Source organism: Bubalus kerabau, chromosome 12 (assembly GCF_029407905.1).
Source record: "Bubalus kerabau isolate K-KA32 ecotype Philippines breed swamp buffalo chromosome 12, PCC_UOA_SB_1v2, whole genome shotgun sequence".
Taxonomy (NCBI): domain Eukaryota; kingdom Metazoa; phylum Chordata; class Mammalia; order Artiodactyla; family Bovidae; genus Bubalus; species Bubalus kerabau.
The window spans coordinates 23,289,183-23,433,361 of NC_073635.1; the positions used below are offsets into that span (position 1 = coordinate 23,289,183).

Consider the following 144,179-nt stretch of genomic DNA (forward strand, 5'->3'; position numbering starts at 1 on the left):
AGATATATTACTTTAAATGAAGTAGATATCATGAGGGCTTCCCTGGTGGCTCAGACAGTAAAGAATCCGCCTGCAGTGCAGGAGACCCAGGTTTAATCCCTGGGTTGGGAAGACCCCATGGAGAAGGGAATGGCAATCCAATTCAGTATTCTTGCCTGGAAAATCTCATAGACAGAGAAGCCTGGCGGGCTACAGTCCATGGGGTCCCAAAGAGTCGGACATGACTGAGTGACTAGGACTTTCACTTTCACAGGTATAATGAAAATCTTATTTTTTTTTTAAGGTACCCCTGGGACTTATCTGCAAAGGTAAGAAGGGCATACAAAAGACTCTACCTTCTACACCCTCCCCTAGGTACCTGAAGCCTAGACGACTCCAGGAAAAGACACCAGACCGAGGGGACATGGCTCTGATTATCCAAGTCTGTTTTCTGGGTCCTCCAAACTTGATGTCTACCTGGGGCTCCGGAGCCTGGGTAAACAACCCTGTTAGCCCAGCAGAGCAGATGAGAAAGTGCTGGGCCACCCAGGTGGCAATCAAGAGCTTTGCTGGGTGGGCCAGAAACTGCAGTTGTCCCTGACCTGTGGCCACAGGAACCACCTGCAGAGAGCACGGGGAGGGGCGGGGGGCAGGGGCAGTGTCCATGCTCCAGCGCTCAGGGGCCTGGCCACCCTGCCGCGCCCAGGGGCCAGCAAGCCAGCGCCAGTGGAACCTCAGCACGGGGCTCTCCAGCTGAAGCAATTGAAGTGAGTGGATAATTGCACATAATAGAGTTGAAATATAATTGCCTCATTAAAATGGGTTACTAAATCTCATTGTGCCTGGGTGTGAAAGAGAGAGACAGAGATGCGTGTGTTAAACTGCAGTTAGAACAAAACAGCATAAATGAATGTGAGCGGAAGCGATCTGAGCATGCCTGACTGTACCACCAGGTTCCGCAGGAGACCCCGGTGTCCGCGGGGTCGTCCGAAGGACTGGTGAAGCCCGTCGTTAGTGGCTGCTTCAGGCAGAGATGGCTCAGAGTGGGGCTGACTCAGAGCAGGTCTCATCTCCTGCTGACGCGTCTCCATCTTGGAAGATGAAGCTCTGGTCTTGTAGCAAGGCATCTTTGTCCTTCCACTATATCTTCAGAGCTCATCCCTGCATGGCTACCCAAGCAAGCTGGACAATGGGCACTTCTCATGCCTTCCTGGCAGAATTCTGAGCAGGCCTGGGAGCTGTCTGTGGCAAGGATGCCGAAGAATCAGAGAATGACACTCCCAGCACAGTCCTTGCCAACCTGTAAGGAAGCCCTTACGAGTGCCATCTTCCCCTCCTGCCCCAGAAGTGTGGACACAACTCTGATGAGATCATCAAACGCTCCCGCCATCAACACACAGAGAAATAACACTCTTCTTCCCTCACAGGGGGGCCACCAACTGCAACGCTTCCTGCCGCTGCCCCCTCCAAAGCCACCCCTCCAAATCGCCAAAGCCCCATTTGAGAGCTCCCCAAGGGATTCTTGTCTGGTCAATCCCATGGACATAGGAGCCTGGCAGGGTACTGTCCATAGGGTCGCAAAGAGTCAAGCACAACTGAAGCGACTTAGCATGCACACAATGGAGCACAAGGGAGAAGACCCCAGCTCCTCACCTGCTTTGGAACATTTGAAAGAAAAAAACAGGTATTTCTGAAAACAACTCTGAGTTCTTATTGCCTCAACAGCTGCAAAAGGTCATACCTCACTTTGTTCTTAAGTTTCTAACACGCATTCAAACTGACAATGAGCACACCTTAGTCCAAAAGAGCAAGTTTTTTTTTTTTCTCAGAATGCTCACACATTAAGATGTCGAGACTAATGAGTTATTTTCTTTTCAGTATTAGAAAGCAGATAAACACGGACAATCTGGTGTTCGTTAAGTTCACTAACAAGACCCAAAACCTTCTTTAGAATCCCAAAGTCCACGAATGTCTGGTGTAGGCACAGCCTAGGTGAGGACTTTCCAGGGGACTTTCCAATGGTAAAGAATCCACCTGCCAATGCAGGAGACACAGGTTTGATCCCTGGGTTGGGAAGACCCCCTGGAGAAGAGAATGGCAACCCACTCCAGTGTTCTTGCTGGGAAATCCCATGAACAGAGGAACCTGGTGGGCTACAGTCCATGGGGTTGGAAATAAGCGACGTGACTTAGCAACTGAGCTCACATGCATAGCTTTAGTTGAGGGACTGGAGATGCAAAAAGACAGGAAGGGAAAGGGGCTGCAGGCCCCAGCCCTGACTGCAGAGAACACTGAAGGCGCCCCTTCGCTCTTACCAGCCTGCATGACTCACCGCTGCTGGTAAGCCCTTGACTTCAAATGCAGATTTTCACTTCGACGGACAGATTTGTCTCTACGCATGATTAAATACTCTCTTGATGCCTCAGATAAGTTCAGAAGTGCAAAAAAGGAGGAGGATAAGCTTTTTAATTACAAGCAAGTCAGCCTGGCAAACAGAACTCTCAACCTGTCCAAGTTGAGACGGACTTCCGGACCTCGCCAAGATCCCCATCTGCTTCTTCTGTGGGGGCTTGGGGAAGGGGGTGCTAATTCAAGTTCCCACAGAAAGAATTAGAGAATCTTGGACCAAATGCTTAGCTCAAACAAATAAAGAGCCTCAGTTCTGGATAAAAGTCAAATTGTTAAGAAATTGCACTACTCTGTTTTGGGGTTTTTGTGTGTGTGTGTGGAGGGGGTAGCTGGATAGGGGGCTGTGGGACACAGGAGAATGAGAAAGTGACAGAACCAGATTTCGGCTCATCTTGATAAAATGTTGGAGTTACAAAAGCAACTCTTGTTCACGGTTTCCCCAGGCTTTGCTGGGTGCAGGCAGGGGTGCCTGGATGCCATAATCCCCCATGTGGCTCTCTCTCTCCCACCCCCGCGCTCAGCTTCCTTGAGTGCCAGGATACTCCAGAGCCTCAGAATGGAGCCCTTGAAATGTTATGAAACAGGAATTGGCAATCCTTTCCTTTCAAGCTGCCAAGCTGGAGAAGGGGCTTGAGCAGGGGGGAGGGAGGAGACGGGAGAAGGCACAGGAAAGGTGAATGCAATGTGTCAGCTGGTGTTAGGACTCAACTACTAAGGTGCCCCCAACTGTGCGCCCACCACTCGAGTGGCAGCCAGATGGAGGGCCGATGGGCAAGAAGACGGGGACAGAGGCAGCACTGGGGAGAGCGCGGAGATGCCAGCAGTGGCCGGGCTGGCAGCTGATGTGGCTCTGCCTGGCTGGCACGGTGATCAGGGAACCTGGAGCGCCCCCTGCTGGTAGGTGAGCCAGGGCTTGGTTGCTAAATCTCCCTACAGGCAACTTGGCATTTGAGCCTTCATGGTTTTGGCCCGTGGCCTAATTGCTCAGAGTACGGGCTCAGTTAGAGAGTGGCTCCTTCATCACACTCAGTAACTATCTGCACACAGCACAGAAGCTGTGATATTTCTATTCCAGCAAGTCCTCTTTGCCGATCACCAAAATTCCATGGAAAATTTTCAGAAGCTGCTGGATATAAACCAAACTGAATTTTACATTAAATTTATGCTTCAGATTACGGATGATTCTATAGCTGGCAGATTGGCCGCCAAGCAAGAAAACTGCCTCCTTATTTTGTTCAAGAAACCATCTACAATGAATATTGCAAAGTTCAGTGATATAAAGGATTCATGTTTTTATTCTCAAACAATCTGGGAGCTGGAAAACAATGTGGCATGCTAGCTTATGCTTGTGACTGTGATTATGTGCCCTAAATCACTTTGGGACGAGGTCACTGAGGTTAGATCAGATTCTCTCTAGTATATATCAGGATCGCAGAGATTACAGTCATACGATAGTATTTGAAAACCAGTAAGAGCCAACAGAATCCAAGTCATCCAACCCAGGGTTTGAGAGAGAAGGAAAGAACTGGGCAATACGAAGGTGAAGATTTAGCTTAATTTATCATGGGATCAAAGTGACTGGTGCCGCCAATAGCTTATTATCAGCTTAACTGGTGAGTCCACAGTTAATAACTTTGAAGTGGGACACAGCCAACAGGATTTTAAAGCACGGGATGGCAGAAAAAGATCGACTTCTTTATCAATTATTCTTTTTAAACATAGATTTTTTTGATGTGGACCATTTTTAAAGTCTTTATTGGACTTGGTACATTATTGCTTCTGTTTTGTGTCTTGGTTCTCTAGCCGTGAGCTATGTGAGATCTTAGCCCCGCAACCAGGGATCAACCTACACCCCCTGCACCGGAAGGCGAAGTTTGAACCACTGAACTACCAGGGAAGTCCCTCAATTGTTCTTTTTAAGAAATAAATTTTACTGCTTTTGCTAAAAATTTTAACAGCAAAAAATCCAAATAACGTACTTCTAAGTAACTAATGGTTCAAAAAATATAATGAATAAAACTTAAATATCGAGAAATAACTTCAAAGCATATAAGGCATAAACCGACAAAACTAAAAAGAAACAGAAGCCGATCCACAATCACAGTTAACATTTTTTAAAAAGTGCCTCTCAGTAGCCGGTACAACATGCAGATCAAAAATCAGGACTACAGATAATCTCAACAAGATTAACAATATTTATCCTCGTAATGTGTGGAACATTGTACCCAATAACTACAGAACACATCATTTTCCAGTATAAGGAGGATATCATTCACTGACATAGCTCATACGCTGGACCCTAAAGCAAGTATGAACAAATATGAAAGGACTGATACACAACACATATTTTATGGCTCCAGCAGAATTAAGCTCTAAATCAGTAATAAAAGATAACTAGGAAATCTTCATATATTTGGAAATACATTTCTAATTAATCCATGAGTCAAAGAAAAAAAAAATCACACTGGAAATGAGAGAATACTTTACGTGAAAGATTATAAAAATATGACATAAAAGTTATGGATACAGCTAAGTCTGTGTTAGAAGGAAATATAGGTGGACATATTTATTAATAAATATATTACAAAATAAAGTTTGAAATTTGATGATATAAATTTCCACTGCAAGAAGGCAGGAAAAGAAGAGCAAATAAAATGCCAAGAAAGCAGGAAGAAGGAAATGATACAGATAGAGAAAAAAATCAACAAAATAGAAAATAATCAACCATATCAAAAACAGATTTCTTTGACAAGACCAGCAAGACCATAACTCTTAACAAGACAAAAAAAAAAAAAAAAAAAAAGGAAAGAAAGCACAAATTACTAATACCAGGTTCACAGACATTAAAAAATATCAAGGGATAACCTAACAACAAATTAGATGAAATGGACATAAACCTTGAAAAAAAGAACTCATCAAAACTAATACAAGAATGAATGGACCATACAAATAGCCCTATATTTATTTTTAAACTGATTCTGTCATTTAAAACCTTCCCACAAAGACATCACCAGATAAGTTGGCTTCACATGGAATTCTAAACATTTAAGGAAGAAGTAATAACAATCTTACACAAACTATTCCAGATTAGAGAAAAAAAGAGAATATGTCCCACTTAGTTTTATGAGGTCAGTATAACTTTGTGACAAAAACCCAACAAGGACACAGAAAAACAAAGGAAAATAACAGAGCGATCTCTCCCATGAGCATAAATGCAAAAATTCTAAATAGAATATGAATAAATCAAGTCAAGAAATACAGAAAAAGAGATTGTACATTATGATCACTGCAGTTTATTCCAGGAAGGCAACATTTGATGTTTGAAATTCGCCACACTGAGCAAATAATCACATGGTTATCTAAATAAATAGAGAAAAAAAGTTGTATAATATTCAGTACTCATGCATTACTTAAAGTAATTAGAACAGAAGGGAACTTCAGTCAGTTCAGTTCAGTTCAGTCGCTCAGTCATGTCTGACTGTCTGCGACCCCATGAATCTCAGTACGCCAGGCCTCCCTGTCCATCACCAACTCCCGGAGTTCACCCAAACTCATGTGCATCAAGTTGGTGATGCCATCCAGCCATCTCATCCTCTGTCATCCCCTTCTCCTCCTGCCCCCAATCTCTCCCAGCATCAGGGTCTTTTTCAATGAGTCAACTCTTTGCATGAGGTGGCCAAAGTACTGGAGTTTCAGCCTCAGCATCACTCTTTCCAATGAACACCCAGGACTGGTCTCCTTTAGGATGGACTGTTGGATCTCCTTGCAGTCCAAGGGACTCTCAAGAGTCTTCTCCAACACCACACTTCAAAAGCATCAATTCTTTGGTGCTCAGCTTTCTTTATAGTTCAACTCTCACATCCATACATGACCACTGGAAAAACCATAGCCTTGACTAGACGGATCTTTGTTGACAATGTCTCTGCTTTTGAATATGCTCTCTAGGTTGGTCATAACTTTCCTTCCAAGGAGGAAGTGTCTTTTAATTTCATGGCTGCAGTCACCATCCGCAGTGATTTTGGAGCCCAGAAAAATAAAGTTTGACACTGTTTCCACTGTTTCCCCATCTATTTCCCATGAAATGATGGGACCAGATGCCATGATCTTAGTTTTCTGAATGTAGAACTTTAAGCCAACTTTTTCACTCTCCTCTTTCACTTTCATCAAGAGGCTTTTTAGTTCCTCTTCACTTTCTGCCATAAGGGTGGTGTCATCTGCATATCTGAGGTTATTGATATTTCTCCTGGCCATCTTGATTCCAGCTTGTGCTTCTTCCAGCCCAGCGTTTCTCATGATGTACTCTGCATAGAAGTTAAATAAACAGGGTGACAATATACAGCCTTGATGTACTCCTTTTCCTATTTAGAACCAGTCTGTTGTTCCATGTCCAGTTCTAACTGTTGCTTCCTGACCTGCATATAGGTTTCTCAAGAGGCAGGTCAGGTGGTCTGGTATTCCTATCTCTTTCAGAATTTTCCACAGTTTATTGTGGTCCACACAGTCAAAGGCTTTGGCATAGTCAATAAAGCAGAAATAGATATTTTTCTGGAACTCTCTTGCTTTTTCCATGATCCAGTGGATGTTGGCAATTTGATCTCTGGTTCCTCTGCCTTTTCTAAAACCAGCTTGAACATCAGGAAGTTCATGGTTCACATATTGCTGAAGCCTGGCTTGGAGAATTTTGAGCATTACTTTACTAGCATGTGAGATGAGTGCAATTGTGCGGTAGTTTGAGCATTCTTTGGCATTGCCTTTCTTTGGGATTGAAATGAAAACTGACCTTTTCCAGTCCTGTGGCCACTGCTGAGTTTTCCAAATTTGCTGGCATATTGAGTGCAGCACTTTCACAGCATCATCTTTCAGGACTTTAAATAGCTCAACCGGAATTCTATCACCTCCACTAGCTTTGTTCGTAGTGATGCTTTCTAAGGCCCACTTGACTTCACATTCCAGGATGTCTGGCTCTAGGTCAGTGATCACACCATCATGATTATCTGGGACATGAAGATCTTTTTTGTACAGTTCTTCTGTGTATTCTTGCCACCTCTTCTTAATATCTTCTGCTTCTGTTAGGTCCATATCATTTCTGTCCTTTATCGAGCCCATCTTTGTATGAAATGTTCCCTTGGTATCTCTAATTTTCTTGAAGAGATCTCTAGTCTTTCCCATTCTGTTGTTTTCCTCTATTTCTTTGCATTGATCACTGAGGAAGGCTTTCTTATCTCTTCTTGCTAGTCTTTGGAACTCTGCATTCAGATGCTTATATCTTTCCTTTTCTCCTTTGCTTTTTGCTTCTCTTCTTTTCACATCTATTTGTAAGGCCTCCCCAGACAGCCATTTTGCTTTTTTGCATTTCTTTTCTATGGGAATGGTCTTGATCCCTGTCTCCTGTACAATGTCATGAACCTCCATCCATAGTTCATCAGGCATTCTGTCTATCAGATCTAGTCCCTTAAATCTATTTCTCACTTCTACTGTATAATCATAAGGGATTTGATTTAGGTCATCCCTGAATGGTCTAGTGGTTTTCCCCACTTTCTTCAATTTAAGTCTGAATTTGGCAATAAGGAGTTCATGATCTGAGCCACAGTCAGCTCCCAGTCTTGTTTTTGTTGACTGTATAGAGCTTCTCCATCTTTGGCTGCAAAGAATATAATCAATTTGATTTTGGTGTTGACCATCTGGTGATGCCCATGTGTAGAGTCTTCTCTTGTGTTGTTGGAAGAGGGTGTTTGCTATGACCAGTGCGTTCTCCTGGCAAAACTCTATTGGCCTTTGCCCTGCTTCGTTCTGTATTCCAAGGCCAAATTTTCCTGTTACTGCAGGTGTTTTTTGACTTCCTACTTTTGCATTCCAGTCCCCTATAATGAAAAGGACATCTTCTTTGGGTGTTAGCTCTAAAAGGTCTTGTAGGTCTTCATAGAACCGTTCAACTTCAGCTTCTTCAGCATTACTGGTTGGGGCATAGGCTTGGATCACTGTGATATTGAATGGTTTGTCTTGGAAATGAACAGAGATCATTCTGTCGTTTTTGAGATTGCATCCAAGTACTGCATTTCAGACTCTTTTGTTGATCATGATGGCTACTCCATTTCTTCTAAGGGATTCCTCCCCACAGTAGTAGATATAATGGTCATCTGAGTTAAATTTACCTATTCCAGTCCATTTTAGTTTGCTGATTCCTAGAATGTTGACGTTCACTCTTGCCATCTCCTGTTTGACCACTTCCAATTTGCCTTGATTCATGGACCTATAACATTCCAGGTTCCTATGCAATATTGCTCTTTACAGCATCGGACCTTGCTTCTATCACCAGTCACATCCACAACTGGGTGTTGTTTTTGCTTTGGCTCCATCCCTTCATTCTTTCTGGAGTTATTTCTCCACTGATCTCCAGTAGCATATTGGGCACCTACTGACCTGGAGAGTTCCTCTTTCAGTATCCTATCATTTTGCCTTTTCATACTGTTCATGGGGTTCTCAAGGCAAGAATACTGAAGTGGTTTGCCATTCCCTTCTCCAGTGGACCACATTCTGTCAGACCTCTCCACCATGACCTGTCAGTCTTGGGTGGCCCCACATGGCATGACTTAATTTCATTGAGTTAGACAACACTGTGGTCCGTCCGTGTGATCAGATTGACTAGTTTTCTGTGATTATGGTTTCAGTGTGTCTGCCCTCTGATGCCTTCTCGCAACACCTACCATCTTACTTGGGTTTCTTTTACCTTAGACGTGTGGTATCTCTTCACGGCTGCTCCAGCAAAGCACAGCCGCTGCTCCTTACTTTGCACAAGGTTGCCCCTCCTGACCTTGAACGTGGAGTAGCTCCTCTCGGCCCTCCTGCACCCGTGCAGCCACCGCTCCTTGGATGTGGGGCTGCTCCCCTCGGGCGCCGCCCCTGACCTCGGACATGGGGTAGCTCCAGGTTCATCTACAAAATATCTACCTAGTGAAAGCTTTCCCTCCTTCCCCACATTTTAGAAAAAGAGAAGAGTGACCACTCTCACCACTTCTATTCAACACTATAATACTGTATTGGTTAAACATTATACAGAACCAGAGAGCAAGAAAAAATAAGAAGAATCAAAACTCCCATTAATTACAGACTATGTGATAGAGTATATACATAAAAGTTTACAAAAGAATCTACAGATAAAATTTGGAATTGGTAAATTTAGTAAGGTCAGTAGTCAACATACAAAAATATATAAAAACCCAGTGTTTTATACAAAAAAGAGAAAATAAAATGATCCATTTAGGATTATCCCAGGAATGCAAGAATAGTTTATCATCAGAAAAAAATGTAAATGTCATTTACCACAAGTAAAAGAAAAAAGCCACATGCTCAGCTCATCTCAATGGATTGTGAAAGTCATTTAATAAAATTCAACACATTCATAATTAATAACTAAGAGTATGGAAGATAAAAAGAACTTTCTCTCTTGTCAGTGGTGATATACTGTGAGCATTACCTTTAAAATCAGTTGGAGGTCCAAGTCAGCATATTAAGATGAGAAAGAGATAAAGGGCACATAGACTGCAAAGATACAAACAAAACTGTTATCTAGTCTCAAATAATACAAATGTTTATACAGAAAATCCAAAGCAAAATCATCATAAATGAGCTAATGCTTGGATCTAATATAAACAACAGACAAAAACCAATTCCATTTCTATATACAGCAACCAATGATTTAAAAATGCACCTTAAGAATAGCATTTACACCATAAATAAGAATTTTAAGTGTCGTCAGAAAAAAGCGCAACAAAATTTTCTTAGATTTATATGGAGAAAATGATAAAATTTTTCTAAGGGACACTAAAACTACCCTAACTAGATAAGGAAAATTCAACATGTTAATAACTTGGATTATTTAATATCATAAAAATATTAATTCTATCCAAATTGATACATAGATTCAAAGTAATCACAACCATATTCCCAACTGTTGTTTGAAAAATATAAAGTTGATTCTAAAACCTAAGTGAAATAGCAAAAAGCCAAGAATGTCCAAAGCACTCTAGGTGAAGAAAATAAAATAAACACCCTACCAGATACCAAGATTTTTCCGTGGTGGCTCAGATGGTAAAGAATCTGCCTGCAACACAGGAGGCCTGGGTTTGATCCCTGGCTTGGAAGACCCCCAGAAGGGAATGGCAACCCACTCCAGTATTCTTGCCTGGAGAATCCCATGGACAGAGGAGCCTGGTGGGCTGCAGTCCATGGAGTCGCAGAGTTGGACATGACTCAACGACTTACACACATTATAAAACTTAAACAATTAAAAAATCAGTTATAGGTGTAAGAAATAAATGAACCCATGAAAAGAATGCAAAGAAAGAGCCAGAAATGTGTCCACATATAAGGAAATTTGAGATATTTGACAGAATGGCACAGCCTCACCCCACCATGATGACATACAGAAAGTAGGAAGCAATACTAATTCTGAACCACCCCCTAAGATTTGCGGTTACCAACAGCAACACCACAGTTAACGATTTACCACTTGCAAAGAGTCTTTTGATAAATCATAAGAGTGAATTTGCACATTTTTGGTTTCTGCAAATGCCATTATGGTTTATTATTGCATGATTCACTTTTAACCTGTTAATACTCAGTGGATAAGTGGTTTTCTTCTATGTAAGATTCAGAATAAGGCAGGGTACTTTGATGTTTTTCTTTTTGTTGTTTACCTTTTTTAAAATTTTTAAGTGGAGGATAATTGCTTTACAATATTGTTGGTCTCTGCCATACATCAACATGAATGCCATAGTTATACATGTGTCCCTTCCCTCTTGAACCCCCTCCCACCTCCCACCCCATCCCACCCCTCTAAGGCTGGGATGAATTGTGAGAGGAGCATTGAAACACATAAATTACCATATGTAAAACAGCCAGCCAGTAGGACTATGCTGTATGATGCAGGGACCTCAAACTTGGTGTTCTGTTGTTTACCTTTGTTTTTAATGATGGCCTTTTGGCCTTTGAATGCTTGCTTTACTTACATCTTTGTTTATGAAAAGGAACTAACATAGGTTTTAAGCAAGGAAGATTCCTGATTTCCCCTTAAATACATACTGCAAGTCTGTGAAATATGAATCAAATCTTTGGTCTCCTTTTTAAGACTTGGCTTCTACGGCAAATGCGCTTTTCTACCTCAGTTTCATCTCCATTACCATTTTATATTGCATCTGAGGCCTGGCTAGCAACAGTGGCCAGCTCTTGTCTGAATCCTGCAAACTAGGCTCATAACAGACGACACCCCTAGAAAGGCTGGGCTCAACACAGGAGACCCAACTTCTGATGATGGTTTTGCATGAGAAAAATCACTCTTGTCTCTTGTCATTTTGTGGTTAGTGGGCAAAAAATTAATGCTTCCTCCAAGGGAAATTCAGATCTTGACATTAGTGGAAATGAAGAGCATACTCAAGTAAATTAATTTCATGGTGGCAAAGTAATAAACCTCGAAAACCCCAGATTGGCTTGGACCTTCCCTGTTTAAAATACACAGTGACAGAATACTTTGTCAAAAAATGATATATCCCCTCAGAGCAAGCAAATATTTCATATGGATATTTCTGGCTCCATCAAAAATTTTCCCCAATTCAACTCATTTTCATAAACTTAGACCATTCATTTTTACTTATTAAATTATCAGTGCTAGGAAAGTTTTTAACATTCACTGGCATTAATGTGAGTTGAATTTGATAGACTAGCATGCTATTATTAGTATGATTACTATATTCATTTCATAGCCAACTTATGATTGTTTTACGTCATCTGTCTCCAAAAGCATATTCTGAGGAGGAATAAATATGTATTTTCAAGACAGTTGTGCTTAAATACAACTATAGTCCAAAAGTAATCATATGTAAGGCCTATCTATTTACAATTGTTAACAGCATATTATTAACTATTAATAATTAGGAAAAACAAATTGACCTCCTGCAAGTATTCAACAGTATTATGTGACTGCACTTTTACTTATACTGAAAAATCCATTATATTGCATGGAAGATGAAAACTGGTTGCTTAATACAAGGCCACCAAGATTTATACCTACAAATGGCTCAGACGGTAAAAAATCTGACTGCAATGCAGGAGACCTGGTTCAAACCCTGGGTTAGGAAGATTCTCTGAAGACGAGAATAGCAACTCACTCCAGTATTCTTGCCTGGAGAATTCCATGGACAGAGGAGCCTGGCGGGCTACAGCCCATGAGGTCGCAGAGAGTCAGACATGACTAAGTGACTAACACTTTCACTTTTTTCTCCTCAGAGTTTGTTTTTAGCTTTTACATTTAAATCTTTGAGTTGATTTTCAGATATGAGATATAGTCCAGTTTCAATCTTTTATGTGTGGTTTTCCAGTGGTTCCAATGCCATTTATTAAAAAGACTATTTTTTCATCATTGAACAGTCTTGGCAGCCTTGTTAAAAAAAATCAACTGATGATGTATGTATGGGTCTATTTCTGAACTCTAAATTCTGTTCCATTGAACTATATGTCTATCCTTATGCCAATCAATATCACACTGTTTTGCTTACTGTGGCATTGTAATAAAATTTGAAATTGGGAAGATTCAAGATAGCTCAGTTGGTAAAGAATCCGCCTGCAGTGCAGGAGATCCTGGTTCAATTCCTTGGTTGGGAAGATCCCCTGGAGAAGGCAAAGGCTACCCACTCCAGTATTCTGGCCTGGAGAATTCCATGGACTGTATAGTCCCTGAGGTCGCAAAGAATCAGACACGACTGAGTGACTTTCACTTCACTTTGATTGTTTTGGCTATTCATAAAGTCTGCTGTATGCCCATATGAATTTTAGGTTTGCTTGTCTATTTCTGGGACACAAAAAGGTAGGTGGAATTTGATAGAGGTTGCACTGAATCTATAGATCAATTTGGGGACTATTGCCATCTTGACAATATTGTCTTCCAATCCATGAATATGAAATGTCTTTCCATTTATTTAGGCATCTTTAACATCTTTCAACAGGGTTTTGTGGTTTTCCATGGAGAATCATTCCCTTGGTTAAATCTACTTCTAAGAATTTTATTATTTGCAGTGTTACTATAAATGGAATTATTTTAATTTTCAGATTGCTCATTGCTAATGTTTAGAAACACAACAGACTTTTGCATACTGATCTTGTATACTGCAACATTGCTACACTATTGATTCTAATATTTTTATTCTTCAGTATTTTTATATATATATATATATATACACGTTACATATATATATATAACCATGTGCTGTGCTAAGTCACTTCAGTCGTGTCTCTTTGCAACCCTATGGAACATAGCCTGCCAAGCTTCTCTGTCCATGGGATTCTCCAGGCAAGAATACTGGAGTGGGTTACCATGCCCTCCTCCAGGGAAATCTTCCCGACCCAGGGATTGAACCCATGTCTCTTTTGTCTCCTACACTGTCAGGTGAGTTCTTTATCACTAGCGCCATCTGAGAAACTCATATATAACTGTGCCGTGCAGTACTTAGTCACTCAGTCCTGTCCAACTCTTTGCAACCCCATGGACTGTAGCCCATCAGGGACCTCTGTCCATGGGAATTCTCCAGGCAAGAATACTGGAGTGGGTTGCCATGCTCTCTTCTAGGGGATCTTCCCAACCCAAGGATCGAACCCAGGTTTCCTGCATTGCAGGCAGATTTTTTTACCATCTGAGCCACCAGGGAAGCCCAAGAATACTGGAGTGGGTAGACCATCCCTTCTCCAGGGGATCTTCCTGAATCAGGAATCAAACCGGAGTCTCCTGCACTGCAGACAGATTCTTCACCAGCTGAACTACCAGGGAAGCCCTATATATGGCCATAATCAATCTGCAAATAGACAGTGTTGCTTCTTCCTTTCTAGTTGGTGTGCCTTTTAATTTTTTCTTGCCTAATTGCTCTGCTAGAATTTCTGGTATGCTGTGGAAAAGAAGTGGCAAGAGTCCATCCTTAACCTTGTTCATAATTTTAATGATGGTAGCCTTCAATTTTTCAGCATTAAGTAATGCTAGCTTGTTTTCATGTTTGTTCAGTTGAAGAAATTCTCTTCTATTCCCATTTTGTTTTTTTAGCATGAAAGGATGTTTGTTGGACTCTCCTACATCTATTGAAGTGATCATGCATTTTTCTTCCTTTACTTATACTGATAATACTGCATAGTGCATTGACTTCCATGTCTCACTGACCTTGCACCCGGAACTAATCCCCTTAATCGTAGTACATAATTGTTTAATGTGTTGCTAGATCCCGTTTGCTAGTATTTTGTTAAGGATTTGTGTCAGTATTCACAAAGGATATTGGTCTGTAGTTTTCTTGTGGTGTCTTTTCTGGCTTTGCTTATACTAAAAACAAATGCTGGCCTCACAGAATATGTTAGGGTGTGCTCCCTCCTCTTCTATTTTTTGGGAAGAATTTGATTAACAATTACTGTTACTCCTTCAAACACTTGATACAATTCATCAGTGAAGATATCTGGCCCTAGACTTTTTTAAAACTAGAAGTGTTGTACTGCTAAGTCTCTTTGCTAAAGGTCTATTCGGATTTTCTTTTTCCCCTTGAATCAGTTTTTCTAGATATTTTTCCACTTCATCTATATTATCTATTGACATATTTATTTGTAGTTTATCATTTTTATTTCTGTAAAGCAGTAATGTCCTTTTTGGTACCTGGTTTTAGTAACCTGTACCTTTTTTTTTCTCCTTGATCCAGCTAAAGGGTAGTCAATTTTTTTGTCTTTTCAAAGAACCAACTTTTCACACTTGCATTTTGTATTTTTACATATATAAACACCTCTCTACACATGATGCTGAATGGTCAGCACACCCAATAACTGAAATAACTTTATTCTTCTTAACATAATGAGCAGGGAGCACTCTTGGAAACTTCTTCTTACATGTCTTTAAACACCTGTCTGCATGCATTACACAAGTCAGCCAGTCTCAGATATAGTTTCAACACACCGTGTTAAGAAGTAACTTTGAAACGTCCCTTTTACATATGTGCTCAAACACATCTATACACGTATTCATGCATTAGATTCCCTCTTGGTCCTAGGCTTTTTTTTTTTTTTTTGATAATTTGATTGCATGATGTACTTTTGTGTGTATTTCTTTGAATTTATCCTACATAGAATCTGGTGAATTTCTTGAGTGTGTATATTAAAGTTTTCATCAAATGTGTGAAGTTTCCTGCCAATATTTATTCAAATATTCTTTCGGCCTCTCCCCTTTTTTTTTCTGAGATTCCCATTGTCTGAATATTGTTGACAATATTCAAAATCTCTGAGTTTCTTTCATTGCATTCTTTTCTGTCTGTTCCTCAGACTAAATAATTTCAGTTGACCTATCTTCTATCTGGTCAAATTTGATGAACCCTTATAGTGAAATTTTAATTTCAGTTATTATACTTTTCAACTCCAGAATTTTTAAATAATTTTTATCAAATTATAACTTTTATCATTTTTATAATTATAAACATAACCATAAAAACCTCCTTTTGGAAATTTCTTCCTCTTTCTGGATATTCTCTATTTGGTAAGATATAAATTCTACTGAATTCAAACTTTACCCTGTGCTAAACAATTTCTTTTAATCTTTTTTTAAAAAATTGTGAAATATATAAAGAGTTCATATTTTAGAAAATAAAAAAATGAACACACATATACTAACAATCAAGCATAAGAACAGAACATTAGTAACTTCTAAGGATCCTGTGAGGTAATCTTGAAGTCTGCATTAATCCTTTCCCATATTTCCTTACAGCTTTACCAAATACATATCCATGAATAATGTGCAAATTTACCTTATCTTTTATTTAAAAATTCTATAAATGGACTCATACTATTCTGTGATTGTTCTGTTCAACATTATGTATTTGGAAATTGTTTCATTTTTCACTACTGTAGAGTATTCCACTGAATGGATGGATCTAAGGATGTGAGCTAATAGTAGTCAGAGAAAGTTGAGCTATGCTGAGATAATAAAAAATACTCCTGAGGGGGTAAAAAATACTCCTGAGGGGGGAAAAAACTGAGGATCAAGCCCTAGAGTATGCCAACTCTTAAAGGTCACAAAGACACAAGAGAATCAGGGAAGGTTTGGTGAGTGAAGTGAATGGAAAACTAGCAGAAAGTTGTGCTGTGAAAGCCTGGAAAGTACAGTATTTCAGACAGAAATGTGTGGAATGCTATTGAAAGTTTAATAAAGGAAGGAATGAGAAGAATCCACTGGATCTGACAACACACAATGCTATGGGGATCTCCTCACGACTGGCTGTGTTGCAGTGGTGTGGGGATGCTGAAGCCAGCCATTCAGGGGTAATTTAGGACACAATGGCAGCAGAAATGTTAAGACTAGGTGCATAAATGACCATAAAACGCAGCAGAGAAATGGAGGTATTAGGATCCGGGAGGTGGCAAGTTTTTAAAAATGTTATCAACATTAGAGCACTGTGTATGCTGTCAAGAATAATCCTACAGGGAAGTCACAAGTTGCTGAAGCAAAATAAAGGGTCAACTCGAGACAGAAAAGTCTCTGAGAAGGGGAGAGAATAGAACCCGGAGTCCAGAGGAAGGGAACTGCCTGTCACAGGAGGAGGACGCTGTCTCCAACACAAAAGGAGGAAAGACGAAGATGATGAATAAACTAGGAGGGTAGAAGAAAAACGAGGGAGATAAATCTGACAGCTTCCATCTCGATGAATCATGAAGGTCATTAACCAAGTGGGGGTGAAGGTCATCCTGAAAAGTAGGGAGCTGAGTTCACCTGAGACAGAAAAGCAACACAAAGCAACACCAAGTATCATTTGAAACTGTGCTTGTGAATTTAAAGTCAGTCAGTCTACTGGGTGTGGTTTTTCTCAGGTTAACATTCACTGGTCTGAGTACAAGCACAGAAAAAGAATTGGAAACATTTCACCAGAGAAGGCTTTGGTCAGGCAAATAACTTCTCTCTAAAGGGAAGGCTTACCTGCATCACCTAAGGTTATACTTAACAGCTCAAGATGTAAACTATGAAGTAAACAGCAAATACAGTGTTAAGCTACTCAACTAACGCTTGCAGTCTTTTATTTTAACTAAGTTCTCAAGGTCACACTGACACCACATCGTGCTCGCCCATCTTCCATTGGTTTTATCAATTTGGCCCTGTATTGTACTTTCCTTCCCAAAACACACTGATAAGATGTACAAAAATACTGCAATGATCGCTGTTCTAAAAACACTTTAGTATTTTATTTGAAAAACTTAGGTAAAAAGATAAATATATTTTTATTTCCCCTAGAAAACAAAGGAATTCACTAATGATAAGCAAGCAATCTTTTCTCACAATAGATATAAATTATATAAAATTTAAGCTCTTGCCTTACATCATACTTTAATTTCTTTAATATATCACATTTATTGAAGGCAAAAGATTAAAATACATATCAAACACCAAAAGAGATATGTAACCAATTATTCTTGATCCAAAAAAATCATATTAATACAACTGTAAATTTCAGATAGAACAGCCCCATTCTGACAATACTAATTTGTTATACATTCTGTATTTGCCAAATAAATATTATCTCACTACTTTTCAAAATATTTTAACCTAACCAAAGTTTTCCTTATATCTCATTTTCTCATTTGTAATTTGGGGACATACCTCTTTTTATAGATCTACCAGAAATTAAGATTTTGCTAATAAGAACTGTCCTCAACATCTTACCAACAAAGTCACATCAAATACATTTAGATTTGTTAAAAAAAAACAAAAAACAAAAAACTGATTTTGAATCTCATTTTTGGTCAAGTTTCAAAGTCACAGCCCAAAGAATTCTTTGCAAGGGGCATCATATGAATAGATATGTCATCAATTAGAAGTTTGTTACTTTGGCATTTTCCCTCCAGTGATAGAATACATCAGTTTTTCGTTGGTTTAAACACCAGACAAAATGAACAGACAGTTGAATTTAGAGTCCACATGGTACAACAAACACATTCCTTTAAACACCAGACTGACATGCAGCACAGGATGTCTACACACCTCACACCTACATCCTAGCTGACACTGAATTTCACCTTGAATTCAGTCCAGGGCAGCCACAGAGTGGAAGCCACCTTTAAATGACTGCTCTCTGTTTTTGCTGAATGTATATTTCTGCTCCTCCGTTTAAGCATACCTACTCACAGTATCTAATAAGGAAGCAAATGAATCTTTAAGTAAAGAGATGTTTATTAATATTAGGTCATATCTTCAAACTAACTCTTAAGTTTAGATAATTTTTAATGTACAGTTAAATTTAGAACTAATCTTGTTTAAAAACAAAAATCCCTGAAACCTCTCATTCTACTCTTTTTCCACATATGTGTATTCCAGAATTGAGGAAAAATGGCAGAGCTAGAGACAGGATTAGCAAAGAACAGAGTCCTTCTGTGTGGAGAGCAGATACAGAGCAACTGCTAATAACCCAGGTCCACATGCTACTTACACATTACTGTGACCAGAGCAATTACTGGGATTCATATTCTTATGATACAAAGAAAACTGCAACCATCAGATTTCAAAGTAAAGATGAACAGACTAAAAACCGAGAAAACCTTCAGGGTTTTAGGAATGCAGTATTTTGCTACCACACTCAAAGACGATGATCAGGAGAGAAGTGTCTGCACTTGCTGTGGCGATCGGTGTAGAATGCTCCCAGGATCTTTGTACTCATTGACCGGATTCATCACAGCTGCATACACTTCCCCATAGGCTCTGCAGACTAATTCTGTAGACTGTTTTATGATCTGCTCTCTATTGACAAACAAACAGATTTGTGTTAACACAAAATCTGAAAACGAAAAACTAAGCATTCCAAGAAAGCTCCATACTTGAACCAAAGTATTTCATAATCATCACATCTTATTAAAAATCATGGTACAACTACACAAGTTATCTTGGTTTGGGGATAAAAAGTTTTTTTATATTTATTATTTCTTTATGAAATCTTCTCCATTAGTATGTAGGTTGCAGAAGTGCAGGGGCAGTGTTTTGCTCACTCTGTAGAACCGTGATGTTTAGGATGGAACATTGCCTAATACATTGTGAATTACTAAACAAGAAATAGAAACTGCAACCCACTATCAATGCACTGATTTTGCAAACGCAACTGACAACACATTAACTGTAAAGAGGCTTATAATCATTCAAATGTATCAATCCTTCAAATCTCAGAATAACTTACAATATACATTCCTTTCACCTACAGCTCCTATACTAATAATCACATCTCCTCAGTTTTTCATCTCTCCCACAAAGGTGACACTTGTCTGCAACAAATCACAGCATTTTTACAAATACACATTCCTATATAAGCACATAAAAGAAGATAAATAATTTTAAATAAACTGAAGTAAATGTCTCTAGAAAAAAATAATATTGGGTTCTTCAAATCTGCATTAATTGTTGAATAGTTTTCATGACATTTAGTTCATCAACTGCAACTATTTCTACTCCTATATCACTATACCTACTGATGAAAACAGGCTTCCCAGGGGGCTCAGTGGTAAATAAACCACCAGCCAATGCCAGAGATGTGGGAGACACAGGACATCCCAGATCCCTGGGATGGGCAGGTTCCCTGGAGGAGGAAATGGCAACCCACTCCAGTATTCTTGCCTGGAGAATTCCATGGACAGAGGAGCCTGGCGGGCTACAGTCCATGAGGCAAAAAAAGAGTCAGACACAACTGAGCACACAAGCACACTTTTCTGATGTTCACAGTAACTAAATTAAAAACGTGTCTTTAAAGCTTTACTCCAAAATCTACTTCTGTTTCCTGTCTCTGTCCGTGTCATATTTATGTGCCATCACTTCAGTTCAGACCGTAACTAACTCCTGCCGGGAGGAGAAAGTGAAATCCCATTGGTCTTTCTCCAGCCAGTCTCCTCCACATTTAGTGTAGCTTAAGCAGATGACACCACCCTTATGGCAGAAAGTGAAGAGGAACTAAAAAGTCTCTTGATGAAAGTGAAAGAGGAGAGTGAAAAAGTTGGCTTAAAGCTCAACATTCAGAAAACGAAGATCATGGCATCTGGTCCCATCACTTCATGGGAAATAGATGGGGAAACAGTGTCAGACTTTATTTTTTGGGCTCCAAAATCACTGCACATGGTGACTGCATTAAAAGACGCTTACTCCTTGGAAGGAAAGTTATGAACAACCTAGATAGCATATTAAAAAGCAGAGATATTACTTTGCCAACAAAGGTCTGTCTAGTCAAGGCTATGGTTTTTCCTGTGGTCATGTATGGATGTGAGAGTTGGACTGTGAAGAAAGCTGAGTGCCGAAGAATTGATGCTTTTGAACTGTGGTGCTGGAGAAGACTCTTTCGAGTCCCTTGGACTGCAAGGAGATCCAACCAGTCCATCCTAAAGGAGACCAGTTCTGGGTGTTCATTGGAAGGACTGATGCTGAGGCTGAAACTCCAGTACTTTGGCCACCTCATGCAAAGAATTGACTTATTGGAAAAGACCCTGATGCTGGGAGGGACTGGGGGCAGGAGAAGGGGATGAGAAGCTGGATGGCAGCACCAACTCGATGGACATGAGTTTGGGTGAACTCCAGGAGTTGGTGATGGACAAGGAGGCCTGGCATGCTGCGATTCATGGGGTCGCAAAGAGTCAGACATGACTAAGCGACTGAAGCATTGTTAGATTAATCTTTCTAAAGCATAACTTTTATCATGTCTCCCCCTTACCCAGGACCCTTCAAGGCGATTCAATGTCTTCTTCCAATTTCAGAGAAGTCAGAACTTCTTACCCTTTCACTCAAAATCTTCTATAATACCATCTGCATCATTACTCGAATTCTGTAGTCCAGCTCAACCCCTGACTGGCCTATCTGCTCTGCTCTTCCTGACCTCAGGCCCTTTGCTCCCTCACATACCTCCATTAGCCTGCAATGTCTCTCATCCACCCTTCAATGCTCTGAATTCTCAGGAAAAATGGACTCCCTCATCCACGAAGACTTCCCTGTCCTTCAGTGCTAGAAATAACCAGTTCTTAGAACATCCATGACCAAAATTATACCTCTGTAAGATTATCTTGGAATCTTATCGTGGAAATATGGGGATCAGTGGTCTAAAGAAGAATAAAACTGGTTGAATGGAATGAGGAAGGGAGTCCACTTATGGTCTTGGGTCATCGCACACTGTTCTGATGGGGTCTCAAACTCTCGATTTGAGCAACCGTGATTTGTTAAAACAACCCATTTCCCTGAAGCTTCCAGAATGAGACTGGGTAGAAGGCAGATACGCTGAGCAACTTTTCTGAGCAGAGTGGAGTAAGGCTATTGGCTGTACTACCTTTTTGTTGGAAGGGAGGATGGTAGAAACTGATTTGGTAATCTACTTTACCAGATGAGGCTTGGAGACTTTTTTTTTTAATCTGCTGATTAGTGATCGCTCCTATAATTAACTGAGCATAACAACAGATGCATCAAAATGATACAACAATCATTTTCGGTAAGTGACATAGCTGAAAAATATTATAATTAGCATTTAAAAAATCTGTTAATTGTAATATTTGATACTCATTTGCAACAAGTAATGAATTTTAGATATAGCACTTCTAGTTCTCTACTAAAATCAGTAAGATTTTTTATTTGAATTGTTTTAATACTTTATTGGAGTACAGTTGATTTACAATGTTGTACAAATCTCTGCTGTACAGCAGACTGACTCAGTTTTACACATACATACATTCTTTTTTTAATATTCTTTTCCATCATGGTCTATCCCAGGGGACTGGACAGAGGTCCCTGTGCTATACAGTAGGACCTTGTTTATCCATTCTAAATGAAACAGCTTGTATCAATTAACTCCGAATTCCCAATGCATCCCTCTCCCTCCCCTACTGAAAGCAGTAAGATATTTGGAGGTTTATAAAACATTACTCACACCTCATACTCTAAAATCTGTACTCAGTCTGAACACAGTGTGTATTTAAGCTACATGTGAAACATACAAACAAAGCTATTCCTTCTTACAATAAGTTTAAAATCAGAGTAAGGTACAAAAATGAATATTAAACACATTTTTTAAAAATCCAGAGTTAAGAACTGGTAAATGTAGAATAAATTACTGAAAATTCTGAAATAATCAATTTAAAATTTTAATTTCAAATCCATGCAGTGAAAAATTTTAACATTACTAAAGCTTAGTTGTAACTCAGGGCACATTTCCACTTATAAGCCACAACTCATAAGACAGCTGAAAATCATTATAAATCTGCAACACAGAAAACCAGAATAAAGCAATACTACTAAGACAAATAATTAAATAAAACCAAGCCAATAAGACCAAGTAAGAGTTGGTAATTCATTTTAAATGTTTGTATTTGATGGTATAGGGCTTCCTCATTCCACTCCCCAGTTTAAGAAGCCACCAAGACAAGGGAGGGATCAAAAAATGAACATGGCTGCACTGAACAAGATGAGAGATACAAAAGCCTGTGGACAAAAAAGTCTTTCACAGAATGGAAAGAAAAAAGGGAAGGGAACAGAAGTGGTCCTCTAAAGTCAATAGGACAGAAACGCCAACGGAAATGGAGATTCTCCAAGTGAATCTGAGTCAAATCCAAACTGTAAAGAGCAAGAACTGTGACTGATAGTGATTCCATATTTCTGGACAAACGTTAGAAGTTCACTTATTACTACCCAAGCCAGGTACAGGTCCACATGCTCATACTCATTAATGTTCTCCTAATGAGTGATACATGGCAGAGGTAAAACGGTACAGGGAAGGCCATTACTGTCAGAAGATCTTGACTCTAGCTCAAGTCCTGCTCCTTACTGCTGCCTTGAACAAGTAATTTAACCTTTCCAAGGCTAATTCCAATGTCATAAAACAAAATACCGACCTTGACAACCTTTACTAGATACTTTCAGCTTTAAAACTGTATCATTTCATTGAGCTAAGAGTTTTTAATGAACTGCTGTTAAAAAACCTATATATGCTTATTCATACACTTACACACACATATATACATCACTTTGTGGAACTGGGTTCCCTGAGTAATGAAACATATCAGTGACTTATACATAAATGGGTAGTGTTTCTAAAGTAATAAAACAATTTTCTTGCCATTTTACTATCTCCTCCTTTTTATTTTTAATGCTAATTACTATGTAAGTTCACCCCTTATGTTAAAAAGTTATCACATATATCTTATCTGTCTGCCTTCTGCCTGCCTGGTGTCTTGGTCCAAATTATTCACTAATATTATGTGTGAAATATGAAGGTGAAATAATGATGAATCATTATAGTGAAAAATAAAATCAGTGTCCAAAGTAGAAAAATTCAAGAACTGTATAAATACAAAATGATCAGCAAATCATCTCAGTGTAGTCATGTGCTTCTGAAAACGTGGAATATCCTTATCTACTGATCTTTTCAAGTACATGTAAAGAAAAGCAGCACTTTTTTTTTTCCCCCAGTCATGTATGCTATTTTCTAGCATGGGTATCCACCTCAGATTTTAATTCCTGTATTTTGATCAATCACAGCCAATCACGCACCTGATGGATGTAATACTTTTAGAACTGTTTCTCTATGTTAAAATTCTAAAGATAAATCCCGCTTTTCACATGACCAACAACAGATATGCAAAAGGCCAGTTAAAAGGGAAAAGATTTTGAATGTAAGCCAAGATTCATCTATAAAGTTAGATCATTAACTTTCTTGGTCTCTTTACATGACTTTACATGACATTCTCACTGTAATTTCAAAAAATTTAAAACATGACTCGTGAGTAATTCATTAATATAGGAAATTATTAAGATGGTAAAGTTGATTCACAAAACATTTTGAGGAATTGGTCATTTACAGGCATTTGAAAAGGAAGATTAGAATAAATCAGGTTACATATAAAATGAACTAACATCTCATAGAGCAGTGAAGTTTCATCTTGGAACCTTTTAATCAACAGTAAACAGAAAATCAAACAAGGGTACATTCCCCTAAATAATTTTTGATGGGTCTGTTAACAATGTTTCAATATGACATGAAAAAGACATGCTGATCTCCCAGACCCTACACACCTTATTTCCATGGCCTGGAAAGTCTTCTTATTTTTGCAAAGTATAGTTGCTGTTTTTCTCCCCCCCTGTATAGTTTGCTATTCTAGTATATCAATATCAAAGATAATACTCATGTAGCTAATGTGCTATGAGAAAAAATAAAGGAGATGAGCTTGTTACACAATTTCACAGAAGTGCAAAGAATTTTAGTTATCTATCCGTGAGAATACCAGACATTAAGAAATTATTTTTGTCCAGTTATAAATGTCAACAGTATCATAAACTACAGTTATATTCTGAAAATGCTAATAAACATTATTATATAACTAAATGGAGATACCATTCTCATTTTAAAACATGTTCACTGAAATTACCTTACGTATAATTTAAATAATTATTTAAAGTACTGAGCCATGATAAGAAATGAACTGCTAACTTCCAGAATCAGTGAGCTTGTCATTAATCAGTACTTTAAGATTTTGGTTGCCATAACAACATGATAAAACTTTCAACATTACCATAAACCCAGCACTTCTAAAAATAACATTTCAACATTCAGGTTCTGTGATCACTAAAATTGAGCTTTATTACAGCACCACGGTTAAGAAGCAATCAAACATGCCATAGGAGAAAAGGTGTTAACAGTTTTAACTATTCCCAAAAAACTAAGGAGAAAAAATATACTTATGTATAATAGATTGGTTTAAAAATGAACATTAAAAAAAAAAGAACATTTTGATTTCTCTTTATCACAATATAAATACCAAAGATGCCACAGTGGGTCAGCTTTCTGTCATTCACAGTAAAAATTAAAGCATATCTGAGGTGAGACCAAGGCACAGATCTCACATATGTCTCATACATCCTATCACATATGCCTAACATTTTCGAGTTTCCTTTTAAAACAGTAAAACAATATAATCTCAGCAGAGAAAGAGTTAATAAAAATATAGTACAAGCTAAAGAGAACAGGCTCTGGAATACTGGATTTGAAAATCTTGACTCTGCTTCTTGCTAACTGTTTGACCTTGTTTCAATTATTTAACCTTTCCAAAAAAAATGTCCTTTTCTGTAAAATGGAGATACTAATGTACAGACTTACCAACAGGGTTAAGTAAAGCAATTCATTCAAGGATCACTCTAGCTGAGATGCTAAACTTAGATTGTAGAGGCTGGTGTGGGAATGGTAGAGAGGGCAAGGGTCAAAGCAGAATAGTTTCAAGGCCAATGTGCTAATCCAGGCACAGATGATACTACCTTGGACCAGAGGGGTAACTGTGGAGATACTCAAAAGTGACTGGAGTCTGCTCTCATACATTTCTTTCTAGGTAAATATTTAATAAATTGGTTCCATGGCATTTTGATTGGAACTACATTGGGAATTTACAGATTACTACATTACATACCCAGTTAGAAAAGAATATAGTGTGCCCACATTGGAACACTGGAAATGTACAGCAAACATCACACTTAAGTGATGAAATATCAGAAACATTCTCAGTAAAGTTCAAAATAAAATATGTACACTCACCATTACATCTACTATTTACTTGGAGCACCTAGTCAATATAATAAGTTTAATCATAAATACTGAAAAAAATTAATGACTCATTAACTTCAGATGTCTGTACCAAAAACAAACAAACAAAACAAATCAAGGCAAACAATTGATAAACTAATAGAACTAAGAGTTTAATTACCTGGTCAGATTCAAAATTAATGTACAAAATTTAGTATTTTTCCCTATTTACCAGCAACATCTAATGATAATATGCAATGGAAAATAAAAGACCTTATCAAAGGAGTCACAAAACTGTTTCCTAGGAATAAACCCAACAATATACATGGAAAACTATATGAAGAAACTAAGTCTTTACTGAAAATTCTGAAAAATGATCTGGATAAACAGGTAGGTATACCATGCTCATAGACAGGAATACTCACTAGTGGCTTTCTTACATCTATTTGCTCTTATGTTAGCTGAGTCAATGTTTCATATGCACTTTAAAAGAATGTTATTTTCTGTAGTTGTGTGTGCTATTTTCTTTCTATTAGGTTGAGCTGATTAGTGACACCGTTCAGTTCCTTTACACCAAACAAGTAGTTTTCTTTTTCTATTAATTATCAAGAGAGGAGGGTTGAAATATCAACATGAATGCCAATTTATCTATTCTTCTTATGTAAGAATAAGCTTATATGTCATGTTTATAAGCTTATATGTCATGTTTTTTGAAGCTCTATTAGTTGTACATATTTACTATTATATCTTCTTCATGAATTGATCCCATTATTGTGAAATATCCCGCTTTATCTTCGGTAGCATCATTTTCCCATCAGCCTAATGTTTCTGATATTAACATCAGAATATAGTTACTTCAGCTTTATTATAATTTTTATTTGCATGGTATAATATGATCTTTTAAACGTGCCCTTAAAGTGGATTTCTTATAGACTGCAGACAGTGGGCCAGGTTTTTACACCCAATCTAATACTTTCGGCCTTTTAACTGAAGTATGTAGCCCTTTTACATTTAATATATTTACATTTGGGGCTGAGTTTAAGTTTATCATCCTATTATTCATTTTATATTTACACCACCTGTTCTTTTTTTCTCTTTTCCTGCCTTCTTTTAATCTAATTGTCCTTTTAACATTCCGTTTTATCCACTGGCATATTATTTCTAGTGCTCGCTGTAGGGTTTACACTCTATCTTCACACAATATTAAGCACTCATGACAACCTTCAGCATCTCCAGTGTACTTCTACTCCCTTCCCACTTCATCCTTCATGCTTTCGTAGCCATAAACTCTATTTCTCAGTGTTAAGAATCCCACATTCACTGTCAGTATTTTTATTTTAAAGGTCCACTATCTTTTATATTTAGCATTTCCTGCGCTTGTCATTCCCTGGTGTAGACATGAGTTTTCCTGTAGTATCATTTTTCTTCAGCCTGAAGAACTTTCCTTATCATTTCTTGCAGTGAAGTATACTGGTGATAAATGCTCTCTACTTTTGTTTATCTTATCTCAAAATGTATTTTTTTGCTTTCAGTTTGAAAGATACTTTTGACGAATACACAAAGTTGAAACTGTTTTATCAGCTTTTTATTTTATTTTTTTTTTGATGGCTTAATTTTTATTTTTTAATATCTTTTTTTTATTTTATTTTTAAACTTCACATAATTGTATTAGTTTTGCCAAATATCAAAATGAAGATGTGATTTACTGTCTTCTGGTTTGAACTGTTCTAACAAGAAGTCAGTAGTAGCCTTATCATTGTTCCCACAAATAATATCATTGTTCCCCTTAAAGTCTTGCTTTTTAAGATTTTTTTTTCTCTATCACTGGTTTGCAATAATCTGATTATGGTGTACCTTAGTATAATTTTCCTTGTGATTTATTTAGCTTCCTGAATCTGTGGGTTCATGTTTTCCATCACATTTGAAAAAAATTCTTTTATGCCTTCAATTTTTTTTGCCTTAATCTCACTATGACACTTCACTTGTATTCCAATGCTTGTTATCGTCTCACAATTCACCACCTAAGATTCTTCATCTTTCTACAGCTTTTAATTTTTTCCTACCTGAGCTTCAGTCTGGGCAATTACTACTGTTCTCTCTTCAAGCTGATTGATCCTTCCCTCTAGAATGTCCAACTGGTGATTATTTTTACCCAGTGAGTTTTCCTCTTAGTCCCTGAACACATCTGAAATAGCTGTTTTAAAGATCTTACCTGCTAATTCTGTAACCTATGTCGGTAAGTCTGTTTCTGTTGACAGATTTGGTTCTAGTTTTGGTTCATACTTTCCTAGTACTATACCCAAGTAGTTTTTATTGCATGTCCAGCACTATAAATGTTACACTGTTGATTGTATTTTGCCATATTTACGAGTGTTAAGTTTTGTTCTGGAAGGCAGTTAATTCAGTAAAGATCCACATGATCTTTTAGAGGTTTGTCTTTTCTTTATGAGTCTTAAGTAGCCTATCCTGTAGGACAGATTAGCCTCACTTTTAAGGCTTAGACTTTCCCAGGTCTCTAAAGCACAGTTTGAGTCCCAGCCATTTATCAGTTTTCACATTTCCAGTAGTCACTATTTCTTTGGTAGGCTCACCCTTCCCCCTGTTACCAAATCTGCTTTATTTTGTGTTTATACTGGTATTCCTGATAGTTAAAGATAGTGGCTTAAAAAGGAGGGCTTCCCGAGGGGCACTAGTATAAAGAATCTGCCTATAATGCAGGAGACCCTGGTATGAGCTCTGGGTTGGAAAGATCCCCTGGGGAAGGGAATGGCAACCCACTCAAGTATTTTTGCCTGGAGAATCCCCTGGATGCTTAAAAGGAGGCAGTGAAAGAGAAGAAAAGTATTCCATTTACCTCAAAAAACAAACAAACAAAAAAAAAACCAAAGTCATTACTTTTAAAGAAATTTGCTTTGTTTCTACCATATGCAACAGATGAAGATTCCTGAATCAAAGAATTCTCAAATCATATCCACTTTTCTATTCACTCACTTTAAGAAGCATCTATAGTCTCTATTTCTTAAATTATTCATACAAAGAACTCTAATTCAATAAGAGAAGACACAGAATATTTTATAAATATGCATGACTGTGGTTTCTATAGTCCAACCTCTATTTTTATGCTATTAAAAGATAAATGCTGGAGTCCGGCACTGAAAAAAGATCAAGGCCCTTCCAATTCATCACAAGGAAGGAAGGATTCTTTAAAAATGCTTTAATTTTCTACTTTTTAATTTTTAATACAAGCTCATTTCCTGGCTACTTAAATTCATTCAATAGTTTATTCCAAGGCTGAAGTATTCAATCAAAAACCCCTTTGAGAGGCAGTCAAACACAAGACAAGAAAAAAGAAGAGAAGAGTGACAGGGGTCCCCAAGGTACTACAACCACAGAGACAAGCAAAGTTATAGAGAACAGAACATTAACAAAACAAGACAGGAATAAAGAAAGTTTTACACTGCAAAGCTCTATTTCAAAGAAACAACTGATATTTTAAATACACTATGAATAGAAATTGATATGGATATGAAATTATTTTAGACAGAAATTATTTTAAATTATTTAAAAAGATAACCATTTTGAAAAGGTTCAAAATTTAAGTGAATAAAAGTTACCTCCTAATATTTCAAATGCCTTATAAGTAAGATCAAATGCATATCATGCCTATATAGTACTAAGTACTAAAACAAGTGGTTAAATATAAAAAAGTTACAGGTATTTGATTAAACAAAGTAAATAACTTAAGAAAAACAAACAATCTGAATTATGGCATAAAGGAATTTTTTTTATAGTCTCCCAGTTCTTTAGAATTTTGGTTATGTTGATAGTATGAGATCTTTTAAGATAAAAAAAATATAAAAGTAAAAAAAATAAAATAAAATCAGTTACACTGACCACAACTAATGTGGGAACTCCCTAAGAAGGTAACAGAGTAGAGGTTGGTGAGTGTCACACTCAAAAGTAATATATTAAGACTGGAATCCATTTCAGAAGTCAAGAACTATAAGCCAAGGATGATTGACAGATGGAAGTCTCGAATGATACATAATCTAACTTCTTCATTGTCATTCCAGTTTCTTCATTAGGTTAGTTATAGTTAGAACCCTAACTCTATGTCTGAGAGAATCCATTTCCAGCCAATTCTAATTGACACCAAATTCTTCGTCATGCTGAGCCCAAAGCTGCCTCCTTGCACTACATATTGCTCCTCAGGACAACAGAAGGCAAGTGGACCACCTCTGTACCATGACATCCTTTCAGATATTTAAAGCGTTTTTTTTCAAGTTGCATAGTTCTTCCTTTATTGTACTTTGTCTAGTCAAGGCTATGGTTTTTCCTGTGGTCATGTACGGATGTGAGAGTTGGACTATGAAGAAGGCTGAGCACCGAAGACTTGATGATTTTGAACTGTGGTGTTGGAGAAGACTCTTGAGAGTCCCTTGGACTGCAAGGAGATCCAACCAGTCCATTCTGAAGGAGATCAGCCCTGGGTGTTCTTTGGAAGGAATGATGCTAAAGCTGAAACTCCAGTACTTTGGCCACCTCATGCGAAGAGTTGACTCACTGGAAAAGACTCTGATGCTGGGAGGGATTGGGGGCAGGAGGAGAAGGGGACAACGGAGGATGAGATGGCTGGATGGCATTACTGACTCGATGGATGTGAGTCTGAGTGAACTCCGGGAGTTGGTGATGGACAGGGAGGCCTGGCGTGCTGTGATTCATGGGGTCGCAAAGAGTCGGACACAACTGAGCGACTGAACTGAACTGAATTGAATGTAAATATTTGTTCAAGTGTGTAATTGACATGTCAGACTATTAAGATAGTTAAACTGGCTTTTAAATCTTACTCTGCAGTGCCCGGTACACAGAGCACTTAATACACTAGCTGAATGGAAAGAAAAAAAAGTACAGATGTCTGATTTCCTACTTGTACAAAATTTTGTCAATATTTTTGCTAAAATCAACAAAAGTCACCCAGTATAATCTCTCTTTCTTCTAATTGTAATATCCTTATATTTTAATGTATAGTCCTTTGTCTTGAACACATTTCTAATACGTGATATCGAACAATTTTATAATATATTTATAGAAACTTCCAGAGTCCAAAATGATCTAAACAGTAGGACATCTATGTCGCACAATGAACATATTACTAATTTTTCATCACATATTCAGTGCAATTTTGACATTATATTAATACAATGGAATTTTGTATTATCACATTGTAGCTTCAATTAGATAAGTCCCATTATTTTTTAAAAAAAGCATTCACTAAACAGACACTTTCAAACTACAAACATGTAAGGAACAAGTATGAACAGGGTAAGGTCAGATCTCTTAGGGGTGCTGAGGTAGAAAAAAAGGTTGAGAACTATAAATCCTCAATGATTAAATCTCCTTTTTTAAAAAAACAATTTTTTTCTAAGAAATATATGTGAATCTTTACCAACTATTAATAATTGGGACCAATAAATACTTACTTCACTGTGGCACTTAGAAGAAAGTTCAGCTGTGGCATTAACAGGTTGTCAGGAGCTGACAGATAGCGATCAAACTGAACCTAAATGAAACAGAGAAATTCGAAACACAAAGTGCACATATCTGCTAACAGACCTCCCTAATAATCATTCCTTTTTAAGGATTAAATCCTTGGAAAAACCCCATATTCCAAATAACGAGGTCTTTGTGATCAAAATGAGTTATTTCTTATATACTCCAACTAAATTGACTGCAAGTGTCAACTCTTGATCCAAGCCATTCATTTTGATCTCCCTCACCAAACTTCTGGGTAATAATATTAATAAGATGTTAAGTCATCAGATTTCAAGTCTGCCTTACTTTTTAAAATCCAGAGTATCTGTTAATCATTCTCTCATCTATTCATTATTAATATTCATCAAGTACCTGTTATTGGTAAGGTACCTTATAACGTAATGTAAATATAATGGTGAGCAAAAAAAGACAATCCCTAGCTTCACAGAGCTCATGGTCTAGTGAGAGAGGTAGTAAACAAATGTAAATAAAGGAAAAACCAAGGTACCAATACTACAAAAGCATCCATCAGGATGACACAGATCTAATCTTTGTGTTTGGCAAAAGCATCTCTGAGCAAAGGACATTTTAAGTGAAATTGTGAAGATGAACTGACATTAGGTTAAGTGTGTGCATAGTGGGGACAGTGGATGAAGGCTTAGGTGAGAAGAGCTCAGTTCATGTAGGACTTGAAAGATTTTCTAACAGATTCTAATTTCTACTATAAAAGCATCATGAAAACCATTAAAGGAGGGAAATAATGAAAGGGGGGAAATCATCTGATTTGAATTTAAGACGCTAACTCTGGCCACAGCAAAAAGAATCAAAGGGGAGGTCGTATGTAGCAGATGCAAGGGCAACAAACGGGTAGCTCCTGCAGCATCTCAGACAAGGGCAACAGGAGTGGAAAGAAGAGAAGATATCTGAGAAAATTAGAGAGCAAAACCATCACGATTTGGTTAATAGTAAATGGGATGAAGGGGTTGACTCGGAGATTTTGGACCTGCATAATTTAATTCACAGCATTATCACAATTCACAACTGTATTCTTTATACATTTATTTAGTTGCATGATAAATGCCACTCTTATTGGTGGTTTTCTCTAATGATATATAGCCTAACTTCTTCATGTTGTCATTCCTGTTTCTTCATTAGGTGAGGAGTAAAATTCTGAAACTGAAGAAAACCTAAACAGGAATCATATGACTATTAGGGCACAGTGAGATATTACTACCAATGTCTGTCTTGATCAGACCTCTTTAAAGGAATACATGTGCAATCATTATGCCCAGAACCAGTTGTGAATACAGCAAATTATCCCATGAGAAAGAGTAAGAATAACATTCCGTAAGGAAACGTATAGTGAATGCTTCACTGTGTACTTACCATTGCAGCCTTCAGTGCCACAGAATCCAAGTTGGGCAGATTAGCTAAAGGGCCCTTAGGGAACAAAAGGCCAAAAACAAGATGAAAACAGGTGCTATATGTTACAGTTCACTTATGAAATACAGTCCATTAGCAGACTTCCAAAATTTGAAAATTTAGTTTATTTCCAAAGAAGGTCCCATCTTCAACCTCAATTAAAAGAGGGACCATGACCTGTTAATTTTTGTATAACTAGCATGAAGGTCCTCAATAATAGGTGTTGGAGTGAGGAGCACATACGTTTATGAACAATGAAATGGCAGGATACTTCAGATTAAATCATAAGCAAGAAAAAAGGGCAGTTAAGTACTGAGAAATGGCAGTGAGAAACAGGGACTTTAAGAGTCTCATTTTGACAATTTTAGATAGTATAAAAAAGGTAGCAGAATTAGCTCCTTCTGGAGGAAACGTATTACCTTATCAAAAGAAAAAATTCAAAACCTGTGATCTTTGAGAGTGTCACTTAAGAGTTCCTGGGCTATAAAATATTCTTCATCTTAATGTTATTTAAAAGAGTTTTTTGCTTTTTAAAGAAAAATGCTTACATGGTTTCCTAGGCTTCTCTCCCACTCCGTGTTCTAATTCTACTGGAGTTCCGTAACTGAACAAGATCATATGCCCCAGAAGTATTTCCCTTTCCAAATAATAGACCATGATCTGCTAAATTAAAATGGGGAATGACTGATATTTATATATAGTAATCTAAGCATTCAATTAGTTGATGGTGATGAAGGACTCTGAAAAATTTATCACTGTATTAATTTATACATTTTTCTATACTAATTTTTGTATATTTTCATTACTTTTAACCCAAACTATCTATGGTAAAAAGGACAGTTAACATTTGGGGACACACTACTACATTTCAGGTAGTCATCTGAGCACTACACAGGCATTATCTCACTTAATCTTCAGAATAACCCTATGTTACAGATATTAGTACCCTCAATTTACAAATGAGGAAACAGAGACAGGTCACTTTCCCAGTGAAAAACTGCTTTTAAGTGGCAAAGCCAAGATTCTAATGAGTCTAGCTCTAGAAGACACAGTCTAAATCGGTATTTCTCTCTAGTTAGAAACAGCCACGTACTTACCTGTTCAACTTTATGCTGCTGTACCGTGTTATAAATATAACTCAAGCCTGCTCTGGTTAAAACGTAAGAAGCTTGCTCATTTATAAGTGTGTCCAAATGTGCTTCAATCTAAAATAAAATACAATTAAAAGAAAACATTTTAAAAGAAGAATAGGACTGATGAGAGTAGAAGTAGACTAGCCTGGACTCTTAGCTCTTCATCGTGTTCCTTGCTGAGGCACAGGGACTGCTCTTATATAAAGACTTTTCCTTCCTCAAAGAGGAAGTCCTCTCACAAATGGAAAGAAAGTCTTCTTTGAGGATTCCAGGACTAGTCAAAAAAAATTGAGTTGCTTCTTAGCTCTTTTAAAAGCTAGTATGAAGCAAACAAACAAAAATTACTCATCAACAACAACAATGTAAAATAAAATACTTAGGAAGAATTCTGGGAGGATGAGGACTTGCTGTTCCTCACATCCACACTGCCTCATGCTCCCAACTTACTGGACTGACTCAGCCAATCAGATATGCCATCTGGAGAGCCCCAGAGGAAATCCCACAGGGGCTGAAGCTGTAAGTTCTCCTGAAGAAAGCAGATCTGGGACAACCAGGGGATGGCTGAGGACCCAGCAGAAGACTAGTCAGAGGCGTCAAGGTCACGGGCTGCCTACAGAGACTATGCTGGCAGGTAGGAGTTGTATGCGCTCACCTGCTTTTGCTGTTCTTGGGGAAGCTACCTACGGCTAATGGGGGCAGAAGTCACAGGCGGAGACTGCCTTTGTGGGATGACAAATTCCCAGGAAGGGAATTCCCTCCCCTTTACCAGTACAGGCCTGAAAGCCTGGAGCTCTTCCTGCTGTTCCTCCCTCACTGTTATCAACCTGTTTACCAATGGCACAGTTCACTATTAACAGATGATGTTCCCACCTGAATGCTTGCCATTGTCCAAGCCTCTAAAGAAGCTGAGGTCCTCCCTTTAAAAAACTTAAAACTGGTTTAAAAAAGGTGATATGTTCTAAGAGGAAAGCCACCAGAGTAATGAAAACAAGTGTCTTTTCTTGAGGTAACACAGGTAGTTAAGACAGCAAACAATCCGCCTGCAATGTGGGAGACCCGGCTTCGATCCCTGGGTTGGGAAGATCTGGACAAGGGCATGGCAACCCACTCCAGTATTCTTGCCTGGAAAATTCCATGGACAGAGGGGCCTGGTGGGATACAGCCCATGGAGTTGCAAAGTCACATGACTGAGCGACTAACACATGTAGATTGAAAGACACAAGGCACTTGAATTTTTTTCAAGTGAATGCCCAAGAAAGTACAATTAGAACCTTTACTTACTAGTCTCTTTGAAAATCCAAGAAAAATAAGATTGTAAATATAAATATTTAATGAAAGAGTTACCACTAAGAACCAAATTAGTGTCTGAAAGAAAAATGAAGAATAGTAAGTAATACAGAATATCAAAGAAATACATTAAAGTGAAGAGGTTTAAACAGAAATTAAAAGACAAGTTCAGGAGATAAAGCCAACTAAGGACAGAAGCTTTTTATATTCAGAATATAAAAAGTAACAGATGGAGAAGTGATAATTAATTAAAGATAACAGAAAACTTTCTTGAGCAAAAAAAAAAAAAAAAAAAAAGGTTGAATCTTCAGACTGAAATGGCTCTGCAAAGTCCAAAATGGAAGTAACAAAAAAAAGAGACATACTAAAAAATATCCTGAGGAAATATCTGAACTCAAAGGAAAATCCTTATAAGCTTCCACATGAATAAAACAGGTTTATCGCAAAACTAAAGAGAATCAGACTAGCCTAGATTTCTCAGAACACTGGAAGAAGTGTTTAAGAATGAAGAAAATTACCAGGCTATTGACAGAAAAGATCTGAAAATCAAGACTCTTTTACTAAACAGGGAAAACCATTACTGCAGGGGCATGCCTCCCAGCAAGCAGCCACACCACTGCCCAGTCCTTCCACACTGATTCTGGTCTGGCCCATGAGACCAGCACTGGCCACCGCCTAACAGCAAGCATGATGCAAACCTAATAAGCACTCACATGGTAGGGTGTGTCCTCTTGGGATGCAAAAAATAACTTTGGGATATTTAAGAAACAAGGATAACTAATGATAAAACAGATTGTTGGACAACTGATATATATCTGCACATTTCAGGAACAGATTTAGACAAACGGCAGTTTGGGGTTGAATTAGTGATAAATACATTAAAAACCAATGAATTTTTTAAAAAGATTTTTACTAATTATACATAAACAATTATGGAAGAAAGAAAAATTAATCATACTTCATATTTTGTAAAAGAAAAAAAAAAAGAAAGAAAGAAAGAGCAGGAAATATCATGAATTTAGAGGTCTCAAAACTCATTCCTTGGAAAAACTAAAAACAATATATTTTTACTGCAGCCACTGCCAACTGTTTATATTCTTGTGATAATAAAGAAGATTCAGAGTTTTGTGTTTTTCTAAAACATTTTATCTACCAAATCACTATTTCAAACTCAGAAGTCAAGTGTCTGGTAAATTTTATAAATGGCTTTGTTGTGACTCTTAAGTGAGACCATTTGGCTTAAGGACCAGCATGGTTTGATTTAACAAATTGTAATGTTGTGCCTAACACTGATTTACACATAGATAAAAATGTATCTGTCCTTTGCAACACCTTCCGCACAAGTTCTGCAGTTCGAAAAATATAGCACGTTATTCACAGTTCGGAAACTGAAATCTGCATATAGGGTAATGGTTCAAATTAGTCAGAAAAGCTCCCTTCTACCACCACATACTATGGTTTGAATAAAATATCCTACTCATTACATACCCTGGCTTCTCCCAAACTAAACTAAAATACTGAATATGCCTGGGGGGAAGGGAGGTATTATCAGACTATAATAAGGGATTCATAGAAATCAGGTCACTGAAGTTAGCTTATAGCCAGTAACTGAGATCATGTATGGAAAAAGAAGATTTTATCACAGTGAGTAGTCATGTTATGGCAAAATTAACCTGGAACTGCAGCATTTCCAGACGTCTGTCAGTGAATTCAAACAGAGCTAATGTCGTCTTCATCATATATAGTGAATTGACCATGAAAGTGGCCATGTCAGCTGTGCCCAAATGGCTGGCTGATACAGTACACATCTGGAGGAGAGGATCCAAGACACACGATAAAACCTACAATGAGAAATAGAATTAAACAGACCCTTCATCTCCATACCAGTGATACAGGTCTGCGTTAACGGCACTTCACAGTGAATGCCAAGCTAAAGAGGAAGGGACCAACTTACAGAAGCACATATGAAAGAGATTAAATGGCATAAAAACCATAACTCTTAAGCATCATTGAATATATATTACTTTTTAAATTAATGGGAAATGGTTTACTATTTGAAGGAAAAAACATTGAGAAGGGGTGTCAAGATACATGGGTTATGAAATGCCAGAATTTCAACAGAATCTACATTAGAGGAGCAATGGTCATTAAGAGTGAATTTACAACACACCTGCACAAAATCAGCTTGACGGGCATCTAACGGCACAACTGAAGAATCATGAGACGCTAGAACTTCACGCAGCAACACGAGCGTCTGATTTAAGGCAGAACTTGGTCCAAGATCAGGTGGTGGGAGTTCAACCTGAAATAAAGGATGACCTATACACTGCTTATATTTTTCTACTAAATTTTAGTGTCTAAATAAATGCCAGTTCACAGTAAAATCATTCATATGAAAGACATAAAGCACTGGCTGACACATTACAAAATCTATCATCTATCGTTTATTCTCTATTGTACTACTGAAAATCACAGAAAGTGACACAAAAGTTTTTGTTAGATTATCTCAGAATTAATATATCAGAAGTGTAGAAATTGTACTTTTAAAATACAAAAAAAAATTATGAGGAAAAACTTAGTAGTCTTTGATTTTAGGATTATATTTTCATATGGATTTGAAATGGCCTATTCTGTTTAGCCCTAGTCTTAAGAAAAAAGTAATTCAGAGAGAGACCAGCACTTCCCAACTATAAGTGAGAATCACCACTCCCTGTCATGCCCCAGTCTCAGATATTGTGGCTCAATATGTACAGGTTCAGGGTCTATATACTTGAAACTAAGTCCCCCTATAACTGAGTTCCCTCACTGAGTTTATGAGTAATCTCTTATCCAAAACCAGACTCCCTTTCTTGTCCTGCCCTTGTTCCCCTCAGGACTGATGAGTATCAAAGAAAAGGGGAGACTGAAACCAAGCAGGACTCTATAGGACATTCCGAGGTACAAAAGCCCCTCCGTGTCCCCCACTTCCTGTTTGTGGAACAAAAGGCTTTAGTCTCCTACGTCTTTCCTGAGTTCTGAAGAGCAGAAGCAAATGGTTAATGATGACGACAACAGACTCACAGGACTCCTAGTTCCTCCTGAAAAGATATAGATAACAATCCGATGCATACTCTGAGTTGTTCTGGAGAAAGTAAGACCCCCATCCGGGCAGAGAATGGTGACTACATGCTGATCACAAACACACAGACCCCTGCTGGAACCAGCAGGTTAAGATTCCCAGAACATCACCCTGTTACCTTATCACCAATAAAGTAATCAATAACCAATAACCAATCAGAAGGTCCACAAGCTGGTCACGCATCCTAAGATCCTTTCCCCTAACACTGTCTTTAAAAACCCTGCCTGAAAGCTATCAAGGAATTCCCATCTTTTGAGCGTTAGCTGCCTGTTCTCCTTGCTTGGCACTCTGCAAATAAACCCTTCAGATCAGATCAGTCACTCAGTCGTGTCCGACTCTTTGCGACCCCATGAATCGCAGCACGCCAGGCCTCCCTGTCCATCACCAACTCCCGGAGTTCACTCAGACTCATGTCCATCGAGTCAGTGATGCCATCCAGCCATCTCATCCTCTGTCGTCCCCTTCTCCTCCTGCCCCCAATCCCTCCCAGCGTCAGAGTCTTTTCCAATGAGTCAACTCTTCGCATGAGGTGGCCAAAGTACTGGAGTTTCAGCTTTAGCATCATTCCTTCCAAAGAAATCCCAGGGCTGATCTCCTTCAGAATGGACTGGTTGGATCTCCTTGCAGTCCAAGGGACTCTCAAGAGTCTTCTCCAACACCACAGTTCAAAAGCATCAAGTCTTCGGTGCTCAGCCTTCTTCACAGTCCAACTCTCACATCCATACATGACCACAGGAAAAACCATAGCCTTGACTAGACGACATAAACCCTTACTTCGGTCCAAACACCCACGGTCAGAGTTTGGCTTTCCAGCCCTGTGGGCACATGAGGCCCCTCTCGGTAACATACACTGAAACTATCACTACATTCTATACCAAATCATTTCCTCTGAAAGCTTCCTCTTACCTTACTTATTTATGGAATTACAATTTTAAGTCAATAAAATTATTCAAAAGAAATTTGAGTACAAGTTAATGTTTGAAATGTCAAAAAAATTACAACTTTTTCACATAGTTTTATTTAAAATTTCAAAAGCATTTTAGCTGAAAACATTGTTTTTGTCTGTTTTTCCTGGCAGAATAATCTGCAAGGAATAATGTAAATCTCGAAGTATTCCTCTTAAAAAGCACTTTTCAAACTTTAAGATGCAAACGAATGACCACGGAATCTGGTTAAATGAACATTCTGATTCAGCAGGTCTGAATCTTAATCTCAGGTGCCTGAGGTTCTTCATCTCAGCTAAACTAATAAACTCTGACGTGATGCCCAAGCTACTCCTCCAAGAACTACAATTTGAACAGTAATAAGACATTCTAAACAGGAGTGATATCCAAGAATTTAAATCGAAATTTAAAGGACCATTTAGATTTTCTTTTCAGAGTGCTAGGCAAATCAACCCTGCTTACTATTAATTTGATATGGGTTTCATTTATGATAAAACATACCCTTTAAATTAGTATTGAATTACTATAGTGAAAAGAACTTTTCAGAAAATTCCTCTCTAGCTAAAACTGATATGACATTGTATCTCTTAGGGGATCCTTTAGATTTTGCTAGATGCACAGCTATGAATGTTTCAGGAGAGCCTGATAAACAAGGGAGTACACATACTTGACTACTGAAGGGCTTCAAACACTTTGTTAGGGAAAAGGTACATCTTTCAATAAAATAATGTCCTTGAATTTTCCTTTAGCTTACCAGATAAAGAATTAGCTCCCAAATGCGTCTTTTTAAAAGCAAAGAAGGAATCATAAAAGAGTTCGTTTCTGGCTATATCTTTATATAAAAGCTATTCTTCCTAACAATTTTATAATCCACTTTAAAATTCTATTAACAAAAACTGGGTGCTTTGGTAGCGAAGACCATTCTGCAATACACATTTTCCTCATAAGGCTATATCTTCTTGGAAGAGATGAATGGCTTATAAGAGGCAGAATAAGATGATAGTATACTTAACATAAAATATGGAACATTAAAATTTGGAGAAAGTAAGATTTTCTGTAAGAAATCTGAAATGGTTGTGTACATATAAGTAACACATGAGCTATAAACAGTATCATATTCCAATCTCAATGTAATGCTAAAATATCCCTAAATATTACCCAATTCATATCTAAGAAAAACATTTCAGGGCATAACTATTGATAACAATAAATAATAATAATTTCATTCACCTAATCTCACATAGGCTGCAGTATTAATTGGTACTTAATTGATGCTTTTGAACTGTGGTGTTGGAGAAGACTCTTGAGAGTCCCTTGGACTGGAAGGAGATCCAACCAGTCCATTCTGAAGGAGATCAGCCCTGGGATTTCTTTGGAAGGAATGATGCTAAAGCTGAAACTTCAGTACTTCGGCCACATCATGCTACGAGTTGAGTCATGGGAAAAGACTCTGATGCTGGGAGGGATTGGGGGCAGGGGGAGAAGGGGACGACGGAGGATGAGATGGCTGGATGGCATCACCAACTCGATGGATGTGAGTCTGAGTGAACTCCGGGAGTTGGTGATGGACAGGGAGGCCTGGCGTGCTGCGATTCATAAGGTCGAAAAGAGTCGGACACGACTGAGCGACTGATCTGATCTGATCTGATGTTCAAATTACAATTCTTTCTTTCCCTGTTTTTATCCTATTCTGTTCTAGAATTTAGCTGGAAGACACCACACTTAAAATTTGCCTTGTATTAACCATTGTATTTTCCTGCAACTTTCATTTTAACTTTATAAGAGAAATACAGTATTAAGAACTTAGTGGGTTTTTTGAATGAAAATAAAACAAAATAAATGGATAACCATTTGAGAAAAATAAGTGTGATCCTTCTTTCCCCACATGGACAAAAATAAACTTTATGTAGATTAAAAATTCAATATAAAAGTGAAATCACAGAAAAACCTAAGAACATGCATTTATATAAATTTATTAAATACTCTAACACTTTCCCACTAATAGATATTAGCTTTAGCATATAATAAATTCTATATATATTTTATTGATGTGGGAAAGTTTTTGAAGTACATTTTATAGCAAGTTCCCAAAGGAAAAACAATAGAGAAAAAAAAATGTTAGATTTTATGGTGTAAACATTAAAAGGGATGTATCAGAATATACTACAGGCAAAATCAAAAGGTAAATGATGACATGGAGAAAAGATTTGTAATATATATGACACTTAATATTCATAATATATAAAAATATCAGAAAATAACAAGAATAAGATACAACTTAGTAGGAAAATGGCATAGGACTTGAAAAAACAATCCATGTGGTAATTATGACTGACTGACTTTCACTTGCTGAACTATCCCTGCAATCCAGGAATAAATCCCAGTTGGTCAGGCTGTATAATCTTTTCTGAGGACTTCATTTGGTTTGCTAGCTATACTTTTCAACTCCAGAATTTCTTTTTGAGATTCTCTAACTCTTGGTAGGTACTTCCATTTTGTCCACACACTGTTCTCCTGACTCGTGTTTAACGTAACTGTTCTCAAGTCTGGCTGGTAGATGTGCTGGCAAGTCTTTTGCAGGAAGGTATTTGCTTTGAATGGGCCACCTTTCCCTGTTTGTGTGCCTTGTGATTTTTTGCTGAAAACACTATTTGTTAACCCTGGAAATAAATTCTCTCCCTTCTCCAGGGGGTGTCATTTCTTGTTACGATTTTTTTTTTTTTTAAACTAGTAGGCTATCTCTGTGCCAAGGATCAGGCTGAGGTGTAAACTAAAGTTCTCAGGTCTTTCTGAGCCTGCTCCTTTCCCTCAACATGTGGTTACTTTTTAATTTTCCTTGTATACACAGTTGTTTTTGAATGTTTTTAATGTCTGACTCCCATCATGGGAAAAAGAAAAAATATTAAGCGGGTAGAAAAAATGCACTAACCTTTGAAATCACCAGGAAGTCAATTTGGCCAATTGACCAATTTAGGAGGAGGAGTCTGTCACAACGCGGAGGTGTAGAAACAATGGCCACCCTCTTCACAACTCTGGGATGAGAGCAGATCCCAGAGGTACGGAAGACAGGGTCCTTTTTATCCACCCTGGCTCTACAAGCTGTGTGCACGGCACTCAAGGAACAAGCGCACAGCTGCCCCACAGCCCTGGGGTGGGAGATGGGTAGCTGCAAGTGTGCTGAGAGTTGAAGTTGACCAAAACTGACTGCAATTTACAATTCAAGCCTTCCCCTAGAATTTGCAATTCTTCAGTAGACTCCAGAGTTCCAAAATAGTTACACTGGACAAATTCTGCTAATGCAATTGTCTAAGGTGTAAAGACAGATTCCTAGTTGCCAAATTCCCCAAATTCCCTGGTTGCCAGATTCCTACATTGCCAAATTCCCCGAAAATTATTTATCCTTGTATATTGATCTTGTCACCAATTGTATTCCTTGCGTTTTTGAAGTACAATCAGAGCATTCACAAATAATCCCCTATTTCTTCCTTTAAAATGTTTGTATCTCTCATTACTTTATCTGCACTGTTATTTAAATAAGCAGTTCTTGGCAAGTATTCTCGTTGTGTTCTTTCTTGACTTAAACAGAAATATACTAATAGTGCTTCTATGTTAATCATGATATTGGCTGTTAGTTTTATTAATATTTATATGGTAAAGGAAGTACTTCTACTTTCTCATTTACTAATATTTTCCCTCAATAATTTGATTAAATATCTAATAAGTTTTAGTCCTCCTCTCTGGTTATTATTTCCAACTCTGATATTATAATTTTAAATTTTGTCACTGCTTAAAGAATTGCTAGTAGGCTGTCAAATTTGTTGATCTTTTCAACAAATAATCAATTTTGTTTTTGTTTTCTAATTGATTATAGAAATGTACGTCCATTTTTCCTTTTACCATTCTGCTTTATTATTCTCTTTGCAGATTTCACAATAAGAATGCCTCCTACATTTTGCTTTTAGTTTTTTTTAGTTCCTATGTTTTCCAATTAGTAAAGCTTTGGGTAATACTCTCCTGTGCTTTTCCCATATTGCAATCTGGCTCTTGCCCCCACCACATGAATAAAACTGTCCTCAGTAAGTCATGGATCACCTAATATTGACAAAGATAACACACCTGCTGCCTCTTTTTTAACAGAACTCTTCCTACAGTATGTGCCACCAACCATGCTTTCCCCTCTATTCTCCTGGCTCTTCTGATAAAATCCTCTTCTCATTTCTCTCCTGCCTCTCCAACCTTCTTCAGAATCCCACCATTGTTGGGCTTACCTTCTTCTCTTAAATGCTACTGTTTCTCAAGACTGTGTCCTAGAAGCCCTACTCTCATTAAACATGATTCCTAGTGACCTCATACAAACCCATGGATTCAACTCTTTACACACAAAACCCTGTAAATCCAAATGCACGGCTCCCTGCTGGATGAGACTGACTATATAGGAGGATATCCCATGTGTGTCTTGTCTAATTTAGACCATATCGTCATCTTATCCCCTAGATTTTGCACTTTCTCTTTATTCCAGATACTTGCAATTAGTATCAATATTCCCAGGTTGGGAACTTAGGAATTATTTTTGAACTCTTTCCTCTGATTTAACCACATTCTATCAGTCACCAACTTTTGAAGACTTACCTTTACCCTTCAAGAATCTGTCCCCTTATGGCTCTTCCCTTAGAGTATGTATTTTCATAAAAACTACTTCAATGATAATCCCTTCACTACCCTGTCTGCAACCTGACCTCTCTGTCTACATTCCATCCTGTTTCATTAAACAAAGAGTTACATATTCTTTTTGTTCCCTCTACTTAGGATGACCTCTACCCACCCACCTTTTCACCTATCTAATCCCCTATGTTCTTCAAAGTTCAACTCTTGTAACTCCCTCTCTGGAAAGCTACCCCTCTGTATATGTATATTATTATGGACACATATACTCCTCCTCTAAAGGCAAAGGAGAAAAGGAAAGATATACCCATTTGAATGCAGAGTTCCAAAGACTAGCAAGGAGAGATAAGAAAGCCTTCCTCAGTGATCAATGCAAAGAAATAGAGGAAAACAACAGAATGGGAAAGACTAGAGATCTCTTCAAGAAAATGAGAGATACCAAGGGAACATTTCAAGCAAAGACAGGCACAATAAAGGACAGAAGTGGTATGGACATAACAGAAGCAGAAGATATTAAAAAGAGATGGCAAGAATACATAGAACCACCATACAAAAAAGATCTTCATGACCCAGATAACCATGATGGTGTGATCACTCACCTAGACCCAGACATCTGGAATGCGAAGTCACATGGGCCTTAGCAAGCACCCCTATGAACAAAGATAGTGGAAGTGATGGAATTCCAGTTGAGCTCTTTCAAATCCTAAAAGATGATGCTGTGAAAGTGCTGCACTCAATATGTCAATAAATTTGGAAAACTCAGCAGTGGCCACAGGACTGGAGAAAGTCAGTTTTCATTCCAATCTCAAAGAAAGATGAAGCTAAAGAATGTTCAAACAAATGTACAACTGTACTTATCTCACACACTGGCAAAGTGACGCTCAAAATTCTCCAAGCCAGGCATCAACAGTACGTAACCTGTGAAATTCCAGATGTTCAAGCCGGATTTAGAAATGGCAGAGGAATCAGAGATCAAATTGCCAACATCCGTTGGATCATCAAAAAAGCAAGAGAATTTCAGAAAAACATCTACATCTGCTTTACTGACTAGGCCAAAGCCTTTGACTGTGTGGATCACAACAAACTGTGAAAAATTCTGCAAGAGATGGGCATACCAGACCACCTTACAATGCCTCCTGAGAAATCTATATGCAGGTCAAGAAGCAATAGTTAGAACTGGACATGGAACAACAGACTGGTTCCAAATCTGGAAAGGAGTACATTAAGGCTGTATATTGTCACCCTGCTTATTTAACTTACATGCAGAGTACATCATGAGAAATGCTGGGCTGGATGAAGCACAAGCTGGAATAAAAATTGCAGGGAGAAATATCAATAAACTCAGATATGCAGATGACACCACCCTTATGTTAGAAAGCAAAGAGGAACTCGAGTCTCTTGATAAAAGTGAAAGAGGAGAGTGAAAATGTTGGCTTAAAACTCAGCATTCAAAAAACCAAGATCATGGCATCCAGTCCCATCACTTCACAGTAAATAGATGGGGAAACAATGGAAACAGCGAGAGACTTTAATTTTTTGGAGGCTCCAAAATCACTGCAGATGGTGACTGTAGTCATGAAATTAAAAGATCTTGCTCCTTTTAATTAAAAGCTATCATAGAAAAGCTATGATAAACCTAGACAGTATATTAAAAAGCAGAGACATTACTTTGGCAACAAAGGTCCATCTAGTCAAAGCTTTGGTTTTTCCAGTAGTCATGTATGGATGTGAGAGTTGAACTGTAAAGAAAGCTGAGCGCTGGAGAACTGATGCTTTTAAACTGTGCTGTTGCAAAAGACTCTTCAGAGTCCCTTGGACCTCAAAGAGATCAAACCAGTCAATCTTGAAAGAAATCAGTCCTGAATATTCATTGAAAGCACTGATGCTGAAGCTGAAACTCTAATACTTTGGCCACCTGATACAAAGAACTGACTCATTGGAAAAGACCCTGATGCTGAGAAAGATTGAAGACAGGAGGAGAAGGGGACGACAGAGGATGAGATAGTTGGATGGCATCAAGACCCAATGGAAGTGAGTTTGAGCAAGTTCTGGGAGTTGGTGATGGACAGGGAGGCCTGGCATGCTGCAGTCCATACAGTCCAAGAGTCAGACATGACTGAGCGACTGAGCTAAATTAATACCCTTCCCTCATGTGCCAGCATAACACATTGGGGATGTCTTCCATAAAACATGTGATTCTACAGTAAGCACTGATTTATCAGACTATTTTCCATGAATGGAAGAGCAATCTGAGACCAAAAGACCTTCACTGTTTGCCCTTGTGCTCTCATTAGCAAGCAACATTTTGTATCATGGATGAATGATTTTAGAAAAATTGTGTCTAAATAATAACTTATATAACCGTATCTAAAACAAGAACTGACTACTTGTTAGTAAACTTCTGGTGATACAGGAAAACACATAAGTGAAATACTTCATCTCCACAAATTCATGCTGCTTTTCCAGAAAATTTGAATCCTATGTTAGGGTCAGACAGTAGACTCTTAAAAGTTTCCCTCAGCTTAGGAATGTAAAATCCAGGGCCTCTAAACTGGATTGCTACTGACTGCTCAACACCATACTACAAACCTGCGTCTAATATAACCAGGCAATTGGATAGAGCAGCATAATTTAAAACAAAAATGGTGACTGTGATACATCCCTGAAAAACCTGAGTCGTTAATAATGAAACAAAAACAAAGAAGGATTTGATTGTTATAAACCCATTCCTTAAGGTCTCACCAATTTACTTCTGCACAACGCAATGCTCAGTGTAAAATACTAGCTCTCACAGAACTCTTTCAGGTTTTTGTTTGTTGTTTCGTTTTTTTTCTTTGCTTTTGTGGAATTTTTTATTATCCTACTTGTTTCATAATTGTAGTATATAACTCAAAGGAACATAAATTCCATAAGGAAAGAGCTAGGCCACCAGTGTAAAAATATATGCCAGCTGTTTAGAAAAAGTATTTATTAAAAGTTCCAGTTTTTCAATCTGTATGTCATTTTAGTTCTGACCTATTAAACACAGAAAGTCTGCTTTAATTACAAATTGTGGGTTATTGAAAAATGGTAGTAAAACTAGGGCTTTGAGATTCTACTTCCAACTATGACTCGATGTTATACTGTTCCAGGAACAGACTATAAGCTTACATCCAGTAAGCCATCCCAAAATGAATTTTCTTGTTCATAGGAAGAACTCAAGAGAACACTAAATGAAATGGGAAAAAAACTGTCACCAATGTAAAAACAGTAAAACAGCATTTTTAAATGTCCAAGACTCACACAGTATAAGAATTGCATTTTTCAAACATACCTTGTCCATTAACTTACTGGCATGAAGACTTAAGCTGTTGAAGAATATTTTTTTGCTCAGCAAATGCATTTCTTCAATGGTAGTCAACAATGTAGTTGCGCTATTTCCAATAATGCCACTAAAAGCAAAGAATACTTTTGGTTGCAAAGCAGGTCTAAACAATTTAGCTCTATAACTGGGTAGAATTCTTTTAAAAGATCCAGATTTAAATAAAAGTTTTTATGTAGAATATAACCTGTGAATTAAAACAATTACTCTAGTTTCATACAGAAATGAGTTTTTTTTTTCTTTTAGGTTAGGTGACGAACAAATGAAAGCAAACTACAGTGTTTTCAATATTTCATGATCTCTTAGAAAAGCAGTGGGTTAGACTAAACCCTTACAGCATGCAAAAATCCATGTGGCTATTTTTCCACTATTACAGTAAATGCATGTTTTGATTATCTGAAGATTAAAAGAAGATCTGCTTTTAATTTAAAGGAAGCCATTCCATCAGTAGCTCTATGGAGAAAATATTATTAATACTGAGCTTTTTAAAATAAAACTTATGCCATATCAGTAACACATCTGCAAATTATAAAGTATTATGATTATACAGCTGCCAAAAAAGTATATTTAAACTAATCATGAAAAATTTGGTAACATTTTTAAATAACTACTGAACATCCTATAATTCTCAATTTTCTCCTACAAGGATATTTCTTAGACTTGTCCAGTGGGGTTTCTCATTTTTTGCAGAATGTAACACAACCATGTATATAAAACAATTTCCAATTTTATTCTCCTATTCATGTACTGAAAGTGATTCTTCTGTTCCTGATACTGAAATGCTTGTAAAAAGTCATCTAAAATGATTTTTTAATAGACTATCAAAAATATAGCTTGGAACACCATTGTTTTACCACAACTCACATATAACATGGTCTTACAGTGAGTGACATTTACAATAGGGCTCAAGTGTACGTATGCTGTCAAAAGATATATGCATGGTGAAATGAATGCACATTTTGGAGTCGAAGATTATATTTTAGATAAGACAAGTGGTTAAGTGGTTTCTAATCAGATAAAGTCACTTTAATTTAGAGAAGATAAGATAGCTATTAATATTACTTAGAGAAGATAAAGCTATGATTCTGTTTTACCACTAATGGAAAACTAAATGTTAAAGAAGAATTTATGTTATTTACATCCAGAATAGGACATTTTACTAATTATGCCCTGTTCTGAGTATAATATAGAGTTGCTTTAAGTGCCATGGATCTCGAATACAGAAGTACTCAAAAAATACTTCTATTATAGACTTATACTGCTACATAAGCTGTGCGTGTGCAAATGTGTGTTTGTGAGTGTGTGTGTACAGTTACTCCTGGAAAAGAAAGGAAAAAGGAAATAATGGACCTCAAACTACAACATGTATAATATGCAAATACTGACTCACATGGTGTGGAGGTTCTACTAGTTTATACTTAGTTAGCAAATAGAACACACACACACACACACACACAAATATTACACTGTGTTCTAACCGAAATGAAGTATGACATGGGATTTAATGAGCACATTTAACCATTCCACTTACCTGATTGTGTGGTGGTAAAATTTGAGGAGGTTAGAAATTTTATATAATAAAACTGCCCCAGGTTCAGCAACTATTACTTGTTCAATTCGAACCTATTAAAACATGTGACAAAAAATTAAACATTTCTTAAAAGTGTAACTTTTTCTTCATTAATCACATGTGGTGTGAACAGCATTAAAGAGATTAAATTTCATGATTATAGAAATCACAAATTTCTTTCTAAATAAGTAACAACACAAAAAATTTAACACAGGTATACTCTATGAACAAATGATCCATTACCTACAGAATTTGGCTCAAGGCAACTGCTATCAGAAATAAACAATACAATGAGATCATTTTGAGGTTTTTCTAACCAGCATATAATGGAATTTAGTTCAGCACTAAACTGCAAAGCAGCTGTTACATGCCTAAAATTATCAGTAAAAAGGTACTGCTATATGAACCAATAGTAAGGGGGAAAAAATTAAAAAAAGTTTTACCTTTAAACAACTAAACCAAGTTTCTTTTAATATTAATTAGAGAACAGGAAAGTGGATGGATCTTGAGTTGGCTCCAACATATTTGTCTAATTATACTACTACCAGGGCAGTATCTCAGCTCTAGTTCAAAATTAACTTGAAATGTTCAAGATTAACTACTGGGAATCTTTCTAATTAAAATCCATCCTTCACTAATCTTTCCCTTACTTCACATTCCCTAACTAACAAATACAATTTAAACTACACTGAATGTGCTTACTTATATACTACACTACATCTATGCTTAAGCTGCAGATAACATTATGTCTTCTTGTTTTCTAATTAGATTCTAAATACAGACATTGTATTTTCTAGTCCTTTTACATCTCTGCAGCACTTAGCAGAATAATACATATGTATGAGATGTTCAATAAACACTTTTGAAAGCATTTAGATTTTGGAGTATGTCGTAATAGCAATGAATATGATCTGCTAAAATATTTTACATTATAAATACATGTAATAGTATACAAAAACCTTGCATAGAAAATTGGCAATGATTATTTTAAAATGAGTTTTATTATCCGACATTAATGTGTTAATTTGACACAATTACAGCTCAAGTTGCTATTTCTTTAAACTCCAAATAAGGCAATAATTTAAACATATAACATATATAAAATATTTGATATAATATATCAAAGTATTTTACCTTTAGAGGTCTGCACACACCCTCAGTGATATGGCCAACAACTTCTTGAATATTTTCTTCAACACCTACGGTTAATTATAACATAACTGAAATTTTTTTCATATAGCACTGTTTCACAGAAGTACAAAAAAATCAACAAAAACTAATACCTGTGATTAATGGCATTAATGATAAACATTTAAAATAACCATTAATGGTATTTTATTAAATTCAATATCTTTTAGGATATTACTAACTATATTAATATCTGAACCTAAAGCTCTATCAATTCATTTGACTGCTGATTAATGAAAAAAGATTGTGAAATTAATTAACTGAAGGAGGTGATGAGTAGATGTATTAGGATCTGTTCCACAAACTCCTTATTCTAGGCAGATGTACTAAGCACACAAACTGCAGGTATAAGATGGAAAACACACTTTACAATTTAATGGAAAAACTGACATTTACTAACTACTGACCACTTACCAAGGTCTGTACCGTGTACTTGACATGTACAGCTTGTAACCACCTTCATTTTCACAGATGGAGAAACTGAAGTTTAGAAGAATTCATGCCATTCCCACGGAAGAACCTATTTCTAACTGCAATTATTTTCTTCCTGCCTCTTAATGCGGCCTCTCATGTATACTTTACTAACAGCTTTTAAGAAATACATTCTTTTAAACTGGGTTATTAGGATAACAGAAAACAACTTTAAACAGTGAAGACTGTGTGCCAGTCTATCACAGATGCTGACTCTAGTCTCAGTATCAATGAGGAGCTTGAGTCCTACAGCCATTTGCACACCGGCCTCTCCTGGAAGATGACCTGATGAACCAGATTGGTGTGGGGCCACGCCATGCAAGACAGGCAAGTGACACCCCCCACAACACGTCCCTTCCCTTCCTATCAAAACCAGAACATGTTAATTATCCACTAACCCCTTCTATCACAGGTATATCAAGATAGTCACAACTAAAAAAGACTGAAAATTCTGCAAACAGATGTTAGCAACTCAAAAATAATCATTTTTCTTCTTTGAAATTACAACAAAAATTTTAAGTACATTCAGGCCATAGGCAATTATTCAAAAAATTGTGAAACAGTCACATGAGAATGAAAAAGGGGGCTGAGTAGTAGTAATAGAAAAGAAAGAAGTAGGAGCTTCATGACCTTAAGAAAAGTCACTGAGCCTGTGTGCTTGCAGACAAAACGGAGACAACATCCCCTTTTGCCTTTAGAGGACAGAGCTGTACAAGATCTGAGACAACGTACACCAGGCATTCCAGAGGCACCTTGAAAGGGGAGCAGAGGGGTCCTGGCTCACTAGGGAAGGCCCCAAAGGTCCAGTACAAAAATGTTATCAGTTGTGTCACAAAATGAAAGTGATGGAGAAGAATTCACCGGAAAAGGGGAAACTAGAGAAAGGAGGTGGAGAAGGCAACAGCAATCCACTCCAGAACTCTTGCCTGGCAAATCCCATGGATGGAGGAGCCTGGTGGGCTGCAGTCCATGGAGTCGCTAGGAGTCAGACACAACTGAGCGACTTCACTTTCATGCATTGGAGAAGGAAATGGCAACCCACTCCAGTGTTCTTGCCTGGAGGAAGAGCAAGGTGGGGGGAGCCTGGTGGGCTGCCGTTTCTTGGGTCGCACAGAGTCAGACACAACTGAAGCGACTTAGCAGCAGCAGCAGAGAAAGGAAGACTAATAAGGCCCCTTACTGAATCACCTCAGGTGAAGAGTTTATCTCCATGAAAAACAGCAACGAGGACAGAAACAGAGGCGTCCTGTGTGATGTGCTACCTCTGAGATGAGCAGGAGCCACCGGCTGACCCACCTTGTGTAGTTACATGCTTCAAAAGAGCTTCGAGGTGTTCTTTTTCAGAAGCAGTAGCTTGATGGAGCCAAGCCAACATATCTCCTACGTATCTAATGGGAAAACTAAATGTTGGTGAAAATTTCCTTCAGAAAAACACTGAATACCCCAATAATGTCTGCTGCTATACCTCAAAGGGTCATGGGAGTGCATTTCAATGGGTCTAGGGGTACCTCCTGGGCCCCCTCTTGTAAGAGCATCAATGAATCCACGAACCACTGTACTTCTTCTGGCTGTTCCAAACTCATCTAAGGTATACCTAGAAGAGACAAGTTATTAACAAACAATTGTTTTTCTTCCTAATGGCTGTATCAAACTATTCATGCACTTTCTCAGATAAGTTATCTAACACTTTTTTTTACACAATTTTCTCAAGCAATACTGCTTTAAACAACAAAAATGCTTTAATAAATAACTTTATCATAGTGATAATCCAATCCAAAGCTGCATCTTTCTTTTTATGTCTCAGAAGGAATGCAGGGATTTACAGTCAGTAACAGAGGTTGTGGCAATAAAGGATAGAGCAGGGGATTTGGTAAAAGTAAAATTCCAGACAAGCTGGAAACCCTGAACTCTACAGGTTTCAGCACCCACCCCTTGTCCAAAACATGACACTCCACTGCACACACAAGGCCGAGTATAAGGTTCTCAGAGGCTGGTTACAGTTAGAACTCTGCAATCCAAAATATAAGACGTTTCCTTCCATATTAAAAAACTCTCATGTATATTATTACAATTCCACCAAAATTTGTCCAAATTATACCAAATACCACCAAAATATACTATTCGTATTTAAAAGCTTATTTTGACTCCAATGTTAAACGTATTACATGCTACTTGAATTTACTGACCAGCTATGCATTAAGAGCAAATACATTCTTTTACATATATTTACAAGTTATCAATTGCAGTCGGTGGGGCTGGAGGGAAGACTTTCAAGGCTGAGGAAATTTTTAGGGACAAAAGATTTTGAACTGGAAGCTCAGACCATTTGGGGTCAAATGATAGGATGGCTTAAAGTTACCAAGAGTCCCTGTTTCCTTGACTAGAAGCAGCCTTGTTTCTCACTGTCGCCCAACTGAAAGTTCTGTTTTAAAGGCACACAGAAAAACAAAATATTTTTTTGTAGTCCCATGTCAGCAGATTCTAGATCCATGAACTTTTACATCTCTGAACAGTACTCTACTAAATGTTGAGAATTATTTCATTACCCTACATATAAAGAAAAGTTACAAAAATTTCACCAAAGTTTTTAAAAGAATTTCTTAGGCTACACTGCTTTCTTTAATATGCTATTGATTTCATGAAAAACCCACTTTTTTTTTTAACAGAAGAAAGCTAGAAAGGGGGCATATTTTTAAATAAAAGTGTAGTGAAGCAATCAATAGCAATAAATTGTTAGGACTCTGAGCGTTCTTAAAGGACTATGTACCAGTAACCAGATCATGGTTGTGTGTGGTTTTTGGTTTTAGTTAAAAGGAAATGGTTTTGAAATTCCATGCAGTGACATACCAACAATACGTCAAGATGAAAATGCAGTTATCGAGCTAAGTTTTGCAAAAGTGCACAGTTGCTTTACATTCACTTTGTTTTTTTTTAACAAATTAGAACCAAGGTGCTTATTTCTATTTCTTCCCTCATGCTCTTAAAAATATAAATGCTTAGGGTACAGAATGCCTTCCTTTAAAGACCATCAGTTTTATGAAGTGACTTGTGATCAGATTTATGACAGCACAAAACTCACAAACTCTGGGAAATCTCTTTTCCCAGAGACAAAAGAAAATTTCCTTGACCAAAAAGAGATTCTTTTCCAACAAAGGTCAAAAACTGAAAATGTAACTTTATAAAAGTGAAGGTCAAAATTAGGTAAATATTCTAAAATGCCTCTAGTTAAAATAAAAAATCAAAATCCCCAGTTTTTATGTTTATCCATAGTAGAAAAGGAAAAATTCTGGTCAAAAAGCAAATAAAATGAAAAAATTTTGTCCAAAAAAATTAAAAGATAAAAGAATAACATAAAAGCCTAAGAAATGCAACAAATTGAGAATGAAAAAAAATCAGCATTGTATATATTACCTTTAATAATTGACATGCTGAGGGTTTACCAGTGGAAAGAAGACAACTTCAATTTGTCCATTTCTACTTGGAATAAATTTCTTTTTGAAAACACTTCTGTACTTGATGTATTAAAAGTTAATAATGCATTAGCATTCCAGTTGTATAAGACCTAACAAAACCTGAGTATGGCAATTTTCCCCAAAGACTTCAATAACTGACATTTTCTTAAATGGGATACCTATACATTTGAGACCCAATAATGAACAGTGAAGCTTCTCTACTTTATTTAAATCAAGTTCATATAGTGCCATCTGGTGGTTAACATAATACATTATAAAGTTTTTCCCTAAATTTTAAGAAACCACCACTTTGAAAAGAGATGATTACTTAAGATGAAAGGCCAAATTTCTCTTTTTCAGTGTTCATCTTATGTTACTTAACTGGCACTAAAAGCTTCCTTCTTCTGCACTCAACATCCAAGTGTTTAACCATCCATACTGCACTATGGCCCCCATCCCCTGTATTTCCTGTGAAGATACATCTTCTTTGCCTATTTCAGTTCTATTGTCTCTCAAGCATTTTGCCTTGCTGTCAGGTAGGCCTTAAATACACCTCTCTTTAGCTGAAAATTTTCCACTTTATCTGCTTTCAAAATAAAAATAATAGCCAGTACTTTGTGATGAGTGAAGCATGATGCTCAACACCTTATGGGAACATTCCAATTTTAATCTTCACAGCAACCCAGCAAGACAAGCACTATTTTCATCCTCATTTCACAGCTCCAGAAAACCGAAGCCTATAAAGGTATGTGGGTTCATCAAAAAATCTAAAAAAAAAAACCAACACCCAGTCTAACTCAGAGCCCACCATTTAAACCATTATGCAATACTGCTCCTTTCCAAGTGTTATCAAGAATCAAAACTTAGAAAAAATACATTTATATGGTAGAAGTCAGCTGACCTTTTCAGAGGCCCAAAATACCTGAAGGCCTTTTTAAAAAACAATTAACCTTGTGAACAAATATGAATCTGTGGACACTGTTACACATTATTAAACAAGCACCAAATGTTTCAGGTACTATAATTATAACCAAACACCAATACCTTACAGTGAAAAAACTGGGAAAGAAATTTCAAAGACGCTAAGATCCACTGAGCTGATGGTCAATAATGAGCATCAGCTTATCCCAGGAACCCGCACAACATGCAGATCTATTATAGCTCCTGCTACTAACCCAGCAACCAACTTCTGCGAGTCCCTAGAGGTACATGTTCCTCCTCAACCCATGCACTAGCACCTGCTGTTCCCTAAATCTGGGATGTTCTCTCCTCCCTTTTCATCTTGGAAAATGCTTATCAACCTTCAGAACTCATTTTATACCTACTTCCTGAAAGAAGCTTTCTCTAATGTACACCCCTTTCCCCACCACAGACTACTTGAGCCACAAAGCATTTGAGACTTGACTTTTAGAAAAGCACTTAATGTACATGTTAAAGTGGATTTGTTTATGTCTGGTTCCATAAAGTAAAGCAAGTTGAAGGTGATGTTTTATTGATGGTAAGCCTGTCGCACTTAGAACTGTGCTTAACATATAGTGAGTACTCAATAAGTAACACTGGGGTGTGATTATTTATGTATCTGTCAAGTCCCAGCATTTGTGTTCTAAAATCTTATCACAGGACAAGCAATGTTCTAATCAGAAAACAGAGTAAGAAGGAAATCTTCTAAAAATATAGAAGCAGATAAAAGACATGACTCAGAGCAGGACTGAATGCATGAGTTCTCTGGCTTTCTGTTTCCCGAATTTTAACTCCCTACTTGGTCTTCCCATTTTCATACTATTCCAGACATTAAAAATGAAAAAGGATTTGAAGGAATGGATAAAAAAGATGTGGTACATATATACAATGGACTATTACTCAGCCATTAAAAGAAAGAAATAATGCCATTCACAGCAACATGGATGGACCTAGAGAGTGTCATACTGAGTGAAGTAACTCAGATAGAGAAGGAGAAATGTCATATGACAACCTTTATATGTGGAATGTAAAAAGAAATGATAACTGATGAACTCACTTACAAAATAGACAGAGGCAAAGACTTAGAAAATGAACTCATGGTTGATGAGGGGGAAGGGGTCGTTAGGGAGTTTGAGAAGGTCACGTACTCACTGCTATATTCAAAATGGATAACCAACAAGGACCTACTGTACAGCACACGGAACTCTACTCAATGTTACATGCAAACCTGGATGAGAGTGAGGCCTAGGGGAGAATGGAATCATGTATATGTATGGCTGAGTCCCTTCCCTGTTCACCTGAAACTAACACAGTATTGTTAATTGGCTATACCCCAACACAAACTAAAAAGTTTAAAGACTGAAGACAAAAAAAGGACTTGAAAAGTAAAAGAAAACTAAAACACAGAAAAATAAAAAATATATGTTAATAATGCATGAAGTTCTTATCCAAAGCATTATCACATAGCACCTGGCTGCCATAACTTACAGGACTAAAAACCTGAACTCTTTCTTTTCTGGAATCCTACTAATGGAATTCTAATTTTAAATCTTCTTTTCTCATCTCTGTGTAATTATTATTTATTAGTCTATTTGACCTCCACCCCTCCAGGGCAGTGTTAATACAGGAGTTTTAGTTACATACAATTCCAAGGTAATTAACGAGATAGCAGAATGCGGGAAAGACCTTAACCTCTGCATAAATAAGAGGCAGTCTAGATATTGGGACATCTTGGTTTTCCTATCTGTGTTGCATTCTATAGCATGTAATATGCAATTAGGTGGATGCGCCAGTGGTACCCAGATGAGATTAAAATATCACTGTAAATTATTATATTGCTCAAACTATTGTATATAAATTTGATTAACATTGAAATTCAATATAAATTACCAAAGAAAAAGTAGATTTGCTTTTTTATTAATTAGGAAAAAGTCACGCACTTATATAAGACAGGTCTGTCCTGCAGGGCTTCCATTGCCTGAGTTAGTACTGGAGATATGTCACATGATTCTTGTGTCAGTGTTCTGCATTCACCTGAAAAAGGGTTAACATTGTAACACTTGTTAAAATACAACTAGGCCTTTATTATGTCCATTGTACAACCAGAGTCTAAATACCACATTTAAAAAATGCTTGGAAAAGCCTACAGAACATACCAAAAAAACTAGTTAATGCTGCCAAACTAAACATTCAAGCTTAAATATCTATTTAACTTCAATAGACCACATCTGCTATGTGGTATATAATATATTTTATTATTATAAGAATCAGAGTTCAGAAGAAACCAATCAATGAACAAATATGCACTAAATAACTGCTATGCTGCTGCTGCTGCTGCGTCGCTTCACTTGTATCCGACTCTGTGAGACCCCAAAGACGGCAGCCACCAGGCTCTGCCGTCCCTGGGATTCTCCAGGCAAGAACACTGGAGTGGGTTGCCATTTCCTTCTCCAATGCATGAAAGTGAAAAGGGAAAGTGAAGTCGCTCAGTCGTGTCCGACTCTTAGCAACTCCATGGACTGCAGCCTCCCAGGCTCCTCCATTCATGGGATTTTCCAGGCAAGAGTACTGGAGTGGAGTACCATTGCCTTCTCCGAATAACTGCTATACACACAGCAATGTCAAGAAGGGAAGGGAATACTAAATATTCATCACCAGTTCTTTACCCCAGGGGAAATCTTTAAGCAGTTTGCTAGAATGTTTATATGGGTAACTAATACATACTAGTAAAATTATATTTACTATTCTATCTACAAAATACTGATTAAATGTCTACTCTGTTAAAAAAACAGGACACGTTCAGAAACTCCCAACCTTTGCTAGGTGAAGACCTCATGTTCCTTTGCTTTTAACAGGTAATTCTACTAACACACTATTGAAACATTTTAAAACTAAATACATAAACCTCTTGTGGTAGGCAAAATAATGGTACTCCCAAGATCCCTAATCACTGAAACCTGTGAATATGTTATTTTATGAAGCAAAAGGGACTTTGCAGATGGAATTAAGGGGATGGATCTTCAGTTCAGTTCAGTTGCTCAGCCATGTCCTACTCTTTGCGACCCCATGAACCACAGCATGCCAGGCCTCCCTGTCCATCACCAACTCCCGGCGTCCACCCAAACCCATGTCCATCGAGTCGCTAATGCCATTGAACCATCTCATCCTCTGTTGTCCCCTTTTCCTCCTGACCTCAATCTTTCCCGGCATCAGGGTCTTTTCAAATGAATCAGCTCTTGGTATCAGGTGGGCAAAGTATTGGAGTTTCAGCTTCAACATCAGTCCTTCCAATGAACACCCAGGACCGATCTCCTTTAGAATGGACTGGTTGGATCTCCTTGCAGTCCAAGGGACACTCAAGAGTCTTCTCCAACACCGCAGTTCAAAAGCATCAAATCTTCGGCACTCAGCTTTCTTTATAGTCCAACTCTCACATCCATACATGACCACTGGAAAAACCATAGCCTTGACTAGACAGACCTTTGTTGGCAAAGTAATGTCTCTGCTTTGGAATATGCTATCTAGGTTGGTCATAACTTTCCTTCCAAGGAGTAAGCGTCTTTTAATTTCATGGCTGCAGTCACCATCCGCAGTGATTTTGGAGCCCAGAAAAATAAAGTCAGCCACTGTGTCCACTGTTTCCCCATCTATTTGCTATGAAGTGATGGGACCAGATGCTATGATCTCAGTTTTCTGAACACTGAGCTTTAAGCCAACTTTTTCACTCTCCTCCTTCACTTTCATCAAGAGACTCTTTAGTTCTTCACTTTCTGCCATAAGGATGGTGTCATCTATATATCTGAGGTTATTGATATTTCTCCCGGCAATCTTGATTTCAGCTTGTGCTTCCTCCAGCCCAGTGCTTCTCATGATGTACTCTGCATATAAGTTAAATAAGCAGGGTGACAATATACAGCCTTGATGTACTCCTTTTCCTATTTGGAACCAGTCTGTTGTTCCATGTCCAGTTCTAACTGTTGCTTCCTGACCTGCATACAGGTTTCTCAAGAGGCAGGTCAGGTGGTCTGGTATTCCCACCTCTTTCAGAATTTTCCACAGTCTATTGTGATCCACACAGTCAAAGGCTTTGGCATAGTCAAGAAAGCAGAAATAGATGTTTTTCTGGAACTCTCTTGCTTTTTCCATGATCCAGCGGATGTTGGCAATTTGATCTCTGGTTCCTCTGCCTTTTCTAAAACCAGCTTGAACATCTGGAAGTTCACGGTTCACATTTTGCTGAAGCCTAGCTTGGAGAATTTTAAGCATTACTTTACTAGCGTGTGAGATGACCTTAAATAGGGACATCTTCCCAGATCATTAAGTGGGTCCAAGGTAATCATCTAGGTCTTAAAAGTGGAAGAGGCTAGCAGAAAATCAGAAATATGAGATGGAAGAAGTGGCAGGAGAGATTCAAAGTGAGAAAGCGACTCCATCCACCCATTGCTGGCTTCAAAGATGGAGGAAGGGGCCACAAGCCAATGCAGGCAGCCTCTAGAAGCGGGAAAACCCTGTGACAGCCAGCAAGGGAACTCAGAGCTCAGTCCTCAGACTCAAAGAACTAATTATGCCAAAAAAGTGAATGAGAAAGGCAACAGATTATTCCCTAGAGCCTCCAGAAATGAATGCACATCTTTTCACTTTAGCATGGTGACTTCTGACTACAGAACTATAAAATGACAAACTTATGTTTTGTTTTAAGCCATTAAGATTGAGATAAATTTGTTACAGCAGCCAACAGAAAATTAATTCACCATAACGATTATATTAACAACAAGGGATGTCTAATCAACCTTAAGATAATCTGGGGCACAAATACTGATTTTATTATTTTTTCATTTCCATCCTTAATCATATATAGTACCTGAATTATAGTACTTATGAGGCAAACACAAGGACAGTATGTTCAAATTTTTTGATTACTGAGATCAAAATATGTTATCAAATAAATACTAAGTGAAATAAAATCAAGCATTCATGAATCTAGACTGCATCAAAGAAACCACTTACTTTGAGCCCACCGGTAAAGTCTTTCGTAAGATGTTTCTTGAAGCAAGGCCATTTGCTCCATAATTTCTAAACTAAAAAAAATCAAAGATTATAATTTATTTAAAAGTTTTAGCCAATAGCTAAATCTAAGAATCTAATTATTTTAATAACAGAATGATTTCATTATAGCCTATTAACTTTTTATTATTTTGTGGAATAATTTTTTTAGTAATTTTTTAATAATTAAATAAACTTTGCCAAGTTTTAATACCATCACTTAGATACTCAACTGCTGTTTTATGCTAAACACCAGGGTATAACTTCCTCTTTATCCAAAGACACATAAAGATTAAACTTCTATTTCACATAATGCCATACACTTTAAGAATCTAGAAAATCTTTAAAATTTTGGAAATACAAGTGGCAACACAGTCATGAATTGAAAAGGCTACTCACCCCGCTGTTTGTTGGTTTGTACGCAAGAGAACTTTAACATCATTATGAATCTGTTTTACTCTTCCCAGTGCCTTGAAAAATTCCTTTAAAATTAAGAATGTAACTTTAAAGTTTCCATGTTTTCAGGTAAAACTGTATTGCTCTAACTTGAAATATCATGACAAAGGAAAAAGAAATTATTCTACCAACTCTAATGAAGCCTTCCTTATACTGATCTCAACTTTCTCTAATTTTTTATAAAATGTATAATAGATATTTAGTGAAGTGAAAGTTGCTCAGTCGCGTCCCCCAGAATCTTTGCGACCCCATGGGCTATGAGTCCATGAAATTCTCCAGGCCAGAATACTGGAGTGGATAGCCTTTCCCTTCTCCAGGGGATCTTCCCAACCCAGGGATCGAACCCAGGTCTCCCACACTGCAGGTGAATTCTTTATAAGCTGAGCCACCAGGGAAGCCCATTATTCACATTTTAAAACATATATTAATTCGATGTCTACTATATGTCAAAAGTGTACTAAGATGCGGAGATTAAAACTTTATAAAGACAAAATCTCTGTCTTCAAGACGTATACAGTTTTGTGAAAGAGTAATATAAACCTGAAGATTATAACATAAAGGAAAACATGCTATGTATTACATATCTTAAAACGCAGAAAACCCAGCATGGCTTCATCATCACAGGAGATGACGGTTTATGTGTCTATCATATACCCTTTGTTGCCCCCTCATCCAGGAGCAGAATGCAAAGTTGGATGTATAAACATACATGAGTTGACTGATGCTGAACTCCCAGCTTTTTTTCCCTCTCTAAAAAGGTACTGGAGCCTTAGTTTCCAGATAGCCACAAATAGTGTTCCAACCATGAAAAGCAGTCGATGGGTTATTTTTCTTTGATGAATAAAAAAAACTTTTTTAATGTTTTAAAATCCTAATACTGTTGATTATTTCTGCTGAGGTGGGGGGAGGGAAGGCGCGATGTCACATATTTAAAATGCACAAAGTTCCTCACACTATAAGGGCCATAAATACCAATAGGTAAGGCACCTACAATTCTCTCACCTACTTAACACCCTACACGCAAGGGATGGGTTCCATCCCAGCCCAGGCAGTAAGATAATGGTGACATCTATCAAGAGTCACTCAGTAAGCCCCCCACCCTGGGCCCCCTCAGGAACTCTTCCTGCCCTCAGACCCCAGGCACAGGTTTGCAGTTCCTCCCAGTTAGGACACTGAAAGATTCTTCTCAAGAAAAACTGAGTATTTTCAAGAGGGAAAAAAGAGGAATGATACTTTTCCTTGTTGTTTAGCATTTTGAAGTTTTGGAAAGAATGGCATGGGTTCAGAAAAGAATCAGATGAAAAGGTGAGGAGTTTCTAATCTCAGGAAAGACCAAAAGCTGTGAGAGAAAGAACATGTAATCATTGCAACATCACTGCAATGTAAACAGAACATGCCATACAACTGCACTGTGAGGCAGAAGAAAAGAGAACATGTATGTGTGGAGGGAAAGGAGCCGTGGAGGGAGAGGCTAATTACTTAGCCCATGGTAGCTCATCCATAGAAAATAGTTAACATCGATATCCAAAGCATACTCCTTTTCACCAGAGGTCCAGAACATAGAATCTACAAAAGAAGCAATTAACAAGATTGAAAATGGTTGCCAAAGGACTTAGAGATGGAAAGGCGTGGAATAGGTGATGAGGTGATGTAGGCTTTCCTTATAAGCCTTATTGTACTCTGACTCCTAAAAAACAAAAAAGAAGTACATGTACTGTTTTGAAAAAAATTAGATAATTTAAAATCTGTACCTTAAATTGCTAAGCTTAAAAACATTTTTAAATAAAAAAAAAATTTAGGTGGTAAAATAAAGCCTTAGAAAAGAGTGATTTCTCTATAACATCTGTAACTGCTGTGCTGTAAGTGATTTCAACAAAAAGCAAAGTACCTCAGTGATGGGTCCTTCTCTTGTACCTCGGAGAAGACTCATTTCATCAGAAGTCAGCTGGAACTTGGATAAGAAGGCATCTGCCACTTGTGCTCTTATTTCTAATCTTTGACTGTAATATTTTTAAAAAGGGAACAGAAAATCAATCACATTATGCATTTTACATAGCTTTAAAACAAGTTACATCTCTCATAACTTTTAAGACAAAGACGTGCAACTGTCTCAGTATCTTCAGAAGCCTCATTTCTGCCTCAAATATTAGCAGCTCATCAAGCATGTAGGTGATCAATTAGCTGATATTGTCCTACCTCTGCAGAGGGCACAGTAAGAGGCCACAGTAAAATGATGAACTAACCTTTATGCAAAAGGGGAAATAAGTTCATGAATGGTACAGGCAATACAAATCCTCAGCCACTTATATGTATGTGAATAGTTCACCTTATGGTAACAAAGTTGTGAGAGAGACATAAGCCAATTAATTTCTTCTCAGTCACTAAAAAGTTCTAAGCCTTTGAAGCTTGTACATGAAGTACACAACAAATCAAAAATCAAGCCTATTATTTACTTTAGGTTAGAAATTGAAGCCAAGAACTCATCTAGTAATTTTTCATTAATCCATTAAAAAAAAAAATTACTCCTCTATTTTGTCTTAGCCACTTTTTCTGCACACTATCATAACAAACAAAAAACATCTTTTCAAATTATATTATCTGAGCGCAGCCAACTTAGACTAGCTGACAATTAGGAAAAAACACACTTGAGTCTGCAATTCAACCTGCAGGGACCTGCAGGACTGAGTTGCGTCACAATCTAAAGGCAAGTCAGGAATACAAACCACATGAGCAGAAATTCAACATTCCTGCCTTCTAGATTTTAGATTTGAAGATATACAAATAAAATTAAAGTGTTGCATTAATAGTATTCACAGGGAAGTAATATTCTCCAATTTCAAAACATTCAAATGAAACTGAACAAACAGTATCTGAACAGACAGAACAACACATGCCATCTTTGTTTTGTTTGGACTCTTGGGTTTCCAGGTTTAAGTTCACAATGTCAACTGCTCCTGCCATATAACAAGAGCTAAAAAGAAAAAGTCCTCCAGGTGGCAGTAATGCTCTATTTTTCTCAAATGACAATGTAAATCACCTACTTAAATCTATACAGATTTAAAAAAAACCTATGTCCTTAATTATCTTATTAAGTACTGATATCTACCAGTTACCTTAACATGTTTTGTTTTATACTTTTAGAAGCTCAAATCATTATCATACCGGATTTAAATTAATGATAACACTTCATAAAATTCCTTGAGACTATACAAATTAACCGTTTCAATGAAAATCTTTTGGGAGTTTCTTTTGGATCTATCTTCACAGTCAATTTACCAGGCACAAAGTAAAATTAATCTCTTTAGTTTACTTTTTCATTATGTTTTAACTGAATCTAGCACAGTTGACCCTTGAATAAATAATGTGTGGCTTGGGGACTCCTACCCTACCCTGTACAGAGGAAAATCTGCATATATTACATCCAGCCCTCTGGAGTAGAAGCTCCAACCCACTGTGGACTGTGTAGGACTACAAAAAAAAAAAACAAAACACATATATAAGTGGACCTGTGCAGTTCAAACCTGTGTTGTTCAAGGGTCAGCTGTTAATTCAGTATGCACACATACTAACTGAGAGAAAATACACCACACTGTTAACAATAGCTATATCTAGGTGTTCAAGTTAATCTAATTGTAATTTTCTTCAAGTTTCACACATGTAAATGAAAGGAGAAGCAGAAAAAAGTGATTTTTTCTTGCCTCCTCCTAACCTTTTACAGGGCAATAAAAGAAGATGTATCACATATGTTCTGGCAAAATAAATTGCTTTTATATTTTTATGTAAGCTGTAATATCAAAACCTAAGTTATAGGTTTATAGCAAATAACACAATCAAAATAAAAACTATTAAAAAATAAGAAAGAATGAGAACATAAACAACACAGCTGAGGAAAATTATCTAATTAAGTACAGAATAGCTTCTGCTTCCAGTTGCCAAAGCCAATGAAGAAACAAGATGGACTACACATCTCTGTCTAAAAAGCGGAGAGGGATATGGAGGGTAGTACTCCTTGAGGTATGTCAGGCAGTGTGTTCAGCACTCAGTATAAATCACTTATTCATCACAACAACCCTGCAATGTAGCTTATTATTCCTTTTTTTCACATGTGATAACTGAGCCTGAGGGAGTTAACAAAGAACTCATATAAGATTAAAAATCTAATGAGCTCTTACCTAAGATTTAGATTAGAATTCAGCTCTTCAAGGTCTACATCCTTTCCACTATAACATACTACACCTCAAAGATAAACATTAACATTCACCAGAGAGAAATTTGGCTGATGGGCCTTTCCAAGAGACCAAAAAAATACATAATAAATAGTGATTTCACCAATATTAAAAAACAAAGTTCATATTTATTCACTCAAAATCACTTACTGAATCCACAATGTGTTTTGCACTGAGACATAAAAAGAGAATAAGAGGCTGTCACTTCTCAAGGAGCTCAGCTTTGTAGGAAAGAGATTCAATCAAACCAACAATTAGTTACAGGAGATTGTACTACATACTAAAGATGGCAAGAGAAAGATTTAACTCAGGCCAGGAGAAGGCAATGGCACCCCACTCCAGTACTCTTGCCTGGAAAATCCCATGGACGGAGAAGCCTGGTGGGCTGCAGTCCATGGGGTCGTGAAGAGTCGGACATGACTGAGCGATTTCACTTTCACTTTTCACTTTCATGCATTGGACAAGGAAATGGCAACCCACTCCAGTGTTCTTGCCTGGAGAATCCCAGGGACAGGGGAGCCTGGTGGGCTGCCGTCTATGGTGTCGCACAGAGTCGGACACGACTGAAGCGACTTAGCAGCAGCAGCAGAAAGGGTTTGAATAAACTTTGTATACAGGATTGGTGATCTGTTTCTTGGTTTTAGACATAATTTTCAATTGAATCCACACTTGTTCTCACATCAGCCAACAAAAACATAAGAGAAAAATTCACAGGTCGGTCTCTAACTGCAAGGAAACTTTCGAAAGATGTGTTGTGATACTAAAAACATTCTAATCTGATGCTCAAGGCACATGCTTAGTTCTGAATACAGAAATTCAACACCTGCTTTTCCTTAGAGTTGACTGCTCTGTGAACCCAACCATCTCTTCAGCATAGTGTGCAATTTTCCTCACCATGGTCCATGCACCAATGGGAAAGAGACGTGTGGTGGCAGAACAGTTCTGTACCTTGACAGCAGCAGCATACATAATCATTAAGTTAAAAATGAAAGGCAATTGTGAAAAAACATAATACAATTACTAAAAAATTTAAAAATCTACTGCTTGTTTAAAAGAGCAGTCAGTTTTGAATTATATAGCAAACGAACAACACATCGTCACTTCCAAAAAGGGATAATCTCAGTCCCAGCTATCAATGTTCCTAAACACTGCTTGTATTTGTTTTACTCTTGGATAATAGCTTAAAACCTCATATTTTGTATCATTTTTGAATCACTTTTTTGATTATTTTAACTCTGCTTTGAAGTTATTTATAGATTTTGAGTTATCTCCAAATTAATGAAGAATTGATTATATAAAGAAAAGCTTACCTTTCAGCTTGAAGCTTAGTGGTTTTTACTATTAAATCCTGAGTCTGTTCCTTTGCTGCCTAGAATTATAAACATATCTAATATTAGCACATTTCAATTCTATTATACTTCAGAAAACTAACATTGCCAATTACTGGAGTTCAACAGCAAATGAGATTACACTCCAGAACGCAAAGATATAAAAAAGGCCCCAAAAATTGAAACAGATGTTTTAAGGCTCACATACTACATTTAAGAACTGACTCAGGCAGTTCTTACAATATTGTAATTATAATATTGTAATTATCCTCTAAAGAAAAATAAATAAATAAATCGATTTTAAAAAAGAAGAACTCAGAATTCTCAATACACACATAATACTACATACATAAGGCTTACAAGAAAGAAAAAGGTGTCACCATGATGGAATTTAACAGTTCCTGATGCTTTTTAGTGAAACAGAGGCACTGGCAGGACCAGTGAAGGATGGAAAACATGGCTTCAGTTATGGATGTGCTGAGCTACCAGGAAATCTCTGAAGTTGTAAGCTAAGTCAATGATAACTCAATATACAAAAAATACCCTTCATAGAGGGTTCTGGTGAAGATTAGAGATAGCTCCATCTACAAGACAGAGTGCTGTTCCTGACCAAGTCATACTAAGTCATACTAAGCAATCCTCTCTCCCCTGAACCAGAGCTGAAAGGATCAGGAATGAAAACTTGATGAAAAGGTATTTCAAAGACTAGGAAAACATTTATAAGGTGAACTGAAACAAACAACAAGTGTAACCAATGAGATTCTCTCTCAGTGGCCTGAACTGGGCAATCCTATAAAATAAGGCAGTCAGTAACAAGAGGAGAAACAAGTCAGTGGTTGGAGACAGGTAGAGACATAAAGGCATAAAATGAATCAGAAGTATGTAGATCAATGCTAACTCTGCAGCCAAACTAGGGGTTTAGACTGCTTCAATAAACGGCCCTACACTTAGAGACATTTTCCTGAGATATTTTTTAGAGTGAGTATAAATCATAATTAAGCTGGGTCTTCACTGGGCATAGCTTTAGTCTGAAAGTATTCCTAAGGCTTTCTACTAAGGAATTTATTTGTGCTGCATTTGTGGAATATTATAGAATTCAAAAGTTTATCAAAACTTCACACAGTTATCTCTATACTGGCAAGATCAAAATACAAAGGTTTCTGGAGTTAACTGCACAATATTAGCAAACCATCACTGAAGAAACACGAAGAGAGTTCTAATTTTTAAAAATTTACGTTCAAACTTACTACAGGGCATGATGTATCAGATATCCACACATTCTGTGGACTTATCTAGCAATTTCTGAAAGTTTACTGTCTTATCAGGAACTAGGCTACAATGCAGTCATTATACCGGACCTGTAGGCGACTTGTCATATCTTGACAACAGCTGCTCATTGCTTGAACATCTTCATGTATGCTTTCAAGTTCCTGAAAAGGAAAAAAGAAACATTAGACATAGTTAAAGCATTAGGTATAAAGCATTAGGTATAGTTAAAAAAATTTCTCTTATCTTAGCCAAATCTTTATTTTTGTTCCATGATATTCTTTTGCCAAAGCATGACAAAAGATTCTGTATTTAAGACTGAAAATGATTAAAAAGAATAACATCTAGAATATGAAAAGATATTTTAAAAAACTAGCATATTTCTTTTTAGAAAGGGTCTGACAATAGGAAAATGGAAAATTTTTAAGAATATGAATACGTGTTTATTCACATTCTCATACTAAGAATTTATCCTAAGAAATTAATCAAATAAACGTGCAACAATATATGTACGAGATGATCAACACAGAGTTGCCTAAAACAAATGGCAAGTGTGAACCATTTCCAACCACACAACGGAAATCTGTGCATCCATTAACAATGATAGTATCTATGTGTGTGTGTGTGCGTGCGCACACACACGTGTGTTATTATGGAAAGATGTCTATATAAGGCTAAAAAAGGGCTCATAAAACACATACAACACCTCCCCGTGTTTTGTTTTGTTTTTTTTTCCCAGAAAAAATACACATATACGTGCAGAAGAACACAGGGAAAGTCCTGAAGGGCCACACAATAAAATACTGACAGGTTATTTTTGTGTAATAGAATCATAAGTAATAGCTCTATTTCTGACCTTTACTGTTTATCCTAAACAGCTTTGAAGTGAATAAAAGAATGATTTCAAAATAGCAATTAATATCAGCAACAGCAAACAGGTACAAATAGGCAAACTAATCTATTTCCTTAAATCTCACTGTATAATCTAATGAGACTAGCACTATATTATTAGCCAACTAGGTCAAGAAAAACTTTTTTCTAATATTTACTTTAGCAAATGGCAACCCATTCCAGTATTCTTGCTTGGAAAATCCCATGGACAGAGGAGCCTGGCGGGCTACAGTCCATGGGGCTGCAAAGAGTTGGACACGACGGAGGGACTAAGCGTGCACTACAGTACACCGAATGAATCTGACTTGTAATAACGTAGTATCACTCATGGACATAAATATGCTTGACGAGCTTCAGTCCACTGCAGTCATTCTTATTGATCCTCAAATCATCCTATCTTTGACCAGTGGAAACCCCTTAACTTAGCTCCACAGTCCTTTTGACACTTCCCAGTGGTCTTTTATGGCTTCCTCGCTTTGGTACTTCTTTTCAGTGGGAAATGGTGTTTAAAGAGTACACTTTAGATGTGCTCATCTCTACTATCCCTCCCTAGTTTTATGAACACTACCAAACTTCCCTTTTAACCTTCCAGATTATTAGACTTCAGCCAATCAAATCCTACTGCACAGTTAAAAACAGTCTACGTTGGACTTGCCTGGTGGTCTATGGTTAAGAATCTGCCTGCCAGTGCAGCGGAAACAGGGTTCAATCCCTGGTCTGGGAAGATCCCACATGCAGCAGAACAACTAATCTCATGCACCACGATTACTGAAGCCTGAGCACCTAGAACCTGTACACTGCAATGCAGAGTAGCTCCTACTCATCACAACTAGAGAAAGCCCACGTGAAGCAATGAAGACCCAGAGCAGCCACGAAGACCCAGTGCGGCCACAAACAAATAAATAATAAATCTTTAAAAAAAAAATAGCCTTGTGTTTATTAAGCACTCGCTGGTACCGTGTATGACACTTTCATACAACTCACATAGAAATATTAACTATGTAATATCACTCTAATTTAATGTAATTAATAATATGACGTAATAAATAAAATTCATTTTCACCCTACGGTGAGTAACTGCTCACTCAAATACAATGAATAATTATTTATTAGCTGAAGTAACTGATTTTAATTAATCTGAAAATTTCATAATTTAGGATGCAGTAAGGTTACTCGGTCCCTATTAATCTCCAGTGGAAAAATAGTTATCCAAGAGAGATGTATTCAACGAGAGACTATTTCTACTGGAAAATCACTCAGAGAAATGGTTTTTTGTTGCTGTTTAAAATGCTAAAATTCGTAAAAGAATTTTCCAGAGCAAATGTTTCAACGTTCTAAGAAGCAGCATTTGTGGAGGTTATGGATTTAGAAATTACACCAATCCAAAGAAAGATGCTGCTGAAGGAATTGTTAATAGTTAAATTTTCTATTTGAACATGGTACACAAATAGCAAGCATATCAACTCTATTCATAAAAAAACCTAGCACAAAGCCAAGCATACAGTAAGTGCTCAATAAATGCTAAATGAAAAGAGTTTACATACTTCTTTCACTTCCTTGAAAATGCTTACAAACTCTTCATTGATGGCTAAACTTCTGCGTTCGATATCTCCACGTAAATTTCTTCGAGTCCGCAAACTATTTTCAACAAAAAAGGTTGACAGTGCCTTAAGAGCTTCCAACATGTCCTACATAATTGATAATAAAAGAATATTACTGGGACCATTTTTCAAATGTTTTTCTAATCTTAAGCAAAAACTTACTGAAATCATTTCCCAAGAACTTATTTCCATTACACAATCCAAAAAATACCAGAAGACCTTCACAGTACTGAACAGCAATCTTATTTCTGAAACACAGTAAGGACATATTTACTTGTGCATCATGACATATATACAAGGTTATTCATTGCAGGATTGTTTGAAATTGCAAAGATTAGAAAGAACCTTAATGTTCATCTAAAAAGGCTTGGTTAAAGAGACTGTGATGCAGCCATTGAAAAGAAGTGGAAATTCTGTATGTACTTACATAGCGTGAGCTTCAAGATATAGGTAAGTGAAAACAAGTGTTTAAAAAAAAAAGGACTATGTACAGTACATGCATATTTACTAGTGCCTGCATAAACCAACTCTGGGAGGCTATATCTAAAAAATAAGTACCAACGGTAGCTTCTAGGCTGGGAACTGAGTAACTGGGAGCCGAACTTAGACTTAAGAGAGGAAGGCCTCTCTGAGATGACTTCTGAACCAAAATAATTCAAGCAAAATTTGACAGTGGCCAGTGGCTTAGCCCAAGATGGTTTAAGCAGATTAAAAAAAGAGACACTCCAAAAAAAATTAGAATATATTTTTGAAGATTGAGCCTATAGGATTTGTAATGAATTGGATGTGAGATGTGGGGGAAAAGAAAACAACAGGAATAAAAAAAACACTTATATGCTTCTTGCATGAAGGGTAAATGGTGATGTTCTTTACTAACAGGGGAAGAGAACCAGTTTGGAGGAAAATCAAGAATTCTGGCCATGCCGTCTGTGTGATATGGATCAGGTAGCCAACTGGAGCTTGGTAGAGATGTCAGGAACAGAGTTAGAAATTAGAGAATCATCATGCTTTTTACTATTTAAAAAGCTATGAGACTAAAAGAGGTCTTTAACAGAGAGAACGTGGGTAGAGAGGGCAGAGGACCAAGCCCACTGTGTCCAATAACACCCTAAATCCTACAGACAGAAATTCCTACACCTGAACTAATCCATGTTTAAACAGGCTGGACTTTCCATGTTTTGATTACGCTATCATAAAAACACTGGACACATTTGGTTGCTCACCTAAAACTAACACTATATTGCAAATCAACTATACTTCAATTTTTAAAAATGGCTGGAATGAAAAAAACTGTAAGGCTATTTAAATTCAGTTTAATATTTAAGAGACAGAAAAAATAGCTATAAATATTTATGGTAAAAAATAGATAAAATAAAGCTATTTCTTTTTTGGAACACAGCCTTGATACGTCCTGGAGTCGAGGCTAAATGAGTGGTCAGTAAATGCTAAATGAACAAAATCACACAGACTAGGGGGCAAATGACAGCTCGCCAGTTACTAGATACATGTCTTAACCCAGAGACCCTCTCTCCATACCTTATTTTTCTCAGGAGTAAAAAAGAAATAATGTTAATTTAACAGAGCAGCTGTATTAAAAGAGAAGATTCATGTCAATAACAGACACTTTAAACCCTTAATAAACTGCATAAAACTAACATTTATTGAGAATTAACAAGAAACAACTCCTGCAGCGGCTGTGCTAAGCATTTCACCTGGTTTCTCTCATTGAAACCTCGCAACAACCCTGAGAAAGTAACTTGCGGTGTTCCCAATTTAGAGATTTAACATCAGCTTAGAGAAGTTAAGGGACTTACTCAAACCAGAATGCACCAGTTTGCTGGTTATATCTAATAAGTGGTGGTCCTAAAGACCACCTTTCTTAGTCATCATAGTATAATGTGGACCATCTTTCTTACTCATCATAGTATAATGTTATCTTTTACACACAAATTCTTATCGATAGCTTGCTGTCAGATGCCTACACATTTACCTATAAAACTCACTTCTATATATTTTTTTTCTTTATGCCGTTACTGCATGACCAACACCTGTCGGGGTCAGGGAGAACCCCTCTTCCACCGTTTGCCGTCCGGACCCAGAATCTTCGAGGAACCGTTTTAAATAAATAGAGGTACACCCTGGAAACTCCTTCGTTTTCCCAGGGTCTCCTCGGCTTCCCTCTTCTCACCTGCCCCACGTCGGCAACGCAGCCTGGGGATCCCGCGGGCCTGGGGTGCCCCCCTCGAGGCGAAGACAAGGGACAAGCGCGAGGTCGCCGGACAGACGACCACCCCCCGACCCCGGCTCCCAGGGATGCGCGACCCTCGGCCCCTCCAGCCCCGCTCACCTTGTCGTTGTCCAGCCGGGTGTCCAGGATCTTACGCAGTTTCCGCGACAGCGGGTTGCTAGTCTGCGCCGAGGTCCCGCCGGCCCCATTATTGAGGCCGTTGGCAGCCCCGGTCACGGGCACTACTACTACTTCCCCGCTGCCGTCCGCCATAGCGCCTGGCGTCCCGCCCCTGGAGAGGCGCCGACCACCTCAGCCCAGGAAAGGGACACGCCAGTAGCCGCGTAGCGCGCATGCGCGCAAAGGCCGCGCATGCGCCCTCGGACGATTGTGACCCGCCCCCTCCTGTTCAGCCTGGCTCCTAGGAAGCTGGTCGGGGCGGGTAGAGAAATCGAGGGAGGCGGAGCAAGACTTCAGGCTGGAAGGAGGAGACTCACGTGAGACTGCGTTTGCAAAGTGGACAGAAATTCAAATCAGGTCTAGAGCTGGGGTATTACGATTTATGGGATTAAAAAGATTTCGTAATCCTCAATCTGTGAAAGTCTGAGCTAGACTTACATATACTGGGACCTGTGCCTGGGCAAATATGTTCAGTTAAAGCTAATTCTAGTTAAGTTCACTTAATACTGTGCAGCCATTTTCCGCTATGAAGGAGATTTAAATGTGGATGCGCAAAGAATTCCTAAATACAGTACATGAAAAAAGCAAGGTGCGTTACAGTGTGTGTAGTGTGATCACCGTGTGTGTGTGTGTGAAATACCCGTACGTGTAAATTTGGGCTTTTTTTTTTTCTTTTTTAGGATGGCTTTCCTTTGGCAGACAGATTTGCACTTTTCATTTTGTGCCTTTCCAAACAGACTTAAGTTTTCTAATCTCCCTCATGTGTTACTGAATATATTAACTGAGTACATTAAGGTAGGGGGCCCACTTTTCTGTGTTTATTTGTACTTCTCTGAATTTGCCATTGTAATACAAGTTCAGTTCAGTTCAGTTCAGTTGCTCAGTCATGTCCCATTCTTTGCTCAGTCATGTCCCATTCTTTGCGACCCCATGAATCGCAGCACACCAGGCCTCCCTGTCCATCACCAACTCCCGGAGTTCACTCAGACTCACGTCCATCCAGTCAGTGATGCCCTCCAGCCATCTCATCCTCTGTCCTCCCCTTCTCCTCCTGCCCCCAATCCCTCCCAGCATCAGAGTCTTTTCCAATGAGTCAACTCTTCACATGAGGTGGCCAAAGTACTGGAGTTTCAGCTTTAGCATCATTCCTTCCAAAGAAATCCCAGGGCTGATCTCCTTCAGAATGGACTGGTTGGATCTCCTTGCAGTCCAAGGGACTCTCAAGAGTCTTTTCCAACACCACAGTTCAAAAGCATCAATTCTTCAGTGCTCGGCTTTCTTCACAGTCCAACTCTTACATCCATACATGACCACAGGAAAAACCATAGCCTTGACTAGACGGACCTTTGTTGGCAAAATAATGTCTCTGCTTTTCAATATGCTACCTAGGTTGGTCATAACTAATTTGGAAATTAGAAATATAGTAGGATGAAGACAGGAAAATTACTGTAAAATTTAAGGATGTTTAAAGCAATTTATATGCTTTTTAATATTCACCTATTATTCTTTTATAAGGCTAACTATAAATTTTAAGTTAAGGGCTAGAAATCAATACTTTTAAACAGTTCAATATTTTCCAGCAGTTAAAAACAAATATTCAGGTAAGCCTCATCAGAGATGTAGGTTTTATATATGTATTTATTTTAATATGTGTATTCGTCTAGTCAAGGCTATGGTTTTTCTGACTCCACTCAAATATCACTTCTCTGTGCCTTCACATAGCTCCCCATCTGTCCTTGGGCAGAGTTAATTGATGTGTCATGCAAATTCCATAGCAGATAATATACAGCATCTCTAACTTCTGTCATTCAATTATTTTTAAATTTAAGTGTTTGTTGTTCCTCCACTAGACTCTTAAGTACTTGGATGACGGGAATCTTTGCCTTCCTAGATCTTCAGCATAGTATCTTACACAGTATATATACTTATTAGAGGCTTATTGAGTGAAAAGTATTAAAGTTTTATGGTTTTATAAGTGATAGAGTTCTTTTTTTTTTTATTGAAATCCCAGGTGGTGCTGGTGGTAAAGAACCCACCTGCCAAAGCAGGAGACATAGAACCAAGCATTCAGTCCCTGGATTAGGAAGATCCCTGGAGGAGGACATGGCTACTTCAGTACTCTTACCTGGAAAATCCCATGGACAGAGGAGCCTGGAGGGCTACAGTGCTGCTGCTGCTGCTGCTAAGTCGCTTCAGTCGTATCCGACTCTGTGCGACCGCATCGACGGCAGCTCACCAGGCTCCTCCGTTCATGGGATTTTCCAGGCAAGAGTACTGGAGTGGGGTGCCATTGCCTTCTCCAATGCGTGAAAGTGAAAAGTGAAAGTGAAGTCGCTCAGTTGTGTCCGACTCTTAGCGACCCCATGGACTGCAGCCTATCAGACTCCTCCATCCATGGGATTTTCCAGGCAAGAACACTGGAGTGGGGTCCCATTGCCTTCTCCAGGGCTACAGTGCACAGGGTCGCAAAGAGTCAGACGTGACTGAAGAACACAGCATGCATGCACATAGTTGATTTACAATGTTGTGTTAGTTTCTGCTGTACAGCAGTGTGTGTGTGTGTATGTATAATATAAATTTTTCTCACATTCTTTTCCATTATAGGTTATTACAAGATATTGAATACAGTTCCTTGTGTTATACAATGGAGGTTTAGTCATTAAGGCATATCCGACTCTTGCAACCCCATGAATTGTAACCCACCAGGCTCTTCTGACCATGAGATTTACCAAGCAAGAATACTGAAGTGGGCTGCCATTTCCTTCTCCAGGGGTGCTATGCAGTAGGACCTTGTTGTTTATCTATTTTGCATATAGCAGTATATACCTGTTAATCCCAGATACTAATTTATTCTTCCCCCTTTCCCCTTGGATAACATGGATTTTATCATGTTTTCTATGTCTGCAAGTCTGTTTCTGTTTTAGAAATAAGTTAGTTTGTATCCTTTTTTAGTTTCCATATATAAGTGATATTATATGATATTTGTCTTTCTCTGGGTGACTTACTTCACTTAGTATGATATTCTCTAGGTCCATCCATGTTGTTGCAAATGGCATTATTTCAATCTCTTTAATGGCTGAGTAATATTCCATTGTATAAATAGACCACATCTTTCTCCATTCATCTGTTGATGGACATTTAGTTTGCTTCTATGTTTTGTCTATTGCAAATAGTGCTGCTGTGAATGTTGAGATACATGCATCTTTTCAAATTAGAGTTTTCGTCTTTTCTAGATGTATGCCCAGGAGTGGGATTGTTGGATCATACAAAAATAAACTCACAATGACTGTAAATATAAGACATGAAACTGTAAAACTCATAGAAGAGAATATAGGCAAAAATGCTCTGACATAAATCATAGCAATGTTTTCTTAGATTAGTCTCCCAAGACAAAAGAAATAAAAGCAAAAATAAACAAATGAGGCTTAATCAAATTTATAAACTCTGGCACAGCAAAGGAAACCATGAAGAAAATGAAAAGACAACCTACAGAATGGGAGAAAATATTTGCAAATGGTGCAGTCTACAAGGGCTTAATACCCAAAGGATACCAACAACTCATACAGCCTAGTATAAAAAACAAAAACATGAACACCCCAAGCAGAAAATGGGCAGAAGACCTAAAGACATTTCTCCAAAGAAGACATACAGATGGACAACAGGCACTTGTTGAAAAGGTGATCAGCATCACGAATTATTTTAAAAATGTAAATCAGAACTACCTCACACAGGTCAGAATGGCCATCTTTGAAAATTCTACAGTCATTAAATGCTGGAGAGGATGTGGAGAAAAGGGCACCCTCAGACATTCGCGGTGGGACCACACGGGTATTACTGCTGAAGCCTGGATTGACGGGTCACTTTACCAACTGGCCCTCGACCGCAGGCGGCCTGCACAGCACGGCTCTGTCTCTGGAGACTTGTTTAAACTGCTGTCGCCTCCTGGAGAGTTCTCCCTGTGGATGCTTTTTGTGTCACTTTCTCTTGATTCCCTGAAGTGCCAGTTTCTTTGCATCCACAGATGGTGTTTCTACATTTACGTGTCCAGTTAATTGAACCTAAAATACATGTCCATGCTCTAGTTTCTAGAAAAGCTGAGAAATGGAATATGAATTTTAGCTTTCATTTTCAGGTATTCCAATTTCTCTGCAAAAGTCCTTGTAAAGTGCTGTCTCTCCTGTGTATTTCTCTCAAGGACTTTGAAGCATGGATCCCACGTTTCTTACCTGTCTGTAATCACAGCTCCCTGAGCCTTTTCTTTGGACGTTCTGTTCTTTGCTTTACTACCTAGAACTCAGTTTTTAGGCATTGAGGGTCTTCACATGGAAATAACTCCTGTTCTCTCTCTTTCCTCTGAAACCTCATGAATTTTGAAGCAGCTTCCAATTTTTCATTTTCTTTCTTTTTTTTTATTTCAGACATATTTTCTGCCATAGTCCTCATCCTTCAGTTTGTCCTTAAAATTCTCCAATTTAAGGGTTTCATGACTGAAACCTTCACAGTCATGAATGTGATGATTTTAGACCTTTTTAGTGATAAAACGATTTCATATCTTCTTCAAATGAAATCTGCAGAACGAATAACAGTATGGCTGGTCTGACTGGAGCCTGGGTAAGGCCCAAAGCCTTTTCTTTGATAAAGAAAGAAAGAAAGTGAAGTCACTCAAGTTGCATCCGACTCTATGTGACGCCATGGATCGTAGCCTGCCAAGCTCCTCTGTCCATGGAATTTTCCAGGCAAGAATACCGGAGTGGTTGCCATTTCCTTCTCTAGTTTCTTTGCGAGGTACACTTCTGTGTGTGTGTGTCTGTCATCTGTGTAGCCTCCCTTGGCTGCCTGTACCAGTTGGAGTCTGGGTTTGCAGAGTAACAGTAATTTACTGGAAGGGTGGGAAAGGGAAAGTGAAAGTTGCTCAGTGGTGTCCAACTGTTTGCGACCCCTTGGACTATACAGTCCATGGACTTCTCTAGGCCAGAATACTGGAATGGGTAGCCGGTCCCTTCTCCGGGGGATCTTCCCAACCCAGGAATCAATGGGTCTCCCACATTGCAGGCGGATTCTTTACCAGCTGAACCACCAGGGAAGCCCTGAAGGGTAGGAAGGCAGCTCAGAGAACTGACGGGAAGACTGAAGACCCAGCTGGGAACCAGCAACAACTCGGGATCCCAGTAGATGGAAACACTGGCCAGTTTGTAGGGCACTGCCACTAATCCTTTTTTCTGCCTTTGCTCAACATTCAAAGTCCTGAAGCGAGTCCACTTTGACCATATGCCCATCCATTGGTCAGGACACCATGATTTATGATTCTGATGTGTTACTGATCCAGACTTGGTCTGCTTGACCAAAGAGCAGCAAAGCCAATTTACCAACCCCAGGTTGCAGTGAACAAAAGTGCTGCGTTTACTACTGCAAGGGGCCAAATGTGGGGTGAAGCATGGAAAACATGCAATGCGTGCTCAAAAGACCCGAACTCCCCCCATGGCTTTCAAGGAAGGGTTTTTAAAGCCTGAGGGAGAGAGTCCCAGGACGTGTGTTCAGCTTGTACAGAATTTTCTGATTGGTTGATGGTGAGGTAACAGAGTGATGTTTCAGGAATCGATGTGCTGGTGGTCAGCACGCGATTAACATCTTCTACCTGGTGGGGGTGTTAGTATTAATATCTGTAAAACAACTCAAGGATATGGCTCAGGATATTATCTATAGCCCTTGAGAAAGAACTGAAGGTTCTTGACTTTGTTTATGGCTAGACTGTTATGATTTTGTCTTGTTTAACTGTTTTCCTTGGTTTTTGCCTTTTTTTTTTTTTTTTAACTTCTCTGATTAAATTTGCTCTTTGGAGCTCTGGGAAGGCCTAGGAGGCTAAAGCTTTTTACAAAGAAGAGGCAGGGGACTTGAGGGTGTCTGTCTCCTGGACCCAACAGGATCTTGCTTGGTTTCAAACCCAGGAGTGCACAGTATTGGAGAGGTAATTCTGGTCAATACAATAACTATAAATTTGTGGTCTGTGGGATACATTAGGAAATAATCTATATTAAAAAGGTACAAATTTCAACAAGATAGTAAAAAGTTTAATTACAACCCCAGCACATGGGGTAGAAGGGGCTGTCATGCAAATTTTAATTAGCTTTGAGCAGACAGATTAGTTGTGACTTGGTGAGGTGGGTATGAGATGTTGTACACCCAAATAAGACAATTATATTTATGATGGGGTTATAATACAAGTTCTGTCAGAAATTATAGTAAAAATAAAATGGCTAATAAGTAGCCAGATGAAACTTTCTCAACAGGATTGACATATTAAACAGGCAGCTTAGGTAGAATTATTCTGGAAATTGCCACTAGGTTCCAGGTCTCTGTCTAGAATCTCTAACCACAGCCTGAAATTCTTTGAGTCAAGAGATGATAAATGACTTAGCAACTGCAGGAAGATATAAAAATAAGTATAGGGAAAATAATGATAAAATCAAATCCTTGGAATCATTATTTTTGTACCAATTTGGGATGTTAAGGGCAAATCTAGGTGACCCCAACTGCAGAGAATAAATGAAAAAGAAAACAGAAAATTTGAACAGTGTATAATTATCTGAAAAATACAGGCTATCTTGGTTTTAAATCTGACATCTTAAACTTGTACTTTCAACTTGAAGATTGTGTCTGTGTGATTTTAATTTTAAAAGGTATAATAGTATTTAATAAGTTTTAACAGCATTTACAAGTTTAAATAAATCCAAATCATCAGATCTTTAATATTAGGCTTTTAAGTATCATTTAAGTACTTAAGAATATTTTGTGTTTTAGATTTGTAATTCTACCTGCTTGTCTATTTGAAGTACACTAGAAAAACAGATATATAAACCATTTTAAGTTGAAAAGTTTTAGATAATTAAATTGATCACAAAAATTTAAATATTTAGGAGAATATAACTAGCATGACTTAAATACAAAATATTTGAAATAATACATGAATAAAACTAATGAGTTGTACTTAAATGCTTGGGGAAATTAAATATCCTAAATTTAAAGTTGACTATTAATTAAAAACCATTAGATTTGTAAGTTCAGTTCAGTTTAGTTGCTCAGTCATGTCCAACTCTCTGCGACCCCATGAACTGCAGCATGCCAGGCCTTCCTGTCCATCACCAACTCCCAGAGCTTACTCAAACTCATGTTCATTGGGTTGGTGATGCTATCCAACCATCTCATCCTCTATCATCCCCTTCTCCTCCCACCTTCAACCTTTCCCAGCATCAGGGTCTTTTCAAATGAGTCAATTCTTAACATCAGGTGGCCAAAGTATTGGAGTTTCAGCTTCAACATCAGTCCTTCCAATGAATATTCAGAACTGATTTCCTTTAAGATTGACTGGTTGGATCTCCTTGCAGTCCAAGGGATGCTCAAGAGTTTTCTCCAACACCACAGTTCAAAAGTATCAATTCTTCAGTGCTCAGCTTTCTTTATAGTCCAACTCTGACATCCATACATGACTACTGGAAAAACCATAGCTTTGACTAGATGGACCTTTGTTGGCAAAGTATTATACTTTTTAATATGCTGTCTAGGTTGGTCATAACTTTTCTTCCAAAGAGCAAGCGTCTTTTAATTTCATGACTGCAGTCACCATCTGCAGTGATTTTGGAGCCCCAAAAAATGAAGTCTGCCGCTGTTTCCCCATCTATTTGCCATGAAGTGATGGGACTAGATGCTATGATCTTAGTTTTCTGAATGTTGAGTTTTAAGCCAACTTTTTCACTCTCCTCTTTCATTTTCATCAAGAGGCTCTTTAGTTCTTAGCTTTCTGCCATAAGGGTGGGTCATCTGGATATCTGAGGTTATTGATATTTCTCCTGACAGTCTTGGTTCCAGCTTGTGCTTCCTCCAGCCCAGTGTTTCTCATGATGTACTCTGCATAGAAGTTAAATAAGCAGGGTGACAATATACAGCCTTGACGTACTCCTTTTCCTATTTGGAACCAGTCTGTTGTTCCATGTCCAGTTCTAACTGTTGCTTCCTGACCTGCATACAGATTTCTCAAGAGGCATGTCAGGTGGTCTGGTATTCCCATTTCTTTCAGAATTTTCCACAGTTTATTGTGATCCACACAGTCAAAGACTTTGGCATAGTAGATTTACTTAATATTTAAGTTGTATCTTACAATCAAAATTGTAATGTATACACTACTGGTGTAAATGAATGCGCATGGAAAAACTCCTTTCTACACATAAAAGCCATCTATACATTTGTAAAGAACCCTCAGTCATCAAATGATAATTCTCCAAAAAGCTACTGATATGTTGAAACCACTGGTAAAGTGGTTGGTACCCTGGTTTTGAAGTCAGAAAGCCTGATTTAAATCTCAACTCTACCACCATAAGTCCCTGGACAACTCACATTTTGCCTGTAGTTCTTGGTCTCCTCATCTGCAAAATGCTGTAACACTAGCTGAGTTATTGAATAATGAGGACTAGATGAAATAAGGTGGATGCAAGATGTACTGAGTAATCAATCCATAACACTTATTTGTCACATTTACCCAGGCTACTTCACACACCATCAGTGGAACTACACAGTAATCCTCCATTCCTGCCAAGTCTCATGTAACAGTTCTACATTCTCAGATAAATAAAGTATACATATTTTTCACACATTTCCTATCCCCTTTCAGCCTCAAGTTTCATCTAGCACGCACATGTACGCATACAGCAACTCTTTGTGACCCCTTGGACTGTAGCCCACCAGGCTCTTCTGTCCATGGGATTCTCCAGGCAAGAATACTGGAGTGGGTTGCCATTGCCTCCTCCAGAGGATCTTCCTGACCCAGGGATAGAACCTGTGTCTCCTGCATTGGCAGGCATATGCTTTACCACTGAGCCACCTAGGAAGCTCCATGTGGTTTAAATACCAAGGTGTAAACATCTCTGTACTTTCCATAGCTCTGGCCCTTCCCTCTTTCCTTGTGTGGGTGCATATAATCTCCTTAAACAAACTTCCAATTGTGTCTACTTTTTCATTCTTGGGGTCCCCGTCTACAAGGTTGCCCTCTGGCCTCTCTTATTTAACACATGCCACATTTACTCACCAGACAGTAATGTCTCTAATTTAAATAGCCACAGTTAATGTTTTCATTGCTCAGTTTCTATACTGCAGCTTTAACATATAAAGGATCTATTTCCGCTTCTTTTTTATTTGGCCTCCAGTTGTCACTGTTCTGCATAGATCTGGCAGCTTTTGGCTTTTCATTGATTGCTATTGATTTTGTTTTCAGAATAGTTGAAACCATGGCCTCTTAGCAGATAAGCAGTCCTCCTGTCACACGGAATCTGATGCCTGTTGAACTCTTTTCCTGCTTCAGTTTCCCCCTACACTATGCTTTGCCTTGGCCATCATATCCCTCCTCCTGGAACTCAATTTTCTTTCTTCTTCCCTTCAAGCACTTTTTTTAGACTCTCAGAAGACGTCTTTTCCAAAACTGTCCTGAGATAGGCCAGCTGTCCCTTCCCTGTGCTACCAAATCACTCTCCAGGTGGTTCTCTTGTGGCCCCTCTCACACCCCAAGTCATCATCGACATGTTTTTATAATTCCCACTAACCTGTGAGCTCAGAGAAGGCAATGGCACCCCATTCCAGTACTCTTGCCTGGAAAATCCCATGGATGGAGGAGTCTGGTAGGCTGCAGTCCATGAGGTCGCTGAGAGTTGGACATGACTGAGCGACTTCACTTTGACTTTTCACTTTCATGCATTGGAGAAGGAAATGGCAACCCACTCTAGAATTCTTGCCTGGAGAATCCCAGGGATGGGGGAGCCTGGTGGGCTGCCGTCTGTGGGGTCGCACAGAGTCGGATACAACTGAAGTGACTTAGCAGCAGCAACCTGTGAGCTTCCTGAGTCTGGAGACCATCTCATTCAGCTCTGACTACTTGATATGTCATGCAGTTTCTGAAATGTAGTTGGAATTTGTATTTGTTGAATAAATTGAAAAATTTTATGAGTAAATGAATAGGCTGATTTATTTGAATTAACGATGACCCAAATTATAGAAAATATATTCTATTCCAAGCCAAACTAAAAACACGGCATGCTGTTATTAGTAATATCTTCACCATTCATTCTTTGCCCAGAAGAGAAAGTCATGGTTACTGCTGCTTTTTGTCCTCTACTCCCCTTATTCTGCCTGAAGTTCTGTCGTTCCTGCCTTCACTGAAACCCTGTCTCTACCGCTTCCATCTTCCCCTTCTTAGTCCCAACCCTTCTTCCCTTATTCAAGACATGAATTATCTCAACAATTTATTAGCCCTCCCTTGCCTTCTTTCCCTTTTACAGTTCATTATAAAATAGTCTTTTATAGTCCATAAAATAGTCTCTTAAGGTACCTTGGCACCAGATTTTTTTCTTAAATATAGCTCTTGATATATCTTGAAATATCGATATATAACTTCCTGGCCCCAAACCTTTGCTACATCTTTATTCCAAAATGTGAAACTTCAAAATTATCACTTCCTCACAGCTAAAACATTTTGAGAATATGCAGAGTACAGATACACACATATTTATAGTTATATATTTAAGTTATGACTGTAATAATGTTAGCAATATGAACAGGCATATGCTTCATTCTTAAATAGGCACAAAAGGTAAAAGGTTGAGATAAAGAGAAAAGTAAGTATTTTGAATAATTTTTATTAATATTCGAAGAACTTTTAAAATCTCTACATTTTTATTATTCATAGATCATACATGTTGGCTTACAAAGGCATAAAATTTAGACGTATTTTATCTGCTTAGTTGTTTTATATTGAAAGGTTCTATATGTATTCATATTTATGTATACATATATTTACTTCATATTTTGGCAGCTTCTCTGGTGGCTCAGACTGTAAAGAATTCACCTGCAATACAAGAGACTTGGGTTCAGTCCCTGGATTAGGAAGATCCCCTGGAGAAGGGAATGGCAACCCACTCCAATATTCTTGCTGAGAGAATTCTATGGACAGAGGAGCCTGGCAGGCTACAGTCCATAGGGTGGCAAAGAGTCAGACATGACTGAGCTACTAAGACTTTCACTTTTCATATTTTTAAAAACTGTGGTTAATACTTTGTGATACAGCAAGCAAAGTTGCTGCTCTCATTCTAAGTTTAGTTTGTTTTAATACCTCATTCAAGGGCTATCATGCAAAAAAACCTCAAGATGTCACAAAGACACAATACTATTATGCCATTGATGAGAACGTTCACCATAAATAGTGCTGGATCTGTATCTATATTTCACATGTCACATTTTCAGATACTATTTATCAGGTCTCATCAGATGATCCCTGTTTTGGTTCTGTAAGGTGGCCAATGAACATCTTATACTTGGAGGATAAGGAATTTCAGCTCTGCAACTTTCAACTTGTCTGTAATTGTATTATTAGTATTATCTTCAATCTGTGAGTTCTCTGAAGGCATCTTTTTAAGCTATTTGCCATCTTGTGATGATGTTTAGTTAAAGTTAGATGACATAATCTATAAATCCACCTACCTGGACCACCACATTTGCAAACCCACTGGAAGGTAGCCATTTGCCATGTGCTAAGCACTGAAAAATAGCAAAGAAAACAATGACACACTCCCAATCCTGGCATTCTGGAGCATGCACCCTTCATTCAGGATGCTTCCTGGACTATACAGGACATGAGACCTATAGCCTTGCAATATGGACAGTAAGAGAAGCAGGCTCAATCAATAGAAAGTTCAGTTCAGTTCAGTAGCTCAATCATGTCCAACTCTTTGTGACCCCATGGACTGCAGAATGCCAGGCCTCCCTGTCCATGACCAACTCCTGGACTCAAACTCATGTCCATAGAGTCAGTGATGCCATCCAACCATCTCATCCTCTGTCGTCCCCTTGTCCTCCTGCCTTCAATCTTTCCCAGCATCAGGGTCTTTCCAAATGGGTCAGTTCTTCCCATCGGTGGCCAAAGTATTGGAATTTCAGCTTCAGCATCAGTCCTTCCAATGAATATTCAGGACTGATTTCCTTTAGGATGGACTGGTTGGATCTCCTTGTGGTCCAAGGGACTCTCAAGAGTCTTCCCAAACACCACAGTTCAAAAGTATCAATTCTTCAGTGCTCAGCTTTCTTTATAGTCCAACTCTGACATCCATACATGACTACTGGAAAAAACCATAGCTTTGACCAAATGGACCTTTGTTGGCCAAGTAATGTCTCTGCTTTTTAATATGCTGTCTAGATTGGTCATAACTTTTCTTCCAAAGAGCAAGTGTCTTTTCATTTCATGGCTGCAGTTATCATCTGCAGTGAATTTGGAGCCCCCAAAATAAAGTCTGTCACTGTTTCCACTGTTTCCCTATCTATTTGCCATGAAGTGATGGGACCAGATGCCATAATCTTAGTTTTCAGAATATTGAGTTTTAAGCCAACTTTTTCACTCTCCTCTTTCACTTTCATCAAGAGGTTCTTTAGTTCTTCTTCACTTTCTGCCATAAGGGTGGTGTCATCTGCATATCTGAGGTTATTGATATTTCTTCTGGTAGTCTTGGTTCCAGCTTGTGCTTCATCCAGCCCAGTGTTTCTCACAATGTACTCTGCATATAAGTTAAATAAGCAGGGTGACAATATACAGCCTTGATGTACTCCTTTTCCTATTTGGAACCAGTCTGTTGTTCCATGTCCAGTTCTAACTGTTGCTTCCTGACCTGCATACAGATTTCTCAAGAGGCAGTCAGGTGGTCTGGTATTCCCATCTCTTTAAGAATTTTCCACAGTTTATTGTGATCCACACAGTCAAAGGCTTTGGCATAATCAATAAAGCAGAAATAGATGTTTTTCTGGAACTAGCCTGCTTTTTCGATAATCCAACAGATGTTGGCAATTTGATCTCTGATTCCTCTGCCTTGTGTAAATCCAGCTTGAACATCTGAAGTTCACAGTTCATGTACTGTTGAAGCCTGGCTTGGAGAATTTTGAGCATTACTTTACTAGCGTGTGAGATGAGTGCAATTTGTAGTAGTTTGAGCATTCTTTGGCATTGCCTTTCTTGGGGATTGGAATGAAAACTGACCTTCTCTAGTCCTGTGGCCACTGCTGAGTTTTCCAAACTTGCTGACATATTGAGTGCAGCACTTTCACAGCATCATCTTTCAGGATTTGAAATAGCTCAACTGGAATTCCATCACCTCTACTAGCTTTGTTTGTAGTGATGCTTCCTAAGCCCACTTGACTTCACATTCCAGGATGTCTGGCTCTAGATGAGTGATCATACCATCGTGATTATCTGGGTTGTGAAGATCTTTTTTGTACAGTTCTGTGTATTCTTGCCACCTCTTCTTAATATCTTCTGCTTCTGTTAGGTCCATAACACTTCTGCTCTTTATTGAGCCCATCTTTGCATGAAATGTTCCCTTGGTATCTTGAATTTTCTTGAACAGACCTCTAGTCTTTCCCATTCTATTGTTTTCCTCTATTTCTTTGCATTGATCACTGAGGAAGGCTTTCTTATCTCTCCTTGCTATTCTTTGAAACTCTGCATTCAGATGGACCAAGGTCATCATTATATTTTATTCTCATTGCTTCCCTATACTTGTGCTGCAGTGCAAGCACTTAATCCCTTGTTTCTGAACACGTCCGGTGCTTTTCAGTCCCACTGTGCACATGCCCTCTCTTCTGCCTTCAATGCTCTCCCCACTTTACCTCTGTGTCCCCTCTACCTTCTAGGTTTCTAGAATACCTTCTAGAATATCTTCATGAAACCTCATTCCATTTGGGCATTGTTCTTTTTACCTCATCGGAACAAAGGTTCATAGAACTTAAAGATTCTCTTTGACATTTCAGTTAGAAATAATTATGTGTGTTTATTATCTCTTCTATGTGCAGGTTCTAAACACCTTATGAGGAGCTGCTGAGTTTCATTAATTTTTCTATTCTTAATAATTATCTTGCAATCATTTTGGCATATAATAGACATTCATTCAAAGACAATGTGGTACCATAAAACAATGTGGGCTTTTGAGTCAGTGACCTGATTCTGGGAAGAAGGATTAGCATTCTGGTGAAAACATCTGTCTATTGTTTCAAACTATCCAACAAGGAAATTGTCACACATTTACTCTCTGTAGATGGGGTGAAGCAGGCACCAGCTGAGAATCCCCCGGAAGGTGCAGAAGAGACTTCTCAGTTTGGTGGGGCATCAGATTGAAGTTCCTTTCAGTAGCATGAATATGTGGTTTGGAGCAGAAACACCAAATCTCTGAAGGCCACTTCCAAGGAGAATGCTGTTATATTTGAAAGTCATCTGCCATATCTCAGTTATTTTGACCATCTCTGATCTTATTTATTGACAGATAGGTGAATAACACATACCCTGTTAAGAACAAGAAGTGTATTACTCAGCCATTAAAAAGAATACATTTGAATCAGTTCTAATGAGGTGGATGAAACTGGAGCCTATTATACAGAGTGAAGTAAGCCAGAAAGAAAAACACCAATACAGTATACTAACGCATATATATGGAATTTAGAAAGATGGTAACAATAACCCTGTGTACGAGACAGCAAAAGAGACACTGATGTATAGAACGTTCTTATGGACTCTGTGAGAGAGGGAGAGGGTGGGAAGATTTGGGAGAATGGCATTGAAACATGTAAAATATCATGTATGAAAGGAGTTGCCAGTCCAGGTTCGATGCACGATACTGGATGCTTGGGGCTGGTGCACTGGGACGACCCAGAGGGATGGAATGGGGAGGGAGGAGGGAGGAGGGTTCAGGATGGGGAACACATGTATACCTGTGGCGGATTCATTTTGATATTTGGCAAAACTAATACAATTATGTAAAGTTTAAAAATAAAATTAAAAAAAATAAATAAAAGTCATCAGTAAAGAAAAAAAAAAAAAAAGAACAAGAAGTGATTTCAGTTTCTGATAGGTTTCATTCTCCTTTTACAGATTAACTAGCTCAGTAATTGATGATGTCCAAGGTTCCTCTGGAGGACTAGCTATCTGGCTGTTACAAAGAATTATGAAATCTATTAATTCAGTGTGATATCATCAAGCCGTATTCCGTAGGCACAGATATCGAAGACAATTTAGGTGATGGAAGCTACATAATTGATTGCAAAGCGAGTTTTGCTGTCTTCCACACCCCCTTTTGACCATTTAGCCATCAGAAGAAATAGTTGCCAGTGTTGTTTATGATTAGCAGAACTGTTAATATCCTACCAGCACAAAAGTATAAAACACACACATACACGCACACACATGCATTCACACACACAATTGGGTGGTGCTTGGAATAGCATTAGAGTCTCTTCTGGGAGATAATGTGGCAATTGCACTTTTTCACTGAAATTGATGCTCCTGGGTTTGGGATGACATGTCCACACTGCTATATTTAAAATGAATAACCAACAAGAGCCTTCTGGATAGTACAGGGAACTCTGCTCCATGTTATGTGGCAGCCTGGAGGGGAGGGAAGTTTGCAGGAGAATGGGTACATGTATATGTATGACTGAGTCCCTTCACTGCTCACCTGAAACTATCACAACATTGTTAATCGGCTAGACTCCAGTATGAAATAAAAAGTAAAAACAGAAAAAGATACTGATGCTCCTGGAAGGTGCCCCATACCTATCTGTGGGGTTCTCATCATCCAGTTTGAGAAACAGAAAGGTATGTTACTAGATTAAAGACAGCGAGGGTGAAAAATGACATGGGACCTTGAGGTTGCTTAAAAATATAAATAAGAAAACATTAATGATGTGGAGCAGGTGGAGGACATTTGGAGTAACTCCAAATCATGGCTCATGACTGCCCCTCTGTGCACCACCCTGGGCTTCTAATGAGCCCCAGGCCTGAGAGTGCACAGCCTACCAGCAATCAGAACCCACCTTTTAGAATATTCTAAATTCTGCCCCCTTTGGATTTCTGAGGATGCCCACTGCGTGTTTGTATGAAAGAAGTTTTAGTGTGTCAGTGAATCAACTCAAAGAGTGAAAATTCTCCACTTTGTGCAACTGATCTTTTTTTTTTTCTCTTTTGAACTTTTTATTTTATTTTGGAGTCTAGCCTATAAACAATGCTGGGATAGTTTCAGGTGAACCGCAAAGGGACTCAGCCATACACATACAGGTATCCATTCTCCCCTAAAGTCCCCTCCCAACCAGGCTGCCACATCACATTGAGCAGGGTTCCATGTGCTATACAGTAGGTTCTTGTTGGTTATGCATTTTAAATACAGCAACGTGTACATGTCCCTCCCAAACTCCCTAAGTATCCCTTCCCCTGGGGAACCGTAAGTTCATTTCCTAAGTCTGTGAGTCTCTTTCTGCTTTGTACGTCGGTTCATTTCTATCATTTCTTTTTAGATTCCACATATAAGAGATGTCATATGATATTTCTCCTTCTCTGTCTGAATTACTTCACTTGGTATGACACTCTCTATTATATTGAGTTCACTTTCCTTGTTCACTCTTTCCTCTCCCCTATTTAATTTTCCTCAGAAGAGTAGAAAGGAAAACTAACTCATTTGGAATTCAGCAAATTATAGTGTAAGCTTTTAAAAGGAGTTGACTTTTGATCCACAGCACAGACTCAGTGGATCTCTTAGGAGGGATGAAGATCTATGTTAAAGAAGGAAGGGAAAGATGGGGAAGGGAAGAAAGAAAAGGAAATGTTTAAAAAGGAAGACTGGAAGAAAGAAAATGTGCTGTGTTCAACTGCTCTGTGCTTTTCAGCAAAAGCACATCCAAATATTACAAAGAGAAGCTTTATCTCTACGATAATTTTGTTCCTCTCTCTGGTTCTCACAAACCCAGGGAGGTTGTAATGAAATGGATAAAAGTGGAATTTGTATTATGATTATCGTATCCATGCCTCATTAATTTTCTAGCTTGTGGTAAAATTGTGGTTGTTTAGTTGCTAAGTCATGTCCGACTCTTTTTCAATCCTGTGGACTAAAGCCTTCTAGGCTCCTCTGTCCATGGGATTCTCCAGGCAAGAATATTGGAGTAGGTTGCCATTTCCTTCTCCAGGACATCTCCTCAACCCAGCCACTGAACCCGAGGGATCTCCAGCATTGGCAAGCAGGTTCTTTACACTGAGACACCAGGGAAGCCCTATGGTAAAATACCTTGAGGCTAATACATGTAGCCATGTATGTATACATGTATATGTATGTATATGCTGCTGCTGCTAAGTTACTTCAGTCGTGTCCGACTCTGTGCGACCCCACAGACGGCAGCCCACCAGGCTCCGCCATCCCTGGGATTCTCCAGGTAAGAACACTGGAGTGGGTTGCCATTTCCTTCTCCATATGTACCTATATACCACACAGTAAGAATTAGTATAATGTCTTAAAGTGAAAAATGAAAGAAAGTGAAGTGAAGTCGTGTCCGACTCTTTGAAACCCCATGGACTGTAGCCTACCAGGCTCCTCCATCCATGGGATTTTCCAGGCAAGAGTACTGGAGTGGGTTGCCATTTCCTTTTCCAGGGGATCTTCCCAACCCAGGGATCAAACCCAGGTCTCCCACATTGCAGGCAGAGGCTTTACCCTCTGAACCACCAGGGAAACCTGTCAATAAATATTTGTTAATGAACAAATAAACTGTTCTCTTATAAAAAGCAAATTCTCTGTTTGGAATTTACAAACAGATCCAGTTACAATGGTGGATCTTTAATTATTAATCTATGGGCATATGTTTATCTAATGTTGCAGACATGATGTATGTGCTTATAGCTAAATGGAAGTTAATTGCCACAATCAAGAAAAACCATTCAAAATAAGCACTCTACTAATTTCAGATCAACAGCATCCTTTTTTCAGACTAAAGAAAATCAGAGTCTTAGTTCAGTCCCTGGTTCTTAAAATATACTCAGTAAATCATGATTAGTGTAGATAATATTAAATATAAATATCAGGGTTATTTTGCCTTCAGATACAGATCTCATTGGGAAATTTTATATCATTCCTGGCAACCAAACAAATTGATGCCAGTCAGAAATTGGAAAATATTTGTTGATAACCAACCTACTAGAGAAAGTACATGTTATTACTGAAATATGATAAATTTTAAAAGTGTTAAGAAAGACCATAAAATCAAACACACGGTCATGAGCAATTTCTTTCATGGTTATAGACTTATGGTTCAGTTCATCAATATTTGAATTACATGTGTGTAGCTCAATGATTGTTAAACCATTTCTCTACAAACTACAAATTAATATTAATGAGAAACTCAACAGCATTCAGCAGCAGCATTCTGTCACTCTGCTATAGAGTCATCAATGATTTTCATTTTAAATATTAATGCAGTGCAATTTTCATCAGATTAAAGCAATAATCACACAGAAACAGTGAGGCCCAAGTCAGGCGACGTTTATCATAGGAGGTGCGAAAGCAGAGCTGTCAACAGTGACTGTGTAGTAAAACTGGAATTGCTCTCCACTGGCAGAGAATTATGAATGAGTCCATCCATCCCGATGAATAGCTGACCCCTGGGTTACTTGGTTTGCAGTTTGGGGCCAATCCTTTTCAAGAGCTGCCTAGTGTCAGAGAGAGTGGTTTATTCCGAACAAGAAATTCAGTTCAGAATAAACTGAATACAAGAAATTCAGTAATGCCATGGAACACCAAAGCCAACTGGCACTTTGCAGCAGAGGAAGGAAGAGCCCAGAGAAGAGCTTGGGGAGGCGCGACAATAGGTCAGTAGCAACGTTTGTGAAGATCCAGCATCTCGGTATGAGAGGCCTGAGAGAATATGGACTATGTGTTATTGAGCCAGCCCTGCTCTTTACATCTGAAGGAGCAAAAACAGTGTGCTCCCAGAGGAAAGAAAGCAATTTTTTTTTTCTTTTCCAGATGTTTCTTAAGGGGAGTCTCTTTAATCAAGATGTGATTACAAAGCCTAAATAGCAGAAACCAGACCCAATCTCTCTTCCGACCTCAGACCAAAAATCATATCAGATGAATAATGATTTACAAAGAAAAATCCTCTCTTTTTCTTGCATAACTCCAGGCTGTTCCTTGAAGTCCTGTTTCTAGAGCCTACTTTCTATTTTTTAGAGTAAAGGATGGACAGTGCTATTAATTTTGTTATTAACACTCAAAAGCTTATCAATCACCTGCCTCTGATAGGAAACTGACATCAAAATAAAAATTACTAATAAGTATTTGTCTATATACTTTGCTAGGCTTGACAAATATATGATCATGGATTTTTTTTTTTTTTTTTTAATTTTATTTTATGATCATGGATTTTTAATTGAAAAAAATTTTAAAGTCATTGAAATGATGTTCTTCATTCCCATGGAACTTTATATAAAGCAGTGTAAAATTTTTATAAAATAATTATTTTTTTGTAAAAAAATTCTTTTTTTTCTTGAAAAAAATGAAAGTGCCATAACATGTCACTGAGTTTGTTTTAATTCCACATGTTAATTAACCTTGATTTCTGAAGCAATAAATGTCCACATACAGGATGATTCTCTTAAAAAATGGAAAGCAAACAATTATTTATTGGAATTATGGTAACCTTCAAAATGTAAGGGATAATTTAAATTAAGTATAACAAAAGAACAACTAGTCAGCTGACTATAACTCCTTATAAGCAATAACGTTAATGATTTAGTAATGAAATTTTTCCTCACCAGAGTCAAGAGAATAAAATGCAGATATTGGATGGAAAATCTAATGCATGTTATTGACCCTGGTTTTTCCTTTGTTTCCAGTAGGTGCAAACGAAATATCCTGGTAAAGCATTATGTTAAATGCAAAGAAAGTACCATTTGCCCAAATACAAACATTGTGATGGAAAGTAAAGCCGTTCACACTCTTTCTACATTAAAAATATGGTATTTACAATAGTTATGTGTATTTCTATAACATTTTAAATGTCTGAGGAGGTTTGATTAAATACACAGGTGAAAGTGCTACATTAAATAGGGGAACAAGATAGAGCAGAAACCTTGAATAAAATTAATAAGTATGAGAATGTTGATATGAGCCTATTTTATACATATGTACATAAATTTTCATTTTATATGCTGAATGAGTAAATATACAAATTATTCACTTATAAATGGTTACTTAAGTAGGGAGAAAAATACCAGATTTGTCAAGTGAGAGAGATCGTGTACCGGTGGCAAAACACATAGAAAAAAAAAAAGGCGTCACTAAAAACAGACAACAGTATACATACCTATTTGTATAAAATTATAAATGTGTGGGTAGAAACATTAGACATAACGATTCTAACTATAGCTACTGACTTACAGAAAGTCCATTTACAAATTGTCGAATAAAAATATTAGAGTTTAAAGTCTATAAAGTGTATTATGCAATGGATAAAAGCAAAAAAAGAGAAAGCAGAGATATTTATATAGACGTGATTGTATTTGCTTGTTTAACTAGGAGACGATATATAAGGATGCGTACTGATTTAGTAATAAATGAATACCCCAGGAGACTAGGAGGCAGGGAAAGTTATTAGCATTTCTTTTACGCATCTTTGTATTATTTCACTTATGGAAGCATGCACTAGCATTCTTTCCACATTTAAAACTTTTGTTGAAGTAAAACCTAGGAAACTGCACATATCTTGGATGTTCGGCTCAATAAAACACACCGCATAGCATCTGAGACATCTCCCTGAAGCCCTTTCTAGTTACTGTTTTCCGGACCCCGTCTCTTTTGACCTCTATCCCTATAGACTAGTTTCATTCATTTTTCAACTCCATATAAATGGAACAATACACTGTATATTTTCTGTATCTGGATGTGATCATTTAACCTTAGGTTTGTAAGATTCATTCATATTTTTTATGGACCATTAGTTCATTCCTTTTCATTCAGTTAGGGATACAACCTAATTTACTTATATACTATTGATGGACACTTAAGTTGGTCACAATCTTGCAGTAGTAAGAATACTATGAATGCTGCCACAAATATCCTTATGGCGCACACTATTCCTTTGGGTATAGATCAGGGTTCTGTTTGCAGATGAGGCAATGTTCTGGGCAAAGATTAGGCTTGCTGTTTGCTATAAAGGGCTTCCCTGGTGGCTCAGATGGTAAAGAATCTGCCAGCAATGCAGGAGACCTGGGTTTGATCCCTGGGTCGGGGATATCCCCTGGAGAAGGGAATGGCCACCCACTCCATAAAAGAGCAGGTTCCCCTATTTCATTGTTTCTCCCTGTACTGCAACCCACTGCATGTGAGGGTGGCATCTGGGCTTTCTGTGTCACCCCTGTGGGACTTTGGGGGAAAGGTTCAGTTCAGTTCAGTCGCTCAGTCGTGTCCAACTCTTTGTGACCCCATGGACTGCAGCATGCTTGGCCTCCATGTCCATCACCAACTCCCAAAGTTTACTCAAACTCATGTCCATTGAATCAGTGGGGGAAAGGGGACAGATGCAAATGATGGTGTTCATACTGCTTCCTGCACCATGAGTAACAAAACACTTTGTCCTTGATCCAGGCCTCTTATGTCTACTGCTGGCATCCTCACAATAGTAACAGGTTAATTGATCAGCTTGTAATATAAGGTAAAATCAAATTGCAAGCAGACCCCCATCACATGAAATGAAAGTGAAAGTGTTGGTCTCTCAGTTATGTCCGACTCTTTGCGACCCCATGGTCTGTCCATAGAATTCTCCAGGCAAGAGTGCTAGAGTGAGTTGCCATTCCCTTCTCCAGGGGATCTTCCTGACCCAGGGACTGAACCAGGGTCTCCTGCATTGCAGGCAGATTTTTTACCATCTGCGCTATGAGGGAAGATAGTATATATTTCCCACCAGCATAACCCCAATAAAGACAGCAGAATCAGGAAAATAACTTTGAAAATCTACTGGCTGGGTAAATTTCCTGGCTCTGTGTGTTCACCATCAGTATCACCAAGACCTTTGAGAACACCCACTGTCCCTTGGACTGCAAGGAGATCAAACCAATCAATCCTAAAGAAAATCAATCCTGAATATTCATTGGAAAGACTGATGCTGAAGCTGAAGTTCCAATACTTTGGCCACCTGATGTGAAGAGCCGGCTCATTAGAGAAGACCCTGATGCTGGGAAAGATTGAAGGCAGGAGGAAAAGGGGACAACAGAGAATGAGATGATTGGATGGCAACACTGACTCAATGGATATGAGTTTGAGCAAACTCCAGGAGATGGGCTACCCTGATAGCTCAGTTGGTAAAGAATCCGCCTGCAATGCAGGAGACCCCAGTTCAATCCCTGGATTGGGAAGATCCCCTGGAGAAGGGAACAGCTGGCCTGGAGAATTCCAGGACTGTATAGTCCACGGGGTCACAAAGAGTTGGACACGACTGAGCGACTTTCACACACACACCGGGGGAGATGGTGAAGGACAGGGAAGTCTGGTGTGCTGAGTCCATGGGGTCGCAGAGACAGACACGACTGAGCCACTGAACAACAACCGGTACAGGGAGTAGAGGTGAGAATTCTCAAGTGGGTGAGAATTTAGACTTGCTCTCGGTATTGGTGGGGACAAGTGCGACCCGGACGGGTGCCCCGCAACCACGGCATCCCTTACATTCGAGGTCGAGACCAGGAGGCGCCAGGACCGCCGCTGGGACTCTGGCCCCAGCTTCTCAACCCTCTGGGATCCCTGGGAGACCCTGGAGCCCTGCAGCTCGCGGGGTGGTGTGGAGGGCACCCCCTACAGGCTGACGCGCCAGCCAGGACAGCACAAGGTGCGCAATGAGCCCTCTAGACCAGGCTGCTGTCCCGGCCTCCGCATCCACTGTGAAGTCCCTGCTGGTCCCCGGTGCCCGCCTGGGCACACACGCAGGGCCTGGAGCAGCGGGATGTGGGGAGGAGGCGCAGACACAGGAGGGAGGCGGGGAAGGAAGGAAGGAAGGCTCGCAGGAGCCCAGCCAGCCAGAAAGGGTGCAGTCCAGGTGACTGCAGACCCTCCCACGGAGGCGGACTATCATGAGGTGTCCAGTCCAGTTCCTTCCGTCCCCAAAATAGGAATTCTTTGTGACCGTTTCCCCTTCGTCCAAGTTCTCTCAGCTGAGCTACTAATGAGCTGTAGCCCACCAGGCTCCTTTGTCCATGGGATTCTCCAGGCAAGAATGCTGGAGTGGGCTGCCATGCCCTTTGTTCAGGGGATCTTCCCCACCCAGGGACTGAACCCAGGTTTCCCGTGTCTCCTGCATTGGCAGGTGGATTCTTTAGCACTGAGCCACGTGGGCCCAGATGTTTACTGTCTTCCTAAACTTCTTCTGGTCCTTCCCAGCGCAGGCTGAAGAACAAATTCTTTTTGATGGTCTTAAAAAGAATCCGTAGATCCCATTCAAGTTTCACCAAAGACAGTTCAGAATCACATGAGTTTGTCACCTCTCTTTATTTTCCTTCAGCCTGGGACAGTTTCTCAACCTCTCTTCACATTTATGACTCTGACGCTTTTGAAGATCGCTGACCAGTCATTTCACAGAAGGCCCCTCTATTTCACTTTCTCTGATTTTCCTCCTAATGAGATTCAGGATGTGTTACAGGTAGGAACATCACAGTTCTTGATGCTGTGCTATAATTGCATCTTATCAGCTGGTACAGAATTTTAATTTGTCCAATTATTGGTGATATTCACTTCGATTGTTTTAGGTGGTTCATAATATTACAGAACTCTTCACTGTAATATTAGGACTTTCTCCTTTATATTTAATAAGTGTTTCATGGGAGTAATTTGAAACTATGTAAATATCCCATTTTTTATCAAACAAGTTTAAAACTTGGTTTGTCTGTTTAGGACTCATTGTTTCCTATTTCATTCAATGAGTCACATCTGTGGTTATTATTATTTATCTTTCTGCTCAGATTGTCTCAGACTTGGCCAGAGGGAGGCTGTTCAAACTGGCTTCTGTGCCCTTTTGATACAATTCCATCATTGAGTATTTGCTTTCTTTCTGTCATAATATATTCTGGGCTTATCTCATACCTTCCCCTGTCTACGTGGATATCTACATATTCATCTACATATACAGAAAACCATAGCTTCACATCAATCCTTCTATTTCCAATCAACAATACAGGATTCATTTTCATTTTCTTCCTTTGATTGTAGCTCCCTTCCAAACAGTAAGGAACTTGGTTTCCAAAATCCCTAATATATTTATGTATTTGTTCAATCTCCTCTAGGTAACCTAACAGAAACTAGGCAAAATATTTAGACAGAAAATTCACATCAGAGACTATTTCATTGTCAAGAAGCACAGAAAACGGCACTTAACATCACAGACATAGAGTCCTACTTAAAATGTATCCAATGACAGAGAGATAAGGTTCATTGGTTAGTATTTCAGCTGAGAGAACTTGGGAGAATGTTAAATGGCCACAAAGAATGAAGAGGTGGAAGGGGCCGGACTTCACTGAGAAGCCTTGAACTTGGCATGAGCAGCCTTACCTCGGGGTATTTAACATTCTACGAAAAGAAAGAAGCCCCAGACGGGAAATGAAGAACAGAGGAGGTTAGAAGGTACAGCCTCTGTCGCCCTTTTGCCCAGAGTTAGCCTTGTGAGTCAATATGACTGTCGTATCTTTCCCTGGGAATTTGTCCTCTATTCTCCCACCTCCCCTTACCTTGCTACTTCTCTGCTGGACCTTTAAGTGCTAGACTGAATCGTTAATTTCTTCTATATGGTGGACTTGAGGAATAATCAAGCCAACATCTGAGTCTTTCAAAGGACCTTTCATAATTTTCAGAGCCTCTCAAGTTAATCAAGCATTGACTTTTCTGTCTGCCACAATTCCAATCACTTTCTTGTTCCCTACAAATCCTGAGGTCAAATGTCAGTTACCATTTATCATCAAGTACCATTTTTATTATAGCAGAAAAATATCCATTTTTGTTGGTTTTATAAACATGGGGAAATAAAAGACAGAGAAAGTCAGTTGACTTTTCCTTACACTTGGATCTACTTTACTCATTTATATTTCTTTGCTGGTCCCTGAGTTTGAGATTTTTAACTTAAAGAATTTAACATGCCCATTCCTAATGAGCCATCTGGCTAGAAAAAATTATGTTTGGGGATTACTTTTGGATAGCAAAAGATGTAAAAAGAGGAGAGATGTGATGGGAGAGTCATTTTATATACAGCAAAAATGTGAATGCATATTTCTAATATTTATCCCAAACAAGAAAAGAAGCAGTGAAAAAATGCTACAGAAGTATGGAGTTTGGAGAGTTCAGATGCAGCAGGGAGCCTGGAAAAAAGACATGAAAAATATCCAATAATTCTTGAGCCAAGACTTAAAGGATGAAAAGGATTTTTCTTGGCAGAGCAAACTTTATTACTTCATGATGAAGTCTGGGAGTAAATATTGGAACTTTGACTTAGTCTTTCCCACTTCAATTTTTTTTTTATCATAGCAGTCATTACTATTTTCCACACACAAATCCTCCCACAGAAGGGTCAGGATAACATGGGTACATTAAAATCTAGCGGTCTCATGTCAATCACTCCCAGTGTGATTGTGGCAGTCACTCCCAACAGAATCACTGCAATTAGAATTTAAAAGTGAGAAACTTGTAAGGTACAAAAGGAGTCTTGCAGGTGGAGCCACCACCTGGCTCTGCTTAATCCTAGGGTGACTTGGAGGAGGACAGAACTTCTTAGTTTCTGCTTTCCATACACGTCAATGGAAATAATCCCAATCTTGACTGCCTTGCAGGCTGCCATGGAAGTTTAAATGAAAGTATATGAAAACACATTTTAATCCGTGACATGTTGTTCAAATATGAAGTGTCCTCAAGAACATCCAGCATACACAGCAAATACTTCATACTTTTTCAAAGATAAACTTTTCACTTTGGAATACTCGGAAATGTACAAAAAATTTGCAAAAATAAGAGCGAATATTCCATTACACCTTTTCACCGGTTTCAGTTTCCTCTAAGATGTTTTCATCTTACACACTGTGGTACATTGGTCAAAACTAAGGCCACATTGGCATCTTTGAGTTCGAGTTCAGTCGCTCAGTTGTGTCTGACTCTTTGTGACCCCATGAATCGCAGCACTTACTTTGGCATCTTACTATTGGCATCTTACATTGGCATCTTGCTGCTAAGTCGCTTCAGTCGTGTCCAACTCTGTGTGACCCCATAGACGGCAGCCCACCAGGCCCCCCCGTCCCTGGGATTCTCCAGGCAAGAACACTGGAGTGGGTTGCCATTTCCTTCTCCAATGCAGGAAAGTAAAAAGTGAAAGTGAAGTCGCTCAGTCGTGTCCGACCCTCAGCGACGCCATGGACTGCAGCCTTCCAGGCTCCTCCGCCCATGGGATTTTCCAGGCAAGAGTACTGGAGTGGGGTGCCATCGCCTGTTGACTAAACTCCAGATTTCATCTGGGTTTCACCAGTTTTCCTATGGGTGTCCTTTTTCTGTTTCAAAATCCCGGCCAGGAGACCACGTTGCACTTAGCCGTCCTGTCTCCTTAGGGTCCTCTGATATGTGATGGTGCCTCAGCCTCTCCCCTTGTTTTTCATGACCTTGACAGTTGTGAGGAGTGTTGATCTGGTATTTTGTAGACTGTCCCCCAGTATGGTTTAGTCAAATATGATTCAACTGGAGTAATGGGTTTGGGGCAAGAATGCCATGGAAGTGAAGTGTGCTCTGGTCGTCTCATATCAGGGGTCCACACATGGCCAGTGATGTTCATCTATTAATAGGTCACCCGGTTAAGATGTTGGTCTGTCAGACTTCCCTACTGGAAAGTTACTAGTTTTTCCTTTCCGTGGTTTATTCTTTGAGAGGCATTGAGTCCACCTATTCTCTAGGGAGTGGAGGAGGGGATAAGTTCCACCTTCTGGGTGGGGGTGGGTGGTGTCTACATGCATTATCTAGAATCCTTCTGTAAGGAAACTTCATATTTTTTAAACCTTCGAATTAACAGAAACAATACCTATTGATGTGAGTTTCCTTGTTTATGCCCTGCTTACTTAACCTCTGGTAAGAGTGTTAAGATTAGCCTTTCAGCCAACAGCAGAGAATGGGTGTGAGACTGACGGATCTCTAAAAACCTGGAAATCCTCAAACCAGAGAATAGTTGCATGTTAAGAGTTTATGTTTGATTTCAGGCAGTTCGGTATCAGAGAGTAATTTCCTGAAGTGCAAACCATATTCCTAGGTCACCACAAGATGGCGCTAGTGAGTAACAACGCCGTTGTTCTAGCTCAGGGTCTTTGCTAAAAAAAATTCGCTGTACACTGAAGCATCCTACTCTACCCATTACTGCAATTCTGCCCTGGAAGGATATTTTTAATTAGCAACCAAAATAACATTTATTTGGTTTCCGAAACCTGATCAAGATAAAGCAGTGTCTGGGGGTTTCTACATCAATTCTAAAGTCTGAAGTGAGTTCCAGCGGGAATAACTTTTTCTTGGGTTTATACTCAGGTATCTATCTTTATTTTCACAAAGGTCAGTAAGGTGAAGCATTAGAAGATTATTGATATTATTGCAAACTAGTATCCTTTGTTTTGTCCACAAAGGCCATTAATTTTTATTAGCTAGAATTGATATAAATCAGTGAGGGCCATACCACTTAGGAGCTGGTGTTATTTAATAAGGACTTTGGGACTGTATGGGGCTTCCCTCATAGCTCAGCAGGTAAAGAATCCACCTGCAATGCAGGAGACCCCAGTTTGATTCCTGGGTTGGGAAGATCCACTGGAGAAGGGATAGGCTACCCACTCCAGTATTCTTGGGCTTCCCTTGTGACTCAGCTGGTAAAGAATCCACCTGCAATGTGGGAGACCTGGGTTCAATCCCTGGGTTGGGAAAACCCCCTGGAGAAGAGAACAGCTATCTGTTCCAGTATTCTGGCCTGGAGAATTCCGTGGACTGTATAGTCCAGTTCAGTTCAGTCGCTCAGTCATGTCCGACTCTTTGAGACCCCATGAACTGCAGCACGCCAGGCCTCCCTGTCCGATGACAGGGACTCCCGGAGTTCACCCAAACCCATGTCCATTGAGTTGGTGATGCCATCCAACCATCTCATCCTCTGTTGTCCCCTTCTCCTCCTGCCCTCGATCTTTCCCAGCATCAGGGTCTTTTCAAATGAGTCAGCTCTTTGCAGCAGGTGGCCAAAGTACTGGAGTTTCAGCTTCAGCATCAGTCCTTCCAATGAATATTCAGGACTGATTTCCTTTAGGATGGACTGGTATAGTCCAAGGGGTCACAAAGAGTAGGACTGAGTGACTTAGACTTCACTTCACTCACTGGGACTGTGTTAAGGTGACTTACCTACAGACAACAACTTTTATGTATATGCCCCTGCTAACTGGATTACGGAGATAGATTCAGAGATGCTGTGCTTAGTCGCTCAGTCGTGTCAGACTCTTTGTGATCCCAGGGACTGTAGCCTGCTAGGCTCCTCTGTCCATGGAGGTTCTTCAGGTAAGAATACTGGAGAGGGTTGCCATGACCTCCTCCAGGGAGATTCAGAGATAGGAAAGGGAAAAAAAGAAAGGATGGGTTATGGTGTAGACAGAGTAGGACTTAATTAGAGAAAATAAAATAGACCCACAGAATTTAGCTTTGGGGGGTTTCACCCTTGGCTTTCTTGAGCTCAGAATAAACACAAATTTCTATTTCTTCCTCAAAGTTCAATGTTCATTATTTGATGTATAGAAGTGTCAAAGAATATTTTCCACTGGAAAACTTTTCTTGGTTACCATTTTGTATAACACAGCATACTGTATATTTTGATTGTTTTATTTGTATGAAAAAACTGGTCAAAATTTGTCTTCTCTCTTAAAAAGAAATCGTGGGAAACACCAGATCGCATATTGATTTTTTTTAAAGCTCTCTTTATCATCTTAAGAGAATAAGTCAGAACTTTGTATAGATTTGAATGTGTGGGAATATTTGCTGCTAAATAGATTCTAAGTTAGTAGAAGAGTGATCTTCCTAAAACAATAGCTATCATTTGTTGAGCAGTTTACTATGTGCCTGGCAGTGTGGTAAGTACGTGTGTGTTTCCATTTAGTCTGTAGAATAACGCTATGGGAAGATACATGCTCCATTTTACAGATGAGCAAATGGAGTTTTAGAGAGGCTAAATGACTGATTTATCCACGTTGAGAAAAAACAGTAAGTGGTTGAGCCCAGAATCTGCTGCTCTCAACCCAAACAGGCTTTCTTTCCATCGGGAGTATTTCTATGGCTAAATCCAATTCAGACCAGTCCTGTCATGGTAGCAGCAAGTCATTATGCTTCATTTTGTCCTTGTATTTACCTTTATTGTACATCAACACTTAATCCAAGAAACTGGAAAATACCAAGATCAAAAGAAAAAAAAAAAAAAAGATACTTTTATCTTCGGTATTAAATAAGAGAAGTGGGACTTACCTGGTGTCCAGTGGTTAAGAATCTGTGCTTCCACTACCAGGGATCCCAGTTCAATCCCTGACTGGGGAACTAAGATCCCACATGCTGCATGGTGTGGCATGCATAATAAATCAATCAATCAAGAAAAGCACTTGAATTTAGACTCATTATACTGTTATGACCCTTAACAGGGTCTTGGTCATTGCATGCTCTTGGCAAACTAATTTCACCCTCAAATTCATCTGAGAAGGGTAGGTCAGACTTTTACTGTAGGTTTGAACATGCTGGATTTTCTTATTGTTGTAACTGAATGAGTCTTAGATGGCAGAGGAAAAATTCTGCAGAGGCTGGGGAAAAACAAGCGATTCAACATAGATGGTTTGGATTAATTTATTACATTGGGATGCTTGATGGCAGATTGGCCTATCACTCTCCAGCACTAATTAGTATAAGAGACTTGTCATTAAGCCTGGAGGGGGTTCTTTTTGTCTAAAAAGTACAAGAATAAAACATTGGGAAAAAGTTAAGTGCATGCTCAGTTATTAAGTCGTGTCCAACTCTCTTGCCACTCCATGGGATGCAGCTCACCCAGGCTTTTCTGTCCATGGGATTTCCCAGGCAAGAATACTCGAGTGGACTGCCATTTCCTCCTCCAGGAGATCTTCCTGACCCAGGGATCAAACCCTCATCTGCGGCATTAGGAGGCAGATTCTTTACCATTGCGACACCTGGGAAGCCCTGAGAAAAAGTTGTTGTTGTTCAGGTGCTAAGTCCTGTCTGACTCTTTGCAACCCCACAGATTGCACTTTGCCCGGCTCCCCTGTCCTTCACTATCTCCTGGAGTTTACTCAAACTCATATCCATTGAGTTGGTGATGCCATCCAACCATCTCATCCTCTGTCACCCCTTCTCCTCCTCCTAAAAAGTTAATCCACAGCAAAATGGTGCATCTTTCCATCCCTGTTGCTGCTGGGGTCAGTTGAACCCTCAAAAAACTGATATCTTGTAGTTTTAGCATTCACAGAACAGCAGGGAATTGCCTGATCGTGGCCTGATTGGTTATTGGTAATCGAACCATCTGTCTCTTTAAAGAACCAATTAGTTTTTGGAGAAGAGAATAATCAGAGTAGGTCTATCACTGTTCACTGTTACTTGGCCAAGGTCAAACAACAATTTAGCAGCTAAGCCCAGCCCAGAGCTGGGTGTTCCTGACTACTTTCCTGTATTTAGATCTCTTTTTTTGTGCATCTCCCGTTTCTGTCTCTTTACAGACAAAAACGAAGGTTAAGAAGCATCCAACAAAAACCAGATGTTTATTCTTTGTCTGCTCTGTTTAACAGACTTGGAGGCTCTTTTGAAACAAGGAAACCCGGTATTTCCTCTTTCACTACACCACAATTATTTGTTTTCTAAGCAATAGCCAAGTTCAAATAAGACTTGCAATACTTTTGGATCAAAAGCAAGTCATAAATAAAACCTTAACTTTTTGAAGTAAACACATAACACATAATTTCTGACTGAGTATCATGACCATGGAAGAAATAATAGGCATATATGTAAAAACAAAAGTAGAAGAAGAAACAAAATGTAATTAATTGACAGGGAGTTTACAGCAAGGACAGAACGTGGGTTTCTCTTGGCTAATGACATTTTTAGTATAACTGCACTAAATCAAGTTTTGCTCCCATATTTACATATTAGGAGAAGAGACCCCGAGTGTGAATCAGTTATTAACAGAAAAGTCACACAGGCTGAAATTTTACATTCACCCTTATACCTAGGAAAAAAAATTATTGAAGGTCCTTTTTGCTCCATTTCTACCACTAGGAGGCTTCTGGTATAAAGAAACAAATATATAACATTCAAAAAAAAAAAAAGAACACGCTCGTGTTAATCCAAGCACTACCATTAATTCAAGCTCTACCACTAACTGATATGAATAAATTAACTGATTCATTTCATCTCAGGCAAGTGGTCACACACGATGGTGACTGGCCTTTTTAGGTAAAACCACGGCCTTATGCAGATGGGTTGTAATGGAACTGATACCTGAGTCATAGTATGGTCAAGACCCTGACTCTGAATTTAAACTCAGGTCCTTGACTCCCCACATAGTGTTCTTTTGACCACTAAACCCTGTGGGTTTTGATTACGATGATCAGAAGCTGGCTCTAACTCCTTTCGGAAAACATACATTTTTTTGATGGCAGTGTGTTGGTGTATTCTATTTATTCTTTCTCAAACCAGTAATAATGTGGGCTTTTCCTTTTATACTTTGGCTCAAAGGGTTTCTAAGAGGCCATGGAACTTTATGTTTTTAAAGAAGTGCCTTTTGAAACATCATCTAATAATATATTTTAAATAAGTTTATTTTATCCTTTTAAATAGTAGGCTGAGGTTTGAGCCAGTGAACAGCTGAAGAAGGTGCAATTTCCAATCCCCTTAGCAAGAGAATATTTTTTTTTAAATTGGGTCGGGGGGAGAGGGTTGTTTAGTGCCTGTGTCTATGGTCATCCCCAGAGGATGGGCAGCAATGGCACAAAGAGGCAGACAGGAGTGCTCAAACAACACAGAGGACAGAGACTTGAGCTTCCAAAGCAAGACAGGTGCTAAGCAAGTCAGAAAACGTAGAGGTGCGGGAAGGAGCAACTGAAGGATGGTACAGAAAGAGGGGCCCACCTGGCCTTGAAGATGGCCGTAGGCCGAATTCTCCAAGGAGAAGCAGCTCCTGTGAGATGCCCCATGGCAGGGGGCTCTGGTGTTCCGTTCTAGGTGGACTGTGATACAGCTCTAACCCTCCACCCTGATCTTTCTCTAAGCCTTTTAAAAATCCGCCACCTGGTGTAGTCTTACTTGGGAGATAAAGAAAAAAGAGGTCTTTTACCATGGGGGTCTGAAGCGAGAATCCCAGGGTAAGGCAGGGATGAGACCCACAACTTAGTGAGAAGAGACTAGAGTTTCTCCAGGCAGTTTGCAAAAATGTAGGAGACTCACTGGAAATGAATTTGAGGTATTACGGAAGTGCTAAAAAATGTTGACTCCAGGAGAATGGAAGAGGAAAAAACTCTAGAATAGGGGTCCCCAACCTCCGGGATCTAATGCCTGACGATCTGCGGAGGCGCTGATGTGATAATGATAGAAAGAAAGTGCACAACAAATGTAATGCTGTTGAACCATCCCCAGCCATCCCCCTCCCCAGCCCCCACCACCATCTGGGGAAAAGTTGTCTTCCACTAAACTGGTCTCTGGTGCCAAAAGTGTTAGGGATCGCCGGTTGCTCAAGAACTTCAGACCAAACCTGGGGTGCCTTTTACAACACTCCTGACACAGGTCTGCAACTTGGGTGGACGCTGATGGAGTTGGAGTTCACAGGTTTTGAAGTGCATGTTCCACTGGGGACGACTCTTATCCTTCCTTACTCTGACCTGAAATTCTCTTCTGCATTGGTAGTTCTATCCAGTGCGTTAGGCTTAGTGATTCTGTTTTCCGAAAGCTCCTTCAATTGATAATTGGCTTCCACTTTTAATTAAACATTTTAATTATATAAGTAATCCAGGTTATTTGAAGAAAGATTAGGGAATACAGAAAAGCCAAAAGAAAAATATATCCCTCAATCTTCCCACATTTTACTTTTAATAATTGGTGAGTAACGGCTTATTTCAATTACATGGTAAAATTTTTACACGCACCAATCAAGGAGTGGCTGATTTGGTTAAGAGAGTTCTAGATAGCTAAAGACGGCACATCCTAAATTTAAACTTTTTACTACATGACATATTTCCAAAGCAGACGATATAATTTAATGCCTTTAAGAAACACATAGAAATGTATAATATAAAATTGCTTTTTGCAATATATATATATTTTTAAATACAGAGCACTGAGGGAGGAACTGTTGTCGTTGCTTAGGTTTCAGAGGGGTGATGCAGATAAAAGGTGAATTTTTAAAAAATATTTATTTCTGACAATAGCCCACCAGGCTCCTCGGTCCATGGGATTCTCCAGGTAAGAATGCTAGAGTGGGTAGCCATTCCCTCCTCCAGGGAATCTTCTTGACCCAGGGATCAAACCTGGGTCTCCCGCATCACAGGGATATTTTTATTTTTTACTGCCTGAGCCACCAGAGAAGCCCTTAAAAAAAAAAAAATATATATATATATATATATATATAATGTAGACTTTTTTGATGATACGATATCAGTTTTACCAGTTGACCTAGTGAATGTCTCTTTGACTTTCTGTGGACGTGGCCTCCCTATGACACACTCACACCCTCGTGGTAGCAACTAAGTCACAGGATCCCTCACCAGACGTGGCAGGTATCCTATATCTGTGCCTTCAAGGTAAAAGACACAGCTCTTTACCTTCTCTCCCTGGAAATAAAGCAAATCAGAACCAAAACCCAGAAACACAACACCTGTCTCCTCTGTTTGTTGGTCTCCCTCTCTCTGTATCTCCTTCCCCTCCTTCCTCTTTCTCTCTCCTCTCCCCAACTCTGCCATCACCACTTTGAGTGTCTATACCTGCTGACATGGTTGACGTTGTCCACAGCTCGAAATTCTATTTCTGTTCTTATATCTTCTGCTTCTCATCACTTTGCCCATACTCTTTTGCTTTTAAGAGAGACATTGATCTTTCAGAGACATAATTAGCAAAAAAGCATTCTCTTTTCATCCACCCTTTCACTTTAATTGGTGACTTAATCCAGCACAGCATTTAAGATACATTCGATGGCCTTCTGATGCAGTGGAAACTTCTGAAAACTCATTTCTCTCTTTTCTCCTTGACCCCTATTAGTAAAGACCTGGTGTTGCTGGCATGTGTATGTGTGTGTGCTAAGTTGCTTCAGTCGTGTCCAACTCTGTGTGACCCTATGGACTGTAGCCCGCCAGGCTCCTCTGTCCATGGGAGTCTCCAGGCAAGAATACTGGAGCGAGTTGCCATGCCCTCCTCCAGGGGATCTTCCCAACCCAGAGATGGAAACCACGTTTCTTGCATGTCTTGCATTAGCAGGTGGGTTTTTTAACCACTAGTACTTCCTTGGCGCAGAAGGCAATGGCAACCCACTCAAGTACTCTTGCCTGGAGAATCCCATGGACCGAGGAGCCTGGTAGGCTGCAGTCCATGGGGTCGTGAAGAGTCGGACAGGACTGAGGGACTTCACTTTCACTTTTCACTTTCGTACACTGGAGAAGGAAATGGCAACCCACTCCAGTGTTCTTGCCTGGAGAATCCCAGGGACGGCAGAGCCTGGTGGGCTGCCGTCTACGGGGTTGCACAGAGTCGGACACAACTGAAGTGACTTAGCAGCAGCAGCAGCAGCCCCTGGGAAGTCCAACAAAATAGTAATATTTAACTAATATTGAAACGTGCATGCATTAAGTTTGTGATAATTCTTTTTTAACTTCTTTCTTTATTGGAGTCTAATTGCTTTACAATGTTGGGTTAGTTTCTGCTGTACAACAAAGTGAATCAGCTATACATACACGGATATCCCCTCCCTCTCGAGCCTTCCTCCCACCTGCCAGCCCCCACAACCCATCCCACCCCTCTAGGTCATCACAGAGCACTGAACTAAGCTCCCTGTGCTTTACATTCAGTTTGTGATGGTTTTTCATGGGATCAGTAAATAACACGTCTTCCCCCACTGCAACAACAAACTGAAGGAGCAAAAAAGAAGTAGATGGAGACCAAAATATCATTATTACTGGTAATGGCTAAAATGGAGGATGTGGTTTAGTGAGTGGCAGGAGGCCTGCTAACGGAGCCCAGAGCTGGCAGACTCACCCACTCTCTGCATCTTGGCCACATGGACCAGAGAGGGCAGGCCTCCCTTATGGGAGATTCACCCATGAGAGAGGAGCAGCCCTGACCACACCCACTGGAGGGTGGGTTCCCTTCTGAGACTCTAGTTGCCCCAAGAGCTCCAATGAGTGGAGAGAGGTAGGGTGAAATTAAATTTTTCCTGGGGAAAACCAGGAAACTGGTGAAGAAGCGTTTTCACACTCCCATTTCACATGGCTGTAATATGAAAGTATTTAACTTTAGAAAAATCAGTGCTTGTTAACCTCTCAGTATTATAATACCAAATTCAGCATTTCGGTTTGGCTTTCCTCTGTTGTTTAGTCGCTAAGTCTTGTCTGACTCTTTGCGGCATCATGCACTGTAGACTGCCAGGCTCCTCTGTTGGCGGGAATTTTCCTGGTAAGAATACAGGAGCAGGCTGCAAATTTGGTTCTCTAGGGGATCCTCCGGACCCAGGGATCAAACCTGCGTCTCCTGCATTGACAGGCAGGTTCTTTACCACGGAGCAACCTGGGAAGCCCACTGTTCTCTTAGACCATTGTATTAGTACAGTCAGTGTATTAGTATGCAGTGCATCTTATTTTGGTGAAGGAGGGTGGGATTTAAGATCTTTAAATACAATAGAACAGATCTTTGTGAATTCTCTTAGAAATTATGACTGACTGATAGATATTATTATCTACACATGCACAAAAATTTTTATCTTTCTATGAAGCTCATTATAGTCCTCTTTCTACATATTCTGGGAAAATTTTTTAAAAATCAGAAAACATGGTTGTAACACTGAAAAAGCCTAAGATGATTTTTTGATACTGGAAGAAAAAAGAAGCATGATTTTAAAGTGGCAAAAGTGTAACACGATTCAGTATTAAGCAGAATTATGCACTGCTTTCAAATGCATATTGGGTCATGTAGCAAAAATATATATATAATGTATTATGGACATTTCCCATTTTGATGGTTTAATGTGAAGTGTCTGCTATGTTAAATGTGATTTAACACTTCACATTTTTTTCTTCTTATGAATAAGTTATTGATTTAAAATTTGTATGCTCCTTTAATTCATAAAAGAATAATCTAGAGAAATTATATGGCACTTTATATTTCCAAAGTAATTCACAAACTTTAAATGAATAATGCAGACAGCACCCCAGGGATCAGGCCACAGACTGTATGCATCTTATTTCCATGAGGGCTCCTGGGGAATATGGTCAGACAAATCACTATGTTTAGAAATTGTACATAATGAGACATGTGCAGCTTCTACAGGAAGAGGGGTCTTGAGTCTATCAAATGCATGAAGAAAAGTTCCTGGAAAATGAAACAGGTAACCTTACTTTAATAGGATGTTGGGCCAGCTATGGTAAATGTATGGATACAAACAGGAGACTAAGTATCCTACAAGCAATCCATAATCTCATCCAGAGGTGACCTGAAATGGAGACCAGGAAACCCGAAAGGTCACTTGTCCCATGAGATTTTTTTATTCCTTATCAATAAGATGGACAGCATAGCAATACCTGCTTAAACCTGTTTTAAGAAGGCATTTATGAAGGGTAGAGACGCAGATGAAAGGAACAGGCTGTGGACATGGGGCCAGGGTCTGTGGGGAGGGGAAGGGGAGGTTGGGACGAACGGAGAGGATTGACGTATATACACCTCCATGCGTAAAACAGATAGCTAGTGGGAGTGTGCTGTATAGCACAGGGAGCCCAGCTCAGTGCTCTGGGATGACCTAGAGGGGTGGGATGGTCTGTGTGGGAGGGAGGGGATATGTGTATACATATAGCTGATTCACTTCATTGTACAGCAGAAACTAACACAACATTGTAAAGCAATTATACTCCAATTAAAAAAAAAAATAGAATGAATCAGAGATACAGCCTCCGAAGGAAATAAAAAAAAGCACTTTCCATTCAGGCTTGGATATGTTTTATTGGAACAAAATTTCAATAAAAGGTGGGCTTAATTTACAGGAAAAAAAAAAAAAAGATGGCATTCATGAAGGGAATGGGAGCTTAGGAAGGAAGTGGCAAAAAGGAAGAATTTACCGTGGTCTCTACTTATTTTTGGCTTCCCAGGTAGCTCAGTGGTAAAGAACCTGTCTGCCAATGCTGGAAAAACCGGAGACATAGGCTTGATCCCTGGGTTGGGAAGATGCCCTGGAGAAGGAAATGGCAACCCACTCCAGTATTCTTAGTGGAGAATCCCATGGACAGAGGAGCCTGGCGGGATACAGTCCATCAGGTCGCAAAGAGTTGAAGGTGACTGAGCACATTTTGTCAACTATCTTCAAAGCTCTTCCCATTTCCATCGCCAAGTTTTAAGGCGGGTCTATGTCTCTAACCCATGCTATAGATGACGAATGCCCGGTGCAGCCACCAACTGCTGGAGAACGAACTCCCCCTTGACACTGTTCTGCCCTCTCTCTGCTCTGCTTAGTGTCTGGCTCTAATCCACTTTACTGTGGTTTTGGCTCTTGCGTGGCAAAAGAACAGTTAGTTTGAATACTCCAGCAGGTACGTACTTATTGCTACTCCCAGATTTAAACAGCGAAGGGTTGCTGGTCTCACCCAAGAGAAGTCTGAGGATAATGCAGGAGCCTAAAAGTGATACTATGGATCCAGACTCACTATTTTACCCCATCATTCTTAGTGCGTGGGCTTGGTCCTCACGCTTGTCACCTCGTAGTTGAAAGACGCCTGTTGCGAAGGTGTACCACATCCATTTTCTAGGGCTGAGGAAACAGGATGTGGCTGTGATGGGCCCAGCATCCCTCCCCTTGCCTCTCCTTGGGTAGCACTATCAAATGACCCTCAAACTTGAAGAGAGGCTGGAAGATGGAGATTTTAGCTTTCATTGCTTTGATGGGAGAGAAAGATATGGAAGAAGAGGGTTGGGAATAGAAACCATATCAGCCAAAATAGAGTGACTGCCACAAATGTGAACCAAAGAAGTCCCTTTACAACCTTTCCTTGATGGTCAGAAGTGATGGATTCCATGGTGTTTCCTATATTTCACCATCACATTTCTTCCCTAATTTCACATAGCACACTTTATCTGTTTAAAAGTAAAATACCCACTCTTTAGGCGGCACTAGGAAACAAAAATCATCACAATAATATTGATTTATGAATTCCCTCAGTTAATGTTCAAAGTACTGAGTATCTATCTTCTATTGCCAAACACTGGGATGTTGACTAATGTGTGGTTTTTTAATCATTGAACATGTGTTTTCTCTGTACAATGCTTTATCAATTAGAAATGCTTTCAGACACTAAAAAGCATAAAATTCAAATAACTGTAACTTAAAACTATTAATAATCTATGACTCACTTCTAAAACATTCAAAAGGAGGTGTGTAGCTCCACAACTTTAGGGTGCTAGGACTGTATCTCTGTGATTCCCCTCATGGTTACAAGAAGGCTGCCATAGCTCTAAACATCTTATTCTTTAATAATGGTAGCCAAGTTGGTTGATGAACTGTTTTCTCATGCCTCCTTTTAGCAGAAAATACAGTCTTTTCTAGGGGACACCTCAGCTGATTCACTGTCTAGAATAGGGTCAGGTGTTGACCAAAAGTATTGAGTGAATAAGGGAGAAAGTAAGTGAAAGTGAAAGTCGCTTAGTCATGTCCAACTTTTTGCGACCCCATGGACTATACAGTTCACGGAATTCTCCAGGCCAGAGTACTGGAGTGGGTAGCCTTTTCCTTCTTCAGGGGATCTTCCCAACCCAGGGGTTGAACTCAGGTCTCCTGCATTGCAGGAAGATTCTTTACCAGCTGAGCTACCAGGGAAGCCCAAATAAGGGAGAGGGGACTGGGAATTAATACTGGGCACCCAACCAAGAGTGTTGTCATGGATGCTTTATAGTTTTCCACATATTTTTACATTCATGATCTCATGACTCAACAGGACTACCATCTAAACATACTAGAAACTCAAGCCTGAAATAAGAGGTATGAGCTGCATCTGCTTTGTGAGAACTTCTGGCTGGAATGTAATTTAAAGATCCTTTGAAGGTGCAAATTTAATGAAAGGGTTTTAAAGATAATGCAGTCTGCCTATAAAGTAAGTATACAAGCTCTCAAGGAATAATTCAGATGATTTTGTAGTGTGGGATGATCATTACATGGTGGAATGAAATGAGAAATCTAAATACATGGATTCAAGGTTCAGCTTTGGGTAAGACACTGGAAGAATTCAGAGGCTCTGCTTCCTCATTTGTAAAATTATATAGTTGAACAAAACTGCTGCTAAGTCACTTCAGTCGTGTCCGACTCTGTGCGACCCCATAGACGGCAGTCCATCAGGCTCCCCTGTCCCTGGGATTCTCCAGGCAAGAACACTGGAGTGGGTTGCCATTTCCTTCTCCAATGCATGAAAGTGAAAAGTGAAAGTGAAGTCGCTCAGTTGTGTCCGAACTCTTCGCGACCCCATGGACTGCAGCCTACCAGGCTCCTTTGCCCATGGGATTTTCCAGGCAAGAGTACTGGAGTGGGGTGCCATTGCCTTCTCGGTGAACAAAACTAGATAACCCTTAAACTTTTTCTCAAATATAAGATTAACTATATAATCATGATGCTAGAAGTCATGAAGCAGAATCATCTATTTCTGACCTCTTTTTACAAATAAGAAAACTTAGGCTCAGAAAGGTGACCACTTGTTCAAATTGGTGGCTCAGATGGTAAGAATCTGCCTGCAATGCAGGAGACCGGGCTTTGATCCTTTGACTGGGAAGACCCCCTGGAGAAGGGAATGGCAACCCACTCTAGTATTCTTGCCTGGAGAATTCCATGGACAGAGGAGCCTGGTGGGCTACAGTCCATGGGGGTCCCAAAGAGTTGGACACAACTGAGCTAGTAACACAATCATTTCTAAGATAGAAATTTTTGAGTCCTAATAGGTAATACACTATGCTTTCACAAGTAATTGATGCTGTATCCTGACAGACTTTTTTTTAAAAGCCTCCTCCTCTATCTTTATTTTCATGTTAGGCAGAATCTCTTCAACAGCATTTACTCTGTTTAATAGTTCAGATAATGAGATTTTTTTGAAGTCCACCTTTCAGCTGTAAGGTCTCAGGCAAATTACTTAACCTCTCTGTAAAATAATAATTGCACCTCCTTCATATTTTTTTTTCCTTTTTATTTTGAGGACTAGATAAAATAATCTATCAAGGAGACTTAGGGGTATTTCCTTGGTGATCCAGTGGTTAGGACTCCTATCTTCCACTGCAGGGGGCCCAGGTTTGATCCTTTGTGGGGAAACTAAGATCTCACGTGGCAAGGCCAAAAAAAAAAAAAAAAAAAAAAAAAGACGGTGTAGGGACTGAGACACAGCAAGGACTTAATCTCAATAGGCCATCTCAGAGCTTCAAACTCCAAATCGAGAAGAGCATCCTGGACCAATATCCACAGCGGGAATGTGGAGAGTGAGTCCAAATGTCATTCTCATTATTTTGTCTTTATGGAGTCATACCTTTTACCTGCACATTATACAGATCTAAAGGCTCTGTGTTAAAAACTAGGTTAGGATACAGAACTGAAAGTCAGAGCAATCATTATCACACAGTCACTGAGCTCATTAACCAGCAGCTTGTACAAAACAAACAAAAATAACTTAAGGCATTTCATCAGGGACTCCAATCATGAATGGGCTGAGGGGGGAACAGGGAGCAGTCTGACATTTTATTGAAACCGGTATTCTCAACCTCAGAATGTCGATATTTTGGGATGGATAATTCTGGGAGGCTGTCCTGTACCTGGTAGGGTATTTAGCTGCATCCCTGGCCTTTCCGTCCACCAGATATTAGCTGTATCGCCCTGGTCATGATGATCAAAAATATCTCCATATCTTGCAGACTATTCCCTGGGAGGGATTATAAACTGCCTTCTTCTCTTGCTTGAGAACCACTGTGGTGAAGATTGATATGGAAGTGCATTTTCGTCTTTTTTTTGGCAGCGGGGTGAGAAGGTTCTCATCAGTTTCATCATATTCTTAAAAAGGTCTATGACCTCATAAAGAGTGGGAACTAATTACACAAAGCCTCTCAAATTAATAGTGTAAGCATGCACATCTCCATCTGTAGTAGTAAAACAAAAATGTGCACCACCATGGCTAATTAAAATGGTGTAATTTGAAAATTTACTATGAAATCTATATCTATCCAACGATTACTTTCAACTTTTGAAAAAGCACAAAAACTGTATGTGGGGAAATAGCTACTTCACAAACTGTTATTCCCACATGGCAGGGTTCTTAAAATACCGCCTTCAGCAAGGACTCCCACAGTCTGCTGAATGTGGCTCTCAACTTCCAAAGGGGTTAGCGCTAAGGACAAGCAAAAAAGACCTGACGTTCAAAGAGGGAATTAAAACCAGTGTTTTCTAGGTAAAGAAATTCAATGGAAGTATTGATTGCAAGAGTGATTGGACCGAAAGGTGGAAGGGAAGAGAGGGAGGGGAAGAGAGAGAGAGAGAGAGAGACAGAAATAGAAGGGGGAGAGAGGGGACAGACAGGGAGAAACGCTTTGAAAGAGGTTCCCAAAGAGGAGGTCTCTTGGGAGAGGTTTGCTGGAATCTTCCCCTGCTTTTTTCCTCTGGCTTGGCTGGAAAGGCGGTTGCCAGACGGAACCCCAGAGGGGGCTCTCCGCTCTCTGCCTCCCATTCCCACGCCCACACTGGCCTTGCTCACCCCCTTCCAAAGTGACCACATCCCAGGAAAGCTCGAAAGGAATCACTGCACCAGTCTCTAGAGCCCTGCTCTCCATCTCCATCTCCTACAGGCGGTCGGAAGCCGGAGCTTAAACCCCAAACACCAGACTCAGGAGAGCAGCCAGGGAGCGTGTCTCAGCTCCCAGACCCCCTCCCGTCCCCCCGCCGCCCCCCCGCCGGGGAGCACCCCAGAGGACCAGCAACTTTCTCCCCCACTTCTCGGTCTGTCAGCCTCCATCCCACTCTCGGGTTGGAAGCAGTGACGGTGCGAGGAGGGCGGGAGGGGGCTCGGGGCCGGAGGGGCCGAGAAAGCCGCTCAGGTTGAGGGGAGTGAGGTGGGAGGGGACCCCGGCTCTAAGGGGCCGCGCCCCCTCCCCGCCCCGCGCGGCGGGAGGGTCCCCGCCGGCCGCGCCCGGGCCGCGTCCGCTCCGGGTCCCGGCGGGCGCGAGGGGAGGGGACAGGCGAGAGGAGGGCTGGGCGGCGGAGGGGAGGAGGCGCTGCGTGCCTCGCCTGCCAAAGGCAGATCAGATCGGCTCCTCCGCCCGTGAGCCCCGGTGCCCCGCGCACCGCCCCAGCGCTCCGCCCGAGCCGCCGCCGGAGAGCCGGAGCAGCGCGGGCTGCCCGGACGCGGCGCCGCGCGTCCTCTCGGAGACCTCCGCCCCCTGCCGGCCCCTGCACGCCTCTCCCGCGGCCGGCCCCGGAGGCTCCGCGGCTGTCGCGGACCGCGGCGAAGAAGGAAGGACGGTCAGGCGCGCCGTGGATGCTCCGCCGGGGAGGGACAGCAAGTTGTGAGTGCGCCCCGGCCCCGGGAGGGAGGGCGGCCGCCGCCCGCCAGCCATGTGAGTCCAGCGCGCGGCTGCCCTGGGGCGCGGGCTCCGCGCCTTTCTCTCTCGCCCTCGTCCCCGGACGCCGGAGTTGGGCTGCCCCCGAGGCTCCGGACTTCCTGAGCTGGGCTTCCCGCCGGCTCGCCCGGCCCGCCGCGTCCGTCTGCCTCCGGGGCGGGGTGGGGGACCCCATCCTCACCTCCTCCCTCCGCGCAGGGCCGGCTGGAAAATATCCCTCTTCCCCTTTGGGGAGTTAAAGGATAGTTGTGTGTCTTCGGGGTGGGGGTGGTTGCGGCCGTTGCGGGGGACTGGCTGGCTAAGGGCTTGTCTGGTCTTACCCCCCGGGGTGCCTGGCCCCAACTCGAGTTGAGGGTCCCCTCGCCACCCACTTAGTGCCCCCCCCCCCCCCCCCCCGCGTCTGCCCCAGCCTCAGGGCCCAGACAGACCAACTTCAGCGACTAATGCTGATGCTGACATCAGTTGACAAGATTAAAAAAAAAGTAGCCGGAGCTCCCCTGGAGTGAATGACATACTGGAGTGGAAAAGGGGCGGTGGGTGGAAAGCAAAGGGCAGGGGCGAGAGTTGGAAAGGAGAGGGGGAGGATTTGAGATGGACCCTGAAAGCTGGAGTCCTGGGAATGGAACTGTGGGGTGCATGGGCTCTGGGCTTCTGTGTTCTTTATGAAAAGTAGGGAAGGTGGTTCTAAGGAACTCTGTTTGAAAAGGGAGGGCAGGATGCAAGTGGAACCCCTGGAATGACTGGAAGGTATGGACTCTTTTTCAGATGAGACGCAGTCATTCATTCAGTGGGAAAGATGGTTCCAATAATTTAATTAGAAGCAATTAATCAGAATTGCAGATATGAAAATGAGTCGTACACAGGCTTTCTTTTGTTGACACTAGAGAAGATAGTTGAGACTGAAGGCATTCCCAAACACTACTGAATAAGCATGGCAAGACGCCTAAAGAGTCCCATCCACTCTGTATGCCTAGACAGTCTGTAATTGTGAAAATGAGCCTAATTATTTTGTTCGGGATCATGCAGAGAGTTAATGCACCTAAAGGAACACAGAAAAGTTGCTGCAAATTATGAGTGTGAACTTGTAAGCCAACTGAATAAACTACACTATGGTTATTTTAGTATAACATTCAGAATTCTGTTTACCACCAGTAAAAATGCTATGTTCTTTTTAACATGAGGATATGAAATGAATTCACTGACTTGGCAAGTAGGAATAAGTCATGCATTTCTTTAAGTAAGTAGCTGTCGGAGTTAATTAGGGAACATGTGTACGTGAAAAAGCTTTAAGCCAGTCTGACAAAATTTGAATTACAGAGAAGTTGATAGAATGGGTTCTTCTCACTTTTGAACTATGGAGGTGCCTCTGAATGGGTGTTAATTGAAAGTTGCAGACCAACTGAGTTTGTCGTATCTTTTCTGTAAAGACATTTAATCTTTAATGTTGTGGTTTTTCCAGGGATCAGCATCCTTACTGCAGAGAATGGGAAGTTGATGTCCAGTAAGACTGACGATCCGTTTTGTTAGTGGCCACTCTCCCTTCACAGAACTGTGGATTACCTGCGGGGAACCGGTAGTTTGAAGGCCTTTACTTCTTCCTGCAGACCCGGAACAGTTACTTTGGGTCCTCCTTGCCCTGTCAGGTGAAAGATGGCATCCAGTCTGACTTGTACCGGGGTCATCTGGGCGCTGCTGTCGTTTCTCTGTGCAGCCACCTCCTGCGTGGGGTTCTTCATGCCTTACTGGCTCTGGGGATCACAGCTGGGCAAGCCCGTGTCCTTCGGCACTTTCCGGAGGTGCTCGTATCCCGTGCACGATGAGAGTCGGCAGATGATGGTGATGGTTGAGGAGTGTGGGCGCTATGCCTCTTTCCAGGGCATTCCCAGCGCGGAATGGAGAATCTGTACCATCGTGACCGGCCTGGGCTGTGGCCTGCTCCTTCTGGTGGCGCTCACCGCCCTCATGGGCTGCTGCGTGTCGGAGCTCATCTCCCGGACCGTAGGAAGAGTGGCCGGAGGAATTCAGTTTCTGGGGGGTAAGTGACTTCGCTCAACTTCACTTGTTTACTGGAATCCTGGAGCAATATTGAAAATTGTGTTCCAGCTGTCTACTGAGATTATGGTAATTGACACTTGGAACGATAGGGAGATGTGGATATAGAGTGGCTTTGGGGACAGATTGCCAAAGTCAGAGATTCTTTACCGGAATTGCTTTATAAACATCAAGAGCTCTTAATTTCTGTATATCCCCAAACATGTACATAGTTGGTCTGCTAAGTACCACCTCTGTGGGGCAGTAACGTGTAGGTTGTTTATAATGTTGGAGAGGAGACAGTTTGGATTTTATACCTACTGGCTCTTTACGATCAACAACCAGCGATTACAGTATCTGTGTCTTTCTGGAACCCTGAGATCTTATGAGATGAAAACTTCACGAAAAGTAGAAAAGGTTTTTGACTCAACATTGTCATCATAAGCCTTTAATACTCTTTGTTGGATATAAAATTGAGCCTTGCCCCATCTTAAATTATGTTTCTAAATAAGTGATTACAGTTTTAAATGAGAGATCAGTTGTACACGAACAATTACGAATTTCACTATGCCACAAAGATAGGCTTAATTACTTTGTTAGGACTGCTTTTGCTGTGAAGGAAAAAAAAAAAAGGAATTTTTAACAAGTGATGTGTGCTTATTTCAAATGGACTGGCTAGTCTCACTAACACCAGAAAAGGTTTGATTTTTACTTGGGTTTCCTCCAACAAGTATTGCTTCAGTATTTCTGGTCATATGGTTTTAATTATACTTTATTTATTTTCCGCTGTGCCTTTCACCTCCATTTTTCAACCTGACGGGCTGAACTTGTCTGATTTATAATCCGCCTTGGTGAAATATGACAACCTCTGCAGATAGTACAGAACACGGGGAAACAGGAAGCCAGGAAAACATATAAAATATATTTGTAACTTCATCGCAAAGTAAGAGTCTGCGACCCGGCTCTTTCTTTGGGTGCTCTCTTGCAGTCTTTTGTGAAAAACCAGAAGAGGAGAAAACACTACAGAGTCCTCAGATAGAGTCTACATATTGGAGACATCCCAACAGATGATTTCAGATTATCTAATATTAAACTTTCAAGTAACGTTTTGAGTATGAAAATTCTTGTGCTGAAAATGCAAGGGGCCTAGAGTGTTGTGTTTTGGAGTAAGAGATCCAGTTGTTTGCAGTTCTTCATTTCCTTACCAGATGTAACTCTGTTCTCATCTATTTGTTCCCTGGGGTTTTGTGGCTCACTCTGCCCTAGGAGGTAATTGGGGGGCTTAACTGTCCTTCCTTTACTGTTCAGCGTTGAGCACAAGTCTTGCGTGTGATGTATAGATTCCTACAGAAGGACAGTACCGGAAAGCCATTAGGAAACGGAATGAGGTTTTTGCAGAGAGTGGAAATACAAATCCGGAGTTAAAAATTTGTTGATACCTCAGATTTGAAAAACAGGACTAAAGCCAGGAATATTTAAAAGGTTTTTTTTTTTTTTTTTCTTTAAGAATAAACTTTTGACTTGCTGTTTGTGTTTCACTTGGCTCAGGAAAAATACTTGGGTAATTTCTTTTTCTCCTGGTAAACATTACTTTTCATTTTTTCCTCTTCACTTTGGGGCAGAGGCTACTGTTGTTTATGGTACAACAGGAAAGTGCTTACGAAGAGGAATCAGTTTTTATTGATTACCTTTAAATGTCTCATGCAAGAAGGCAACAGGAAGTAAATCTGAGACTTGTGAGATTTATGCTTCTCTATCTAAGCTATCTATAGATTTGGGGGAATTATAAAGAGCTTAATGTTCTACTTTACAGAAAACTCAAGGGGAAAGACCATAGTAGATGTTATGTATACTTTTAAAAGGTCTGTTTTTTCCCTCGTATATGCTCTTCATGAACTCTCACTTGTTAAGAGTTACTGACATTGAGCTGAGGCTATAGGTTCTTATTAGCATGTCTCAAATAGATTACTCATATCCTGCAGAAAAAAATTCTGAATGTGAAACCTAAGAGGGATTTTCTGATTCAAACCTTTTGAGGACCCGAGTAAGTAAATATATCCCCACTACCCAAGACAGTCGTCATTTTAGAATTAAAAAAAAACTTGAGCTACAGAAAAGATTTTGAAAAGTTTGCCATTAATCACTACCACTTTAGTGATAGACCAGTTGACCAAAAAAATGCTTCAGAAAGAATTCCTCCTGTTCATTTCATACTTGCTCAAGCTTTTATGCATAAAAACTTGAGTGATAAATAATTTTATGAAAGTTTTCATAAAATAGGTTTCATAAAGACAGCACAGCACCAAATCACTGAGTTCTGTGAATCTACTCAATGTCTGTGCTTTCAAAATACAGTCAACATTACAGGGCACTCTGCTATAAGGTGGATTCTCCTTCTAAAAAATGATCCACCCAGAAAGGTTATGTTTAGCTAAACTTAGGATTGCTCCAAACAACAGGAAGCAGGAGAATGGCTGCGTGCAGAAGCATCCTGCTGAACCCTGCCTGCTGTGTCCAGAGTGTGCACATATGGTGTAACATCAGGCAGTAAAAGCCCTGCAGTACTTTGGAATTCGTTAAAGGACACAGTGTCAACTTCATTTTGAATCGTCTTGCTGTGGCTGCTTCGAGGTTAAAATGTCACCTGCAAACGAATGGGACAACACAGAGGGGGCACTGTGGTCCACGGACATTTACCACCTATAAGAGAAGTCCTCCGAGGAGTCAGTGGCTTCTGCCTTTCTTGCAGTAACTTGCTCATAAACTTTAATTGCCACCATCTCCATCTTATATTTTAAGTCATGTCTTTGTCATAATTTTTAAAAACCAGCTTGGGTTGAGTTTTATCCTCAATTGAATTTTTAACAGGCACATAGAAAGCCTTTGAAAAGTATCATGTCTAGTAAAAATGTTCCCGTGCTGAAAGTATAGTAATGGTGTTATGAGAAGATAGAGGTTGTAATGTTTCTGTTTGTGGAATGCAATATTATGTCCTTTCTGATACATCATTAAATACTTTAACAGACTTTTTAAAGCTTAATACCAAACTTTTGACGTATGCATTAGAAAAATATCTTATTTACGGGCTCTGTAAATGAAGCATGTAAGAACACTGTAAAGACATATTAAGGCTATCTTAAGTTCAAATGAGCTGACTCATTTGAAAAGGCCCTGATGCTGGTAAAGATTGAAGGCAGCAGGAGAAGGGGACGACAGAGGATGAGATGGTTGGATGGCATCACCGACTCGATGGACATGAGTTTGAGTTGCTGATGGACAGGGAGGCCTGGCGCGCTGCAGTCCATGGGGTCGCAAAGAGTCAACACAACTGAGCGACTGAACTGAACTGAAGTTCTGCCCATGGGTGCTTGTAATTGTCAGGGTCCGAATCTGTAGATTTCATCTTTGGAAATTGCTGGTGCTATAATGAGAGGGCTCGGAGGAGTCCCAAATAGGCATTATTCCATATTTCGTTTGGATGCGAGTCACATATGTGTTTAAAATGAGTGTGGAATGCAAATCAGTAGTAAACAACTAACTTTCCAGTTGAGACACAGCTCTGTTCAGAGAAGCCAGGCGAGACCATCTCTTCAACTAATTGATGGTTAAATGCCACTCACAACAGGAATGACGACAGAGTGCTTCTTGCCACAAACCCATCTCTGTGCTGAAAGCATCATGGCCTCTCTGGAGCCTCTCACCGTAGGGCTCCACCTGGACTTGTCTTTCATCCTTTGGGATGAGGGCTTGCAACGTCTCCTCCCCTTGCTCCACTTTAAACCTGATCAGGCATGACGATTTGTCACGTTCTGCTTTCCTTCACATCCAGGTTCTCTGTCACGTGGCAGCTGAGAAATAAGGCAAATAAGTGTTGGTGTGTTAATGGGCAGAGTGGCCCTTTAGTGACAGTGTCCTCACCGTAAGAAGTTGCTCTAATTTTTAAGAAATCCAGGCATTTCCTGGGCCAGTTGGGGCAACAGGCAGAGCTCTTCTTGCTCCTCTTTAAATTACACCTTAGAGATCACGAACTACTGTTTCCTCCTTCCTCTAACCTTACCGTGTAAAGTCCAGGTGAGTTGCTTTGAACTCTGAGCCACTTAAAAGCCACTATACCCATAATGTCCAAATCTTCATTTCGTTCTTGTGGAGTAGAGTCTTTCGAAGAGCATCATCTGATCTTTAACTTACTTCCCTTTGTTGCCACCAGCTAATGCAGGGAGAGCTGACACTTCTGAGGTCAGGGTCTGTCTGGACTGGTTAGTTTCACTAACTCATTTGTTGTTGCTTAGTTGCTAAGCTGTGTCCAACTCTTTGCAAACCCATGGACTCAGCATGCCAGCCTTCCCTGCCCTTCACTATCTCTCGAGGTTTGTTCAAATTCATGTCCATTGAGTCTGTGATGCCATCCAACCATCTCATCCTCTGTCGCCCCCTTCTCCAGCCTCAATCTCTCCCAGCATCAGTCTTTTCTAATGAGTCACTTCTTCGCCTCAGGTGGCCAAAGTATTGGAGCTTCAGCATCAGTCCTTCCAATGAATATTCAGGGTTGATTTCCTTTAGGATTGACTGGTTTGATCTCCTTGCTGTCCAAGAGACTGAAGAGTCTTCTCCAGCACCAGTTTGAAAGCATCAGTTATTTGATGTTCAGCTTTCTTTATGGTTCAACTCTTACATCCATACATGACTACCTGAAAAACCACATAAACTAAACTAAATCAAGTCTCACTGACACACTAACTAAATCTCACTAGATTTACATCTGCATAGATTTATGAATTGTCCCATTGCCTTGTAAAACATGTATTTTCAGTTATAGGAAAAACCAGCTGAGGCATGTAAATTCATAATCATTTCAAAAGAAAAACTTAAAAAACACACTCAAGACAGCTTTATCTCACTCTACAATACATAGGCAGCATCTCAAGATGCATCTGATTTGCGCCTCATACAGAGTCATCACTGTTCCGTTATTGGTTCTTGAACTTTGCAGCTAACTCTAGCTTGCCAAGGGTGTCCTTGTGTGCGTGTTGCTTATAATCAGAAAGCGTAACAGCCTCAAGTTTAAAACGTTTATTCCTGGCTATCATTAAAATTCGTAGTTTTGTTTTCATAAGGCATCACGTTCGTGTTCAAGGGATCACAGATTTCTGGGGGATACCAGTGGCTGTAAACAGGAAAAGCAGAACCATTTGGGAAACAAGTAGATTGGAGAAACAGTTGGTTATGGAAAGTTAATAAATTTCATTACAGCACAGAATCTAGAGTATTTTGATGCCTATAGCAACCTCCTGGGGGGCATGAGGAAGGTGTAGTATTAAGTGTTTTCCTAAGTAATTTGCAATGGGATCCCTGAAGGGACTGGTGATCCTTAGAACATATTCAGTTCTTATTTCACCCCAGTAAGGCAGGTAATTTGTTGTCTCTCTCTCTCTTTTTTTAAACAGTTATGAACACTGAATTTTAGAGTGACACCCAAAGTTATCCCATTAGTTATTGGCTGAGTTGTGAATGCTATCACCATACTATTTCAGCAATAATTGAAATTCCATTTTGTATTATATGTAGAATTCAGAATTTCTGGCCATTAGGAATAATAAGTCTCTTAACATAGGTGAATATTTACATTTTCCTTCTAGCCCTATAATATTTAGAATAGTAAATAACATCTTATATATTCAATTAATACTTGATGTATTAGTTTTAGTTATTTATTAGCAACATTTTTATCTGTAAGTGACCTTGTTCTTCTCTACCTCATGGGAATATTTCAAAGAAATAAAATATCACAAATGTGAAGATAATTAAAGCAATACAGAACATGTATGTTCTATAGTCATATATGTTGCATGATGCTACATAATTCTACATCTCTCTCTTCAAGCACATTTTGAAAGCTCCGAATGAACTGTATCATCTGCAATAAAGAAACAAGCTGCTCTGTCTGAATATTTGTGTCCTCCCACAAAATTCATTTGTTGAAATCCTCATGCCCAGTGGGATGGTATTAGAAGGTGGGGACTTTGGGAGATGAGTAGGTTATGAGGGTGAACCCCTCACAGATGAGATTAGTGCCCTTATAAAGAAGTTGAAGATAGCACCTCGCCCCTTCTGCCCATGTGAAGATACAAGGAGAAGAGAGCCCCCACCCAACTGTGCTGGCCCTCTGATGTTAAACTTCTAGCTTCCAGAAATGGGAGAAATAAATTTCTGTTGTTTCTAAGCCATGTAGTCCACAGTATTGTTTTTTTTTAATTGCAGCTTGAATGTACAATGAGACCAGCTAAACTTTTTTTTTTTCTTCCAGGTTAACTTTAACACTGTGTTTCACAAACTTGTTTGGAAATTGCAGAGTCCACTTACCTATGATAGGCAGTAGCCTCTTTTTGAATTAGTGGCCAGCACAACAAACTTTAGGAAGTGCTGAGTTATAACATGTTATAAATCCAGGGCATGAGTGTTTATGGGTGGTTGGATGGCATTACTGACTCAATGGACATGAGTCTGAATAAACTCTGGGAGTTGGTGATCAACAGGGAAGACTGGCGTACTGCAGTCCATGGTGTCACAAAGAGCCGGACACGACTGAGTGACTGAACTGAACTGAACAGTATTTATTGAGTGCCTGCTGCTGCTGCTGCTAAGTCGCTTCAGTCGTATCTGACTCTGGGCAACCCCATAGATGGCAGCCCACCAGGCTCCCCGTCCCTGGAATTCTCCAGGCAAGAACACTGGAGTGGGTTGCCATTTCCTTCTCCAATGCATGAAAGTGAAAAGTGAAAGTGAAGTCGCTCAGTCGTGTCCAACTCCTAGCGACCCCATGGACTACAGCCTACCAGGCCCCTCTGTCCATGGGATTTTCCAGGCAAGAGTACTGGAGTGGGTTGCCATTGCCTTCTCCGTATTGAGTGCCTACCAAATGTCAAATACCACACCAGGATATAAGTTGAGATAAGGTCACTACTGTGGAGGAGCTCATGGTCTTACAGAGGAAACCAACATGTGAGGTATAATTACAGTCCAAAGGACTCAGGACACAGATGTCCATTCCATTGCATATAGTTGTTGAGAGGTTGGTGAGGCTCATTCAGCTGCCAAGTGAGGGGCTCACCAGCCTCACATGGTGCCAGTCATTTCCTGCTTCACAGGAGACTACATTTCCCAGAAGCCTTGACTCCTGGCCTCTGGATAGATTAGGCCAATGGGAGGCACTTGGAAAACGGGAGGCAAGGAGAAGCCAGGGTATGTCTGTCTCTCTAGCTCTCCCTTCGCAGCATCTTTGGCAGCAATTGTCTCTCCTTTTGGAAAGCCCTGACCTTCACTGTCACAGCTCCCCTCTGTCACTGTCAACAATCCTTCACCAGGTACACAGCCCGGTTCTTCCAGTCATTGGTGATGCCCTCTTCTTCCAACACCATTCCAGTCTCATGGATGGTAGTAGTTTTTGGTTGATGCCAGTTTCCAGGTCACCTCTTTAACATCTATGTGGCTTTTTAGCTCTTCCATCATCTGTGTAACCAGTTTCCTATATTATATTGCATTTTCTGTGTTTGAAATACTTAGGCTGGTTTCAGCTTTCCTGGATCCTGGCTAAAATACAATACTTAATTCTAGTTCCCGCCTTAGCCAAGTTGCAGATTATATCATACTATGAACTTTTGGGGGTTTTGGTGAATGGGCAAAAATCACCAATGTTTAAAAATGTTCAGGGTCCACTGAAGTGTGAACAAAATGTTGTAGGAGCACAGGAGAGGAAGGGACCTCGTGTCTGGAGGGGTCTGCAAAGGCTTCATAACAGAGGCACTAGATGAACTAGGTCTGAAAGATGAGCAGAAGACTCCTTGGAATTTTGAGCAGTGGAAATGTCAAATTCTCAAAGCCAAGGAGTTATAAAAAGATCTGATGGGCGTTCAGGAAATGGCAATATCCTGTAAAGTATGGAGTGGGGGTGATGGAACAAAATCAGGTCTGAAAGTCTGTATTTTTGTTTCATGGTAAGAATTCTACACTTACCTAAGGTCAACTTTAGAGTGAAGTCTTTGAGTGGTTATGGGAGAAACTGACTTATGAACTATATAATCTAGTAGCAATGAGGAATAAAGGCTGATCTGGGGAAACAATAAAACCAGGAAAGGCAGCAAGAGGATATTGTTATAGCAGGCTCGGCCAGAGATGGAGACGACCTCAGCGAAGCTGTGGGAATCAGAAAACGATTTTGAAGACATTTCTAAGATCGAGGCAAAAGGGTTTTATGGCTCCTATTTTTAGACGAGTAAATGAGTGTAGTTTGGAGACCTAATAGATTCCTTTCATAGCTTATATGTAATAGCTTATGTTATTCATGTTATAGGTGTGTAATATGGTAGAGCAAGACAGGAAACTAGTTATGCCTTAATGAGTTAATATTATCAATGATTATTATCTCTATGCCGTAAGTAGTTGCATTGAAGGCCGTGAACAATGAAATGTCCTTGTATTATTCCAGTGCAAGTTATAGTTCCCATATGTTTGTTGAATCAAATTTTGGAAAAAATGAAATGTGCCTTTAAGTTCTAAATTGGTATGATTCTGTGATGACATCTAATTCTCATGTGATTTAGTGCTCCTTGGTGAGAGTTGCTACATATGAGACCTGACTTTCTTAGTGTTTATCTCCACCTTTAAGCTCCAGAGTTTTTCTAAAATTCTGACCCCAATGTTATCTTATGATGAGGTTACCCAGATGGTCCCCTCTTGCAGTCTACGAAGGTACCTTCTGTATGGGTAGCAGATTGTACCTGATGATGTTGGGAGGGGTTTGGGCACACCTGGGAAGACCTGGATTCCCTACGGGACCGTGGCATTCCAGCACATGTGTAGCTGGAAAAGGGAACATAGGTTCATGGTCAAAGTCAATATAGCCTTTCCTCACTCCTGACCACATTTGGCTCCCTGTTAATATCCAAGCTCCCTGTATTGTTTCTCCCCGACAACTATATGCACATCGTTGTCTTGGATACAGATATAAGATTTTCCACGTTCTCTGCCTGTCTAGGTGGGACCTACAATAGAGTCACTATATTCTGCAATTTAGTGAGTGGCAAGACATCGTTTCTGCTGCTGTTCATGTGTTTTGAAGGTTTGTTTTGTTTTCAGGGGTTGCGTTGGCTAATTTAAATAGAAAATTATAATCTTGACAATCTCTGTAGTCACCTTGCGTCCTAAACCACGCCTCCTGCGGGAGTCCCCCACCTCATAACCACAGTCTCCTTCTAGGAGGTACAGAGACGGGACTTGCCAGGCCACACTGCTTGTATTTCCATCCTAGCTTTCGTATCTATATTTGTCTCTTATGTTTCCCAGAGTCCAGAGCCTTGGTGTGCTGATCCCTAAGGAGGGGGCAGCAAGGCCCAAGCAGTTGAAGTGCAGTTCAGTGAGACTTAATCTTATTGGGGAACTTGGAGGAGAGGGAAAATAAGAACATCAAGGCAGAACCAATTCAATTGCAAGCCAGTGATCCTGTGGCTGCGCTGACATAAGTCATGTGACTCCCACAAATGCAAAAGCATGTTGCAAAGGAATTTAATCAATAGCAATATGTCCAGAGCTCCCGTTGTCCTGTACCGGCCCCTTTTTGGCTTTTTCTTTTTTAAAATCAATTTTTATTTATTTATTTATTTTTGGTGCCCTGGGTCTTCATTACTGCATGCGGAGCTTTCTCTAGTTGCGGTGCTTCTGTTTTCAGTGCTTCTTTTGTTGCCGAGCACGGGCTCCAGGGCACGTGGGCTTCAGTAGTTGTGGCATACGGGCTTAGTCCTGTGGCAGGTGAGATCTTCCCGGACCAAGGATGGAACCCATGTCCCCTGCACAGATTCTTAATCACTGGATCACAGGAAGTCCCTTTTTGGCTTTTTCAATGGGCAGTGCTGAGGAGAAAAGACTCAAGGTCTGCAGCCCAATTGGCTAAGGCTGGCAGAAGCTGCCCTGCTTGGCAGCCTACTCAGTTTGTGCATCTCATAGGATCTGGAGGATAATGACCAAAGAACACCTCCTGAATCCACAGTTTGTGGCTCAAGGACTTCAGGTGGAAGGTTATGTGGGTAGTTGGCAACATGGGCAAAGAGCTCATGAGAAAGATCAGGCTTAAATATATAGATCCATGGTGTCTTTGAGAACCTCCTGTGAGAAGTGTAACTTGGTACGTTTGTGCTCAGTTGCCCAGTCGAGTCCGACTCTTTGTGACTCCATAGACTGTAGCCTGCCTGACTCCTCTGTCCATGGGATTCTCCAGGCAAGAATACTGGAGTGGGTTGCCATTTCCTCCTCCAAAGGATCTTCCTGACCCAGGGATTGAACTTGTGTCTCCTGCATTGGCAAGCGGATTTTTTTTTTTTTTTTCACCACTGAGCCACCTGGGAAGCCCCAGTATTACTTCACTCACTCTTAAAAAGATGTGGTTTTTCATCTTGACACTTTCTTTTACCATTTGACTGTCCTGATTGGAAGGCAGGTTCTTGGCTGTGTCTGACTCCATCATCAGTTCTAAGCTTGCCCTTGGATAGTACCAGCCACTCGACATCTGCTACGCTGGTGGACCAGGGTTATGGAGAAGTTTGTGCTGTGTAGGAATAGATTTTATTTTTCTGGAGTAGGTTGCAGGAAAACTCAAGGTAGGAACAGAAATCACACTGCATGCTGTTCACGCACATAAATGTGCCTGGAGGAAAGAAGAGTCTAGAAATGTAGTGAAAAGACAGAGATGTGAAGGATGAATATTTTAACTTAAAAACCATTTTTTTTGTTGTTGTTGTTTGTTTCATGCATAAAGATGGCATTCCTATTTTGATCGCCTGGTGGAAGAAAGTCAATTGGTTCATTTATCTCATCCGCCCACTGGTGGCTGTCCTGATTATAGCCTCCTGGTTGGCACCATTTAAAATTCACTTTGGCTGCCCATGACCTCGGTGCCCAGCAGGTTTCATGAAATTACACAGCAGCCAGCTCTTCTTCTCTGTGTGGCCCCATTTTATGTACATTTGACTTCAGAGTAATTTCAGACAATCGCGCTTTGTGTGGTGTGGTTTTTACCATAATCTTCTTGCAGTCTACTTAGAGCAGATCTGGAAATCTGACTCTGATGAGTTTTTAAGATGGTGGAAAATATTGGAGGAGGGACATGTTTTCATTTCTCTATACTTTCCCTGTTTAGCTTGTTAAGCTTGTAAGTTGTGGCAGATTGTTTTTGTAGCATTACTTGCAGCCTGGGATTAGAATAACAACAGTTTTCCCCACATGGGATGCTTCAGGATTTTGCATGTGGTCGGATCTCAGAAGAAACTGTTTCTGTAAGACTGTAAGTAAAATAAAATGTTAATGCCTTTTTCCCCCTTCTATTAACAAAGCTTCAAGTGCTGCCTTCTGTTCTTGTGTTTACATGATTCTGTGGTTGTGCGTTGTCTTGTAAAGCAGGATCTGGGCAGACAGGGATAAATTCTGCCCCTCAACAGCTTCATGGCCATGGGCAAGCAACTGACTCAGCCTGAGTTCTTTCACCTTTTGTTGCTGCTGTTGTTCAGTCACTAAGTTGTGTCTGACTCTTTGCGACTTCTTCGTGGACTGCAGCACACTAGGCTTCCCTGTCCTTCACTATCTCCTAAAGTTTGCTCGAACTCATGTTCATTGAGTCAGTGATGCCATCCAACCAATTCATCCTCTGTCGCCCCTTTCTCCTCCTGCCCTCAATCTTTCCCAGCATCAGGGTCTTTTCTAATGAGTCACTTCTTCGCATCAGGTGGCCAAAGTATTGGAGCTTCAGTGTCAGTCCTTCCAATGAATATTCAGGGTTAATTTCCTTTAGGATGGACTGGTTTGATCTCCTTGCTGTTCCAGGGACTCTTAAGAGTCTTTCCCAGCACCACAGTTCAAAAGCATCAATTCTTCAGCACTCAGCCTTCTTTATGGTCCAACCCTCACATCTGTTCATAACCACTGGAAAAGCCACAGCTTTAACTAGATGGACCTTTGTTGGCAAAGTGATGTCTCTGCTTTTTAGTAACACTCATTGGGTTTCTGCGAGGTGTACATGTAAGTCAGGTAATATCAGGCCTGAAAAGGTAGCGTCCCCATAAACGGCAGCCATTACCAATAGTATATTTGACTCAAAGTTTTACAGTTTAACTTAAACAGTTAATTAGCTTGCTTCATTACACAGATATTTACTGAGTCCTGCTCTCTGGTTAGGCAGAATTCTAGCTATGAAGATAACATAATGAATAGAAGCAGACTGAGAAAGAACTAAAAGAAAGAACTTTGTTTCCACCTATAGTTTGCTATTGCACTCTGCTGTATTTCCCAAAGTAATTTTTGAACTAATAATATTCTTATTGGCAGGTGACTTATTACTTAGGAACCTAGTAAATACACCTTGTTACTAGCTGTATTTGACCCCCGTAGATCATCATTTGAGGTGCAATCTGAATAGGTGTTCTCAACATCTGTATGCTGCTGCTGCTGCTAAGTTGCTTCAGTCATGTCTGACTCTGTGCGACCCCATAGACGGCAGCCCACCAGGCTCCCCCGTCCCTGGGAGTCTCCAGGCAAGAGCACTGGAGTGGGTTGCCATTTCCTTCTCCAATGCATGAAAGTGAAAAGTGAAAGGGAAGTCGCTCAGTCGTGTCCGACTCTTCGCGACCCCATGGACTGCAGCCCACCATCTGTATAGGTGTGTTTGTTTCTTTGAGCTCCTACTTCCATGTTGTGGGTTTTCTCCATCTTGGTGGTTATTTTTTTTTTCTGAGATCATTATTTTATTTTATTTTTTTAATTTATTTATTTTAATTGGAGGGTAATTACTTTACAATATTGTATTGGTTTTGCCATACATCAACATGAATCTGCCACGGGTGTACACGTGTTCCCCATCCTGAACCCCGCTCCCACCTCCCTCCCCGTACCATCCCTCTGGGTCATCCCAGCGCACCATCCTCAAGCATCCTGTATCCTGCATCGAACCTGGACTGGCGATTTGTTTCTTATATGATATTATGCATGTTTCAATGCCATTCTCCCAAATCATCCCACCCTCGCCCTCTCCCACAGAGTCCAAAAGACTGTTCTATACATCTGTGTCTCTTTTGTTGTCTCACATACAGGGTTATCATTACCATCTTTCTAAATTACATATATGTGTTAGTATATTGCATTGGTGTTTTTCTTTCTGGCTTACCTTGGTGGTTATTTTTTTAAATATTATCCTTAGGTTCCATGAAAAATCTTCCTTTAAACCTCTATCTTTCCTCTGATGCATAGCTTGATTACTACCTATCCATGTTTTTATCCTTTTTGAATAACGACAGAAACTAACTGAAAGAAAAATCAGTTCTTTAGAGTTCCAAGTCAACTAACGTTTTAGAGTTTCATTCACTTAATACTAGCTACATTAAAAAAATATTTTTTAATTTTTTTAATTGGAGTATAATTGCTTTATAATGTTGTGTTAGTTTCTGCTATACAGCAGAGTGAATCAGTTATGAAAAGTGAAAATGTTAGTTGCTCAGTCATGTCCAGCTCTGTGATTCCATGGACTGTAGCCCATCAGGCTCCTCTGTCCATAGAATTCTCCAGGCAAGAATACTGGAGTGGGTAGCCATTCCCTTCTCCAGGGGATCTTCCTGACCCAGGATCGAACCTGGATCTCCCACATTGCAGGCAGGTTCTTTACTGTCTGAGCCACCAGGGAAACCCCGAATCAGCTATATGTGTACTTATTTCCCTCCCTTTTGAACCTCTCTCCCCTAACAACAACAACAACAACAAAATAGGATTTTTGTGGGGTTTTTTTTTGGCCATACTGCATGGCATACAGGATCTTAGTTTCCTGACCAGGCATTGAACCCATGCCCTCTGCAATGGAAGCTCCAAGTCTTAACTACTGGACCACCACTGAAGTCCCTGATATTCGCTCCTTTGAATATATCATTTTATAATATACAAAACACTCTGGTACAGATTTTCTCATTTAATCTTAAAATCTTGCTGCAGCCTTATGCTGTGGGTGCCATGGGAAACAAAAGAAGTAAATATAATATAGGGTTGTGACCTCAGGGAGTTTATAAATTCAGGGCTTTGGTCACTGGACTCTCCCTCAGAAAGACGTCATTGATATTCCAACAACAGCCAGCTTCAGTATTGTGTTCTACAGCTAGATCTTTTTTTTTTTTTTATCTTCACAAAATGAACCTTGCCAGTGATATTTGCAGTTGTATGTTGCAGTGATGTTCTCTAAGATTAAAGCTCAATTCAGGGCTTGTGGGGCTTTTGTTTCTGATCCTGGGAGGGATTGAGCAAAATAAAAAGAAAATATCTTTGATGCTTGTATATAATTCTTTAAAAACTGTACCAAGTGCGTTCTTAGAGAAAGATAAAATGTGTTTTGAAATTGAGGCTAGAGATGGGGCAGAAGAACATGCTGTAAAACAGTCATCTGTTTTGACATCAGAGGCTGAATCCTGTAGAAGGCTGAGACATCTTACTGCCTTGAATGTTCTATGAGCAAGTTTATATAATATGTAACTGTACTGAGACATGTTATTGAGATATGTTACTGTGATAGTCATGATCTCTGAGTGACCATTTAAAAAGCCATTAATTGTGAAAAAACCATTAATTAAAAAGGCATTAAATTACATTTCATTGCAGTGTCATGGTGCCCTGTCACACTGATTTCAAATGGCTCAGAGGACCTGTACTGAGTGGCCGATGTCTGTCTTTTGCCCGGGCTACGTTCCTGCTCACCTGCCTCCCTCTTTCCATCCTTGTGGTGCCCAAGAGTCATCTTCTTGGCTGGGACCATGGCCCCTCATGCTTCCAGTGGATGAAGGCTGTTTACAAGATGCCTCACATGCCCACAGAGAAGGCAATGGCACCCCCACTCCAGTACTCTTGCCTGGGAAATGCCATGGATGGAGGAGCCTGGTAGGCTGCAGTCCATGCGGTTGCAGAGTCGGACACGACTGAGCGACTTCACTTTCACTTTTCCCTTTCATGCCTTGGAGAAGGAAATAGCAACCCACTCCAGTGTTCTTTCCTGGAGAATCCCAGGGACGGGGGAGCCTGGTGGGCTGCCGTCTATGGGGTCGCACAGAGTCGGACACGACTGACGTGACTTAGCAGCAGCAGCACCTGCCCCATTTATCATGTCACCATCTACTGGCATCCTTATGTTGGACTGTGCTTTGCCCAGCTTGAATGTCATAGTGTTTCCTGTATATTTTTTACCCAGGTCTCATGTCTGTGCCTTGGCTGGCCACGTCCCTCCTCCCCTTGATGCAAGCCTGAAGTCTGCTTGTTTTTGAAGGTGTGTTTTGAATGCTGACTTCCCTATAAAGCCTTCTCTGATGGCACAGTTGAAGGAATCCTGCCTTTTGTGTGTTTCCTTGGAACTTGACCAACGTTGGTTATTTCTGGGGGAGGCCTGTGGGAGCAACACTGTCTCCCATGTGTGACTGCCAGTCCCTCTGCTGCAGTCTCTCAGCACACCCCTGTCCTTAGCACATTTACATCCACTTGATGGATGATTTGCTCAAAATCATTCTGGAAAATTTTAAATCCAGGTATTAACGTGAGCCCAATTCTTATTTGGGGCCCATGACATGCTTGGACTGCATTCTGTGTTACACTGTTAATTACCACTCCTCTACTTCCCAATTTTGGCTAGGTCACTTCTTGTGTCCAGTACTGTCATACATGATAGCAAAATTTCCTTCCTCTGGAGAAGGAAATGGCAACCCACTCCAGTATTCTTGCCTGGAGAATTCTAAGGACAGAGGAGCCTGGTGGGCTACAGTCGATAGGGTCGCAAAGAGTCAGACAGGACTAAAGTGACTATCACTCACTTCCCGATTTCGGCTAGGTCACTTCTTTCGTCCAATACTATCATCAGTTCAGTTCAGTTCAGTTGCTGAGTCATGTCCGACTCTTTGCGACCCCATTAACAGCAGCACGCCAGGCCTCCCTGTCCATCACCGACTCCCTGAGTTTACCCAAACTCATGTCCATTGAGTTGGTAATGCCATCCAACCATCTCATCCTCTGTTGTCCCCTTCGCCTCCTGCCTTCCATCTTTCCCAGCATCAGGGTCTTTTCAAATGAGTCAGCTCTTCACATGAGGTGGCCAAAGTACTGGAGTTTCAGCTTCAACATCAGTCCTTCCAATGAACACTCAGGACTGATCTTTAGGATGGACTGGTTGGATCTCCTTGCAGTCCAAGGGACTCTCAAGAGTCTTCTCCAACACCACAGTTCAAAAGCATCAATTCTTTGGCGCTCAGCTTTCTTTATAGTCCAACTCTCACATTGATACATGACCACTGGAAAAACCATAGCCTTGACTAGACAGACATTTGATAGCAAAGTGATGCCTCTGCTTTTGAATATGTGATTTTGGAGCCCACAAAAATAAAATTAGCCACTGTTTCCACTGTTTCCCCATCTATTTGCCATGAAGTGATGGGACTGGATGCCATGATCTTCGTTTTCTGAATGTTGAGCTTTAAGCCAACTTTTTCACTCTCTTCTTTCACTTTCATCAAGAGGCTCTTTAGTTCTTCTTCACTTTCCGCCATAAGGGTGGTGTCATCTGCATATCTGAGGTTATTGATATTTCTCCATGCAATCTTGATTCCAGCTTGTGCTTGCTCCAGCCCAGCATTTCTCATGATGTACTCTGCATATAAGTTAAATAAGCAGGGTGACAATATACAGCCTTGACGTACTCCTTTTCCTATTTGGAACCAGTCTGTTGTTCCATGTCCAGTTCTAACTGTTGCTTCCTGACCTGCATACAGGTTTCTCAAGAGGCAGGTCAGGTGGTCTGGTATTCCCATCTCTTTCAGAATTTTCCACAGTTTGTTGTGAGCCACACAGTCAAAGGCTTTGACATAGTCAATAAAGCAGAAATAGATGTTTTTCTGGAACTCTGTTGCTTTTTCCATGATCCAGCGGATGTTGGCTATTTGATCTCTGGTTCCTCTGCCTTTTCTAAAACAAGCTTGAACAACTGGAAGTTCACGGTTCATGTATTGCTGAAGCCTGGCTTGGAGAATTTTGAGCATTACTTTACTATCGTGTGAGATGAGTGCAATTGTGCGGTAGTTTGAGCATTCTTCAGCATTGCCTTTCTTTGGGATTGGAATGAAAACTGACCTTTTGCAGTCCTGTGGCCACTGCTGAGTTTTCCAAATTTGCTGGCATATTGAGTGCAGCACGTTCACAGCATCATCTTTTAGGATTTGAGATAACTCAACTGGAATTCCATCACCTCCACTAGTTTTGTTCATAGTGATACTTTCTAAGGCCCACTTGACTTCACATTCCAGGATGTCTGGCTCTAGGCAAATGATCACACCATCGTGATTATCTGGGTCGTATAGATCCTTTTTGTATAGTTCTTCTGTGTATTCTTGCCGCCTCTTCTTAATATCTTCTGCTTCTGTTAGGTCCATACCATTTCTGTCCTTTATTGAGCCCATCTTCGCATGAAATGTTCCCTTGGTATCTCTAATTTTCTTGAAGAGATCTCTAGTCTTTCCCATTCTATTGTTTTCCTCTATTTCTTTGCACTGATCGCGGAGGAAGGCTTTGTTATCTCTCCTTGCTCTCATACATGATAGCAAAATACAGATATGTTGGAATTTTCGGTAGAGCTTCCCTGGTGGGTCCGTGGTAAAGAATCCGCCTGCCAATGCAGGAGATGTGGGTTTAATCCTTGCGTTAGGAAGATACCCCGCAGAAGGAAATGACAACCCTCTCCAGTATTCTTGCCTGGGAAATCCCATGAACAGAGGAACCTGGCAGGCTATAGCCCATTGGGTCACAAAAACATCAGACTTGATTAAACAACAAGCCCTGTGCTTTAAAACGGAGGTCTGTTTAAGTGCAGATATTTCTGATGAAATTCATTTCCAAAGATTATCTTCCTTTACCTGTTCCCATTTTAGTAACATTTGAACCAGCAGACAGTTACTGACATAGCCAAGAATCATAAATGTTACTGTGAGATAGTTCACGTCATATTGATTTAGTCATTTTTATCAGGAGTCTTATGGTAATTCTACTCTAAAGTTTTTAAGGAACTTCTCCATACTATTCTCCATAGTGGTTGCAGCCAGTTTACATTCCTACCAACAGTGCCTGAAGGTTCCTTTTTCTCCATACCCTCTGGCATTTATTATTTGTAGATTTTTTTTAGGGAGGGATAAGCAAAATTTCACCGCAGTTACTTTGTTCGGCATATCTAAGTTTGCAGCCCTGTAAATGTTCTAATATATACTTGTATGAGGTTTGAATTTCTATCCCTCCTGGTTTTGCTTGTGAGTTAAACCTATATTCTAATCTTCCATTTCTAGTTAATATTAATAGTATGAAAGCTTTGCTTCTTTGATTCCTAATGAAATAGCGAGAACAAGTACTTAATACTAGTACCTGTCACACCGCAGATTTGAACTAATGGTTAATTTACCGTCTTTGAAGTCAGCCTGCACCAATTTTCTTAGCATAAAATTTAAAGCAGTAAATGCCACAAACCTGAGCAATCTGTTCTCTTCCGCAAGCGCTAGTATGTTACAGACTGAAGCTTGTGTTGCACCAGTAAATCATGTTGACCCAAATTTAGTCAGTATGAACTCTGGGTAAATGATCTTAAAATGAGAGCAATGACAAATGAGCTTATTTCCTCTTCGGTTTTGGAGACATAGGAACACGTTCAGAATGGAATTGCCAAAGAGTCCCTTGTCCCAAGAAGAGGTAAGAGAAACCTTTATATTTTAAGAAATCCCCGGGGGTAGGTTTAGTTTACAAGCAAAATTGAATTGTAATAAAGCAGAAGGAAGAGATACGTCCTCCAGGGCTGCTTGCTCAGTACATAAACCTGAGTGGAAAGTAAATGTTGGCCCCTTTCTGGTCTCTGCAGATATAAAAGTAAATTGGTGATTTCTAATCAGACTTGTCAGCACGGATGAGCCTTCAGTTGCCGAAAGTAAATCTGATGATGGAGAGGCTTCGGCAGCCTCCAGCCCAGCTGTCCCATGGCTGGAGGTGAGAGCCACAGGGCGAAACCAGGCACAGGAGAAGACCGCAGGGAAGACCCTCACTCCCTCCAGGACCCTCCCCGCCTCCTCCCTGCCCCGGGGCTTTTGAACTTTGTGACCTGCTACCAGCATCTTTTGCAGCTTCTTACCTTATCCTTTAGTTGATACCTTCGTGGCATATCACTTATTACCAGACCTTTTGGAGTTAAAATGACGCAAATGATAAATCTGGCCACTTGTCCCTCCCGATCCTTGGACATAAAGATTCTGTAGTGCGGGGGGAAGACGTTATGGCTAAAGTGATAGGACTGTCTGTGGGTTTTCATGATCATGGTTTTAAATCTAATATCGATAGAGAATGAAATGCTAGTAGCCTGGGGAAATGTATTTTAAAAAGTCATCACTTAACTGTGTGTTAAAGTGTGAAAATGCAAGCAAGTGTATTTGCAGCTTCGGAAATGAAGCTGTGGGCATTAGCTGGACCACACACCAGAGCTTCTGTTATCTTTCTGCCTCTATATCTCTTCCCTGTGCCTATCTCTACCCTCAGAAGGGGGCTGTAGCTTTGGTCACCCATGTATGTGGTCATGATGGTGTTTCCATTTGATGAGGCAGAGCATGGAGGAGGAAATAGAATGGAAATGTGTTAGACCACTTCCTTTGCAGGTAAAGGAAGGAACCACATCCTGCCAGTACCCTTTCTCCATGCTTCCAGCCTCTTTTGAGAGTCTCAACTCGCAGGAACCTTGGCCTATCATCATCCAGCTAAATCCTGATGCCAAGGCCTGCTCGGCAGTGGAGCTGGGAGTACAAGATTAAACACACAAAAATGGATGAAAAATCTAAATAACAGGAATTGTGATCTAGTATATACTCACCATCAGGTGGACACTTTCATTTGTAATTTTTGCTGCATTTTTGTAAGGGAGGGTTGGCCCCATTTCACAGATGAGAAAGCTGAGGTTTAGAGAGGCCAAGAGCATGGAGCAAGCTAGCATGGAGCAAGCTAGCATGGAGTCTGGCCAGCTGGGGTTCAGACATAAATCAGGCGAGTCCCCACCTGTCCCTCTCTCCTCTGTAACACGGTCCTTCCCTTGCTGTGACACAGAGGGAGATGTAAAGCTGTACATCTTCTGTCAAGGTAACAAACCTCAGTTTTCTCTGCAACGATCAGAGCAGATGCCATGGACCCATGTGTAGGTTTTGAACTAAGCTTGGAAATATCTATGATTTGAATAGTTAGGAAAGAGAGGAAAAATAGTTCAGGTTACCTTTTTAATTTTTTTGGTTAATCATTGATTTTTTGATTGAAGGATAATTGATATACTAATGTGTTCATTTCTGTATATAGCAAAGTGATTCAGTTATATTTATATACATCATTTTTAAGATTCTTTTCCATTATAGGCTATTACAAGATATTGAATATAGTTCCCCATGTTATACTATAGGGCCTTGTTGTTTATCTGTTTAACATGTAGTAGTGTGTATCTGTTAATTCCAAACTCCCAATTTATCTTTCTCCCATTCCCTTTCCTTTTTCTTAACCAGAAGTTTGTTTTCTATGTCTGTGAGTCTGTTTGTTTTGTAAATAAGTTCATTTGTAACATATTTCAGATTCCATATACAAGGGATATCAAATGATATTTGTGTTTTTCTGGCTTAGTGTGATCACCTATAGGTGTATCCATGTTGCTGCAGATGGCATTCCTTGATTCTTTTTTATGGGCGGGTAATATTCCATTGTGAAATGGAATCTTCTCTATCTGCTTATCTGTTGATGGGCCTTTAGGCTGTTTCCGTGTCTTGGCTATTGTAAACAGACCTGCCTCGAACATTGGAGCACATGAGTCTTTTCCAGTTAGAGGTTTTGTCATTTCTGGATATATGCCTGTGAGTTGGATTCATGGATCATGTGATGACTGTACATTTATCTTTTTGAGGAGCCTCTTTACTGTTTTCCATATGGCTGCACTAATTTACATTCCCACTCACAGTGTAGGAGGCTTCCCTTTTCTCCACACCCTCTCCAGCATGTGTTATTCGTAGCTTTTTTGATGATGGCCATTCTGACTGGTATGAGGTGATACCTCATTGTAGTTTTGACTTATGTTTCTCTAATAATTAGTGATGTTGAGCATCTTTTCATGTGCCCTTTGGCCATCTGGAAGCTTTTGTTCTTTAATGAGAGGTATTTGAATAATAGGCAATACATGTAATGTGTAGTGGTTTATTGAGCATAGGACATGAGCCTCTAATTTAGGACTTCTAATTTCATCGTTCGTAGAAGATCTACATCTGACCCAGTGTTTGTGCATATTGTACCCATTTCTGGAAAAAGGTATCAGATTTCCATCTGATTCCCGGTGGGCAGCGTGACAAACATACACAAAGTTTATAAAACAAACAATCCACTACAATTCTGAGCCTTAGATGAGTAACTCTTAAATTGTTCTGTGTCTTAAATGTTTTATTTAATATTTGATTGTATTAGCTTTAGGATGACTTCCAGGTATTTCTGTGAAAACTTGCTATTTTGCTATCTGATTATTACTTATGCAGGATAGAAATACTACTTAGGAATTCCTTGTCCTGTGGTGAAATATCATTGTCCAGTTCATATGTTTTCCCTTTAATTATTACATTTATAACCTTTTGTGTATATGGTCATGAACATTCATTTTCAGCCTGATGTATAGGATGAGGCATCCATCTGTTGAAATTTCCTAGGACTGGCTAAAATTTAGACTATATGAAATGGTTAGTTTTTTCTTGTTAATACTTTCTATGGAATGGTTGTATGGTTGCCCTAATGTGGATTAGGGATTCATGTTTACTGAATCGGATTGGATAAGAAGATGAAGAGTGTAAACCATGGGTAAAAGAAATTATAGGCTTTTCCGTACTTTAAACATTCCTCTTCAAGAGACAGCCTCATTTATTTTAGGCTTTTGCTTTAAACACTTAAAAGCAACACACACTCACAGTTGTTACCAGATTGACAGTTGATATTACTTAAAGTGAAACCATCTTCAACCAACCATAGCTTTAATCATGATTAAACTGTTATTGCACATAAATGCTAATTATCTGAATATTTTCTTGCTTAGCTCTTTGATTATCATTCTATCATCTAAGGTTCCGGCATCATCTCCTCTTTTCCTGCCGTGACTTTGATGAATCCTGCTGGATCTTTTAAAATTATATAAATCTTCTCAGAGGTGAAGTTAGATTTCAATTATCTAGATTTTATGAGTTTGTGGTTTGGAATGCAAAGAAATATGTTTCCTTTGCTTCCAGCCTCCAAAGCTTTCCAGGATCCTAGGAGGGAACGGGCTAGGCAAAGCAGAGAGAGATTTGCTTGTGTTTATGGCTGGTAGATCCAGATTCAGCTCCACTCCCTGTGTTCCACTGCTAAGGAAGAGCTGGCAGCACTGTATAGACAGCAGGGGATTTTGGTTTAGGAAAGCGAGGAGCCACAGTGCTGTGAGGTTTGTGAGCTTAACTCACAGACCAGGTCTGTCTTAGACTGTTTTGGGGAATTTGGGCTTTAACTTGATATGAAGGGGAGTCAGTAAAGGGTTTAAAACAGTGCCATGTGTGCTTTAGGAAGACTGCCTTCTGTAGAGAGTAGGTTTATAAAGACGAATGATCATTAAGGGGCTTCCCAGGTGGCGCTAGTGGTAAAGAATCCCCCCTGCCAATGTAGAGGGTGCAAGAGACTCAGGTTCGATCCCTGGGTCAAGAAGATCCCCTGGAGGAGGGCATGGCAACCCACTCCAGTATTCTTGTCTGGGAAATCCCAGGGACAGAGGAGCCTGGTGAGCTACAGTCTGTGGGGTCTCAGAGAGTCAGACACAACTGAATGGACTTAGCATGCATGCACACACGATCATTAGGAAATGAATGTCCCATCTTGAGAGAGTCAATTCCTAGGCAGGTTGATAAGAAATCCTGAGGAGGGGGTTCCTGAGGAGGAGAAAGGGATCTAGAATTCTCAAGGAGGAGGAAAGGACAAACATCTTTTTTTTCCTCTACATTCCTTAGTCCTAGTCACATAACATGTTTTTTTCTTTAAGCCTTTCTTTAAGAACTGATGATTACACAGCAAACAGCTGAGTTTAAACTCTGTACTAAGGATATATAACAACATGTATCCTGCTTGAGGACAGTTTCTCCTTCCTGAAAACCTTCTGGCTAATCCTGTTATCTTAAAATGTAAATTATGGGAGTGGGTCTAGTAAGATCTTTACAACCTTGAGACAGTCTTTTGATTTATTGTAATAGCTAATTAAAAAAGCATATAACTCCTTTGCTAACATTAGCGAGGGGGGCACTCTCCACCCCCCATCTGATGTCTGTGTCAGAAGCGTTCTCTGTCCCTTTTTCACTTTAATAAAACTCTGCTACACAAAAGATCAAGCCTGGTCCCTGGTCCCAAAGCTAAATCTTCGTCGGAGATCACAGATCTGACATTGTTCACTGTAAGCTATCAATCTGCCTAAGGAGAGGTCAAAACTAAAATGACAGTTGAAGTGGAGAAGAAGACTGGGATTTGAATCTATTTAGGAAGTGAAATTATCAGGACCTGGTATTAGGAGTGGATCGTGTCACTAATTCAAAAATGAGTTCAGAGGGTCAAGATGTGTTGAGTGTTATGTTGTTGTTGTTGTTTAGTCGCTAAGTCGTGTCTGACTCTTTTATCATCCCATGGACTATAGCCCACCAGGCTCTCCATCCATGGGATTCTCCAGGCAAGAATACTGGAGTGGGTTGCCATTTCCCTCTCCAGGGGGGGCTTCCTGACCCAGGGATTGAACCTGTGTCTCCTGCACTGCAGGTGGATTCTTTACCACTGAGCCTCCAGAGAAGCCCATTGAGTTAATAGATGCTTTCAACTTTGAACATTGTTGACTTGGCATGGGAGTGGTCTTGCAAGCAGTTGGATATGTGATGGCCACATTTGAGGAGACATCCTGGCAAGACATACATTTTGCACTTGCCATTATATGGTGATGGTAAAGCTATGAGTCAGTGAGATAATTAAGAGAACACGTAGAAACCAGTAGACCACTAAGTGTAACATAGGCCAAATACAGTATGCCTGGTGAGAGTTACAAACATGGCATTAACAAAAGCCCAGCAAAGGTCAAGATAAAAAATGTTTTCTTGAGGGTAAATGGGATAAAGAAGAGTTTAAAGGTAGGCCTATATGATAGACCTTTGAGGGTGAGAATTTTAATAATTGAATAAAGAACTATAAAAAATAGCCTTAGTTACTTGGTTCCGAGTTTTTTTTTTTTTTGGTTCATTTGGCTATTGTTAAACACGATAAAAGTTGACAAATTTATTCATGAAACCAGAGTTGGGATGAGAAGACCTTTGGGCATCCATTTGTTTCTTTAAGTGGATGGCGTGTATTTTCATAGTTTTTGTACAACAGAGAATGGGAAATACTGCCTCTCGCGAAATGTTGAAAGAAAACAATATGAAGCTGAAAGATGCTGTCTAAAAGTTCAGAATAAGATATGCAACATAAACTTAGGCAAGAAAAACACCCCTTTTTGGTATATGAACATTGAGTGAGGTGTCCTGGTACTTAAGAAAACAGTTGATCAGTTACTCAGGACAGTGACCTGCTCAGTTCTGAGAATGTTGCTTCTACCTGTCAATTTCAGTTCAGCCTAGAAAAATGCATGCATGTGTGTGTGCTCAGCCACTTCAGTCATGTCCAACTCTTTGTGACCCCATGGACTGTAGCCCACCAGTCTCCTCTGTCCGAGGGGTTTTCCAGGCAAGAATACTGGAGCAGGTTGCAATTTCCTACTCCAGGGGTTCTTCCCAACCCAAAGACTGAACCCATGTCTCTTGCATCTCCTGCATTGGCAGGCGGATACATCACCATTAATGCCACTTGGTTTGTGGTAAATTGTTTCCTTAAACAATTAAAGTAGCAACATCAGTGATCACTGATCACAGCACCATAACAAATATAATAATGCTGAAAAAGTTTGAAAGATTGCAAGAAATACCAAAATGTGACACAGAGACGTGAAGTGAGCAGATGCTGTTGGAAGTGTGGAGCCAAGAGGCTTGCTTGACACAGTTGCCACAAACCTTCAATTTGGAAACAACACAGTATCTGTGAAACACAATGAAGGCAAGGTATGCGTGGATTGGGAGTCATGGAGATACCATTTCTGTTTTCTGAGGGATGCTTCTGTTCTCACAGGGTTGCTTGAAGTATAGCATGGACAAAAATCAGTTGCCTTCTTATAGACCAAAAGAAGGTACTAGAATAGCAGTGGTCAAATGTTCCTTTGTCCCTCTCTCCAGCTACCTACAATTTCGACATTCCTAAAAGAGGTGGTGAGCAGTTCCCTTTGAAGACTTCCTCCTTTTTGCTTTCTTGTCTTTCCAATAGGATAAAACCATTCATTGACTCTTGAACGTGAGAGACATACTCTTGCTATAAAAGATATTTACAGTTTCTCATGTTTCCAGAAAGCCCTGTCTGCATTTGTTTGAGTGTGGCTTTCAGATATATGTTTGGGCATAATAGTTTGAAATTGAGTTAAAATATAAACGAAATGGCCTTGTGGCATCTCTACTGATTGGGCTCCTTTTTATTTGGCAGTAAGCTTTCTCATCACGTTCGTTATTTTGCACAGGACTCCATGAGCTGGTTTGGCGCTGGAATCCCCCAGGGAGTGGGCTGGGAGCCCCAGTTTGGGTGGCCAGGACAGTGTGTCCATAGGACCTGGACTTGCACACTTCAGACTGTTAATTCTTATGCAACGAGTAATAAGAATTTCAAAAGACAGGTTTGTCAGCCCCCTACTTTCGAATCGACTCTGCCAAGAACTTACAGAGTTTTACTAGATCATACAGAATGTTCTTTTATAATGATCAGTTTTCATTTGGAAATAACTTAATTAATCCAGACTCAAAAAACCCCACCATTCCCATCAAAACCCTTTTCAAAGCCCCCATCACTTTCCAGCTCTGTTTCTTTGGTCATTTCCTCCTCATTGTCTTCTGCTGCTTCTGCCAGCATTCCAGTTTATTTTAACTACATAAATATAAAAACCACGACACCAAAATTATAGTTGGAGTGTCATTTTGCACTATTTAAGAACTGCATTGTCATATGTAATTTGCAGTAAACTTGAACTCAAAATGAAATTAAAAAAAAACCACACAGCTTTCTTTTTGACTGTAGCATTTAGAAATGAGACTCTCTGACACAAACTGGATTGAAATTGCTTCCTTAAAAGAATACTTTATGGCCCTATGATGGGATGTATTATAATTCGATTTGATTGTTCCCCCTTCTGTTTTTTCTCCCTAGGTTCATCTCCCCCCGTAGATATGGGATGGGCTTGATGGCAAGCTTATTTCAGGACAGTTTGGTTTTTACTTTAGGCAAATGGTGTCTTGAAACAACATCTATCATTCTGGTCTTCAGAGTGTTCTTGGGACTTTGGAATGTAGAAGAATGTTTATGCCTTGAGATTGCTAGTCACCCAGTGTGGTTCCTCTATCAGGAAACAATCTTTAATTGATTGCCCTTTGCTTATTATTGGGAGAAGGCAATGGCACCCCACTCCAGTACTCTTGCCTGGAAAATCCCATGGACGGAGGAGCCTGGTGGGCTGCAGTCCATGGGGCCGCTAAGAGTCGGACACGATTGAGCGACTTCCCTTTCACTTTTCACTTTCATGCATTGGAGAAGGAAATGGCAACCCACTCCAGTGTTCTTGCCTGGAGAATCCCAGGGACGGGGGAGCCTGGTGGGCTGCCGTCCATGGGGTCGCACAGAGTCGGACACGACTGAAGCAACTTAGCAGCAGCAGCTCTACAATATCAAGATATAGTAAGATATGGAATCGACTTTACAGAACCTTCCCCCATAGGCATTTTTCTCATTTTGTCACCTGTGAGTTAATATCATTCCAATTTCCAGATGAGAATTGCTCCCTGGCAGAGTATAGACGTGACATTTTTAACTCTTTATGCACAAAACCTTTATATTCAAATAAGCAAAGAATCCTTCATCAGCGTTTCTATTTCCTAGGTCCAAACTCAATTTATT

At 39.7% G+C, this 144,179-nt stretch overlaps 2 protein-coding genes and 1 long non-coding RNA gene across 6 annotated transcripts in view; 2 read left to right on the top strand and 1 right to left on the bottom strand.

Annotated features, from left to right (window-relative positions):
• Positions 1-17,602: 17,602 nt before the first annotated feature.
• COG6 (component of oligomeric golgi complex 6) lies at positions 17,603-72,500 on the bottom strand. 3 transcript variants are annotated; one of them, XM_055542303.1, is made up of 19 exons: positions 72,220-72,490; positions 69,816-69,959; positions 67,473-67,544; positions 66,097-66,155; positions 62,449-62,560; positions 60,504-60,586; positions 60,069-60,139; positions 57,002-57,095; positions 52,115-52,243; positions 51,946-52,037; positions 50,125-50,189; positions 48,952-49,043; positions 47,373-47,490; positions 37,506-37,637; positions 37,009-37,176; positions 34,013-34,120; positions 32,880-32,933; positions 31,442-31,521; positions 17,603-19,177 (listed from the first exon to the last, which is right to left on the bottom strand). In XM_055542303.1, exons 1-19 carry the CDS (start codon positions 72,370-72,372, stop codon positions 19,030-19,032), a joined length of 1,974 nt encoding a protein of 657 aa, XP_055398278.1. In that variant the 5' UTR covers positions 72,373-72,490; the 3' UTR covers positions 17,603-19,029. The 3 variants fall into 3 exon arrangements, with proteins under 3 accessions (XP_055398278.1, XP_055398277.1, XP_055398279.1); XM_055542302.1 differs by lacking the exon at positions 17,603-19,177 and adding an exon at positions 27,786-30,542 and having other exon boundaries at positions 72,220-72,500; XM_055542304.1 differs by lacking the exons at positions 17,603-19,177; positions 31,442-31,521 and adding an exon at positions 31,591-32,680 and having other exon boundaries at positions 72,220-72,495.
• A 48-nt stretch (positions 72,501-72,548) lies between these two features.
• On the top strand, positions 72,549-77,130 carry LOC129624412 (uncharacterized). Its single transcript, XR_008700939.1, has 3 exons — positions 72,549-72,868; positions 74,884-75,061; positions 75,513-77,130. It is a non-coding gene; the product is annotated as an uncharacterized LOC129624412 (long non-coding RNA).
• A 37,381-nt stretch (positions 77,131-114,511) lies between these two features.
• Positions 114,512-144,179, top strand: part of LHFPL6 (LHFPL tetraspan subfamily member 6) — a 236,704-nt gene continuing 207,036 nt past the window's right edge. The window contains exons 1-2 of one of the 2 annotated variants that reach the window (XM_055542307.1): positions 114,512-114,989; positions 116,452-117,027. In XM_055542307.1, the coding sequence (XP_055398282.1) occupies positions 116,643-117,027 (385 nt within the window). In that variant the 5' untranslated portion in view covers positions 114,512-114,989; positions 116,452-116,642. The remainder of the gene's footprint in view (positions 114,990-116,451; positions 117,028-144,179) is intronic. The other variant, XM_055542306.1, reaches the window with a different exon arrangement.

What these genes read in the sequence shown, in the direction of transcription:
- COG6 (XM_055542302.1), bottom strand. Translation starts at nt 72,372, where the DNA reads ATGGCGGACGGCAGCGGGGAAGTAGTAGTAGTGCCCGTGACCGGGGCT. An exon ending in GTGTGTGCAGACCTCTAAAG is followed by an intron (nt 49,044 to 50,124) that starts GTAAAATACTTT and finishes ATGTTTTAATAG; the next exon opens with GTTCGAATTGAACAAGTAAT. An exon ending in CCAGTAAGTTAATGGACAAG is followed by an intron (nt 37,638 to 47,372) that starts GTATGTTTGAAA and finishes CCTTTATTTCAG; the next exon opens with GTTGAACTCCCACCACCTGA.